This window comes from Haliaeetus leucocephalus, unplaced genomic scaffold (assembly GCF_000737465.1).
Source record: "Haliaeetus leucocephalus isolate CR32 unplaced genomic scaffold, Haliaeetus_leucocephalus-4.0 Scaffold184, whole genome shotgun sequence".
In the NCBI taxonomy this organism is placed as follows: domain Eukaryota; kingdom Metazoa; phylum Chordata; class Aves; order Accipitriformes; family Accipitridae; genus Haliaeetus; species Haliaeetus leucocephalus.
In genome coordinates, this window is record NW_010972620.1 from 4,581,880 (window position 1) to 4,703,775 (window position 121,896).

At 39.5% G+C, this 121,896-nt stretch overlaps 2 protein-coding genes across 6 annotated transcripts; one reads left to right on the forward strand and one right to left on the reverse strand.

Annotated features, from left to right (window-relative positions):
* Positions 1–60,963: 60,963 nt before the first annotated feature.
* On the reverse strand, positions 60,964–99,943 carry NHLRC2 (NHL repeat containing 2). Of its 4 annotated transcripts, XM_010564725.1 has the most exons (13): positions 99,711–99,943; positions 97,451–97,603; positions 90,087–90,542; positions 87,588–87,709; positions 85,702–85,831; positions 76,425–76,524; positions 75,720–75,951; positions 75,142–75,264; positions 73,849–74,058; positions 72,530–72,755; positions 70,394–70,543; positions 68,512–68,619; positions 60,964–62,065 (listed from the first exon to the last, which is right to left on the reverse strand). In XM_010564725.1, the coding sequence occupies exons 1-13, from the start codon at positions 99,871–99,873 to the stop codon at positions 62,028–62,030; spliced, it is 2,211 nt and encodes a 736-aa protein (XP_010563027.1). In that variant the 5' UTR covers positions 99,874–99,943; the 3' UTR covers positions 60,964–62,027. The 4 variants fall into 4 exon arrangements, with proteins under 4 accessions (XP_010563027.1, XP_010563029.1, XP_010563025.1 ...); XM_010564727.1 differs by lacking the exon at positions 68,512–68,619; XM_010564723.1 differs by lacking the exon at positions 60,964–62,065 and having other exon boundaries at positions 68,182–68,619.
* Positions 99,944–100,475: 532 nt separating this feature from the next.
* Positions 100,476–119,183, forward strand: DCLRE1A (DNA cross-link repair 1A). 2 transcript variants are annotated; one of them, XM_010564728.1, is made up of 9 exons: positions 100,476–101,398; positions 102,969–104,540; positions 106,452–106,585; positions 107,748–107,866; positions 109,585–109,728; positions 110,606–110,751; positions 111,812–111,966; positions 118,113–118,254; positions 118,899–119,183. In XM_010564728.1, the coding sequence occupies exons 1-9, from the start codon at positions 100,981–100,983 to the stop codon at positions 119,063–119,065; spliced, it is 2,997 nt and encodes a 998-aa protein (XP_010563030.1). In that variant the 5' UTR covers positions 100,476–100,980; the 3' UTR covers positions 119,066–119,183. The 2 variants fall into 2 exon arrangements, with proteins under 2 accessions (XP_010563030.1, XP_010563031.1); XM_010564729.1 differs by having other exon boundaries at positions 118,113–118,265; positions 118,899–119,028.
* The last annotated feature ends 2,713 nt before the right edge of the window (positions 119,184–121,896 follow it).

A 121,896-nucleotide genomic window follows, 5' to 3' on the forward strand; every position in this document is an offset into this window, starting at 1 on the left:
ATATTGCATAGAGGATAATGGACGGATCTGATGAAAATCAGAATGTATTGCATTTGAGGAACCCTGTTGGCATGAGCTGTGAAGCTTCAACATTTCAGGAACTGAAGTGGGTTATCTAGGTATATTTTTAAACCCAGTCCTTTGAGATGCTTTGCACAGCTTCCTGCTTGTCATCTTGCCTCTCTCTCTCCACGCAAAACAGATTGCAAGATGAGCGTCCTGTTGCATGGGTATGACTCTACATGCACAGCGCTGCCCCGGGCAATGTCAGCAGCAGCAGTGGGGCAGGAGACTGGGAATGGGGCTGGGCACTGGGGCTAACCCCTTCCTTCGTCGTCGCGGTGGCTAGGGCAGCGCCGGGGGCAGTGGATTTGCTGTTGCCAGCTCTGCGTCCTGGGGACAGGCAGGGCACTTGCTGCTGGAGATCATCCCTGGATCTCCAGGGATGCTCTGAGCTCTGTGTACCACGTCTTGGAACTCTTACGTGGCCTGCGAGGGTGGCTGGAGAGGGACGATTTTGGCAGAGAGGTGATGAACCTTTAAAGATGGATGGTAGGGTTAGGAGATGAGGAGAGCGGAGAGGCAATTTTAGCTTCTTGATACATCATCTCTTAATGTAGTTGGAGGAAGAAAAAATTGTCAGGGAGAGAGAGGAATAATTTAGATGAATACAAGGAGATTTAATGAGTGGTATCGTGATGACAGGGAAAATGCGGTATGAATATCTGCAAGGGCTTTTAGGATGTCAATCCCATTATGTTGCCAGGAGTAGCAGTGGATGTCTCATCACTTGGGCCTTTATAGTTAGGTTTGACAAAAGTCTAATTCCCAACTTTGGATCAGATTGCATCATGTCTAAGATCCAAACATTTCCAGCTCTTACTTTTAGCTTTAGCATCGTTTCTTACCATATCTCAGCAACTTGGCTCTTGACAAGTAACCTTCAGTTTTCCCCATGCAAAGAAAAATAAATTCGGTCATCTTTCCTACTGGGTAACCAGCTGGATTTAAGGAAGCTTTACTGGAGAAATGAAGTGAAGGAACAGTTTCTCTGTGGCTGTGAGGCTGGCGTGGGCAAAGCAGAAATCTCCCGTGGGCCAGCAGCTGAGACGAGCGGTTGCCTGCCAGGCGCAAGGGGTGACCGTGATGCCACTTATGACCCAGAAGGATCTTGTCTTCCTTGTCCAGCCTTGGTCCAGTCATGCCTTCATCGCAAGCAAATTCGGACACCACCATTATTAACATAATATCCTCTTAAAATATTAACTGTTTGTTCTCTTAAGGCATTAGTCAAAGCCCACTGAAATGCCTGGAAGGCTTCCCGTTGACTTCAGTTAGCTTCATGTTATTGTCATTCTTTCTCTGGAGAAAAAGGGCTACATAAAAGCAAATTAAAAATGCATTTGCTGTCGCTTTTTCTTCCTCCTGTCCTCCTACCTCTCTTTGTAAACTTTGCACACATCTGAGAAACCATTTTGTGTTCGTTACCTGGACAGTTTGACTAAAACCTGAACTGAAGGAAAGCAGATGAGAAACAACTCTGCAAGTCTTCATGTGAAGTGATCAGGCTTCACCCTCTCCGTGTTGTCCCAGGAAGAAACTGTCACTTGGCTCTATTCGCAGTGGACGTTTGTTATTAGAGAAATAGAGACATGATGGAACATTGCCACAAGATCCATGTCTCTTGTTTTTAAAATAAATATCTTGGCTTTGACTTGACGTTTATTTTCCATAAATGCCTCGGCTTCAATTTGGCATTTCAGCAACAGCGGGAGGCTGTTATCCTGTGACAACATGCAATTCCATTGACATTATCTCTTGATTACATGTGAAAGTGCGCCAAATACTGTATGTAGTTGCTTTTAGTTAAACAATGCCATGAAAATATAAAACAAATGTATTAAATAACAGAAATGGCCATACTTTCCAGCCCTATATTGCGTGTGTGACACCATAATTACATGAGGTACGCTATGTAGTAGTGTGTGCTATGTTAGTAAGCACAGTCTGAGTTTGACTTAGGGGGTCCAAAGTAGTGAATGCCTATTAATTCCTGTTGACTCGAGGGCTGTGGTTGATGTGTTAGTTAGCATGTACAGTACCGGGTGTATCAACATTTTGAAAAGCTCTAAACCAATCTGAACACACACAAGTAAGTCCTGATGCTCTGGAATTCCCTGCCACAGTAACTCAACCCTTGTTTAGAGCATTTTTTCTTCAGGAGACCCTCTTACAAGCATGCTGATTAATTAGTTCCCGTCAGGTGAGAAAAAAGATGCAATGACTACCTGTCTTTCTGTCTCTCTCATACACTGAGTAAAAAGATGCTGCAGAACAGCCAAGCCAAGGCCGCCTTCTTTCCTGAAATCTGTGTTGTGTTGTTGCTAAAAAGTTAAAACTCAGGAAAAGGCCCAGTTTGACCAGTGAGTTCAACTCCATTCAATCCTCTCAGAAGGGACTGAGGACTCTTTTTTTCCTGGTGATCTTTAGAAGTGCCCAGATTTTAAAGATCTTCTGATTTCCACCATAGGATTGAGGCCAGGTCTCCATTTTTCCTGCATTTCATGAGAATGTGATGCTTTTTATAATCGTACCCACAATTTTAAAGAAGTGTAGGGCCCTGGACCGAGGTCTTATTAGGGGAGTGAAGGAAGGGGCTGTTGTGATTCTGGAAATGTGCTTCTTTCCAAAAATGGGCTTGGTCTTGTACGTGCAGGAGAAGTTTGAATTGGGAGTAAAACTTCTGACTCATGCCATGTATATTCGTTTGTCATACAGTAGCTTAATACAAAAAGAGTTGCACCAATTTATGCTAGTTGAAGAGCTGGCCCTTCGTCTATCCAGCTGATAGTTTTCAACATTCCCTCCCCCAGCCTCACTCCATCCCTCTCAGAGGAGGTCTGTAGTTGAACTTTGAAGTATCTCATCCAGGAGAAATTCCTATTCTGCCTTTCTCAGTGACACTTTGCCATCCGCATGATCTAGACTGGCTGCTGCTGAGCGGGCCCTTGACTGATGTCCCAGTTCAAAGAGTGCTTTTACTGTTGTGTTACCATTCACCCTGCAGGAATGAATTCTCCTTGGGCAAAAGCAATGTTCAAACTTTGTTAAGAATGAGCCAGGTTTGGTGTTTCTGGGAGCAGAGTGTTCTTTTGCTACAGATGCAATTTTTTTAAACTGAATACCCATAATTGTTTGACAGAGGTGTTTTATTTACAATCTGGACTAATATTAATCTGGAGCAATAATAGTGCATTTATTAATCCAGATTATAGCTAAGAGTTGCCTTTACATGCTCAGTTTGCCAAGTCTCACTGTCTGCATGTCCCTATACCTTCTTGACAACCAGACTCCTAGGCAGAGACACTGGCACTGTGAGAAAAGCCTGACTAAGGCTGCCTCTTTTTTTAAGCATCAGCGATTCCTTTGAAAAGGGTGGTGAAATATTTTACAGCAGGCCAGAAAACACTGCGGTGGCCAGAGCCTTTGTTTATACAGAGAGAATGTGGTCAGAGACCAGAGCAGAAGAGTGATGACTAGAAGTCCTCTGAGATTTTAGTCTATTCCTGCTTCAATGCATACTGGCTGCAAGAAGTTGCTTTATTTCTCCATCCTGAAGCTTACCCATCTGTAGGATGAAAGTTGCATGCTTTGGGAAATATCATCTCAAATTTTAATTGGAAGAAAACCCTACTCCTTTACAAGCACCCACTGAGGTGCAGACATCAGGTGCAGTGAAAAGGCACAGTGACAGTGATTTGGTGTCAAGCAACATGCCAGTTTGTGAAGTGTGTAAGTCAAGAAGCCATTTCTTTCTCCTTCACATCGTGGAGGACTAGAGCATGTAAGCTAGTGGCTAGAACATGCAAAAAGACCAATTCAGATGTCTTGGGGTGGAACCAGCATTTTCAGATGTGTGGGAAATCTGTATATATGTTCTGGATGGCAAAAGACTGACTTGAGCAGCATGGCTGGGGGTCCAGCTCCAGCTGACTGATGGTGGATGCGTGGCTAAGACTGATTTCAATGTCTGGGCAGCCCAGTGTTGCTGGCTGAGTGTCTCCAGATGTAAGACTGAGGCTTTGGATTCTGTAGGGAGATGGATTAGGGCTCCCACTGGGAGAAAATATATTCTGTTTTTTTTTAAAAGCAAGAGAAGTCAATTGCAGTTCATGCTAACTTAGGGTAGTACCCTGGGAAAGAGCTCTGAATAGCTGAGACTATGTCACAACATGTGAAAAAACTGAATGGTTATTCCTTTTTGGTGGCATTAAGAGTGCCTTTTGAAGCTTTTGGGGGATGCTGAGTTGCAAATTTTATTTTTCAAACCTGTCTTTCAGGCAGTTCATAATGTTCAGTGACAGGCTTTTTCTAAGTAATGGTCCTCCTAAGTTGCCTTGGTATCTTTTAAGCCAACTTTGATTTTTTTTTTGGTTAAGAGGAAAAACAAGTCTTGCCTTAGATTTCATAAGCAGTTATCACTGCCTATTAGCATCCACCTGTGGCCCTGTGTGTCCTCTCAGCTAGCTACCAAATGCACAACATAACCTGCCATGCCGCATACTCAGGTAGATATTATCTTTACTAGGCATTGAACAGAGCAAAGCTACTTTAAAGTAATGAGGGATGTGCCCCTACAAAAAGTGAAGGGATCCTGACTGCTTTTATTTGGTGCAAATAATCATAGGATTAGCTAAAAGAGGAAGAAACAGCTGGATGCATCAGTGTTAGATAGGGGGCTTGCAGAGCCACCTGATGTTGCTATTATGTAACATGAGAAAACCAAAAAGCTACCAGTTATCTTAAAAAAATTCCTCCATGGAAATCTATTGCAACAGCTTTGGTCTAATTCTGTGGGTTTTTTTTCCCTAGCCTGTTGCTTTGGATCTCTCTGATAAATGCCTTTAATATCTGGTTCTGGAAACCGCTGGAAAAGTTTAACCATCCTTAACATCAACCTTAGCTCTAGTCAATGCATGTCATTGAGTGAAAACTGCTGTGGTTCAATTGTCACAGAATAAATGGTCGACTCGCTGACTTGCACCTACCTCAGATCTGGGTGAACTAGCCTGCTACCAATTAATGTACTGCCCTGGTTGACTTGCAGAGCACCAGAGTCTTCTGGCAAGTGGGAAAGGAGAAGTGCTGGAATCTTGTAGCTTCTTCTTCTAAACACAGTCACTGTGTTTAAGTCAATGCTTAAAGTAACGTATCTGCTTCCGCTAACCTCTTTCTACTGGCTACGAAACAGCTCTGCTGACCATTTCTTGGTGGCCTTGGTACTGCTGGTTTGGATTAAGCTGTTTGTCACCTATACATGTTTTGCTCTTCAATAGTTGCAGACCAGGGCATGCACTTTTTTTTTTTTTTTTTGTATCTATCTACCATAAAATCATGCTGAGATAGTGATAAATTGCCTCACTGTTCACCAGTTTGCTTATTGATTTATAATAACAAATTAAATTATGGTATTCTGGCTCTGCAGGTAATGGCATATTTCTGATGGCAAATCCTGTTTAGGTACCACCCATTGGGAAGTATCTCTTCAGTCTGCATTTAGCACCAGACACCTGGTATGATAAGGTGATGTGCTCAGCATTCCCCGGTTTCCTGGAGGTAAAGTGGATAAACATGTGCTTTGTACTTGTGAAAATCTGGCCAGAATTTAAAGGTATGTAACTACATCTTGCAATAAAATTATCATGGTGTTAAAGTGCAGCTATAACTAGAAATAGAGCTGAAGTGACCCTGGGTCTGGCTTTGGTCTCGATGTCTTTCTTTTCATCATAACTTATCCCAAAGTCTTTTTTCAGCTAAATTGCTCTCCTGCATTTAAACGCCTGTGTCGCATAGGCATCAGAGTCTGACAATAATCTTGTCTGACTGTAGTCTTTGCTCAGAAATTTGTATCATCTGATTTTCTCTCTCTGTTACAGACTCCATAAACTCCCAAACAACAGACCACGATCCAGATGTCAGGCCAGTGTCGGCAGCTCCAGTCCATCCCTACGCCTTTCCTGACAAGCTGCCCTGGTGCTGCCAAATCGCCAAAGACTTCAGGGCTCCTTCACGGGTGGTGAAGCCACAACACTGGTGAAGTAATAAGGTTAATAATCTTAGGTCTTAAAAGTAAAGAGGTGGCAGAGGGGAGGCTCTGGTCCAGCCTGGTAGTGCTAGATCAGATTCCAGGGGTTTGGGGAAGATTGGAGGGTACTTAAGCCCTTGCAGGATCAGGCCATCAGTGAACACCGCCCCTGAAAATTACAAAGCCTTCTTGGCAGACTCCTCAAGCTGTAATTAGTTTGAATTATTTTATGAAAGAGGAGGGAAGTGACATGCAGCATTAGTGTTAGTAACCTCCTCAACGTGCTGTCTCTTCATGGGGATGTCCCAAGTAGAACAAAATGCATTTCTCTTGAAATGACATTGCCTTTGACAACAGATCACAGTATTTGCCACCTCAACCATCCTACCCATTTTTATGCTTAGAAAATTGCCTGAGTTCTAGAAAGTATATCTTTTCGATTAAAAAAAGGTGCGGAGAGAGGGGTAGATGGTCAGTGTGGGTAAATCACCAAAGTTGTAGTGACTTCACTGGAGCTTTACTGGAGGCATTTAACATAGCTCTGCCAGTCCTATGCTTCTCTAGTTTTGTTCAGTGTCTGATGAAACAAAGTCGTTCTTGAGTCCTATCTCAATTTTCATTGTAAGAGCCTAATTTTGAATTCAGCTTAACTAGACCTCCCTTTTCCTCCTCCTCTTCAGTCAGCAAGACATCTAATAATATACAAATATCTCCCCGTGGCTTCAAGCTAAATTCATTTATGACCAAGTGACATAAGTGACACTTGCAAGAAATTCTTGATATACCTGCTGCTTATATACAATGCCTTTGGACAAAAAGGGATATTAACCTTTTTTTTTTTAAAGTTTTCTCTGTTAGCTGTTATACTTAATGCATATAACTCCCTTATATCTGAGTAGCAAAAACCTACACCTGCCAATAAATTCGTAATGCATTAGTAACAATGCCGTAATTGCATCTAATAAATACTCTCTCTGCCCTCACCGGGCTGTTGTGAAGCTGAACAGCTGTGAACCACTTTGCAGTCCTCATCTGAAAGGTCTCCTATAGACAGAATAATATTACTGTTTTAAATAGCAGAACTGTTATAGAGACACCTCTGTGTTCAAGCTGTTCTTGACAGTAACCACAGGCTATTCACTGCAGCCTCGAAATCTGAAACTGCTAAGCTTGTAGTTAGCTTAGCTATTCTCACTCAGCAAACATCTTGTTCCTCATGATTTATTTATCCCTTTATTCTGCAGACTATCCAGGAATGAGATTGAGGGGGTTTTTACACATTAATTATTCATAATGATTCAAGGAGTTTGTTTATGCAAACGTATTTCAGGCCACAGGCTCTCTATGAACTCCTTGCCTTCCTAATTGCTTCGTGTATTTGCTGTTCATCATGTGTTGTCTACAGAACTCATGAATCGCTGCAAACCATATCATGTGGCATTGCTTTTGTTCTCTGTCTGATGAGTCTCAAACCCAGAAAAGGCATTTCTGGAAGGCACAGGAGAGCTTCTGACATGAACATTAGGGCATCTTGCTGTTTTCCAGGTCTCTGCAGCTCTCATTCAACTGTTTCTGAGATTGCAGATTCACTCTCATGTATTTTTGGACACTGGGTTGAGCAGCTGGCATCGCTCTCAACTTTTTACTTCAGTTGCTACTAGCAGTTGTACTACAGTGAGGTTGGTGGTTTGAGTGAGATAGGAAAGTGACTGAATCTGGCACATGGTAACACGGGTGCCCTCCTGCAGACCTAAACCAGGCTAGTTAGGTCAAAGTTAGGGGGGGAATCAAAGGGACAGACAGGTTAAATGACTTTCCCAGTGGCACCCAGAAGGACCGTTGCAAGGTCGGACTGCAACTCACAACTTCAGCGTCTCCGTCGGTGTTCTGTCTGTGGGATTACTGCCTACCGATTCCACTGACCTTCTCTTTTTCTCTTTATACCTATTTCCTGCTCTTATTACTCTTGGCACCAGCTACTGTACCATGAAAAGACATTCTTGTGGGAGTAGGACTAAGAGGGTAGGGCCCTTGTTTCTCTCTCAGTGAAAAGGTCTGATAATCCTGACGTGCCGTAAGGTCTCTGGGGAGCGGTGACCGCTCTTACACAAGCATCGCAAGCAGGAGTTACATGCAAGACATAAAATAATCCCTCCACTCTATTGAAAATAGAATAGTGAATCAATGCCTGGCATTAGTCTACTGGCAATGGCTGTGTCCAGATTTGGGTGCCAACTTTTAGAAATGTGTGAGCCTAGTGGCATGATCCCAAAAGCAAGCAGTGAGAACAACCAGAGGCCTTGACACTGTGGCTGGAGTGGAAAGACTGAAAGAACTGGGTTTGTTTACTCCAGAGACATCACTAAGAGGACACAATGACTGTGTAAAACGTTCATGCAAAGAGGAAGGGAACAAACTATTCTCTGCTGGATACAGGACAGGAAGGAATGGACATACATTGCAGCAAGAGCCATTTAGGCTGCAGTGGAGACAGCTGGACTCCGTTCTGGGTTGCCTGGGAAGGGAGTAACTTTGTGCAATTAAGTGAGGTCTCCAGGTTAGGAGCATCATTGAATTTTAGAGTTTAGACTTCTTCTATATGTAGTAAAGAGAGATGTTAATTCTGGCTGTGCTTCAACTCTCTTTGAAGAAGCTTTTATCTCTACATTGACTAGTGAGGGAGCCCAGTTTCCTACATTAGCCAATTCTTTTAAGTGCCTCAAGTTAAATGGGATGTATCTGGGCCTCAGTAACTTGCCTTTACCCTATGACTCATCATCAGACCCTGTGGGTCCTATGTCAGGGTCTCCAGTTTCTGCTTTCATCATTGCTTTTCAGGTTCCTTGCCGCATTCAGCAGCAAATCTCTGCTTTACAGAAGTTTGAACAACCTTAGCGTAATACATATTTCTTGTTCTTCAGGATGGTTAAATATTTGTTTACTGCACCAAACTGTTTAATGAATTGCCCTCTGAATATATAAACATGATTCTGAAGGCTCTAGCAGCTAAACCATTTCTTTTCTAAAATAATTGATAATTAATAACATTTTACCCAGTGGGTTTTATTCCAGTGTAAGTGCTAAAAAGCCAGATAAAGGGAATATAGATTTTAGTCTGTTTTCAAAGATTCTTTATAAATACGATCAAGTAGAGTAAAAAACTAGAAAAAATACCATGGCAACTTCCTAATAATCTGACTGTCCTATCAGATTGGAAGATGTAACATCAAAAAAAGTCTATCTATAACCCCATTACTGTGGACTAAGGCAGTATTGGGGAATTGTCTTAGGTTAATTAACACCAAACACTGTTTTGTAGCTGTTCAAAGATCCCCTCCCCGGAATAATCATACTGGCCTAAAACTCTTGAGATTGTACATTTAGAAAAACTGAGGTCTGTCTTAAATGCTTTCTGTTTTTTTTGTTCTTTGGTTTTGTTTTCTGAGTCTCTGGGGTGTGCTTGCTTTGTTTTTCACATTTCACACGCCTATAAGGAAATAAAAGATGAGGGTCTCCAATGAACTTTCTGGAGCTGAAACTGGGAAAAGCATGGACTTGAGATTTAAAACTGGAATCAAAACACTTGCATTGGAAAAGCTGCTGCAGCACAACAGAAGGTCTGTAACATGGCATATGCTATACCCATGCTTCCACGGTCCCTGTTAGTGGCAGGAATGAACGCTGATGGAATGACTACAAAGCGTGATGATGTTTCTAGCCTGTCTTCTCAAGGAAACAAGACTTATAAACTCACACTCTTGGTGATGTGTGCACATACAGGTCTTTCCTCCTGTTGGCTAATTTCAGCCAAGGTTGACAGAGGACAAAAGATCTCCTGTAGAATAAGTTCCTGGAAATGTTAATGGAAATAGTAGTTGGGTAAGAGTGAAGAGAGCCTACTTGTGCCTCACTGAGGGAAAGGCAGCTGCAGAGCTCCTTTCACAGCAGGTATCAAAGAGCCCATGCAGCAGAGACCTATCGGAAATGAGGCTTCCCACAGTTTTAATTTTCACAGAGTAATTGCTTAAAAGATATTTGGTTGGAGTTATGGCCTGTAGAGGCTCTGCTGTCACCTACTCCTAGCCCCCCCAACCCCAAGTACTTTGAATCCCTTTGCTTTCTATTGACAAATTAAAAAAAAAGACAAGTTAAAGTATCTCCTGGGAATTCCATTTCTCTGTCCTGTATTTGTTCCCTACAACTAATCTTCAATTCATACTCACTGCAGTTATTGTTACGAATCAGGATTGACTTTTTTTTTTTTGATTACCAGCTCAACCAGGTCTACCTGATACCTTATAATCAAGCTGTATTTTTCTTCCAGCTCTATAAACAGCAAAGCTCCTGGACTCAGCTAGACCGCAGCTACTACTCTTACACTGCTGTAAAGGCATGAACTGTATCAGAGCACAGCTTGCTCCTGCAGCTGCTTTGGCTCCAGAGGGGTGTTTGTGTCAGTAAACTAATCACACATGACTTGGACAAGAGGCAGGCAGGAGCAGATAAGGGGCTGTTTTTGCAGAGTCCGTTCTTTGTCCATGACCATGTTTTGGTGAATGAAATCATCGCAGTGCAGACTGCAGTGTGACTGAACAGGAAAGGAGCCTGGTTGCCCCTTAGTTACAATCCCCACTTGGTTATGTGCTCCCAGCCTTGGACAAGTCATTTAACCCTTGTGTGACTTGTCTGAGCACTAAAATTTTGTGTAAGAACAGTAGCCTGTTGTCTGGAGGTGGTGAACTTCAATACCTTTAAAAAATAACATGTATACTAAACAGCCAGACAAATGGGAAACATGCTTTGGTTTCCACTTAGGAAAGAGAAGTAAAAACCTTCCCAGTGATTTCCTTATATGCGCGACAGAATAGGAAGAAATAGCATTTTTTTTGTAGTGCAAGATTTGTCCCTCCAATATGAGTGGTAAGCTAATAACTGGGACATTGTTAGTCCTAGTACCATGAGCTACTTATGGGATAGTGTAGTTCCATTACAAAAAAATATATGCTGTCTCTCCTCCCTAGATGCATAAATAAATGCACATAGCATAAATGCCCAAATAAATCAGTAGTTTCCCAGCTGAGAAGTTCCTACATTTTTCCTTTCAGTGAGTGAAATGGAGATGGTCTGTCAGTGGGTGCTGCCCACAACAAATCAGCCTGTCCTTCTGCCTTCACAACGCAACCCAGACCCTGCTTTGAAACGAGGGAGTCCCCTCTTGTTTCCCTGGGTAAACACCATGACCATTTGTAGCTTGATGTGCCAGGTAAGTAACGATCATTTATTCTTGCTGTTTTTATGGGGTGCTCACAGTGGCCACCTGTCTGGCACGTGACTGCTTTTGAACCACCATGAGGAGAAAGGTGGCCAGGGAGGGAAATCCTTCCAGCCACACAAGACCTCCAAGTCCTTGGGATCCTGCACAGTTGGCACATTTCTTAATGGCAACTGGGAAACAAAAGGGAATTTTAAAGAGAGGAGTCAAAATACCTGGAGGGCTCTTGTGGCCAAATTGAGAGGTAAGACCCCAATGTTCACTTGTGTTGTCCAAGGGGAAGTGAGACACATTCTCAGCGTGGAAATTCTGGTTTCATCAGAGATGAAAGCTTACCTCCAGTTAAGATCAGAAGGGCTGGGACTCCCTCCCCAGTGCCTGGATGCCCAGCAGGAGCCATTCTCAACAGCCACAGCAGGTAAGCCACAGTGTGCCCTACTGAGCTTGAGAGCAGGTGTGCCTTCAAAACAGGACCTGGTTTTGAAAATCTGATTGGCTGCATGTGTTCTTAATTTCACGGGAAGGTGATTGCAGGAAGGAAAGGGGCTCAGGTGAGCTGCAAAGGGAAAGAAAATAAACACTATGTGACAGACAGCAGCCCTGTTGTGCTGCTGAAGAGGACTGCTGTGAACATGGATGGAGAAGAACTTGTGTGAAAGGGAGTGGGATTAGCAACATAATGGGAGATGCCCTGAAGAACGGCTTTGAACAAGACACTTGAACATATCTAGGCCAGCTGAAGAAAAGGAGGAGTATCAAGCAAAAATTCCTGCTGGGGTGATCTAGTAGGCTGTGGAGTAGTCTTAGAGAAGCAGCAGAGATCCCCAATGTTACAAAGCAGAACACAAGTGTGATCAGTCATGCTCAAGCAGAAAGGTATGGACTATTCCTGCTTTTGGAATTCAACATAGCAACAGCTAGAGGAGACTAGCTAGAGATTTATTTTTGTAAAAGCAGAAGACCCATGGACATGCTGATCCACACAGTTTATTAAATACGGCAGGCTGGCCTCCGTTTCTTATTGTTTGCTTTGTCTTCACTGCAAAGCTCAAAAATATGAATCTTCATCAATTAAACAATACTGGATGTAGTGTTAAAACCTTGCTTAAGAGCCAAAGAAACTCAAGACAGCTGGCTGGATCTGAGCCAGTGGGTTTTGACTTGAAAACAAAGAAAACCCTTCTATGAACTGAGAGGTCTATTACTATCAGTTTGTCTTTGTTCAAAAAGAACCGTTATCTGCTTCCTTAAGATCAAAGGTAAATAGTTCATGAACACAAGAGAAAAGGAAAAAGGAATCCTGTAGCCCAAGAACTGTACATTTTGAGGCAGCCTGTTGTCAGGTCATGGCATGGTGTTCCTGTTGTCACTGGTCTGATTAAACAGGGAAATAGATTTAAAAAAAAGAATAAGCTCAGAATTTTTCATAGGCACTGGCTTCTTGAAGAGATTGGCATCCAGGGTCTTCATGTTGTGACTGTCAGACTTGTACACTGTCCCTTCAATTTCAGCTCACCCAGCCTGAGTGCGTGGAGAGTACTGTGCCATGACTCACACTTGGCATGTGTGTTTATTAGCACTTTTGTTGAATTCTCTTCTACTTCTCTCCATTTCCCACCTCTTTTACAGTCTCAAGGCATTAGACTGTGCTATGTGTTTGATCCAGAGGTTCTTCTTGCACCTTTCCTGGTTGCATGGGTTGAGTGTGGCATTGCAACCATGCAGAAGAGTCAGTGTGCAGGTGTTAGGTCAGATTGGAATAACTTCCCCTGTACACAGTGGATGCGTGAAGAGAGAGGGCAGGATGTGTCTGTAGGTCCTGGGCTTCCATGCCTGCCCTTCCTAATTCATCTCTGTTTACCCATAGCCTGCTGAGGTAGGGCAGGGAGTTGCGATCTTGACCAGGCAGGTGCTGCTGACTCGCTGCATGGCTGACCAGCCCTTGTGCTGACCAGCCCTGGTTCTGGAGAGTCTTGCATGACAGGGAGTCTGTTATCACTGGGAGGACACATAACTGCTTGATATTGAATAAAGTGCCTCTGACTGAAAGTGCTGGGGGGCATAAGGGAGGTATTATGGAATTTTCTATAGCTGATGGTGTTGCAAAAAACTACTTACTGCCTGTAAGCAGGCAGATGGGTAAACAAAGTCCAACTACCATTACTATCACAATTCCCCTCTTAAGCCCATTTGTAACCAGCCAACCTGAGGTTTGCCACATGGTACTTTTCCCCCAAGTAATCATTTTCATCAAGGAATCTGTTCTGATGCTTCTTCCCTATAAGGTCAATAACCCAGTCCACATTCTGGGTGGAGAACTGCATGGTGACACTGTAACCCTCATATTTCATTCTACAGACTGGCATTTAGTATGTAGATTAGATTTTGATTTTCTGGAGGACTTTGGATTAGTCCCTGAGACTGAGGCTAGACCGTGGAAACAGCCTACACAGAGCCTCTCTGTGCCTTATGGCCCTAGAGCACTAGTGTCCATCAATACAGATAGGAAAGTTTGGTTCATTTCATCAATAACAGATAATTTGTCTCTAGTGTTTATGTTTTGGACTGTGCTGTTTTGCTCCTCCTCAACACAGTGAAATCTATCCAGTGTTTATTGCTGTCTTGGTTACCTTTGTCTCAACACATTAACCATGCAGAGAAACCCCCATTTTTTATCACATTCATTGTCATGACAACAGGTTTGTGCTTTGCTGCGTGCCATTTTATAGTCTCTCAAGCTGAGGAAACAACACTGCTGTACTTCAACTCTATGAGCCACAGTACTTTACATTTCTGTTCTGCCCTGAGCTCTTTCCCGAGCTCATGTCAACTTCTCTTTACTTTCCCTTCTCTGGGGAAAACAGGAGGAAGGGGCCAAACAATTAAAAGTATGGGGTGATGTCGGTATGGGCCAAAGGGGGAATGAAGGGAAAACAAGAAGTTGCATTAAAGTGATTGAGACAAACCTCCACTGTCATAGCACTGATATATGGGACAAATCCACCCATCCTTTTCTCACTTTGGATGTATAAGGATGACAATATATTTAGGTAATCCATTGTCTCTCAGCCTTCCCTTTGCTGCAAGGTGTTACAGCTTGATGGAAGAAGAAAGTCCTACTTTCTGAGTAACTTTTTTCTTTCTTATCCTCAGTTTCCCCATCTGTAACTGAGGAAGCAATTTTTGCCTACTTTAATATGCTATATGAGCCAGCAATTATGTTTCCATGGACAGGGTGTGTCTTCCGATAATGGGATCATGACTAACACTATATTCTGGCTGCTGTTCTTCTAAGCAGTAAAGACCCCATCCAAATTATAGAAAAATGCCAGTGATTACGTTAATAAAGATGACAGTCCCAATGGGTTTTAAATAGCACTTCACAGCTTCAACAAGCTTGCCTCAAAATTTCCTTGCAAATGAGAAAGTTAACACCTGGCTGGGAAATTTATTAAAATTGCAAATGTTATTTTGCTTCTATCTTGACTTGGGTCACTCATCTTCTGCAAGAAAATTGCACAGAGATATTTGACCCAAAACACTGAATTACTTGAAGAATACTTCAATTTCAAGAATATTTGAATTGGTGAAAATTTTAAGGGAAAGAATTATGTTATTTAGTATACGTTGATCAGAGCCTACCTTGATGCTACAGAGTTTTCCAAAGTGGCCTGGTGGATGCCTCCAGGGACTTTACTTATGATCACTGCATAGAAAGTTCCCTTTACACTATTATTTTTTTTTTTCCCTAAGAGAACTAGTGCCCCTCCTGGCACTTGCAGTGCGATAGCAAAAAGCACTTCAGAGTACCATCCGTGGTGAAGCGAAGTTGTGTTTGACATATAATGATATGTAATTGGAAGTGGAATTGTCTCTGGGAAAACAATCTGCAACCTTAAACTTCCTCCCAAACCGCTCATGACCATAGGACTGTTTTCTGCATTACTAACACATAACACAAAGACTTGTGTTACCATATGGCCAGCGACAGGGGACGGAAAAGCCTTTCAGCCCTTGGCAAATGAAAGGTACCGCATAATGAGATCTGGATATTAAGTTGGATGGAGCATACTTTCTTTGGCCTGATCCAGTGAGGACATAAATCAGTCACATCTCTGAGTTTCTTAATCTAATTAGGTACCTCAAGCCGTGGCTGCTGGGTTCAGGGAGGGTCCTGGAGTAGAACATCTGCAGCTGCCCTCAATCAGCTCTGATAACTTCAAGTTGTGGCTCCTCAGGGTGGCAGACTGGAGTAAGACACGTGGACCGCATCTCCTGGTGAGGTTTGTGCCATCCCTATTTTCTGTCATTCTGTATAAATGACAATAGAGTTTGGCCCAGTACAACTATCCGTGTTGAATTTCCCCAGCACACAGCAAGTTCTGCCCTTCCTGGTACACAACCTAATTTGTTCCCATACCCCAGGGACACAGATATCATCCCAGCAGATCTGTCTGGATCTCTCCAGCTCTGTCCCTCTGCTGGGTGAGGCCATTTGGGTGCCAAGACTCGCAGATCCTCCCTCTCAGCAGCTGATGTTACTTTGGCATGAAGAGAAAACAAAGTAGATTAAGCTTGATTTTAATTAAACATTTCCTGCTTTCACAATGAAAGTGGAAAACACATATGGGTGTCTCCTCACTAAGTATGAAGGACAAAACAATGCTTTAGAGGAATGGCGCAGATGTTAAACCCTTTGGCACATCTTGTCCAGCTCACTTTCCTTTGAAGTCAGGCTGGGGTGATTTACTTAAAATGCTTCCCTCCTGTGCGTGTCATAGAGTCTTGTAGATGATGAGGAAAAATGAAGACATCCTTAACGAGCATGCTCTTTCAAACAGAAAGAATTCTTAAGAGAAATAGTCTGTTTTCCCCAATTCCTAGCTCTGTAAGGAATGATAGGATGTGAAATATCATTTAGATTCAGCCTCTGAAAGGGGTATGATATTTTGATTTTAGGATGGCTGGAGGGAATTGACTGTTTCCTGTAACTCCATGCATACAAGTTATAATGCTTCTACCTGGGCAAAACCATTCATGACTGCAAGATGCCACTATTGCCCTGCTGCATTCCTGCCACTTGCAAGTATCTGGAACTACCTCCAAAGGTGCCTTTCTGGAGAAAGGAGCTGATTTACAGGGAAATATACAGGGGGCCGTCAAATAGCAGTCACAGCCTGATTAACTAGATGGGCTACTGATCTGGCTCAATATGAGACTTTATAGGCTTGCATATCTCATGGATGTGATAATGGTCACTTACGTGCAAGTCTACATTTCTTAGAAGACATGGAGTTAGTGGTTGCATCTATTGCTGTTTTGGCTTAAGTCCTGAAACTGAACCCAAACTCGTTGCTTGTGAACTGATCAATGCTCTGGCACTAGGCTGGAGTGAGTTGGCCTCTTGAGCAAAGGGATTAACTGGGGGCACTGAAGGTCAGTCAGGGATGTTTTCCTTGGAGTGCTGCCTTCCTCTTTATGTTGTACAGCCCTGTGGGCAATGAATTTGTATTGGGTTTGCATGGCAAGGTTTTGGTAGCAGGGAGGCTACAGGGGTGGCTTCTGTGAGAAGCTGCTAGAAGCTTCCCCTGTGTCTGATAGAGCCAATGCCAGCTGGCTCCAAGACGGACCTGCTGCTGGCCAAGACTAAGCCCATCAGTGACAGTGGTACCGCCTCTGGGATAACAGATTTAAGAAGGGGGAAAAAAAATTGCGGTGGCACAGAAACTGCAGCCAGAGAGAGGAGTGAGAACATGTAAGAGAAACAACCCTGCAGACCCCCAGGTCAGTGAAGAAGGAGGGGAGGAGATGCTCCAGGTGCCGGAGCAGAGATTCCCCTGCAGCCTGTGGGGAAGACCACGGTGAGGCAGGCTGTCCACCTGCAGCCCAGGGGGGACCACAGTGGAGCAGATCTCCACATGCAGCCCAGGGAGGACCCCACGCCGGAGCAGAGGGATGCCCGAAGGAGGCTGTGACCCCATGGGAAGCCTGCGCTGGAGCAGGCTCCTGGCAGGACCTGTGGCCCCGTGGAGAGAGGAGCCCACGCTGGAGCAGGTTTTCTGGCAGGACTTGTGACCCCGTGGGGAACCCGCGCTGGAGCAGTCTGTGCCTGAAGGACTGCAGCCCATGGAAGGGGCCTACACTGGAGCAGTTCATGTAAGACTGCCTCCTGTGGGAGGGACCCCATGCTGGAGCAGGGGAAGAGTGAGGAGTTGTCCCCCTGAGGAGGAAGGAGCAGCAGAGACAACGTGTGATTAACTGACCCCAATCCCCATTCCCCGTCCCCCTGCGCCGCTGGGGGGGAGGAGGCGGAAAGAACCAGGAGCGGAGTTGTGCCTGGGAAGGAGGGAGGGGTGGGGGGAAGGTGTTCTAAGTTTTGGTTTTATTTCTCATTACCCTACTCTGGTTTGATTGGCAGTAAATTAAATTAATTTTCCCCAAGTCGAGTCTGTTTTGCTTGTGATGGTAATTGGTGAGTGATCTCTCCCTGTTCTTATCTCGACCCATGAGCCTTTCATTATATTTTCTCTCTTCTGTCTGGCTGAGGAGGGGGAGTGATAGAGCAGCTTTGGTGGGCACCTGGGGTCCAGCCATGGTCAACCCACCACAAAATTAAAATGAAGACACTCTGAGGAAGTACATGGAAAACACACTGTTTCCCTGCACAACCCATGATCCTGCACAAGTTGTGTGGACACAACTGGCTCTAACCCCAGCTGGCTCTGAGAACTCAAGCCCAAACTCCAGCACAGCAACCAAAGACATGACCATGGAAAGTAAGAGAGGAGAGCTCCGCCGGCCCCTGCCCCTCTTCTAGGACACAACCAGCTTTGCCTTTGTCATTCTCACCTATTCCCCACTTGTTTTTCAAAATCTCTTGTGATGCAGATTCTGTGTCATCCTCAAGCCATCTACTGCACTGCTTCCCTCCACTTTCAATTACAAGATTTTTCATACTATTTATCTGGATCTCCCATATTGCAACTGATGCTTCAGCTCAGGTGTTCCCAGCCCCGTGTGCAGCAGGGTTACTCCACCTGCCTTTGCAGACTGGGCAGCCCGGCATGCTGCTCACCTCTTTTGCAAAGGGACAACATCAAGCTCAGCTTGTAATTCAGTTTGCCCCCTTTTCTGCAGTTCTGTTTGATTATTTCTGCCCTGCTCTAGTCCTTACAGAATTATCTTTTTTCCAGTCTGTTTTCTTTTTCCTATTTGCCAGGAAATTTTGATATTTTAACTGTGATTGACTTGCAACCCCTCTCAGTTTAGTGGCCTCTGCAAATTTAGCAGGTATAGTCTCTCTTGGTGGAATCACAAGTTGAAATCCTCTATATAGCAAAGCTTTGAAACATGAAGTGAACCCGACATCCAAACTGTCCACCTCTCCCAGAACCCAAGGGGCATTGGCTGAACTTTTTCATTTAATAGCCTGCATTAGCATCAGGGAATACAATTGTGGCCTGACACAAAGCTATTGTTAGAGATGTTTGCACTTTCCTAATAGAATATAAATGTCCTCAGAAAACAAAGCTTCAGCAAAGCTTTATTAGAGCAGACTAGTGAAGCTCAGGGGATGGAAAGGCTATCTAAAGGCTTTCAGGTGTGTGCCTTTTTTCTTGTCTGTTCGCAGTTTTATTCCAGTGTTCGTATTATGATCTTGGCACAGATAAAAAACCCCATTTGTGTATGATCAGGAAGCAATACTTACTACCTCATTTTTAGACACTGCTGCAGGGGACAAAAGCGTATTTCTTTCTTATGCACACAGACAGATGTTTCTGGATAAGGTAGATTATATCCAAATATTAAGGAAATAACTTCCAAGAAGAATTTCTATCCTTCCTGGTACTAATCTTGATTTTACTCTTTTTTTAATTCGAAGAGGCTATTTACTATCACTTTGACAAGGTTTTGTGAGATGTGCAGCCCTGCACTATCAGGCATGAAGAGTTATTGTGACAGCACAAACCATAATGCTATCCATCTAGCCCATCAATCACATTTCCCAAAACACCAAATGAAAGAAAGCAGTATTCTATCCACTTCCTGACTGTTCTTACTCAAAATAAGCAGAAACTAAATGAGAATTTCTTGAGGTCATGCAAACTGAGTCAATGCAATCCTGACTCCAAACTCGTTGCAGTTAAGATAGATCTATTGCAGTTGCAGATGATTATGACATTATGATGGCATTCATTTCTGTTAAACAATGCACTGCCCTTTCACTCCCGTTCCCTGGACTCTACTTTCCCTCTTAGTAAGGCAGGTCCAAGGGCAGGGACAAAGACCTGAATTCTCCTATCAGGTTACCCTAATGCCCTGTGGGTCTCCTTGCCAAGTGGCAGAAGAACCTGACTTGGAATAAAAATTGTCAGAGCTCTGTTGATTTCTGTAGAGTCAGGATAATTTGTGCCAGCAGAAGTTTTCTCAGGACTCTTAAGAGGAAAGAAACTAGAGGATTACAGGGAAAACTGTACTGGTATTCATGGAAAGGCTAATCTTGTGTGTGAATATGGTCATGCTCTGGCTAAAGTAATTGCTGGCACTAGAGAGTAGCAGAAGTTAGAGTCTGTCATTGAGAACAATCTGTCCTGGCTCATCTTGCACTGGTTATGATGAGAGTTGTGGATGGGGGCAGATTACGCTGACCCAGTCCCATCTGGCAGGGCTGGCTTGTCCGTGATTGTGGTGCTCTGGGGACAACACTGGAGGCATCAGCACAGGAAGCCTGTTTGCCCTTTTAGAGCAACTTATCTGTGCTCTCTCGTGCAGTCTTCTGCAGAAGGCAGCAGCAAGCAGAACAAGGGAGAAGGCAGAAGATACATGGCATCCAAAGACAGACAAGCTCTTATCCATGGTTCTTCAATGGTTTTAGTGAAGCTGAGCAGCTGAGACCATAGTGGGTCTTGGAGGACAAAATGAGAGAAGGTGAACTGTTGCAGTGTTCGTTAGAGTAGAGCCCATCCGAGGCCAGAAACCCGCCAGTTTAACACAAACACAGGCAGGGATAGATATAGCTCCAAATTAAGCTGGCAAAACAAAGGGTTAGTGAATGTCATGAGATACCCCAAATCCCATCAGAAGTCGGAGGCAGAGCCAGGAAAAGAACTTTTCCAATGATTGATGGTTTTGTTTATTTTTAAAAATTATTAAAATCCCTCCAACTCCCCACCCCATAAGTTTCTGGGATTTGATGTAAAGAAAACATTTCATTTCATATTCAGGCATTGTAGGATGTTCTAGCATCTATTTTCTTGAATAAAGGGGAATGAAACTTCTAAATGAAGAGCCATTTCCAACTGGAAACCAAATGTTCTGGCTGGAGTTGCCAACATGAAAAATTTCAGCTTTCACCATTTATTGTGGTTTGTTATTCATGGACAGCTGAGCACAACTCAGACAAATTTGCAAAACTTTACATTGCTGGCAGGTCTCCTGATGCTCTGCTGAGTCCCATCATGAGGAGGCTCTTCCTGCATGTGGCCTGCCAGGACAATTTGCTTAATCTACCATTTTCCAGTTGGCACCTGCCTTACCAATATTATTACCTGTGGTCTATATCACTTGACATGGTAGAAGCAGAAGGCAGGAGCCTCTGTATAGCACTTTTCTAGACCTGGGGGCTCTAGAAACCCAAAGAGGTGTCAGTTCTCTGTGAGTATTCAGTAGGTATGGTGACAGTGTGAGCTTGGACTATGGTGTATAGCCCATGATAGCCACCTACCCCAGCCGTACTACAAATGCTGGGTGCTACTGCATAAAAATGTGCACCACTAGCCCATCGCAGTCAGAGGTTGCTGTTGTAGCTGGAGCTGATCTGTGGCCAGCTGGAACCTGCAACTCCAGAAAGTCCCCAGGTTGCCTGACTGAATCATTCCAGGGGTGTCTGCAAGTTGGACTACCCACAGGCTGGTTTAGCTATGCCAGTAATTCTTTAGTAGCCACTGAATCTCTCCTAGGCATTCAAGAAGCCTTCAGCTTCCCCATCCCAGGAGAGGAGAGATTAAACTCTCAGTAGCCCATATCTTTATTAGCAAGTTCATAGTCACCGGATTTTTAAAACCATTTTCATAGATTTGTTAGTTTAAGAGAACCTGATTCTTTTTGTCACAGAAATGTCACCGTAGTGCTAACAGAAGCTTGTTAAACTGGATATTTGAGTGGAAAAAAATGTTTAGCAGCTGTTTGTAGATGCATGTAGCTTGAAAGATATTAAAACGACATAAAACTGTCTCCTCCTTCAGACAAATCTTAAAGCTATTTATAGCTCTTTGGTATTTATCTATTATGTGTTAGCTCTTCATAGCTGTTTATAGCATCATGTAGTGCACTACAGGGACACAGGACTTCAGCACCACTGGGAGTTACCATGGTGTTTGCAGGGAACAGAACATAAGGACCTGAATTTTGGTACTATTTTCATTTTGCAACACACACACATGCGCACACACATGCACACGCATAGGCTTCTAGTGCCAGCTACTTGCTTGTACAAAAGAATGAGGCTCCCTGGTGTGCCTAGAACAGCACCCATCTACATCAGCAGGCAATTTGGCCCGTATGATTTATGCTCTGCTGCTGCAGGCAAGTACTAGGTAAGACACCTGCTGAAGATGGGAACAAAAAAATTACATGACTTGCAGCAGCTGCAAGAAGATACAGCTAGAGTGCGTTAAAGTTTGGAGCTTCGTTGTTGAACGGTACATGGTCCTGGGCTCCTGGGGTTTGTGCCATAACGAACATCAGAAAATTATGAAACAGAAACCTCCATCTCTGTGTAGAGAACACAAAATCTTCAAAAGGGGGAAAATAAGTTAACTTGTATGTCCAAAGTTCAAGCTGCTGACTGTTCAAGACAAGTAGAAACACAGACTTATGCTTTTAAACATGGACGTTTCCTTTGCTAATGCACTTTTTTTTTTTTTTTTTTAATGCAGAAGGAACTCAAAACAGAGAGTTTTAACCTGCAATGGTGTCCACTGCTGTTTTCCATCTCTGACCATTTTGGGTAATGACACAAATAAACAGAATTCACTGGAGTCTGAGTTTAAGCTCCTGGCTTGTGTTCCCAGGATTGTTGCCAGTTTAATGAACTTCGCCCCAAGTTCTGTTTAGAGTTTTCACCCATGGTTTGACAAAAAGTGAAAGGTATTAATGATCTGATGATTTAGTGCTTTTCTTCTAAGATGCCAATGTTATAGCATCAAGCTTCATAAACAAAGGGACGGATTCTTATTTATAGTCAAGATGCTTTGTGCACAAGTCAGCAAGTCATGCACAGAAACTGCGTGAAGATTGCTGTCATATTCCTCTGATTTTGTTCCCGCTTAGCTCAGGCTGGTTCACCTGTGCTGTCTTTGAACTGTCAGAGCTGCTCCATCTTATGTTATCTTTCAATGGCAATAAAAGGCCAGAAACAATCCAGTCAATGAGTGACCAGAGGAATACTGGCCATACAGTTCCCATAGCCTCCCATAGAATAGAAACTCTTGTTTTACTCCTACACAGCTGGGAGATCATCCTTGAAGTAACCTACACTAGGATGGAGTGTTGTTACAGAGAGGCTGTGCCTAGCAGTGGAAAACCATGGCTTTGCACAGGAAAATCTAATCCTTGTTCACTGGGCTACATAAAAAATATATTGATATTTCTATTAAAACTCATAGAGTTTGGTTAAGAAACTAGGCTCATTATTTCTCAGCTTTATGGAAAGGATTGTAGGATTGATTAACCCAAGGAGTAAGCATTCCTGTGTTTACATCACCTCTGAAACGTGCTATGTGTGAGCGCTCTCAGAAACTTGTTTTCATGGGGAATACCATGGTCATTTGCCACTTGCTAGAAAAAATTCTGTTAACATGTTACCAAGAGGGCAAAATCCGGGTTCGTTTCTCTTATAAGGGGCACAATCACATTTACTTATTTTCATTGCCCAGTCAGATAAGGAGCTGGCTTTCTCCTGAACACTGGTCAGAGCTACTTGGGAAACTGTTTTTATTCCCAGACACACTCCTTGGATAATATTGCTATAATTCTTATTAATGAAATACTCTCAAAACTTCTCCTGAGATATGTGTAACACAGGCAAATCCTGCTGTCTGCAATTGTAGGTGAAGCTCAGACACGTGGAGTTAAAGCCTCCTAAATATCCAGAAATTACTGTCACAAAACCTTGTCCTACCTTTTGAGTCCAAGGAAATAGGACCAATAATGGTTAGCGCTCTATTCAGGCCATTCAAATCAAAGGGCCTTTTGTGACATATTGTGAGTGGCTTCGAGGAAACTGAACTGTCTCAAATCAGCAAAAGTCGGTGTGACACAAAGCCCACACTCCCAGCAAGACTTCCAGCAGCCCCGGCAAGCTCTGGGACAGCGACGTCTCCGCAGAGCCCGTGGGGACTGATGCTGTCTGTTGCTGCGGGACGTGGCTAGAAAGGGAACTGCTGGGAGCCCTTGATGACAGATCTTTGATTTCCTGTTTTTTTTCCCCAGCTTATCTGAACCTCTGGACTTGCTTGTGTGGAGAAGAAGGGGGGAAAATACAGTTGGCACTTTCTATTGTGTTTTCCCAGCTTTTTTTTCAACTGACCTGTGATTTTTAAAAATTCAATTTTAGCTTAGAATAGCAGAAATGGTATCAGAGAGTTTACAGACAAAAGCAACTATCTGGTTTAGGTGCCTTTATACTTAAATGGATTGTTTTCCCTAAAGCAATTCATCTTCTACATTTCCTTCAAGCTATCTCACAGCAGTAAATGGAGGTGTTTCCCCTGTGTAATGGGGGGAAAGGATGGAGCAAAGGATGCTGATGCTGCGTCAGCCCTAAGTGCCATGTAGCTACCCATCCATCAGTGTGCCAGGTGCTTTTAGCAGAACGCAACTGTACTGTCCATTTAGGAAAAGGAGCACTCACCAGAAACTAGCAAATATTTAGGAAGGTGAAAAGATGAGGCGTTAAATTAGGAACTGGACTAGGACACAAATGCTGACGGATACAAAGAGCTACAACAGAGATTTGTAGAGTGCTGGTGAGGACTTTGGTATAGGGTCTCTTTTTAGTGTGAAGTGGTGCTGTGGTACCTACAGCACTATGCATTGTACGGCAAGGGGGACTGCCTGGATGTGCCTGCCTTCTTCCTACAGACACGGTCAGTCTTCATCTTCCAGCACCTTTGCTTCACCTCCCACCTGTGGTCTTGGTAAGCACCTTGAGAACGGTTTGGAAAGTTCTTCCTATTACGAGTCTTCACAGAGCCCAGAAGAACAGGACAACAAACGCCAGCTGGAGACTGTCATTGCTAACATAACTCTTCCACCAAGTAAAATCCAGGGTTTCAAGATTCTTTGACAATGAGTTATCTCACCTCCAGTCACACTGTCTTTACGTATACAGCACTTTATGTAAGCAGAAAAGTGTGTGGTTTTATTAATGATTATGTGGGTAGTAAAACTTTCACTAGCACCAAACATCCAAGTCACAAATTCCTCTTTCACAACTGGTTTCTGCTGCTGGTATCTTAAAGTTGTTTTTCACATAACATAAAGCTTTTAATTACTTTCATGAACAAATATTATCCATATCAATGTTTATGTAACACCGGCAATCACAGGTCTTTACAAAGGAGTTTAAAACTTTAAAAAGGAGGACTTGGCAGAGAGAGATGTTAGATAACCTCCTAGACTACCTATGTAGATGTCCTATGCATGCACACACTCATAGGTATTTTCCATTCATACAGCACTTCCCAGCTAATGCTAAACTTTGCATGACTCTGTTCTGCTAATGAAGAGTTAACTCCTGGCACATATTTACATTCGTATAACAATGATAAGAATAATTAATAACAGTCAGGCCTAGAGACATCAAACGAGATTATCAAAGGAATAAGACTTTGAGGTCTGTGTTTCTATGCAGAAAGAGTATAACCCCTGGCACTCTTCTACTATAACACTAAATCCAAGCACCTCTAAAGTACCATGGATATTCTTTTAGTCTGCCTTTTCCATGGAGGAGAAGGAGGTGCCACACTTGCTGTGAGGCTCATGGTTGAGAACTAGCAGCCTTAGTCCACATTTTTATTAATGGTGCAGTGGCAATCACGCAAGATACTTTTAGAACACAAGAATTAAGAAAAAGTCTGTCCCAAATAATTTTTTTGCCTTAAGTCAGCTTACAAACAGGAGGAGGAGAATGAATTTAATTCAGCTGTCATCCTTACCAAAGTGTGGCTGGCACATGAGATTTGGGAACCTTTGGTATTAAGGATGACACTATCAATTAAAAAACAAGCAGTCAGCCCCCTTCCCCAAAAGACCATTTACCTAACTTTTGTGATTGCAAAGAAACTTGAAAACTTAATCTATGAAGACAAAATATACAGTTTTTAAAAATACTTTTTGATTTTAACTCAAATTTTTGACATGGAGAAAGTGTGAGGGGGAATGCATCACATTTTGTCTGCATGATGTATGTTTATTGTGAAATTAGGGGGTTTTGTGAGAGGAGAATACAAGCCTGCTTTGGAACGTTTCTGTGATTTCTGTTGAATTTGTGAATTGTGCAATAGAAACTGAGTCCTATCAACCAGTAGGATCTTTGAAAAGAAGCGAGTATGTTTCTCCCATCCAGTTCTATTTATAAAAATAATCAGCAGCTGGTGAAAAATGTAGTCTGTGTATCTCACACTGCCCCAGAAGTTGCCAACAGCAGCTAAATGCAATCCTGACAGGCCACAGAGATGCCGTGAGCCAGAAGCTGCATCTGTTCACTTCCACCCTGGGAAATGAGGAGTATGAAGGCAGGGAGTGGGAAACCTCTTCTGGCCCTTTCTTCGTTGTTTGTCCCAAAGAAGTGATGGAGGAAAACAAATTTCCTTAAGCTTAAGAGGGCAGTTTGAAGGTAGGAGAGTGACAGGACTGATTCCCTACCTTCTAGCTGAGGATTTTAAGTCTTTGGAATGGTGCTGCAGTTAGTCCAGGAAGCTAAATTATTTCCACCCTTACAACACTGAAACAAAATTAGAACATAATTCAGAAGGCTTAATTAGGATCCCAAGTGTCTGTTGCCCACATAGCTTCTTTGAATTGGCAAAATTCTTAGAAGAGCACAGAAACACAAAGCAACGCAGGAAAGCCCGTGAGGTGTCAGGAAGACTCCTCTGGTCTTTGCCTCACCTTCTCCCACTGCAAAAACAGAAAGATAATTTGCAGTTTTACTTTCCATTAGCTAGTCATTATTTACTACACCTAATCTGTAATTGATGGCATAGGTTTTACATTCTGCGAAGTTAAAATATCACTTATTTCCCTAATAACTGACTTTGTAAAGCTTTACAATGTCGCCATGTGCGATTTTAAAAATATACAGGATTTCTGAATGCTCCTTCAAACAGAAATCAGAACCTCTGTGTAGAGTAACATGCTATTACACCTACGTCGCACAATAATATTGAAATGATGATGTTTAAACTGCAAGTCACAAGAAGTTAGAACCAAAAACCAATGCCCCTCTCCAATTTTAAAAAAGTTAATGAGTGTGTCAAATTCTCACAGGCCTCACTGAAGCACAGGGCAAAATTTATATCCTGCGGACAGAATATAACAGAGCTCGTAATGTTTCAGGGAGCTATTTCCATCACATTGACTCTTTCTGCAACCTGGGACCGTTTCTGCCGACTTCAGCATTCAGGCAGGAGCTTGGGAACTTGGTACGCTGATGGTCTGCAGCTCCCTGGGTCGCAGAGCCCAGCGCACGGGCGCAACGCCCGCCGGGTAACTCGGCTCTTCTGCTGCGACGGGGCAAAGCTGAGATTCTGAGAGCTGGATTCAAACCGGTCTGAAAGGCAGAGTACCACCCAGGAGTCCCAACTCTTTGTTTCTAACTTTGAACGCATCTCTTCATGCGGGACTTTAGCCAGGTCTACGGTGAGTCAGGAGCACAGTTAGAAGGCTAATTAAATACCAGAAAATTGTCATGACTGACACCGTGGCCTCGCCATATTGTACGGTCCTTGTGCCAAATCCCTAGACCACTGTTTTCTTCTCACCAGCTTACCGCCACTCAGATAAGCTTTTTATGAACTCACCTCAGCTGTAGATCTAACAGCTGACAACTGCTGTGCCAGCTGCAAAGGTTACAAAGGCATTTAATATCTAGAGCTGGCTAATGCACACAGCACTTGCTGCGCAGCAGTAAAACATCACAGGTGGGTGATACGAAGCCACTTCACTCGCTTATGGTTCAAAGCTGCACCAGGGGAGGTTTAGACTGGACATGAGGAAGCATTTCTTTACCGAGAGGGTGGTCAAACACTGGAACAGGCTTCCTAGGGAGGTGGTCGATGCCCCAAGCCTGTCAGAGTTTGAGAGGCATTTGGACAATGCCCTAATAACATGCTTTAACTTTTGGTCAGCCCTGAAGTGGTCAGGCAGTTGGACTAGATGATAGTTGTAGGTCCAACTGAAATAGTCTATTCTATTCCATTCCATTCTATTCTATTCTATTCCCCATATGTCAATTAAAGCTAAAAAAAGCACTGTGAATGCGTGATTAAATATATGTGGAAAATGTGTTTGTACTCATCTACTTACGTCATGAGTGATGTACAGAGAAATTTGCTCTCACCCTGGTTACCTGACATCCAAAGTATTCGTTTTCCATTTTTCATTCGCAACATGGAGACTCCCTTCTCTTTCCTTTAATTGTAGTTGGCTTCACGGTGTCTTTTAGTTACCATTACTCACAAATAAAATCATGTGAAGGTACACAGCACAACCCTTTCAGTCAACATAAGCTTTTGACAGCTTGTCCCCCAAAACATTTATTACTGAGTCATGCTGTCATGTCAGATGACTTCTGCTTTCCAAAGGCATAGACCTGAAGCAACTTCAACATAGATTTTCACACGCATACCTGACACATTTAATAGGTGAGAGCTCGTCACCACAAGCTGTAATTTCAGCCAAGGGTGGGATGCTGGACCTGCATATGGGTAAACACCAGCACCGCAGGCTATACCAATCCTGTGCAGCCCCAAGATGCTAGAGGAAATATCAACTCTCATGTTGAGGCAGTGTCACCTCAGATTGTGCCTCTCCGTGAGACCTTACTGGGAGGCAGAAATAACTTCCTTGTAACTTCTGTACTACCAAAAGATTAGCACCAAATCAGACTGACTGGGTGTTAAGCTTTGTGATTTAAGGCTCCAATTTAAGAAACCATGCAAATACACTTGTATTGTTTTATACACACAGATTCCTAGGAACGAAGAGCCAAATCCTCCTCTTCTCCAGGGTAAACCTTGCGCCATTCTGAGGTGTTAGAATTCTGGTTTCTTCAGATTTGTACTAGACAAAGCAGGAATCGCTCAGTGTTTTTTCTCTGAGGTTTATTTCCTTCCCCTGTTTTGTCCATCTCTGATGAGAGTTTAATACGGTAAACTGCATAACAAAAGAAAAACAGCCACTGCCCAAACTACTCTAAAAACACCAGCTTTCCCACTTCCTTCACCATCTCACTGTTCCCCATATGGTAATATTAGTAAGGGCAAACTTCTGCAGCTAAGGGTTTAAAAGGCAATCCCCTTTAACCAGTTAAAAGAAAATTAATTTGTCAAGCAGGCTGACAGGCTAGTCAACCCCAGCAGCTGTGTAATCCTACCAGGGCAAGTTCCCAGCTCTGTGGCAGCACTAGTAATGTTGCATCTGCTGAGCTGATTACGTTTTCTGGTATTTCAGACTTAACTAAAGAAGGAAAAGAGAATAGAAATTTATGTTGGCATCTGCCTGCTGCAAAGATCAGCAGTAGAGCTTAGGCATTAAGGAGTAGAAAAGAATAGAAAATAACCCCAAATTGATATTGCCTGGATTGCTCATTATAATTTAAGCAGCTCTCTCTGGTCTCCTTAATCCTCTCCATAAAAACCCCTACATTGACACATAAAAAGCAATACACCCTTATGGCTACAGATGTTATTCTTCTAGTCATGCATTTTACTCCAGAATAGGAAGGAACCAGAGACTGAAGCTTTCTTTGGTATTTAAGTGGGCATTTGAATCATAACAGGATTCTCTGCAGATGGTCTTTCTGAGTGCTGCAGCTGAACTTGCTTAAGTTTCTCTGGACACTTCTTTTGGGTGTGGGTGTCAGTCGACAGTCCTTCTATTATAAACATCTGAAAACCTCCTATAGCTATTCTCTAATCCCTCTCCAACAAGGATTTGTTCTCTTTCTTTTTCAAGGAGAGTTAAGGTGTAGAGGAATGAAGTTACTGCTCTGGATGACCCAAGGAATCCAGGTTGGGGTGGGAATGGACCCCACAGTTCAGCATTCAGTCCTCTGGACTAGATATTACTGATTTTTCTGGGACAGGATTTTTTTTCATGGTGCAGCAATGAAATCCAAAGGCAGTCCATCACAAATCAGCTACATGTCTTGGAAGGGAAAGACAAGATTCTTATCTTTGATGATTCTGCCATGCAACTAGGTTATTGTCTATATCTTTTCAACATATGTGCCTCAGCCCGTGGTACTATTTTCAGCCACAGGAATTTTCTTACCCGAAAGAAAAATTACTCTGAAGCTGTACAAAAGTACCTATAACTAGAAGGTACATAACAGAAATCACTTTATTAATATGAGAACCAGACAGGTTCAACAAGTGTTCTAGTATTTCAGCCTTCCACAAAATACATCTTGCCTTTAAGACAGAATTTTATATGTTTTCTTTAAGAGAGAATTTACAGCAAATTTGTGATTTAGTCCTCCCACAGCATTGTATAGAACCAGCTGCACATGGGAAAATTCTCCAAAGGGTGACAAATCTTTTCTTGCGGTACCTGGGAAATATTTAGCTTTTTAGCATTAGAAGCATGGAGAAAAGATCACACAGCAATTAGCTTACTGCTGAAAATTCAACACCTCCTTGATATTTGATGCAATTTTTTTGCTTTTTGCTGGGATGTTTTGGATGTGGGAAAAAAAATTACTCCAGAAGCACTACCTACTGTAAATGGGCATATAAAAAGTGTTTCAGAAGCTTGTTAAGTTTGTGTAGTGCTGTATTTCCTGGATGAAGACAATATGTGCAATGCTGAAGATGATCTATGAGAAGAAACAGAGCCTAGAGAGATCTGAAGATACGAGGCAGAAAGCTTTGGAGGAACAGAAAAGCAGGTATCAAAGCAACCGGCCTTGGAACAGAGTCCCATGCTGAACAACTCTTTTATCTGCTTCACTGGCCCTGGGGATGTAATCGTGCCGTAGTTATACTGACGCTGGCAGTGAAGAGAGAAAGGTTTGATATTCCTTTTCCTTTACTGGGAAGGGATACCATGTAAAAATATGGTAAAAATATAAGCCTGTAGGCAGAAAAGAACAAGCCAAATCCTGAAATATTAAAAACAGTTTCCTACTGAAATTAAAAAATGTACCGTAACTGGAAAAAGAAGAAAACAACCCTCAACTGATCCAATGAATGATTGAAAGAGGTAAAGAACTGCAAAGGTACCATTAATTTTCCTTCTATGTTTCTTTCAATATCATTTAAAAATTCACCCGTATCTTCAGCATTTGTTGATGGAAGACAACATAAATATATCTGGTACAGCAATCTTGCTACTTTTAGTCATACTAGAATAAGTGCAAGACTTTGATCCTTGGGGGAGGGCGGACTTCACAGAATCACAAAATGGCTGAGGTTGGAAGGGACCTCTGGAGCTCATCTTGTCCAACCTCCCTGCTCAAGCAGAGTCACCTAGAGCAGGTTGTCCAGGACCATGTCCAGTGGATTATGTCCACTTCAAATACCACGTGAATTGCTACTGTGGGGATCAACACTGGCTTTCAACAGGGTTTTCACCCTGTTTCTCACTTGAGCCTTGTGGTCCATTTGTGTATAACCTCTGCTGAGATAACCAGAGGTTCTAGATCAGCAGAAGGAACAAGAATGACAACACAAGTGAATGAAGTTCTAGGGCACGAAAGAAAACACAAATCAGCTTTTAAAGTCATTACCTCTGAATTTTCAGCATGTAAAGCAGAGCATGCTAACCCTCAGATAATTTGTTAATTTGTTCTTAGAAAAGCACACAGTACATTTTATACTGCATCAGCCAGTCCAGTATGCTCCTTTTACAGCATCAAAGGGACATGAACTTGAACCTCAGCTGAAACAGAGACCATTCTAGATAGTGCCCCAAGATTAAGCAATGTTTTGAAATCAAGTTCAACGTAAGTCTTCTGTCCTCTGTGGAGTAAATTATCACTAGTTCTGCAAACAGAAAAGAATATCTTATGTTTCCCAGAGTAAAAGGGACCCCACAGACTGAGAATGCAGCCAAAATCAGAACAACCTCACTGTATATCATGTTTATTTTAGCTGTATATCTTGGGCTAATGAAGTAATCACTTTTGCAGTGCGCAAGAGGACAATATTTATAAAGGTTCAGGCAACCAAGCATTTATGATTTTACTGTAGATGCATACATCTTTCTGAGGCAACAAACATACAGCAGAGTGGGTATTTTTTCCCATTTGAAATAGGAGGAAAGCTGAAGAGGCTGAAGAGCCATTGTGTTCTAAATACTGTGAAATGGATGGGTGCTTTTCATATCTATATTTAGTAAGGATAAACATTGCACACAGAGATTCATAAACCTAAAGAGGGTACTGAAACCCTCTTGTGCTCTTGTAAGGTACAAAGCGATACCTGTTCTCTTAGTGAGGCAAAATGCAGCAACTGTTTAATGTGAAGGAAACAGAACTGTTCCCCAGGAAACTGTCTTGTGGTTAGTGCAGGTATTTCAATTCATACACCATTCTTCTTCCTTTTTATTCTAAAAGGTGACGATGGGAGTCAAAGTCACTTCACGTTCTCACTCAATTTGAAGAGCCCAGTTGTCTGAAAATTGTGAGTCAGAGGCCCAAGGAAGACAGACTACAAAGCTGCCTACCTCTGACACCTAGCCCGAACCAGATCATTCAAAGTCCTGTGACAACGTGCACTGTTTACGTGACAGTGTATTATCTAGGATGCTATATCTTCCACAAACCTCAAAAGGCCGGTGTCCAAAATGTCTTCGTTCTACATGGGTGCAGATGAGGCACTTCCTTGCATGCCTAAATTGGTTAAAGAAGAATATAAAGTCATACAGGCAAATGAGCACTGGCAGGTGTGGTCACTTGTTTTGCACCTGCACGTATTCAAGCATGCCGCAAAAGACTGGACGTGCCTCCCAACATAGCTGTCAAAGTGAAGGCGTCAATCTGAGTAACAGCCTGAAGTAAAATCTTTTACTAAATTTAACCACGCACAATATTCAGTATTCTGTCTCCTTCGCCTTTGTCTGTGTACAGAGGTATGACCAATGTGCCTGGTGACTCATACCAAGAGACAAGAATAGCATCAATGAGTTACTTGAGTGTTTACGGCAGGACTTGCCAGAAAGGTGCCTCGTTCAGAGTTTTAGAAAGGCTCCAGCTGCAGTTTGTCGTATGAAGTCCAATTGTTCTGAAACCTGAAAAACTGTGACTTTATTAAGCTTGTCTCATCTAAAAGTTGCTATTTCCCTGTGTTACATTAGCTGAACTTCCACACAGGTCTTATACTATTGCAAGACTGTCAGAAATCTCTCAGCAGGAGCAGTAAATGCCAGTGAACTGTAAAAGTAAACCATCCATTTCTAATAGCATACTGAAGGAGGGTGATAACTTGTTGAGTAGATTATCAGGAAGCTTTCTTACATGATAAATCTCTTTAGTCATTCAAAAATACGGAGAGACTGAAAAAGGTCTGGAGAAAACAACTTATGTAATGCAGGTCTTCTCAGAACCATCAGACATTTCAGCAAGCTTTTTCCTCAATCCTAGCTTTATTACCAGAGTGTTGCTACAACTCTCCAGAAAGGACTGTGCACACTGTGTCTATGAATAGTGTAATTGTGAAACAAAGGTATCAGTTCAAATGTTTACTGTTGTTCCTGGTACTGGAACAGCAAGTTTTCTGCAGAGAATATTCTGGTCAGATGCAAAGACACTTTTATTAAATTTTAAGTTGAAAAATGTTTTAAATCAAGTTAAATATCATGGTAATAATCCTCTAAAAAGACAATGGGTTGCAAACTATTTCATCTGTGAGTATAAGACTATGTACTTTATCTTTAGGTTGTTTCTTAAGGAGGCAGCACCTGGGTCCCTCTTAGAAGAACTACATCCACAGATGAAAAAGAACTACTGAATTCCTCCAGAAATCTCCAGGAAAAGAGTAAACTGTTTATCTGACATTTTTAGTGTTTTTAAAATATATAATGTGTCCTTCTCTTTTTACTTCCCGTGGGTTATTATGAAAAATAATTCACTTTGAATCAACATTTATGTGATAGAAAACTCCGAGAACTGCAAAAAGGCTGCTCTGGGACTCTCTGTTTACAGGCATCTTCATTCAAGGATCTCTAATGTCTCCATGCTCCCACGATCTGAATTGCTCTACACAAATATATCTACAGACAGAAACACTATTCAGGCGTAACTATACTGTCTTGTCTATGTCTGCCATGTAGAGTTGAGATCTTCTTTTTCCTTTACCTTTTCTGGTACAGCCACTGTGGAGTTGCTGTTCCTCATGACCATTGCATGACTCTTTTGAGGTGGCAGCAAAGCCTACTCATCTATGAGTCTGCTGTGGAACTTGTGGTTTCATAACTTAGCAACTTCAAACAGAAACGGGTATGATACTGCTCTTCTACCTCTAGCAAAGTAAATATCAAGTGCCTGAATGTGCTCGGACCAGGTTGACACAACTGAGTGTTGTGGAAAAAAAATAGCCTTCTCTTTGCAGCCTTTCATTTCATTCTTTTATTTCTCAATCCCATCCACTCTTCTATTCTCGTCCAACATCTGATCAGTTTGTTAAACAAAATACTTTAGTTCTTGTGGGTAAACATCTCACAGAACGTGTTTCTTGGTGCTACGTAGAATAAGGGCATGGAACAATAGACTCACCATTCCTGACCTTCATACAGCCCCTAGCTACTACTTGTCTTTCTAATGTTCCTGTCTGAATACTGTTTTTTTAATCACTTTAACAAAACTAAAACTCAACTCCCCATGCATTTTCCAGTGCTTCACCATTCTTAAATGCAGCAACTGCTTTTTGCTCACTTTTTCTCCTTCACTCCTCAGTCACTCCAGGATTATTGCTAGACCAATGAAGACCAGAACCCAGTGTGCTGGTACCACACTTACAGCTGTTCACCTACCCCTTTGTCTTGGAGTTCTTAGCATCTACATACATCAGGCAGATGAAGGAAAAGAAATGGACAAATGGTGGGCTCGGCAGTGATGGTAGGATCAGGTATAAATCCAAGTCCTCGGTAGATCCTGCTTCTTCCTCTAAAATCCCTTTTCTTTTTCTTTCATGCATCATGTATCTGGAAAGCCTTTATTTAGCTCTGAGGTTCTCAGGTGACAGTAGCTCACTTAGAGTGTCTTTGCAGTAAACTCATCCCAGTTGAGCGAGTGGGAAGACCTAGGCTGAGCTGGGAGAAAACTGTCACCAATGTCTGTGAATCACACAAACAAAATTTGCATTTCAAGCTGACCTGGTGCATCTAGCTCTTTCTTAATGAGAAATTTACTGAAATGATGGTGTGTCTGCCTATACAGCCCCCCATAGCAAAGCACTGATTGCATTGGGGATCAGGGTGAGCAGCTTTCATCTGCGTTTTGAGATACTTGCAGTTAAAAAAAGAAAAAGAAAATAAGTTTGGGGTGTTTTTAACTGAAAAATTGTTCCTCAGGGAAAAAGAAGCAGTGTTACTGGTCCTCAGAGTACATTTTGCCACGATACTTGCTTATCCTTATCATGCCCCTCCAGCAACAGTGAAGCAGCAGGTGCCTTTAGTTATATTAAGACGGATGGCATTTGGTGGCCATAAAGTCATTACACACGGGAAAAAAGACTCTCATTACCCAAATACTGTGCTGTCAGGGCAGCAGTTTGAATGCTATCCCACTTCCTTATGGTCAACAGTTGTTTTCATCTGAGGCTGCAAACCAGTCATTGAAACTTTGTTGAATTTACACTAATTCTTAATGGCCATCTGTCTGTACTACGTCAGATTTTATCCAACATGGTGTACTTTTAGCAGAGGGGCTGAAGGAAGAACAGGCAGGAAAACTAAACTGCCCTGTCACCTCCTATAAGCAGACAGAGCCACAAACAGATGAGTGAAGCTTGCACTGACAAGTGGTCCTAGCCAGGTCTAATAGCAACAGACTTGTGCCTCCATGACTGTTAATACAACACTCTCCCACTAACTGCAGCCAACCAATTTCCTTCTTCACGCTACAGCCCACTGGGGGTGAGAGACGCTGAATTTGCACGTCTGAGCCTTGGTGGCAAAGAGACCTGCTAAGTGACGGCAGATGCTTGCTCTGAGTGTACACGTGCAGTGCTTACAAAGGCTTACGAGGAGGGAAAAAAAGGAGAAATAGCACTGGGTGCAGTGATACAGTCTGGCCTTACTTTTGGTTTAAGGTTGGTGAAGATATAAGACAAGATAGCTGGAAAACTTCAGGAGGATGGTGATTGAGGTATCACATAGTCAGCGCCTACTTCTGGATGAGATTACTTTTAGGGGGACTATAAACTTGTGTTGAATTAGATTATACCTTACGGCTGAAAAAGCTGATCAAGGATTTTTTATTAAATGTAAACACATTTTCCTTTGACAGTTTTTTAAACGAAATGTTTCCTCTTGGAAATGGTGAAACATTTTTTTATTTTGATGTTTTCCAAATGAAACTTCCCCTTTTGTAAAGGCATAGTTTGCTAAAATTGTATTTAAAACTAAATGTCTCAAAAAAGAGCATTAAACGAAAGGAATTCTTCAAAATGAAGAGCTTAAAAGGGAATGAAACATAAAATGTTTGTATCCCTGAAACATTCCTGCTTCATTTTATGCAGAATTAAAGCACTTTCCTCTGACTTTTTTTAGAGTTGGAATGCACTGGGTGAAAAAATTCCTGTATTTTCCTACAGAGTAAAGAACATCAATAATGTTACAGAACATGAGTGGAGGTTAAGCTTTACAAAAGTTGAGCAGAGACAGATGGCAGCAATAAGCCTTTCCAGAGACTACTGCAAAAACACACCCTTGCCACTCTTAGATCATTTTGTTTGAGGAAACCAAAGTAAAATGGCTTGGAAAGATGATACACTGTCTGTCATTGGCAGTAGGAGTACGCAGGAGGAGATCAGCAATGGAAATTGTTCCTGCAGAAGATGCTGTATGTGCTAGGGCTCTTTTCTTCTCACAAGCTAAGTGTTAATCAACACAACCAGTGGTAAAGACTTGACTTTTTGGGGTTTCATATAATTGAAAAACAGTGTAGTTGAGAAGCTTACTTTTACTGCATGCATTCTTGATGTACAATACTTGGGGAGGAGGGTGCAAAAAGCTGCATGTTGCTTTTAGACTTACTAACTAAACAGACGCTTTCTCCCAGACTTAACTGTGTATTCAGATAGTTGGACCGAAGTAGACTTTGTTTTTTAATTAAACCTCAGTGGCAATAAATAATATGAACAGAAAACTGGACTTATAGTATACTACTTGCAAACTCACTGCGCTAAGTACACACTAACTTACTACCTTTCATATGAATTCCTACTCTGCAGAAAAGAAAAGTAAGAACGGGACACGGTGTCTTCCTCAAGATCATTGAAGAAAGTAAAAGGACAGTTCTGGGCTCCCACACTGACACTTTCTGCTTTTTAGCATATATATAATTATATGAGTACACTACACTGGTATATCAATCATCTCCAACGTCTGTCTACATTTTTAGCACAAGTTTAAGCCATGTTGCCACTAAATGAACCAGGCACTTGATCCACAAAATCTTCATTCAATCACCAGAAGGAGTTTGCAGAGTCACTGAATCTGTCCTTCGCTGTGTCATGTAACCCGGTGACAAAATGTCAGTCTCCGTCTCTAAGCTAGACAAGCTCTTACACTTCTTAGAAGGCTGTCCCCGTCTCACAGAGCTCTTTTGTGATATCAGCTGAGGTACCTACACCACCTCTGGTTGCGCTGTGTTATGGAGTACAACTGTCCCGAGACCTTTATGGACAAAGTGATCTATTCAGTAATTTTTACCTACCTTATCTAGGGATTTGCAGAGCTATTTATAAATGTTAAATGCAAATCAGAAGGTCCTTTTCCTCCGTTATGTTTTGACACCATTTTTTGAAAAACTTTCATTTTGGCTTCTGTTGTGTAACAGAGAGTGGTTTCTTCACATCCCAATTACCCAATAGCTAAAGACCACAACATGACAGTATCTATAAAAATCAGTATCTTTCTGTACCTGTTACGAAGCAAAAAAGGTACTCAGTTCTATCAGTTCTCTCTATACGGACTGGATATCAATAGTTTGGCTTAGTAACTTTTTATGCAGCTGAGAAACGCATGAAGAAGTCACAACAGCTTACTCAGCAAATCAGTCAGTATGGTCTTATTTAATATAAATACAGGGGAATCTTTGTGTGTGTGGAATGCACTGCATTTCATTTTTATTCAGTAATGTGAAAACAGTTCTAAAACAACATGAAAGCATATCTGTTAGATGTCTAAAGGAGTACTGAAAAATGTTAGGAGAGTGGTGGTTTTAATAGCAACCTCACATAGTATTTTATAGGTTCATAATTGAGGAGACTGCATATATTGTTTGCGTGTGTATGTGAACACCTACATCTTCCCCATATACCTAGCAGACAAGCAGTGTAGTAGGATTCTGGAAATCAGTGGCTTTAATTTTTAACATCACCATTGGCCCAGCAGGTTGATTTTGACCAAATCAATTTTCTTTCAGTGCACAGCCCTCAAGTACTTTAAGTTTCAACCTTACTAGGATTTAGATTACTGACAGTGTTGTTGAGTCGTTATGAACACCTGATCTAACTAGTTTAGCATAAAAACCTGGAGGATGTTTATCTCTGTTTTCTGGGTCCAGTGGAGATCAGGTAGGGCCAGCTTTGTCATTTGACCTTAGATCAATCTCTTGTCCCAGTCTCAGGTGTGCTCTGCAGCACAGCTTTAAGCTGGAGCACAAACCAGTTCAAGGCAGGGCAGTGGACCTGGGCATGGCCAGGGAAATCCTCAGGAGTCAGCCTGGCTGTGCCGTAAAGGTTGGCTTGCTATGCATGTCACATTTTAGCTAGAACAGTAAGCGATAGACCAGGAAATCTGGGATGGTCCTATAATTAATAGCTCGTGCTTAAAATGAAAGATTAAGCATGGCCAGTGTCCATTATTGTAGGAATATAGGTGGTTCAAAACTGTTTTTCTAAGCAAAGGAATTAAATCATAGTGAGTTGAACAGTTTGTGGTTACTTGACAGCGTGGCTTTCTCCAGCAGAAACCAAAGAAGTCTCTTTTAACTGATGTCTTCTTTCCAGAGGAGAGCGTGCTCTCTCCTAATGCTTGGATCACAGACAGGCCTGAACCAGACCACCAAGCAGGACGAACTTTGGCTCATGGCTGATGTAAAAGCAGACTCAAATCCAGATCTATAAATCCAGGAATAGGTCCCACCTTGGTCATTTGTCAAATTCTAGCAATTTGGGAGTGCACAAGCTCCAAAGCCTGTGAAATCCCATGATTTTGTCTAAAAGGCTTAACAGGAACCTGGAATTTAAACACTTTTTCATGTATACAGACTAATGCAGGAGCAAACTTAGACTTCAGGAAGGTATCTCAGATTGATCTTGATTTCTCGATCCTTATATCGACCTTCTTTGCAACTTGCTTTCTGTAATAGAGCAGAAAAAGATGGAAAACCTGCTTCTTCTGATCTGAGTACCTCTTTGGAACATAAATGGGGATATTAATGGGGACCTAGGCACAGGTCCATCCTAGCTTGGTTTCTGACATGTTCTGCACATGCTCATCTACATGTAAGTCTTCTGAAATACAATGTCTTTTTTACGCCTCAAATTTCTATTTAGCAGTAGAAATACAAGGCATTGTATTAAATCAACAGTGGTATCTCGTTGTCACTGGGGGTGGTGTAGACAGTCCTTTCCAGCTCTCTCTGAATATGTGGAAAACAGCAAGCAGGTTGAGTGTAGCTGCTATCCCTGCAGATCTCCAGCTGTTTAATGAAATAGTCTATCAAAAGGTTGTAAAAAGGAGACTTCTGTCTCTTGTTCCTAAGTCATTGCCGGAGACCAACTGTTCCCAGACTTATTTTATAACCTGCCTCTGGCTTGAAAATGAAAAAAACCTAGCTTTTTCTTCACATACATATTCCTAGGCTATTGCCTGGTTTAGAACGACATTCTATTATGTTAAATGTTTAATATTAGCACAGCATTAAATCACAGATACAGAGCTGAACCAACCCACAGAAAACATTTTCCAGCCCCGGCAGTCAGGCCAGCAGGTTCGCTGAGCCTGCAGCTTGCTCAGCGGCTCTCGGCAGTTCCCTGGCATGGAGGAAGCTGCGGAAGGCGGGTGGGATTGGCAAGGAGCACCACGAATTCCAGCAGCAGAGAGTGAGGGACAGGAGAAAGGCAGTGGCAGAGGCAGCACAGAAACAGCCCTTCAGAAATCAGGTTAATTTCTTATGTGTGATTGGACTTGAGTATTACTTGCTGTCATCCTCATGCTTTAGAAATGTTATTGCTGGTTATACAAATTTTTTTTTTGCCAGACAAAAGTGGTGAATAAAACACGGGTGATGATCAGATCTCTTAAGCTTTGATAACACAGACCCCCACCCTAAAGAGACCACGTGGGAGCAGAAGGCCCCATACGTCCGTGGCCGGCACAGTATGCACGTACAAAGATGAGTTTTAGCTAGGCTTTGAAATCCATGCCTGACTGAGACAGAGCGGGACAATTCATGCTTCTCAAGCTCTGTTTCCTCTTGGCAGAGCTGGAGAAACACCATATCAAGCACTTACTCACTTCAGTCTTTCTACCTAGCTAGGGCTTGGGGAGAAGGAAGCCCCTCCATTATATTCAGGTTTTCTTTGCAACACAAAAGGATGTGAATAATTACTTCAGTTACACTCTTTGGAAGCTGAGTCACTGGAGAAACATTGGTAGGGAAGTATCACTTCTATCCAACATGCACACACCGTGAATACAAATTGCCAAACAGAAGTTTAAGCTCCATTTAAGATAAAGTTCAGAGGGAACATGAAAGGTGTCAATTTCCACAGCAGTTTGAACAAACCTTCAGGCTGAATTGAACCATCATGTAATGAAGTTCTTCCTAATGCACTTCATCACCCACAGCCTATGCTTCCTATTCCATGTGCCCCATCACTTAGGGGCTTCACCTTGATTAAAGACAACAGATATTTTTAGAGCCCATTACTTCTTTGCTGTAATTTCTTTTGTTCAAGCTTGGGGGCCCCTGTAATTGGCCATGTTGATGCTCATCGGGAAGGAGGTATGAACAGGTTGGTCTCCTGGGACACTCCTTCTTGACTGGGCTTTTTTCCTCAAAACAAAAAAGGAACAAAGAGATTGCCGAACACTTGCCTAATTAACACAAATATGTATGGCTTATCAGGGTCTTTAGATGTAAGGAACAGTAAAGAGGAGTAAGACCTGGCTTTTCAAAAGGATTTAATTCAGCCTGTAACGGTTTGCAGACATATCCAGCAAATCTCCAGATAATTAGGCCTGTTTCTGGCATACCAAAGCAAATTGTTTACATCTTTTTCCCTATAAAATCACATTATCTGGAATGTCCTCATTGATAGCAGAAGGATGAAGCTCAGAGGCATAAAATACTTTGTGCAAGACAACAGAGCTGTAATGCTCTTTTCCATTAATTTCTGTGAATTTCTTTCTTTTTCTTGGACAGACTGCCACAAACAAATCAGGCAGCTTTCAGAGTATGTGCATCATCTACCATTGAAGCAGTAACCTGGAGTAAGAAGGGGCAGCATCATCTCAGATGGCTGCACAAAGAGCAGCTCAAATGAAAAAGTACTGACAGATTGCTGCTCTCTCCCTCTGCCTTCTTAAAGCCCTCTAATGTATTGTCACTTCCATTACTACTGATAGGAAAACACACAGGGCTTTCCTGCTTATGGATAATGAATGTATTCTCATCCATCACATACATGTGAAGCCAAGCTGAAATTAGTAAGAACTTCATTGTAATACCATGCTGAGAAGGTTTTATTCAGAGGCTCCTTGCCTCAAAACATGCTGCTGCCTTAGAGCAGAACTCCCACACATTCTGGTTTACTACCAAGGCTCACATTTTATAGGCAATTCTTAATCCTCGTGTTATTTTGTTACTCAGACAAATTTATCTAAATCTATCTGCAAATTTTTGCAAATACAGACTGTGCTCTCTGAGGATGAAGGAGCCTGGGACTAGCTGCATAAGGGAATGCAAACATCAAGGTTTTCATTTGCTTAGATGTTTCAAGCCAGGAAGCTCATCAGGCCCTTCGAAAACTCCCCTTTGCTGCACTCATAGAGGCAAAGGCTGGCAAAATGAGGCTTACGAACACCACCCCAGTCTAATTCTCATACTGGGAAGTGCTCTACACTTATAAAAACAGCTTCCTGGTCTCTCTTCCCAACTGCCCCTTTTTAATTCTGCAGGGAGGGAACCCTGCAAATTCTTTATAATTCAATTTTATTTTATCTAAAATGATAGATCAACATGCATCTTTACCCTGTACATTGAATTCCTCAGATGTGACAGTAGAGTGTATGAGTTAGATGTGATGTGAGTATTAACTTCTGGCTGATTTTCTCATTTTACCACAGCTGAGGATATGTCCAAATAAGTGTCAAAGTTTTTTCATAATAGCTCTTCCTTCACCAGCAATGCATAATTTAGGTGTGTCCTTCTGTTGTCCCTTGACAAAGTAAAAAATCCTATGCTTCATTGATTCAGAAGGATGCAGGAAAGGGTGTTTTAAGAACAGATTTATTTGTTAGCATGCATTTAAAAACCACCTGGAGTTTCTTTGGGGTCTATCAGAACAGTTGAAAACTAAAGCTAAATAAAATGAAATATGCAGTGGAGAAGAAGAGAACTAAACCTTTGTTTCACATATTTTTTCTGTTTGTGTATTTGTAAAATGTTTTCCAGTGGATGCACAGATCCATTTGTTGCAAATTGAAGCAGACCCACATCAGGATTAACACCTTCAAAGAGCCCCACATGATGTTCCACCAAACCACAGGGACCCATAGGTCATTAAGTGGAAGCAACTGAACTAGATTTCCAAATATTTCATTATGCTGCCCACAGATACATTCATCAGTTCCCCACACATCCTGCTGCAACATAAAGAAATGGACCTATAATATCCCATAGTTTACACAGTATGCATGCTATAATTCAGCATGGTAGAGAAGGGGGTGTTTGGTAGGACAACTCAAGGCATCAGGTACTTACTACTTGGTGTGAGCAATGGGAAAGAACCAGCTCCCCAGCCGAGTTCTGATCTCAGTCACTTCAATGTCAATCTGAAGCAGCTGCTCTGAAATTAATGGATTTGCACCTGCACGGTTGAGAGCAGAATCTAATTCTCAATCTATAATTTAGAGGGGCATCACCCTGGTACCTTAGTATTTTCCACATTTTTGATTGCTCTAAAGTGCATTCTGAATCTTTTATGTGCATCATTGATTCGTGGAAAAGGCATCATCATTAAACTAATTTGCTTTAGACAATTCTGTTCACCTGGAAGTTTCTATTCTTTCTGTTCAATGGAAAGAATAGAAAAGAAAGCAAAAGGGATAGGACAGAGTCTCCGGAAAATCAGGGACTTGACTTCAGCCATCACCTAATTATAGTGTTGTACTAACCCATCAGCTTTCCATTTCAGGCTTGTTCAATACTAAAGTTGTAGAACAGCAGTAGTTAGCAGTTACGGTGAGAATATGGATCTATGTTGCAGATACTATCTTGTAAAGATGTTAAAAAACAGTTAAGACATGGATTTGTGTATAAACTATTAAAAACTGCATAGGAGAATCTCAACATTAAGTAAACAACAGTGCTCTGGGCTCCCAAATGCTCTGAAAAGTATTGCTAGATTTACATGAAAGTAAACTTCATTATCATTAATTTTCGAATGTGAGACACAGAGGTTAATCAAAGGATGCAGCTTTTAATTTTTCCCTTTTAAATCTCTGTACAGTACTTGTGATTTGACATTTCGTCTCTAACAGTCTGCCAGCTGGGAATGCTGATGTATAATAGGAGGCTGCTTTCTCATTTTCAAACTTTGGAGTAACTAAACACATACACAGCAAAAAGTTGTAAAAGGAGAAATAGATCCATTTGGTGCTGCTGAAGGTCTCCCATTGAAAACTCTATAGAGATGTAGCAAGAATAAAAATAGCATGTAATAACTAGCCTGGACTTTTTAGTGGGAAGAAAGGAGAAAGGCCATATGAGTAATTGCACTTCTAAAGTCTTAGGCTGAATTGTGATAAACTAGTAACATGCAATTTAACCAACTTTAGTTGAAGTGTGATGGAGAGAGAGGATGCTCTCCCTCCTCCTGTCAAGCTCTACTTGCTAGCTCATCCATTTTGCTGTTGTTTTTAGAGAGGCATCTTATTCATAATATCTGATTTTGAGCAATCACCATGTATGATTGCCACAAAGAGTAGCGTTTTCCTCACGTGGATTCATACATTTCTGTAGGAAGATTGATATGGCAAAAAACGTGGAGTCAGGTTGTTCCTAATTACTAGATTATCCTTAACTCTTTAATTTACTGCATGTTGTTCAATGATGGCAACAGAGGGATTGCTCCTTTAGACGAAGTCTGCCATCCACTTAACCACACAGATGAAGAGCCAAGGAGCCCTGGAGTGGGCATGTGCTGGATGGTCTTCCAGGAAAATATAAGCTAACTCTGGAAAGTTACAGATGGCTTTAAGACCGAAAACCCATGGAGTGGGTCTGTCCCACTTTCAAAATGAATGTCAGTGTTAGCTCTTATAACTGCTGATATTCTTAAATGCCACTCAACATCCCACCTACATGGACCATCTGCCTGTTCTTGTTGGAGCCTCAGTGAATGCTGGACCTCCAGTGGCTGGGTACAACCTCACAGCTGGCTCCTGGCAATGAAGAGAAAGTATTTATATTAACCGAAAACAATAAACATAGGGAAGGAGTCCTGTGTAAACAGGCTTCTGGATGCAGCTCTGTAAATGAGCAGATTAGAAGAGCAAACAATCCTTGACACTGCTAATGACTCACTCCCGCTGTGTAAAGGACAGTGATTTTGTGGAGCTGCTATTTCACAGCTACTCTACAGAAGAGAAAATCTGCATTAGGCTACATTTCTATTGTTCCATGATTCAGGAAAGAAAAGAAGGTGCTACAATAAAAGCATGGGCTGGAAAGCAGATGAGGATTCCATTCTGAATTCTGTTAAATATTTTCTTTTTGTGAGCCAATTATTTTCTCTCTCTGTATCTCATTACCTGAGGTACATCCTTCTGAGACAGCTATACCCATGATACAGCTGAAGTTTGATGCATTCATGTCTGAAGAGGTATTTAACTAGATGTGAAAAATAGCTTTGCATTTAAACTAAGATATATACACATCATTACTGCACTGATTACTATTCTTTGTATACATACTTCTAATGCCATTGTGTTTAGTGGGGCTACTCTGGATTTTTAGTATCAAAACCAAGATTGAGATTCCATCTTGATTAAGAAATGACTATAAGTATGAAAGGGCTGGGCAGTCTAATTCTCGTTCACTTAGTATAGGGGTATAAAGCTTTGCTTGTAGGTTAATATCACTTGCAGGAAACCTTTCAAATGCATGATGCTGGGAGATTCAAACTTCCCATTGTAGCCATATGAAAGTGTGTGATGTCATTCTTTTGGAGGTTTATTAGGAACTTAGGTCAGCAACAGGACACATACATAAAATGCCTATAGAAATGTTGCTGGTGTTCATGTGACCTGTAAAACTTAAGGTCAAGCCTTAAAGCTAAATTTAAGAAAATCAACTTTCTTCAACTCAGTTTCCACTTCTTTAGAAAGCTACTGTACCTTGTTTTTCCTCCCAAGAAAAGTTTTCAAATTTAGATTTTTTTTGTTTGTTTCTGCTTCCTTTACTGATATTGAAGGAAATTTGAGAAGAAAACATGGCAAGTTCAAGAAAAGAGGGTAAATATTTCTCTCTGGGCTGGAAAGCCATGACTTCTTTAGAATTGCTTGCAACAAGCCAGCAAATCCAGAAGCCGGAGAAAGGGCAGCAATTTTAAAATTTCTAAGCAGCTCTGACTATTCCTGGTAATCAGCATTGCTCTCAATCAGCTGAGGATGGAGAACAGAGTGAAAATTCAAGCTACCTTTTCCCATGCCATTTCAGGCACCTCTCAAGATGGTAATGACCTGCAAGTCAAGTAAGAATGTAATATTTCAAATGTTATGAGCAAGCAGCGAATAGGGCTTTTTAAAGTGCTGGTATCATCACTATGAGGTCCAGATGAGAAAGGAAAGGGAAAAAACTGGCTGTGTAAAAATTTCCTTGGTAATTCTAAACAACGTACTATTGACTTTGATGTGAAGTGACTCCTAAAACGTGCACTGATAAAACTTAAATCTTCACAATACACTGTGTTATCCAGTGTTTGAACTAAGATCTACCTGGCAAAAACCTAATTTCACCAGTGCTAGAATCACAGAACTCAGCAATGGAAATTAAGTAGATGTCCCTGTATTGATCAGAATCATATGCTCTTGTATCTTTTTTAATGCTTTGTTTAGCCTCATTTGAGTAAAGTGAATTTCCACATTACATTCATTTCCATACACCTCAGAAACAAAATAATTTACATTTAAAAGCATGTTCCAATGACAGAAAGAAAGAAAGAAACCTGTAAGTTTAATAGAAAATGTCTCCAGTGTCTAGAATATTTAAGTAAAATGGCTACATTAGAGAAGTTAGTAAGGTGGTGCTTTCCTGTGCTCAACTATTGTAATGGAAAGTACATTTTAAGGCAGGAAAGAAGGAGGAGATTTAAAAAAAAAAGGCACAGAGAGAAATAAAAAGCCAAATAGTCATAAAAAAAAAAAATCTATAACTGAGTTGGCAAAGCTACATGCCAAGTTTCAGCTAAGGACATTGAATTTCAGCTGACAGGTTCATCTAATTTACTGCTTTGTTTTGGACATCAGGTTAAAACTCTCTAAAGAAAAGCTGGACCAACACAGCTATGTCCTGGGTTTTCCAAGCATGATGAGCTCAGCTTGGAGAAGGAACTGAGTATTTGACCTTACTGTGCAGAACTTGGGTTCTCAATTTTCTTTCTTTCTTATTACTTTTTAAAAGGGGTATTAAATCATGTATCTTATCAAGAGAGTATGTTTTCAGGGCAAGGTTTTAAAAGCTCAAGAAGGACTTGTGCTTAAGGGTGAAATTCAGACTGCTTACTCAGGTGGTGTGTAAGTCTAGTCTTGGAGAGCAATCAGATTTCTTGCACTCCACCAGTGCCCAGCCCCAGAAGAACCTAACCACCATCTCCATATTTGACCGCTGAAATCTCTGCACGTAAGTTTAGGCACCCATATGTGTTTGGGAGGGCCACGGTACTGAGGTGCTAGTGCTTCCCTTCCCCGTGGGACAGCAGCAGTGGCCCCACAGCCCACCCCTGCTTGAGCACTCCTGCTCCATTGCAGGGCTATGCCGGGGAGCCCTGGCTGAGTCCTTGCTCAGTTAGATGGCTGTCATCTGAGTGAAATCCATTCATGCTCTAAATCTCAAGCAGGCAAATGGATAATGACAGGTCCTGACCGGTGCTCATGGACAAGAGGAGGAGAGGATTTTAGACAGACTTCCCACACAAGGCATTTGTAAGCACCTAATCCTCCTGTGCAGTCTGTGAGGAGAGAAGAGGGTCCTACTTAGGTACCATTGGCCTTTCCTACAATTATATAGAGAATTCCTGGCATTTTGTTTAGGTATGCTCAATCATTTGCAGGCAAAGGTATCAGTTAGCACTTGAGGCATCTCTACATTTTAGGGATTATTGGTCTCTGAAGTGAGGTGCATGCACTGGGGATGTTGGGGAACAACTCATGCAACTGGGTCTGCTTAGAGGTCAATTTTAAGCACATATTTAGCATCTAACTTAACACTCTTACATTAATTATTCCATTGTCAAATGATACTCCAATTCAAGGCTCTGCTCTTCTGTAGTCATTAAAAAGCCCTAACAACAGGGGTATTATCTCTGGATTCCAGCTAAGGCAGCTACTTTCACTTTACCTATATTTTCCATGTGACAGTATGGCAGGGAGCAATCCATTTTAGGTTATGTATGTCATATTCCTGTATGATGTGCCGCAGGATTGTGTTTCCATATGATTAAGTGGTACATTAATATGCTGGTCTGTATTTGTATAGCCCTTAAGTGACCTCTCAGATGAAAGGTGCTATGTAAACTTATGTACACGTTAATAACAGCAATATTACTTCCACAAAGCCTTGTCTCAGTCAGCTCTGTTGAAAGTTTAGCTCACAACTGCAATTATTAGTGTCATACCTCACTTTCCAGACCCTAACTCTAGGAGACACACTTGACATACAGACAGAAATTTACCGTCCCACTTTGCAGTGGATTAGAAATGTTTCCTCATTGTGTAGTGTGTCTCAAATGAAAATCAGAAGCCCAGGCTGTTACCTCTCTGCTGCTCAATCCCTGTCACAGTAGCTAAGATTTTCACCTTCAAATGGCATGGCCAAGCCATAACGAGCTGCAGAACCTCCCAATGACTTCTCTTGGCAACTGATGTGCATCTAACATGGGTTTGTCATTGCATCCTAGGTCCAACCTCAAGAGCAGACCACAAAGCCAAATTAAGTTGCTCATCCAATTATATTCTTTACGGGCACGTGTCTTTTTTTTTTAATGAGAAACAAAAAACCCAGATGAAACATTTTGGAATACTGCAGCATGACAGAAGCACTCAACCCCAAGGATGTACAGTAACCAAATAGCAAGTGGTGCTGCAGATGATGACTTAGACGAGCTGGCAGAACAGCCTAAGGTCTGTACACTCTGTTGCCTAACCACATTTCTAAATCATTCTAATTACCAAAATAGTCTAGAAAGTCTGCTCTGTCTTTCACCTTCCCAACATAAATAAAGTCATGAACATGTTGGCTGGATTTAATTTGTTTCTTTGCTTTCTGCACATTCTTTCTGGTTTGGGATAGAGAGGTATAGTCCTCTCATCCACAGAACAGACCCAGTCCTGGCAGCAGCTATTCGAGATTAACCACATCTGGGGATGAAATGTACTGCATAAAAATGGCTGTTACTGCCTCTTCAGCACTGTGCTTTAGCTCAGTTCTGGAAGGACCTGCTTAAAGGCACTTCTCTTTCCAACTACTCTCAGTATTTCGCCTTTCTGCAGTCAGCCTAATGCCACTTAGCTATGATGATGTATTTTTGGAGAGTGGCTGCATGACCACTGAGTAGACTGACACCACTAATAATAGGTATTAAATAGGTATGAGGCGGGCAATGCTTGTTTGCTTCCTACTTGGAAGTCTTCTGGCCACAAAGGTTCTGGTTTCCTCACATGAATGAGCAGTTTTGGTAGATGTAACCTGACTGGAAATGTTATCTATGTGAATGCAACCTGCAAAATTATGGGTTCCTTCCAATTCGAGATATTCTATGATTCTAATATTCCATAACTGTTTCTGTCCTCCTTAACACCACACAAACGATCAGAAATCTTGGGTTTACTGTTCATGGATATGGTTGCATATCTGCTGCACGCTCTTCTGCAAACTTTGTTTGTGGTCTTGCTCTCAGAATTTTAAATCAACTTTACAGGGAGCTAAGGATTTGCAAATGTGGTGATTTAATCAGCTCCAGAACCACATGCCCAGGTATGTATTTTCCTACAGTTTCAAAATAAGTCTTTCATAGCTGGATAATTCATTCATTTTCTTGTCTGCTGTATAATTTTAGCAGTGTTACTTGTTGAAGAAGAAAAGCAGCAAAGGTCAGGATTTAGCTGGAAAGCAATACCAGTTTTGAGGCACTTGTCATCGTCAGGGGAGGTAATGTCAAGAGAGACAGAGAAGTGAAAATCATTTTTGGATTCCTGGTAGTGGAAGTATTTGTTAAGTATTTGCATGTGCAAGGCTCTTAAAAGTGGCATTCTACTATCAGGCCTTCCCCCCCCCCCCCCCCCCTTTTTTGTTTTGTTTTGGTTTTTTTTCCTGTGAAAAACAGTCAAGTTGCTTAAAATTTCTCAGTGAGTTTGTCTAGATTTTGCAATATCATCCAGATGACTTTGCTTCTGTTATTGCTGCCACCTTGAAGCTGTGGTCCTCTAGTCCACAGCAATTGCAAAGTAATCTAAGTTACTGTGGCCTTCACAGTGTGGGCTCACTCAAATAACCCTGCTGGTGATGTAGGCCTCAAACGTCCAACTGATCTTCTTAAGTTGCTGTAACTTGACTTAGAACATAGGAATATTTATTTTTTTCCAAAATACCCCGACGTGCCAAGGGCTCCCAGTTAAAGCTTGATCCCTGTCAGCGATGTTCGCAACATGCACGAAAGCTCCCACTGTCACCTCCACCACTTCAGTGAGGTTTAGGTGTGATGCCAAGACCCTCTTTTGGGGTGGTGATTTCCAGCAGCCCCTGGCAGTTTGGTGCTCTCTGGAAGACATTTCATTACTGTCAGTGCCCTTTAGTTTGAGTCTGAGCTCTCCAAGGATCCCCCACAAACTGCTGACCTATGGATGTGAAAAACCGCAGCCATATCCATTCTGGAAAATGTTGTCCTGGCTGTCTAAGCAGATTTAAGAAAATCACTGATAATAAATCTTGCAGTATTTCCTTTGTATATAAATTGGTATCTCCATTTCCCATTTTTCCTGATACATTTTATTCTGTGATTTATATCCCACACAGAAGCAAAGCCTTTTAAATATAGGAGAAAACCTAATGATGCACAGCTGTTACAAATGGTTTGTAGTTAAACATGTTAAAAATGTGTTCTACACTTAAAAAAGAGATGAGTGATCTTTGTTGCCTCAGTTTATAGATACCAGAAGAAAAACAGCTTGCTTTTCAGAAAGCATTGAACAACCATCCTTTGAAAATTAGATCCATTTGAAGGAACATTAAGTTGGGAGTCCCAGAATTGAGTGCTTAAGTGCTTAAGCCACTTAAAAGTATTTAGAACAGAGAGCTCACCTGACAATCAGGGAACACGAGAGTTCTCCCAGGATTTGCAAAGATGAAAGACTTTATGGTAGATTAGCACTGCATTGCCAGATTCCTGCTTGATATATAATTTAATTTTGAACTTAAAGCTGCTTAGGTTATTTGATTTTTTATTGTGTTTATTGAAGGATGTGCTCTGTGAAAGTGTTCATAGATTTTAAAATCAAAGGAAGAGAAGGATTCCAGGAGATTAAAGATGAGAGCGTGTTAACCCCTCAGATTTAGGATGACAGAGCATCACACAGTGAACAATATCTTGCTTACAGGATGGAGAATGTGTACTACTGAACTGGCATGCATAAAAAATTTGACAATAGATGTTAACCACCTGGCCACACCACTGAAAGAATCTGTTTTAAGAAGTTGTGTAAATAAACTTTGATAGTTTGCATAATAACATGTTCTTATCATCTCTGAAGCTGATGAGTTCAAACAGCAGGACATGGGAGATTAGCAACATGAGCCTTTCTTTGGAAGTGAGATTCAAATTCAACTGTACTTTGAACAGACTGGAACATTTTTTGCCACCATGAGAAACTCTCATAGACACATTATAGATTTTTTTTTTTAAAGTTTTACATATTTATTTTGTATGGTAAATGGTACCTACAGGCTTAATTTAGAGCTTTTAACTCCTTTTTCACACTGCAGAAGGTTTTCATTAAGAAGGCAGAAAATGCAATGCAACCTTTCAAACACCAGGCTAAGAAAAAAACAATCTAGGAAATGCTTTTTATGACAGGGCTATTTAAATATAATCACATATCTGTCATCATACAGGCCTGCTTATAACAGGTTGTCAGTTCTCCTGGAGAGAGGGTGATCTGCAGTCAAAGGTTTTAAATAAGTAAGAGTGTAGGATTTTTAAAAAGTCTATAATGGACATCTAAGAAAAAATCTGTAATTTTCATAATTTATTTCTATTAAAGCACCACTCAGCAACCCCAAGTTAGAGCTAGAGCCCCACTGTGCTAGGCACATGAAAAAATTAGTGTGTGCTTATGCAGCTATGTGTTTATTTATGGGCAGACCTCTACTACAGTGAATAAGCTCTTTGCCATCAGCAGCAATGTGCCTGGACGATGAAGCATCTACATAGTTTTGAAAAACTGGGGGCCAACAAGTAGACCCTACAAAGATCATAGTCTTCCATAATAAATCTTTTGTAGGATTTGTCTTCTAGGGTATTTGGTCACAGAGACTATGTCTATACTAGCAACTGAAAGTTGTGCAGGACCTTTCCTTGGCACTGAGAGGACCTGGCGTGGAAGAGCACAGATGCTACTAGACTCACTGTTGTAAGGTACCTGGTCCCACCAACAACTCAACCCTACCTTGGAAATTTTGAGAGCAGTGGTACTTGTAGGCATCAGGCACGCCAAGGGCTGCTTTAACAACTTGCTCTTGCTTACTGTGCTGATCTGAAATGTCTCACTTTTATTTTATTGCGCTCCCTCTGTGTGTAATGTCCAGATTCCTAGTTTATTCTCAGAGTGTTGATTCTTCTGGGCAGGCAGTTCCTGCTATGCACAGTCTTCACCTGCCATGGCTGGGCTGGGGCATCTAGCTCTGGTGCAGTACCCCTATGTCTGCCATGTACAGCTCATCAGGACACGCAATTTTGTCTCTGGGGAAATGATGACACTTAAAAATGAGTTTTCTTTCTCAGTAGGAAAAATAATATGAAAATGATTTTACTTTGATTTAGAAGTGATTTCACAAGTCAAAACTGAGAACCCCCCCCCCCCCCCCAATCCAAAAGATATTTTCAAAGATATCTGGGGGGGGATGGGGTGGGACAGATAAAATATTCTAGAAAGCTGGCTCAAATGTCTTATTTACATTCTTCTAACTGAAAAAAAAAAATTGAAATGCCATTAAAATTGTCAGTTTTGAACAAAAATCTGTAATTCGATGAAACAATAAGCAGAAAAGTTTGCAAAAAATATTAGTAAGCCAGTACCAACAAGAACAGTGCTTAGTTATGGTCCAGGGGATTAGGAAGGTGATATATAATCATCACAGACAACTGAGTACTCTTAAATTCTACTGCTGTAACGGACAAGACCCCGCTTGTGCTCTGTTGTGTTTTATGATAGTTTTGGTTATGCAGCCTTACATTCTTGACTAAAATATTAATTGCATTAGCTATAAGGTTTTTTAATCTTAAAAGATATATGTGCAGCTCTCTTAGGACTGTAAAATAAATGAAGCAAAGTTAGGGAATCTGGGAAAAAAAGGTTCCTAAGGTAATATCCTAAAATTTTTGCTGAATTTTATGGGTGTTAGATGCCTATTTCCCAAAGTTAGTGTCAGGTACTAGGTGCTTTACATTTCAAGTCCCTCCGTTTTACAGAAAAGGGAGAAGAGCACATTTTTCCTTCCAATATTTTCCTTAGATACTTAGATAAAGGAAAATCAGCTAGGGGAAGGTGTGAAAGAGTTAAAAAGGCAACTTTTAGTGAAAAGCTAAGCTCAGAATCCCAGGCATGCTGGAATGAGGCTTTGCAAGTTAGTTCTAACAAAACATGAGAAAATAAGGTTAGAACATCAGACAGGAATTCTTCAGGATTAAAGGTAAAAACAAACCAGGCCAGGGCAGAATACTTATGTCTGATTGCAGAAGTCCCCCAAGAAAAGGATTCCTGACCATCTATCTGTCTGGGTATTCCCACTGCACCTGGAGTACTCTGGGATTCCTCACTGACACTGAAGTCTCACACTACTCCATCTCAGGGCAAGGCTTTCCACCTTCTCTCATTGACCAGGAGATGTTGATCCTGGCAGACTGCTGGCCTCAGTTATAAATGCCTTTCATTACCTCTTGCCTCGACTGTAGCTGTGCAATACTGAAAATGAAATCATCACTGTTTCATGAACTACAGCAAAGTTACAGCACAGCAGAGTGTCCCAATAGCAAATGAGAGGTCATTACACGTCTCCCTCCTCTACTGAGACAAGTTTCCCATGGAAGAGTGCCATCTAACCGGCATTAACAGGACTTAGACCACTGCCTTTCCTCAGAAGAAAGGGCTTACAGTCCAAACAGCCAAAAGCCTCCCCCGGCAGAGGAGTGCTGAGTGTGGAGAAGTATGGAGAGGACAGCTTATACAGAAGACTAGACCTGTGGCTGAGGAGATTGAGTCCTTCTGCTCAAAATATCAAGTAAAATCCATTAAATTGTTCATGACTTTCCAGATTCTCAGTGCCAAACATAAAAAAGTCAGGTAGGTGTTAAGAAAGAACATCAATCAGTCACTCAGATCTCCATTATAAGGGTAACAACCAGCAGTTCAGGAGACATTCCTGTGGTTTGTACAAAGCCATGAATTCTATGGGAATTAAACATAGGCACAAACCTCACCTCCTACAGACACTACAAACGCGTCCTTTGCAATAGCCCACAAAGGAGAGGCTCATCCCTTCACTTGCATGTGTGTAGGATCTGTTGTATTTTGGTGGAAGACAGAGGTACCACAGTCCAGGATCAAACCCCATGTCCGATGCTCTTTTGTTTTTTATCTGTTCCAATCAATCGTCTCTTTATCCACTAGAACAAACTAAAAAAGCCAATAAATATTGTGAAGACAGATGCATCTCTAGCCAACTTCAACATTTTTTCAGCATGTGATCAAACTTCCCTATAAAAAGTGTGATAAAATCTTTGGACCCTTTAGGACTTGAACCTGGAGAGACATCCAGCTCAGCTGAACTCCATGCACCCTTCCGGAATTCCTGGACTAAGGACATAATCCCCCCAGTTCAGTAAGTTTTTTTTAATTTATTTGCTTGTACATTGCTGAAGCTTCAGCGGGATAAGCAATGGGAGATTCATCTACAAACAGATAGGCAAGAGCAAGACATTGGAATGATGGAAGCAGAACTTCAAATTTTGTAGAAGTAATTTATTTTATTTTTCTAGCTTCTGATTCTATTTTAAAAGCTGTTTTGCTAAGATTAAGCACTGCTAGGGAAATAAACCTGTCATACCAACTGTTATTATCATTTATATTGCCATAGTGTCTAGGAGTTCTTCTCAAGAAAAATTCCATGGCATTAGGTGTTGTGTAAACACATAGGGAGAAGAAGGTCCCGTATCCACTGAGAGCTTACAACTGATGTACAACACCATGCAACAAATGATACAGTACAGCCAGCAGACGGGGCCTGACAGTGAACAATGAGATGAGATGAACGAACAAGACTGAGTGATCTTAGTGCAGGAGAGCCTAAATCTTGACAATATTTCAGTGTTGTAAGAAAGGCTTTGCCAGCGTTAATGAAGAAATCCTTTTGAAAATTAAGGGAAGCCTCAGAGGTGCTTTTTGCAATGTTTGCAAGATTAATAGTGGATAATGGTGCAGAAAGATGAAAAAATCAGAGGCAGGAGTTGGTATCTTGAAATTTAATAAAACCTCACAGATAGGATATGACTATGCTGTGAATGGCATATTGAAATATGCGGAGGTGCAGCATATGCTTGATACTAGCAAGTAAGGAGAGCTGGCAGTTAGATTTAGGAAAGTAATGTTTCAGTTATCACCCTTTGGGTTACAAAACCAACACTTGATAAAGTTGCATTTTGGATAGGTAAGAGTAGGACAAGATTCTGTTAACTAACATGGCACGTTGTAGTGATTGAGACATAAGGTAGAAAACCTTGAACAAATGTTCAGACTAAAGAGAGAGAGGACAAAAGGTGGAAAGAACTGCAAAAATTCAGATACTGTCCAAATTCAAGGACCTAATGTGATGCTGAAATCTGAATGAATGCTGAAGTTCTAAGGCTTGTCTGTAATCAGCAGGATTGCTTGGTAAAGAAAAGGAGTAACATGAAGGAATAGTGAAGAAATGATTAGCAGTTTTCAGCTATATTAAATTTTATAAAGTCAAAGGAAGATAAAGGATGAGACTTAAGTTTGATACAAAAAGACCGTTCTGGAGGAGAGAGGTAGGACTCTGACTCCTCAGCACAGGTGGTTGCTGAACTTTGTACCATCCAGAGACAAAGTGTGCAATGGGAAGAGGGAAGGAAGAGTGGCAGTTGTGAGAGACTGAAAGAGTTGATGTCTCAAACATTGTGGTGGGGCAAGTTCTGCTTAAAGACAAACCCCGCACAGCAAGGAACCAAGGTGAAAAGCCCATCAGCTCAGACATCAGCAACAGGAGGGGGAGGGCGTGCTGGAGGGTGCGCAGCTCACTCTTCTGATAAGCTGTTCTGATACAAACGACCCCCAAACCCAAAGGGTCACAAACTGCTCAGCCCGCCCAAAAGAGGGGTAAGGATGATAAAAGGACACAAACTGAAGCCCCGGGTGCACAAGCCCACCAGAACTGGACCCCTCGGCTGACTGAACCAACGCTGGACCCAGGACCGGTGAAATCTTTCTCTCTTCCTTTTTCTCTCTTGTCTTCTCTTTCCTTTTCCTTTTCCACAATGCCTACACCTCATCCATTTCAAGACATAAACCGTTGACCAAGTCTGAAACTAAGAGTAGATCCAGCTGCCGCTGGGTCCTTCTCTGAGGAGGAGTCTGGAAAGCAAGGGGGTCTGCTCTGAACCTCCTGACTCAACCGGAGGGATCTCCTTATTCCCTGAATTGATGTATATGGTTACCCTGGGTTACACAGTTTACAGAATTAGTCTTATGCCAATTCCTGTTGTGAGAAACCCTGACACCTACTACCACGCCTCCCCAGTTCAGTTTGCTTCTGTCATGAATAAAATCTTTAACTGATCGTTTGGTGTCGTTTCACCTTAATTTAGCTTGAGGGAATTTCGAGTTAAACACAACTCCCTGGTCTGTCCAGTCTGGGTCGTGACAACAGTCCAGGGGAATTCCCACCAGAAGCTGGAGACGGGGAATCATAGAATCATAGAATCATTTAGGTTGGAAAAGACCTTAAAGACCATCGAGTCCAACCATCACCCATGCCCACTAAACCATGTCATGGAAGACAAGGACTATTCAGCCAAGGATGTGATGAAGGAGCAGTTTCCAAAGTACGCAGAGAGCTGGAATAAAGGGAAGTACAGAAGAAAATAAAGGGAAAATTTCAAAACTAAAAGACTGGTTGTATATGTTGAAGGCAACTGGCAGGCCAAGAAGATTGATGAGATTTGGCTGGCAATAGATCATTAGAAACCTTGCTGAGAGCAATTTCAGTGGTCAGCATGGGGACAGCCAAATTAGTGGGATGTAATACAGAAGTGAAATAGAGGAAGCAGGAACTCTTGCTAATAGCACATTTCACCAGCGTAAAAAGAAAAGGGAAAGGGATGTACAGGTTAGGAATATTTTTTTCTAACATGAGAGAAACTAAATTATTTTTCTTTTGTGAGTGAAAAGAGCTACAAGTGGATAGTCAATGGGCTGCAAGCTTCGGGAGAACTAATTAGAGGGATGAAGTTAGCATGAAAAGGATCAAGTGATAGTCATTAAGAAGTAAATCAGCAGAGATTAATGAGAGGAGTGCAGCAACATAAGGATAATTGCATCTATTTGTTGCCTGGGAGAAATGTATAGACTCCACCGTCCAGTTAGAAGCAGGAAAATTTATTCCACCTAAGGGTTCAGCCTTCACATGGTTTATATCACAGGGCCAAACTTACTACTGAATCTGAGTCTTTTCCCAAATTGAGGAGAATTCAGTAGACTTTACTGCTGAGATGTACTATTGAAGTGCCATGCTGGAACATAATCCTAGTGGATTTTCATCACTAATTTCCTTAGCTGACAAAAAAAATGGATAGGATCTATCACTGCTTACAATAGTCCTCATATTGTTAAGCTGACAGGTCAGAATTGCTTCAGAATAACTTGATCACTTTCTTCTGAAAATTTCTTTACTTGACTGTAAGCATTTCTCGGTTTAAAATATACAAGTTTTCTAGGCTAACAACATAAACTCGCTGGGATTTTTTTTGCAAATAGCAAATTAGCTCTTTCCTGGGACCACTTTAATCATAAATATGAATTTCCTTCAAGACTGTGAGAAGCTTCAACATGGATTAAATCCAAAAGAATTCTGATCATTTTTTGCTTGCTGATGTACAAGGTACTCCACAAGCTTTCTGTATGTTAGGACAAGGTGGAAAACAATTACTATGACAGGTTCATCTGAGCTAGACTGTTCTTGGAAAACAGATGCATGCCTGCTGTCAGATACTATAATAAGGTAGTCTCTCCTACTGTCAAGACCAAAACTGTGATATGAAGAGTCCCAGAGGGCATCATGGTGATTAGGCTACCACAGGATGTGAAAGCAGGAGAGACCCTGAACTGAGTGTATAAGAAAAATATATAACCATGTGAAAGGGGATACACTTACATAGACCAGAGGCAGGTCACAAAGTTGCTAAGACTCTCCATACACTAACATTTAAAAATATTTATTTTTTTAAAATCAGCAAGTTTGCTGTATATTAGAAGAAAGATGTTTACAATTCTATATAAAATATAGCATCCATCCTACTTCACTTCTCTTGGTAAAGCTCGGTATTTCTCCTGTATTTTATGCATTTCCATGTAACTTAAGCCTATGGGAAAGAGAATCTTTCTGTTCAGCATCCTCAAGTAAATAAAAAATTTTAATCTCCTGCTAGTTTAAATTCATAAATAATCCTTTTATGACTCAGTAAATGTTTCGGTTTTACACTTACCAGTGAATTCGTGAGGCAAATTTTGTCACTCTTTACTAGGGACTCCATTTCTGAGTATCCCAGTACATTCTCTGCACCTTCCTCATATGGTCTAAGAAGTTCTGTCACATCCACCTCCTGTGATTTGAGTCTGTGATAACAACAGCACTTTATAGCACTTCCACTGCTAAGAGCACGACAAAAATGTTAATTAAATCCATCTTCTTCACTCAACTGCATAAAGGAGAGAAAAATTTAAATGACAGGTTTCTCAGTAGCCCCCAGCAAATTTCCCTTGGATTTAACTGCCATTTAGGCATTGATGCTCCCACGCACTGCTTGGTGCATTTCAATTTTATATTCTCTCCTGCGATTCCATTTGCTCAACGTCTTAAGATTCTGAAAAAAGTTACCTCTCTCATTCTTAGTGATCTCTGCTTTTTGGTATCAACCTCAGATAACAACATGGAAAACATCACAGCTTTAGGCAAGTCATGAGCGTGTCAGTGTAAGGAGAGGGAAGGAAAGCGCAGAGGCCTCGATGTAACGACTGCTTACGCTTGCTGCTGGCCATTAAACTGACGACTCTGCTTTGCTTTGCTTAAAGCACGTCACACTTCTGTGCTGTCACCTCAGATGGGTTCATCAGACCTTTGCTCGGGAAATGATGTGCTTTCCCAAGCCCTGCTGCATAAACGTGTTGGGTTTGTGTGGCGGGGTGTTTTGGTAGCAGGGGAGGGACGGCCGGGGTGGCTCCTGTGAGAAGCTGCTAGAAGCTTCCCCGGCTCCAAGCCCGACCTGCCTCTGGCCCAGGCTGAGCCCATCGGTGATGGTGGTAGCGCCTCTGGGAGAACAGAGTTCAGAAGGGGAACCTGCAGCGGAGAAAGGAGTGGAATGTGAGAGGAACCCCTCTGCAGATACTGAGGTCAGTGAGGAAGGAGGGGGAGGAGGTTGATGCCCCCGCAGCCTGTGGTGAAGTGGCAGGCTGTCCCCCCCCCAGGCCATGGAGGGGAGCAGATGCCCACCTGCAGCCCGGGGAGAGAGGAGCCCATGCCGGAGCAGGGGGATGCCCCCCAAGATGGCCGACACTCTGTGGGGAAGCCTGCACTGGAGCAGTCTGTGCCTGAAGGACTGCAGCCCACAGAAGGGACCCATGCTGGAGCAGTTCATGAAGAACTGCCGGCCGTGGGAAGGACTCACATTGGAGAAGTTCGTGGAGGATTGTCTCCCATGGGAGGGACCCCACGGTGGAGCAGGGGAAGAGTGAGGAGTCCTGCCCCCGAGGAGGATGAAGCGGCAGAGACAACGTGTGATGAACTGACCCCAACCCCCATTCCCCGTCCCCCTGCGCCGCTGCGGGGGAGAAGGTAGAGAAAATCAGGAGTGGAGTTGTGCCCGGGAAGGAGGGAGGGGTGGGGGGAAGGTGTTCTAAGGTTTGGTTTTATTTCTCATTACCCTATTCTGATTTGATCGGTAACAAATTAAATTGATTTGTTCCCCAAGTTGAGTCTGGGTTTTTCCCATGACCATAATTGGTGAGTGATCCCTCCCTGTCCTTATGTCGACCCACGAGCCTTTCAGTTTATTTTCCCCTCCCCATCCCACCGTGGGGAGGAGTGAGCTAGCGGCCTCATCGTGCTTTGTTGCTGGCTAGGCTTAAACCACAACAATAAAGAACAAATTAAACCTGATGCGCTGCCTTCTCATTAGTAAATAAAGATGGTGTTAGAACAACTTTTCAGTTCTTAAGGACAATAACTGCAACGATAGTTTCAAAGATCAAAACCAACATTGCAGTTTCATGGTGGATGGAATTCACAAGTGAACATACAGCACAAGGGTAATTTGACTAAATATTTGGTTTTACTGAAGGAACGTCTTCATTAATATCTAACTACTCCTTAATACTGCAGCTTTGTTCAGTGTTTGGAAAATACACCCACCATTTACAGCCTGTTGTTAAGAGCTCTGAGCACTGGTAAGCCCACAATACTCTGCTTAAGGAAATGCCCGAGATAGGAAAACTATGGAGACATCTGACTAAGGGTTACAACTTGCTAATGCTTTTCCAAAAAAAGAAACATGTGCTGCTGTAGCACTACTTTAAAAAGCTACTCTTGTACACTTGGAAGGCTGAAATCCTCACCTCTGTTTTGATTTCTGTGCTTAAGGAAGAGGCAAAGGAGAGCAAACCAGCTCTAGAAAGCCCAGTTACGGTGAGGGTAGAATTTTGCTACACACAGCAGCACATAAAATAGTCATAAGGTATCATTTTCAGTTTCTGGTGGGATTTTGTGCACGAAATACCAGGGTGACAGGCAGAAAAGATGAAATTCAGATAAGGCAGCAGGATCATTATTTTGAACAGCCACAGGAAACTACTTCAGATGGGAAGGACAGGGCAGGGAGAGAAGCTGTTTAAAGCCCCATCTACCCAATCTGTGGATAAGTTCCTCTTGGCAGGAGACTGCAGAATCTCTTGGAATAACAAGAAAATATCTTGGCCCCACTAGCAAATTTCACATGAAAGGCTCCTTTCCCTTGCCTTTTAAAACAACCTAATTGGTTGTTTCCTAGAGCAGTGAGTTTGTGACCACAGAAATCTCTACCGGGCAGTGCCTCCCTGGCTTCTAGCAAAATGTGCAAGTCCAGTGCAGTCACACAAATGCCATTATACCCATAAGCATCATAGATTTGTTTGCACATAGAATGTACAAGTCTGTGTACATACAGGCTCATTGTTTTAAGAATACTTCGGTAAAAGTTGGGGGTGAAGGTGTCATTTCAGAGGTGATGACTGAATGCAAGTAAACTTTCAGCGTTGTGATCTGAGGCAAATGCTCACTAAGATGCTGAGAGATGATGAGACCCTGCCTAAGCTTGATGACTTAGGCTTGGCAGAAGATTTAGATGCACTTTATAACAAGACACAGAAGTTGAAAAAATAAATTTGTTTGAATGTCTGTCAAATTCAGACTTACTGCATCAGGCGAAGCTGAATATATTTAATTTGGATGTAAATCAAAGAAAGTTAGCTGAGTTTTATAAGTAGTTTGTATAATTAAATATTTGAATAGATGAATAGACATGAGGAATAATCTTTAGCAAGGGGAGGGGCAGGGAAATCAACATAGCTACACTACTATTGCTGGGGCTCACCTATAGTAGATATGCCAGAATTTTTGGCACACGATGCTTTCGTTACAGATAAATCATTGTATCAATAAAAACATGATGAGCTGCATAAATAAGGGATTATCTTTGTAGGTATGTTGGTATTGGTCCTCGGTTGTACTGGTACACACAAGAAGCCTGTATTAGTACTCTGTATACGTATGTCCTAGTCAAAGCTGCAAAACTGTTATTCAAGTAAAACAATTGTAACAAAACAACTATATTTTTTTAGAAGCTGCTGTTAAAATATAGTTCAACCATAATCATTAAACAGGCCCCCATATACTGCAAACTCTGGCACAGTTTAGCCTCAGTAATGCAGCTAACAAACAGTGCTTCAAAGTGGAGCTCAATCCAGTGAGATCTATTCCAGTAGCTAAGCTTACTCTCGGATCTCTGCAATAAACTGAAGGCTAGAAGCAGTCTATGACTCATGCAGTACACCATTTCTCATCTCTCTCATGTGCAGAAATGGAATAAAACCAGATCTCTTGTTTTCAGACCACTGGGTAACCTTGAAGCTGGGGAGTCCTCATGACTGTACACTGTTTTACCAACCCTCAGGTCACTGAATGGCCGGCTGACATCCATGACTGCAGAGCCCTGTGGGAAAGGGAGTGTGAAATGAATAGTAATTGTTAATTAAAGGATTTTAATCAAGCTGTAACCCCTTACAGCAGATGCATTTCATAACTTCCACATCTATGTTCATATAAAGATTGACAGACAAACGCAGACTTGAAAGAAAAGATAAAATTTTTAATGTTTATTTTTCCATGAAAAAGCTTTACAAGGAGAAAGAGGTTTCACAGGAGATAGAGTACATTCTTTAATCACTGTTTATTTGTTGAATTGATATCTGAGGCTGACATTTCTTCTACAGTGTATTTATTTGTTCTCATAATATTACAGGACATTTACCTTTTATTTAAAAAGGATCATAATCCATGAATATTATTAAGAATGCTATTGGGCAATGCTGTATGTGAAGAATTTACACAATCTACATCAGCTGTAGATGAAGTGCCTGCAGTTTTAATTCTTTGCATATTTTGTAACAACAAATATAAAACACATCTTTTAAATGTTCAGATATTTGAAAGGCTTTGCATCACATGTAATGGAAAAACAGAGGTTTAGTATCTCAAAGAGCAGACAAAAATATTCCAATGTCCACAAAGCAACACTGAAGTTCTCAAGGAAGAAAAAAAAAATCCTTGTCTTTCCCCTTAAACCATATGGAGACATTTATTAAGGTGTTAAGTGCTCAGACACAACTTTCTTCACTAGTATTATACTGCTGGGATTTTTAGACATCCCAGAATCAGAACCTAGATGAAGTTATATGGTTTCACAGTGAAAGAACCTGGCCCTTCCTAGCTGCCTCTACACAACCTTCTGCCATTTAAAGAATCTTTGCTGATCTGTAGAACAGGGGAAAAAAAACCCAAACCAAAGACCAACCCTCCACCCCTCAAATACCAAGAAGCATCACCCTTGCCCTTTTAGATCAATGAATGTTTTGCCTTCCATCTCACTCATATCACAATTTCAGCAAGCTGTTTGAAATCTCCTTGCTCAGTTTGTTCTGAAGTGCACAAAAGAGGTTAGTTTCAGAAGTAAGGTCACAAGATTGAGAAAAAAAAAACATTTTAAAGTACTTCGCAAGAAGAGTAGCTTGAACAAAAAGCACCTTAATATCAACTTAATTAAAAAACATGAAGGAGAATGAAAACTCTTCACAGTTTCAGAATTAGTAGAATTAGTAGAATTAAAACCCCCTAAAACTTGCAAACCATGAAGGTCAAATACCGTATTTCAATCAGTATTCCAGCATTTCTGTAAAGATACACTTTCAAGTATTATTATGGAAGGCACTGATTTTTTCCTTCAGCCATCAGGATGTAATGAAGACAAAGGATTTCTGTCACATTGGGCTAAACTACTGGCCCTAACGATATTTGCCACTAACCTTGGAGCACCTGGATTTCACCCAGTCGCAGTTTTAGAACTACCTTATTTTTCTTTATTAATTTCTTTATAAAGTCACATAGATCCATCACAGGTTTTAATGATACAATGATTAATGTTACATCAATGGTAATGATTTACAGAAGAGAAAGTTTTAATTGCATTAATTCTCCTTTAAAAGTGAAATTGGGTAGTTTTGAAGTTAAATATTCAAAATATAAAACATTTAGCAATTCTGTTCCTCCACTTTACTATCAATTCAAAATTATTAAAATCTGGAAGCCAGCAATCTGATATAGGCAACTCTTGGGACAGATTCCTTTAATGTATGATTCAAACCCAGGTATTTCAGTTTAATCAAAAGCTTGAAAAACAAGCTCTTATTTTTTAAAAACATGAATGTATGATCAAATTTGGGATCATTGTCTTGCTTTCTATGAAGCCTGACAATTGCCAGATGGGTTGAGTTTCTCAATACTTCGTCAAAAGGGGAAATAATACAGTGTGGAATATTGCTCTGCTGAGGCATTGGTTGAGTACAGAGCATTAAATTAAGGTAGACTTATGAACAGATTTTTTACAAATGGGATTTCTTTAGCTCAAAATTGTCAGTGTTTCAAAGGAACTAGGCAAGAGTTTAAAAATACTTTCAATTCTTTTGCTTAGCCCTAGGGCCTGCAATTGGACAAAATTCTCTGGCATGCTTGAAAGCAACGGACCAACAAAGAGGTACATTAAGCAATAAGTAATTACAGCTACAAAACACTCCTTAAGTTATATCCAAGGTTTCCAGCTTTTCAGCTGCAACAAAAATCTGTTACACTCTGATAATTATTAAGCACAATCTGCAACACGACAGCAAATTACATAATAGCCGAAGTATCTAATCTATAGTATCAAAGTTTCCTGAACCCAAGAGCCATCAAAATCCCTGGATAGGCTACTCAAGTTTGATGGGATGTTCTGGGAGATCTAGAAAAAACTTCAGGACCTCACTGGACAGGGCCAGAGGTAAAGGTAAAAATTTTGACAGTAGCTGCATCAGTGTAAAGCTTGATGAAGCTGACCTGAGGACAATTCTAATGCTACCTAGAATCATGGGGGAGCATCCAGATAGGTCCTAGAATGCAGTAATTATTACCAGGTTATCTTAAGAGTACTAATGAATCAATTGATTGAAGATTTTTGCAGGAATAATAAGGGCAAAATTCTTCCCCTCTTTACAGAGCAAGATTTCATAGGCCGTAAATAGAAGTACACCTAGGAAGCAGGTAACCCCAGAAAGCCAGTATGCATGATGTCTATCCATTTTGAGAATCAGTGTTATGGGGTAGCTCACCCTGAAACCCTCACCTCATTTGCACCCTTTTGGAGTGAGCTGCCAGGTAACTTATCTTCACATGGGACAGCCCTATTGCACTTGCTGTTTACATCCCCAGCCCTAAAGGAGGGGTGGGACAAGAAGCTGGTGGAGGGAATTACCCTCCTTGCATCCCTCCATAGTAACAAGACACTGGCTGCATTTCATTCTTGGGGAAACTACAGGAGGAAAAGATAGACCCAAAACCCTAATCAAAATCCCCCATAATATTATGACAAAGAAACTAAGATAAACTTGGAAACACAATCGTAGGCATGCTGAATCCTGAACAGGAATGAATCCTAATCCTTAACGAGAGTAGTGGTTTTACGCATGATAGTACAAAAACCATAAAATATAGAACGGCTGCTTCTGATTGAAGTCGGTAGTCAAATTTGGTTATATGAACATAATGGAATGTAAAATATTAGAAATATAGTTTCTAAATTCATGATCTGTTGTAGAATACAAAGACAGATGTGGTAGTTTAATTAAGAAATAACCAGGTCCCACATTTTCAACAACTGTCTCCAACTAATTGTCACCATTCTTATACTTTCCCTGCTTGGGACAGAGAAGCTCCTCTAATACCTGACAAACTGATTTAAATGAAAATTATAATGATTAATTCTAAATACTAAATCTTTGCTAACATAAATAAGTAATTTTAATTGATTATATGAACAACTGAGCTGGCAGATTTGATTGGAGAGTTACTGGGGGGTGGTTGATAAGCTGCTGTGCATGGTAAATTCTCGTCAGGTAACACAACTGCAGCCTGGAGGAGACATATACACAATGTGTCACAGCATCTCTCGCACATTATACAAGGAAGAAAACTTACTTTTGAGTTGCAATACAAAGCTTATGAACACACTTCTGTGGGGGTTTAGCTGCAATGTGTCTTTGAGGTAAGTCTTAATGAGTAACAGTGATTTTAAAAAAATACAGATCTTACGAATGTACATAGATGTCTGCTATTGTCTGCTGAACTATAAGCCATTTTAAACTAGATATATCACTCATAACTCTACAAAGTCAGACATTTAAAGCTTCCATGTATATAGAAAACCTTGTTAGGAATAAAGAATTCAAGAGAATTTGTGGTCAATAATACAACTCCATTTCCTAAAATAAATAGTCAATAATTAAAGGAACAGAAGGACACGCCCCTGCATGAGAAGGAAAGTCCCTTCATTCTGATCATCACCCTCCTCTGAGCAAGAGATAAGGAATATGTTTTTCTTGACATTCTCACAAGAAATAGTTTTACTCATGGTTTGAGCTACAAGATTTGCCCATTGGAATAAAAAAAGTGCTTTAAGAATATATACAACATTACTGGAAGCCATATGCACCTTTTCTCAGGCTAAGCAGCTAAGGCATTTACATGATGCTATAAAACTACTTTCTCATGTATTACTCATCTGGTCTGTACTTGCTTTGTATCACATTACCACAGCATTATACAAACATAATACTCTACAAGTGGAAGACATGAGAGGCAAAACATGAACTATGAAGAATTGCATCCAGTAGAAAAGCCCAAAATGACATGTGAGCATCTAACACAAAAAGGAATCAACTAAAAATGTATGCACAAAATACGTGCCCATCAATAGATTTACACAGCCAGCATCCCTACCCTTCCTTCAACAGGAGGGAACAAACTACAGAAAGATACTACTGAATTCAAACAACATGAAAAAGCTATTAAAACACATTATGCTCCCTCTTGGAAACCACATTATCTTTTTCCTAGTCTAATGAAGAATATTGTACTGTAATTAAATAAATTTTCTGAAAACATCTCACAAAACTATTAATATATTCATTCAAAACCAAAAGCTGTTTCAGAAAAGGAAACACAACTAAAAACTGCAAATGCCACTGAACTTGTTTCCATTATACAATACAACCATGACCAATATTCTTTAGAGGTTTGCTCTAGTAATTTATTACTTTATTAAGGTCTGATGCAAACCCTATTAAAGTCAGTAGAAAGACATGTTTTGAAAAGGCCTCGAATTACATACTTTTACTGTAAGACACAAATCTGGGAGCGCTGAGCCATAGCAACCTGCTTAGAATTTTTATATCAGGAAACACTAATAAACTAAATTACCGTACAAAGAGATAGCAGTCATCAATGTATCTGATTCTTCAGTGTTTGGACAGAGTAGTAACATTTTCTATTTTTCTGAATCATATTTTGAAGATGCTTTCTGGTACTTAACTGAAATAAATTTCTGTAGCTTGTACATGCTATTCTGTTTGCCTGTCTGGTTACATTTATGGCACTTGTGGCTTTTCTATAAGAGCATCTTGTAAACCCTGGAGGAAGCAATGGAAATAGTATCCCTAAACATCATAAGCTTTAAAAACCCATGTTTTTCTAATTATGGAACATTCAAATGTCTGTATACCACAAGGGAAACAGAAGGAGTGACTCCAGGAATGAGTATGCTATTCCTTGGACAAACAAAACATTGCGTTAGGCTGTATGATCAAAGGCCAATCACAGTGAACACACAGACTGAGCGAGGAGCAGAAGAAACCTAGTAACCTCATCAGCAAGAACTGGAGCACACTGAGAATCAGCTGCTCCTAAGATGATGAAGGAGAACGATTAGAGAAGTGTCCTTGTGTGAAACCCACTAAGATGAGTCAGGAAAAGCACCTCTCCCTTGCAAACCAAGGAATTATTGCCTAAAAGGGTTTAGGACTTACTGGATGTGAGGGGAAAGCATTTTGGGACATACAGCTTTTCTCTGTAAATAGTGGGCTGTGTGTCTTTTTGAAATGGTATCACACCTTCTGCCTCTCCTTTAGCATAAAGCTATTACAGTCTAGTAGCAAGGAATGCTCTGAGGCTTTGTAGAAGGAGCAATAGTAGCACAGATACAGTATACCACCCCCCACTCCCCTAGTTCTTATAAGATTCAGTCATCTGGCACAAGACATGGACTTAAAAAGACAAAGAAAAAACTGGTTCAAACAGATAGATTCCTGTTCTCCACTAGTAAAGCTGAAACTGTTTTCCTTGAAATACAATTGTTTAAAATTCGGCTACAACTAAATATTTAAAGGTCCTTTACAGTTTGATCCTGGACTTCAGCTTGATGTTTATGCAACAGTTTTCCTAGTACCTTCTATTGCCTTTTCCCCATAAGCTTATAGTGGTTCTGAGTGTGTCTTGAAACTTGAAAACAAAAAGGGTATGACATTTAAACACACATTTATATATGTACGTTTAGCTAGAAAACGTATCTACAACACCGTATTTAAACACTACACGCTATAGTTAAACAAAGTTAAGAATACATAGACTTTCCCCTACAGCAATACATAAATTAAAAAGTATCAATAAGAAAACAGATCTATTGACTTTTTTTTTTTGAATACTGGAATACAGGCAGAATTTGATGATCTCATCCAACTGAAAGAGACAAATATAATGTAATTCTAGTTGAAAATGAGAGAAAAAAATTAATCTGCTAAATTATATGTTCAAGATAACTGTAACAGTTTGGTTTGTTATTCTGAACTTCTGAAACTAATGCTTTTTTTTTTCAGTAAGCAACAGAAAATTTGTGAGCTAGCTGGAAGCTTATCTAAGATTTCCTGGCTACTATCCAAAGTAAACACAAACAAAAAATTCTGAAAGAGCGAGTTGTAAAGTGTAAAAAATGGTAAAAGCCCAAATCAGTTTCTTTACCTTCATACTTCCAATAGCATTTGCAATCTGTGAACAAAGTAGCAAAGCTTTCTCCTTCTTCAAAATGGCATGTGAGAATTGAGAGGCTTACCCAAAGGAGCTGAAACACTGAATTAGAAAAATTGCTTAAAAAACAAACACGAGAAAAATAACAGCTCAGCCCTTGCCTTGCTGACAGGTGAGATAATAACCATTTCTGGTACCACAGAGAACTTGCAGATAGACTGGCATTTCAATGGAAGGAAAAACCACACCAGTCCATGTGGTTCCCTTAAAACAAAAGCCTCTCGGGTTCATGACCAACATTTCAGTCAGCCTTTAAGTAAGAAAGAGCAACAACAAACCATACTGGGGATTTACTTAGAGATGTCATGAACAATGGTGACTGTTTTAGAAAAGACCATACAAAAATTCTTTCACTACTGTATATTATATGCAAAAATACTAACTTCAAACTTAAAACTAAGTCATCTTCTCAGAACCGAACCTCATGACCAGTGCACGGAGCCTTATCCAATTACCACTTAAGCACTGTGGAAACGCTTTCAGTTCAAGTAAAAAACTTGCACCCCCTCCTGGATTCCTGCTACTTACTATGGCAAATTGAAGGAGTTTTACTTGCAAAACACTTAACCACCAAAGGCAGAGTTCTGTAATACAGTTTTAAAGCACCTTACTCAGAGATTAGGTTACCAGTTTCCTAGCAAAAGCTCAGAACCTCTAAACATGAATGCAAATAATCCATTATTAAATGTATAGTTCTGGTTCAGTGGCCACTATTACAAATAGGGGAATTAACATTGACTTCAAAAGACTCTGAATCAGCCTTCAAGAGTATAATATTCTTCTTAATATTATGTATTTTCAAGATGGAAGTATTCAGACAAGTCTTTACAGAGAAATCATAAAAGTAGGAAGTGATTTACCCTGCTTGAAATGGCTGACATTTAATTTTTTCAGTTTAGATATTCAACCATTACCTACCACTTACTATAAAATGTAAATTGGTATGTATCAGAAAAACTCCAGCATGGTTTTGTGGTGTGGTTTTTTTTTTCTGTATAAACATAGACATTAGAGAGAGGCACATTCTTTGCTAGAAATCAGCATGAAATTCTTCTGTAGGAACTTGAACACTTCCTTTTACAGAAATTTCTCCATTAAACTATGCACTTCATATAAGGCGGTCATATCTAGTTAAGCAAAACACTTGGTTTGCATAAAATTAGAGCTGCACCTAGTTTAAGATGTATTTTCAAAATACATGTGTCATAAATGCCATTACAGAAAAATAAGCAAGATACTTCTTTTACAGCCTGGAGAAAGAAACTATTCGTTTTAACATTCTATTAAAATTTATAAGGGCACAAAAGGAATTTGTAACTGTTAGTCCAAAATGATCTACTTATTCTAACATTATGTACAGTGCAAAGAACTTCTTACAGTAACATCACAAAGTAACACCAGCTCTTTCAAAAGGACTCTAAAAATTGTTGCTCATTGCTTAGAATGGCATACATCCAACATATTCACAATTGGCAACAGAGTCTAGAGTATTACAATATTACTGCTGTTACTGTAATGAAAAGAAATGAGGTTGTGATGATAAATTTTCACATTAAGCTGTAGGGAACTCTACTTCATTTTACCAAGTATATTATTTCTTAGCTTTGTCATAAGCTCCAGGAAAATGAACAATGGAGAAAAGTTTTTCTCCTACAAAATGGTGGATAGTAAAATAAAGTATGAAATCAGCTGGCTTTGGGTTAGTTGGTTAAAAAAGCATGTATCAGTTCAACTTGAGTCAAGCTGCCTTGGTTTGTACTAGCTATCTGTAAAGGCTGACTGAATGAGACTCCTTTCATCATACAGGCATTGCTACCTTTGCTGCAATAGTAGAGGCACGCTTTGACAGCCAGGATAGCTTCAGCTGACAGACAGCTCCTGGGTAACTGAAAGGGAATGATAATCTGACAGGAAACATCTTTTATTTCTCCAGACAGACACTGTCCTTGAAGCAACCAGGTATTATCTGTAAAAGAAGAACAAGTTTTATCATTAGGATATTTAACACCATGTCTGAAACCTACAGAAAACACTAATTCTACCTATAGGACAACTTAGACTTTCATTCCATATGCAACATTAGGGGAGATTTCCTTCCTGATTTTTCCAGTCATGGACAAAAAAAAAAAAAAAAAAAAAGTAATTATGGCATTCCCAAACAGAAGTGTTGGTTTTACAAGTGGGTTGCTGCAGTTTAGCAATGTTCAGGCTGACTGTTACAACAGAACTTGAGTTTCACATTTATTTAAATATTTAAGAGTATGTGAACTGAACTGCACAATAAATGTACCCAGCTCATTGCACTGTACTCTGCATTTTACTGTGAGATGGATAAAGTGCTCTTTTTGGCATTTTTCAGAAAATAACTAAAAGTTGGCTCTAGAATTTATGAGCTTGAAATGACTTGTTGAGTTTAGGTTGCTTATGTTCTCCAAATTTACTAACCCTTGAAGCTATCACATATATCTTTACTTCAACAATATTTGGAGATTCTCTAGGCCAAAAAGTGTGCCGACTCTCCTGGAAATAGTCTATTTGTACTCCAAAAGCACAAACTGGGATGAGAAACTACTTTAAATCATGAGGCATATAAACAAATCGCAGTGCCTGTACAGTATTTGTTGACTGCTTTTAAAAGCAGAAATATGCACATATGAATGATAACAAAATAGGTTCAAAGTGGTTAGGTATAATTGTACCTCAAATACTTTTTGGAAGAGACAAAAGCAAAAAAAAAGGAATCTCTTTCAGGAATATCCTTCAGCTTCATGGTGAGCTTTCTCCCAGAGACAGACAGTAGGGTTGCGTGGCGGTGTGCTCCCCGCTCACCCCAACCTGACCTGGCCTGTATTTCCCATAATCCTGCTCAAGTGATAACCACCAGTGGCGCTTGTAATGATGCATCTGGTCATGATTGCTGATCTGGCTCAAAGTGGATTTGGGGGAGACAGATAACAATAGCCAAGGGCTAGTTCGAACAATGCGCCCACCTAACCACAGTGCTGGACAAATCTGGAAGAAGCTAACATCTGTAGTCAGTATGCAAATATGACTACGAGTCAATTATCTTACTCCATAAAGAGTGGACAGCCCAGGGCCTATTGAGCTCTCCTGCACGGCAGTGGGCTGCACGCCAGGATCTCCCCTCAAGTAGGCTGAGAGATTCCTTGCCGCAACAGATTCTGGATAAGTGATTAATAGCATGCTAAACTTTGAAATTTTAGCTAAGTGATATAAAGGATTGATTGCATGCATATAGTCCTTTAGACATAAACTGCTGACCAAGTCTGGGACTAGGAGTGGATCCAGCCGCACCTAAACTCCCCTCTGGGAAGGAGTTTAGAAAGCAAGGGGGTCCTTTCTGAACCTCATGACTCAATGGGAGGGTCTTCCTGACAGTTTTGTCTGACCCTGTCCTCTATGCTGTAAGTATCAAGTGAACCTTGCCATCAAATCATGTTAAACCACTGTGGTATTTACTATCAAACCTTGTTAAATCGCTCTTTTACATCAATAAACATATTGCTACTTTGCTCTTACAAGTTAAGTGCTTCACTCCATCCCTGACAGGCTGGGATAAGCTGATCATAGAGACAGTGGAGAGAGCAAGCATCTAACGGGGATCAGTACCTCTGCAAACCCTCACTGGCAGCTTGTTCCAAGAAAGTTAAAAAAAAACCCCACCAACCAAACAAAAAACCGGCAGCATGTATTAATTCAAGCAAAAAGCAGCCTATCAGGTGTTTTTTTTAAATCTTCACAGGCCAGCTCTTAAATGTATCAACTCTAAATAACATGTATTCCATCTCAAGGTCAAATGGGAACACAGGACTGGGAGGGACACACTGATTCATCAGACTGAGATCCCTTGTATTGCAGGCACATCATGATATAACCCTCTTTGTATCCTACCCACTCCTGTTCAACTGATAAAACAACACAGGCACTTTACCTTCTGCTGTGATAAACCAGGAATTGGGTGCTTCTTCATTCAGTTTTGAATCTGGAGGAAGAGTCAACTTTAATAAAAACTGAATTGTCTGGCCAGGAGCTACAGTTAGCGAAGGAAGTTGAAGAACTGGTGCAGATTTAGGCAGTTTTGGAAGGTTTGTTATTTTATCCTTTTGCACAGGCAGGTTATCTGGAACATCACATGCTTCTGGATTCAGGATAGGCAACTATCGGTAGAAATCAAACAATATATTTATTTTTATTTGTACCAAAAGCAAGTAGGCTTTCAAAATACAATCGCAGTTTCAAAGCTGACATGGACTAGGAAAACTAAACGCATGATAATATGGCTATTGGACTCAAACTTTCTGACAGAGTGCCACAATACTACAATGACAAAGAAAAAGGGAAGGACAAAATGATTTTTTTAAAATGAAAAAGATAAAACTGATTAATCCAAATAAAAATAATATTTACTATTAACACCATAAAATCTGCAACTAAAATGTTAACAGTTGCATTATATTTTTACTTTAAACAAAGTTTATAGGTATTTTCTTCTAATCTGGTAGTAAATTGCATGCTTCAGTAATAAAATCCAAGATTTTAACCATGCAGATTGCACACTAAAGTAAAGGATAATTTCCCAGAAAAGCCACCAACATGGTATATGATATGAAAATTTAAACACACATTAAGATTGTGTACTATTAAATGCAAGAAACATAGAAGACAGTTGGACCATTACGTCATATATATATATATGTGTGTGTGTGTGTGAAAACTTTAAGACATAGTGCCATAGTAAGACAGACAGGAGTACAAATTTATTTGCCTTCATGTTTATAAGCAAATACAACAGTGCTCAATTATGACAGTGGTTTTGATTCGACAACTTGGAAGCCCACTATGTATCCCGCTTTAAGTCACTGACCTCCCTAAATCATCTCTTACAGCTTAATTACAGGACTTGGTAATCGATTTTAACTTCCATTTGTTACATAGTGCTCATGAAATGCTTTTCATACTGAAAAAGTGGGCTCTATTTTTTAATAACTCATGTTTCTGCATTGTTCTTTTCTAGAGGATCATCGCTTTCTGTTTTCATGCAAAAGTTGCCCTTCCAAAGACTAAGGCTTTCAACAACTGTGCTAACAGGCAATGTTTATTTGCCAGATAATCACAAAACATTTTGTGAATATAGCTACTGTATCCAAAAAGTTTATAAGCTATATGATTTTTATACCACTTGCCAGAGTCTGTAATAGTAATTCATATCAAGAAACACCATTATCAGCCTGTTTAATAAGTATTACTTGCCATGGAAAGAATTTTTGTTTCCAAATCCAGAACTTTAATCTGATGATTATTTGTGTCTGCAACATACATCAAGCGGCCATTTTCTTCAACACACAAACCTCCTGGTTCATTAAAAGTTGACTGTGCAAAGCTGGAACCAATAACATCGCTTGCTTCTCCTGTGCCTGCCAGGGTAGCACAGTTCTTCATCTTGGGATCTACAACCTTAATCTAAGATAAACAAAGACACAAAAAAACTTTACTGAAAAAAACCCACCAGGATTTAGAAGTTCTGCATTACCTTATGCCCCATTTTCAGAAACCAGCACTATAACTTAGAGTACCTTAGCTACCAAGTGTGTGTCCTAGAAGCTAAGTTATCATACTTTACCAAATGACATGTCCCATCTTCCTCACCCCCCACTCCCTGCTGGACTTCACTTCTTTCTTTGGTCTTTATTCAGTGCTCCCTTTCATAATTTTGAAGGCACCTACCCCTCTGGTATAAAAGTATGCTGAATGGCTTGTTTTTCTAATGTTTGTTGCCCTTCTGGAAACATTTGCAAGATAGTAAGACCATAACAAAACTGGCAGGCTAACTTCTGTATAATTTTTTTCCTAAAAATAGATGAAGTTTTTTTTTTCTTTAAGTAATAGCAAAAAAGTTTATAATGTTTTATACAATACCTGAAGCAAAATTTCATTTGCCACATAATTTTCAATAAGCATTTAGTGTTATATACTTTATTCTTCAAATTAAAACAAATTATTTTTCTTTTAATGCATTTAATCAATGTACAGTTAACAACCTTCTAGACATGGAAGCCTATACAACATCACGTAAGAACAATCACACAAAACAATCTCTCATCTCAGACCTCCACGGAGGCAACCCACAATACTTCTTCTCAAAACTTGGGTGGCTTTTTTAAGGGAAAAGCAAGTCCTCTAGTTCTCCCAGTTTTGTCAAACCTGCAGTATTCCTGACTAAGCACTCCCAGCTCTTTTGCTGTAGTTCAGCATCTTTGGGAAGATACAAGGAAAGGGTCTTTAGACTGAACTGTAACTTGGCACTTCAAATTCACCTTCCCTAAAGGACCATCATATCAATACGGCAGCATGTGACAGCAAAACAATAGTAAAGAGAAGGACCCATAAGGGAATGAAGAAAAGAAAAAGAACCCACAAAGGAACTCATATCATTTGTTTCCTCAGCTTAACCGCACCAAGCACAATCTTTGTATGTTCCTGAAGTAATCCTTCGTAGCAGTAAAAATTGCAAAGCCTGTATATATCAAGCTACTATATGCTTACCTTATGATTATAGGAATCTGCCACATAGAGCAGTTTTCTCTTCTTGTCCCACGTTACTCCTAAGGGATGCTGCAGCTTTGCATTTATGCCCGCTCCATCCACATCACCAAAGGCAAACAAATTCTGAAAAAGTATTTTATTAAATTAATACATTTGATTATTCAACGTTGACATGAATTTAAATGATTGTAATTAAATGGAAATTCACTGACTTAAAAAAAAAAATCAAGACAACTTCAAAACAAGGATACTGAAAACTGGGAAGTGAGGATGCTAACAATGGAAATGGAAACTCTCACATTTAAGTTCTCAGTACGAATCTAGCTGGCTTTAATGACCACACAATGCTGAATCAAGTTGGCTATTTTAAAAATAAGTGAAGTAATTTGTTATCTGAGGAGCAACAATCTGCACTACAACCTCAGTGTCACAACTGGCACACATTTGCATTCCAAGCAGTGAAGTTAAGAAATTGATGGCCATGGAAACTGATTTACCCTCTCACCCCAAAAGTGGTTCCTCCAGGTCAGGCTTGAGGAATATTAGTAGGGCAGTGTGGGGAAGTTTGAAGTGATTACCAATGGATCTCTCTCTCCTCCTACAAGGTGCTTCACTGCTCCGTCTTTCAGAGAGATGGTTCGCACAGTGCTGCTCTCGCTATCTGCTACAAAAAGGCAGTTCCATGGTTCCTCAGAAGCCAGAGAGATACCTGAAGGCTGTGCAAAGCCAGCCTTATGTGGGTATGCGTTGTTTCTGTTCTCTTCATTTCCGCTCCCAGCGAATCGAAGGCAGACTCCTTTCTTTAAATCACTAAAGGCAAATAGTACCCGAGTTCAAGAATGAGTCTGAAATACTTCAGACACTATGCATAAACAGAAACTACAGGACAAGCACTTCTGAGTTATAAAACCAACTGTACCACAGCACAAGGAATTATTCAATGCCTTTGTGCTAACTTTTATTTCACCTTAGTATGTCATTCATCGCTAGACAATTCAGCAAATGCAATGAAAAGTAACATACAATTATATGAATGTACCTTACCAAGTCATAGTTTTATAGCATAAGTAGCATCTTTCATTTCTCTAACAGATGTGGGAAAAAGCAGGCAGACTTTAAAGGACACACGCCTTTTAAGTCTGAACAGAAGCAGCAAGCTTCAAGCTAAGGACAGTCAAGAAAAATTATTTTTAGTTTAATTTGATTATCTCTCTCTTTGGGATTTGAAAGCTGTTTATCAAGACAAACAGCAATTTCACATGTCTCTTATTACAGTTGCTTACCTTCCCTTTGGTAGTTTTCCACCTTCCAACATCAGTGCCCACACCTGATGAGTGCCTGCCATTGCTATCCATAAAACATCACCTTCCTGGGTCCCTGAAACTTTTAAAAATGTATGTATAAAAACAGATGAAAAAAAACCACTTTGGGAATGTTTTATAAAACAAAGAAATCAACAAACCAACCCTGCTGTCCCCCCTAGTCCAGCTCACTTGCCATGGGGAATTAAAAAAAAACCCAATGAAAAAACAGAGCAAGAGAAGGACAGAAAGAATGTCTTAATCTACCAAAAACCTCTGCTATTTTTCTTCTGTTCTCTTCCTAAGGATATAAAAATTGTGCTTTTAATATCCCTGCCTGATAAAGGCAATGCTTCAAATGGGATTTGCTCTTTGCAACATCTTCCTATTGGGTCCATGTTTCACCTGTTATTTTTGGATTCATACTGGCCAACAAATATGTACATATCTTTGCTAAGTATGGTTTTGGGAGGTGCGGGGGATGTGTTTGGTTTCGTGTTTTTTTTTTTTTTTAAACTATGCTAATGACAAAATTAGATATTCCAAAAAACTACTGGCAGTTGCTTACAGGTTTTGAGAGAAATAACCATGGCAGTACCATTGTACAATATATACAGAGTACATAATGGTTTTAAGAAAAGGGTAACTGATGCTTGCGTGTCATGTAGGTTTATGCTCTGGAGAGCAACAACTGCTGTTTATTCAAACATTAGATGTGATGTGGGCAATTGCTAATTTCCCCCTGCACTAGCCATCCAGTTTCCAAGCTGTTCTCCCTATGCACATGTACATGTGGTATCACAAATGCAAGATGCAGATCTGCGGAACAGTGACCTGATCAAGAGGTGTTCAGGTATGTGTCAAGCATCTAGTTTTTTCAACTCAAAGTATAAAACTACTATTCACCAATCCAAATCTATAAATTACACAAAGTTTGCCTCGGTAATACTTCACAAATAAAATTATCCAAATGGAAAGCAAAGAACATATAAGTGCTCTATAGCTTTAAACATAACACATTACAGCATAAGAAGGAATGCATGAAGACAGGTTCTGAATGACCATTAAAAAACCCCACAAAACCAACAACCCAAACCCAAAAGAAATTTACTTATCTTGGCCTTTTCTGAAAATCTTAAGGAACAGAAAGTTGACATTTAAAAACTGCATTAAAATGGGGATGCTGTTATCTAACACCATACTAGTCTATGCACACTGTATACAACTGTCCCATCTAGTCAGAGACAACAGTAAAATGTTTTTCTAAATGAATGTATCAGGTATTGGAATAACTATTAGCCAGTCAACAGAAAAATACTTTCAAATTGCTCACTGAAACTTTTTATTCACATGAACTTATAAAACATTATGTATCTTATAACTGTTCCTGCAAACAACCTAATGGATACCTCTCCCCCTCATATTTTGGAGTTTCAAAATAAAAGCAATTATATGCAAAATGCTTGCAAGCATTTTAAACCTGCGAATTTAGTCCAAATCAGTCTTCCTAAAATGAAATTACCACCATCCCCCCAACTGAGATCCTGCTGTTTTAATTCTAATCCTAAACCTTTCCTACATTACACCTGCAAGAGGGGGAAAAAAAGCATCCTTCTGTCTCCAAAATCAATTTCCTCATACTGTGAGCCCTCTTCAGAGTAGTACTGGTATGATTTTAACACAGTTTATCTTCAGCCTTTTCTGTTTCTTGGATCAAGATACAAGTTTCCAAGACTGTGATCAAAGGAACTCTTCTGACTCTCTCCTGCACGTCCACACGGCTCCATGTTTTTACACAAGCTAGAGCTCCGAGAATAAAAGTCAAACTTCCAAAGCACCTATAAGTTTTTTGTTGAGCAGAAAGGTTTACAAAATGAGTTGGAAAACGCACATTTTATGAGTCACCAGAGATGTTACCAAAGTACTCCCCCCCTATGAAATCACCTTTGATTAGAGCTTGTTTCTAAGAGAATTAAATTCAGAAAATGGCCTATGAAATCATTTTACTACTTTGTACATAGTACATGTTCAACTTCAGGATTTTATATTTCCATGATGCATACCTTGCACTTTTCAGATGCCTCTATCCTGAGTACCCCAGAATGAATAATGCTAAAATCACTGGTCAATTCAGAAGGCGAGCTTTTTATCTTGCTATGCAGTGCAGTTCATTTTGAGGGATCTCAAAAAGTGCTTTGTTAATTATTTAATATTCACTTCATCCGCCAATGAAATGAAGGAGTAAGACTTGAACTGAGCACTTCAGAAAAACTTGTTCCATTCATCTATCCAATTCTCTAATTCCATCCACTGAAAACTCCCTTGTGACAGCTATACGTTGAAAAATTGAAAAGGTTTCTTACTCTAATTCTGCAGACCAAAAGTCTTATCAAATGTGAGACACGGGAAAAAAGTATCAATATTAATTTCAAATTTTACTGAATATTTAAGATCAAGAGACAGAAGATCCTTTCTTCAACTAGAGAACAAGACAGGAAAAATAAGCAAGAGCTCCATAACCATCATAAATTTTAATGCAACTTAAATATTTTCTACTGGATGGCAATTAGAACAAAGAGAATGGATGCAAGCATGGAAACAGCACAAGCATACTGAATTGTGGAAAATACGTCAGAACTTTAACAAAAAAATTTATACAAAACCAGAAAAGTAAAAACAATGCCTATAGTTGCACAGCTAAGATATTTTATCACATAATGGTCCTGACACTACAGAGTTTAATGCTTTATGTTCTGAAACAAAAGACAGGAAAACCTCTTCTTTCAGGATAGAACAGTTTGAGGACATGTCACCATTGTCATCCTTGTACTGTTCTTGCAGGAGAACCAGCATGCTAAAATTATGGTAATGCCATCGTTATCATAACTCCTTATCATCCTTGAATGGAAAGAATTTATTTTGAAAGAATTTATTATAAAACAACGTAAAAGAACAAAGCAATTCTTTTACATTTATTCAATTAAGCACCACATTCCAACCTATCTTGAGCTGTTTTAAAAATCCAGTGTAGTTTCTCCTTATTAGGGTATGTGCTTTCTTATCTTTAGTGCTGCCTGTATCAAAGCAAAGTATGGCTTGCAAATGTTATATACTTATGTTATAAAGATTCACTAATAATGAAGTAGAGCTCCGAATGCACTGGTGTTCCATATTATATGATGCTTCAATTGTTACATGATGATGCAGTTCCTGAATCTGCCTCTGCTATGTATCTGTGTTTTAAGAATTCACAGTCCTGTTTGTACACATACACAACTTTAAACAGTTCAGTAATACTGCTGACCATTAACTGTGAATCAATCTGAAAGCACAGAAAAGACTTTATTTTGTAACAGTCAACAGCAATATCTGTTTGAAGAGATTCCATTCCCAGGACTACCCGCACTTCCAGCTTCCCTGTCTGGGGACTGCATGCTTGCTTCCAGTCTGGGAATTAAAAGCCTGGGAATCAAAGTTACATTTTGTGGCTGGCACCACTGACATTTTCTAAATAGATTGAAGTTTGAAAATATTATTCTTGTCTACTAATTTTATCTTTATAAAAAGTAACAAGGAAGAAGTCTGTTGGTACACTCATCCTCTGCAAAAACACAAGAGGCAAAAAGGGCTATACGACATGCCCTCCAACAGCATAACCCTTTATGAAACAAAATGCTTCTGGAATTTTCCTCGTTAGTTAACATACCTGCCCTCTCATCAAGGGAAATCCTTGGACATAGATACCAAGGGGATATCATACAGTGGGAGATAACAGGGAGCTGAAAATGATGACTATAATTAAATATTTTTTCTTTCTTTCCCAAGTTTTCTAACTCAGGCCTTCTGACTGTAATGGCAGTACACACTTCAAAAAAATCCAAAGTAGATGTGATAGCATTTGTTAACATGAAAGAACTAATTTAGATTATTTAGTGTTGGGATACATCACTATAACTAGAAAGCTAAGTCTGGTTATGCGTTTTATTCACTCCTATTTAAGCATAGCAAATGCATACACTTGAGGGTACTTCAGCAACGCAGTCTCCCCTGACCCCCAACACCCACATTCCATGTTTGAAAGCACTTTCAGCATCAAATGAGAACAGTTAAAAACTGTGTCTCATTATGACCCCAGCATGCCTGACAAAGCCTCTGTAAGACTTGTTAAGGATGTTTATTTTCAGCGGCTCTGCATCTGGAATTTTGCATTAAAAACAGTATCTGATACATGAACTAGTGTTTAGAAATCTGATTTGTAGTTTTAACTTCTTTGTCATGAGCATACATTTAATTCACAGAACAAGACTACAGACTGTGGAACAAAGAGAATGAGAAATCATCATTCCAGGTACAAATATTGTAGTTTTTATAGAGGGCAGTTTCAAGTCATGGACTTCAAAATGTTACAAAGTTTGACATCTGTTAAGACGGCAACTCTTCTAATCCAAATGCATCTTTTTACTGCAGAAAGTAATCATCAACCATTTTGTCAAGATGTAGAGAAGTCCAACTTACTAGAAATGTAGTCTGTTAAACTAAACTGCGTGGGATGACTGTTGGATCTCAACAAGTGACTGAGTCACAACTCCCATTACATCCTTATGTTAAGACTTTAGTCTTTGTAAGTTTCTGTCAGAGCCACGTTTATACTAAAATACTAACATAAATTTCTAATTTCTTGATCTGTTTCTATAGTGAACATGTGAAACATTAATAACTTCTGTTGCTATTACTATTCAGCAATACCATAAACTCCCTAATCTCTTAGTTTTGACTTGGAATACAGAATCAGAGCATTCAGTCAACAGTTCAGCCAGGTTTCTGTAGAGATAAAGTCTGTTGGGCTGATAGCACAAAAAGCTACTAGTTCTGAAAGTTTATCCCTCCTCAGTTTTCTCTCAAAAGCTTAAAGGAAAAAAAACAACATAAATGCCAGTTTAGGACCAGGAATGAAAGCTGCTTAGGGGTGACAGAACCTGTACTTGTATTATACGACGACATGTGAAAACTTCAGTTAATTCTATTTGTCCCTCTGATTCTGCCAACAGTATGAAGCTGGCTAACCCACTCAAACAATACACAGAAGAAAACAGTGCGCTTCAGAAGTCCTCCCAAAGCGAGACTGGGTAACGTCCTGCTTCACTGCAGTCCTTCACTGTAACTTCTTAATATCATATTTCTCAAAAGACTTTTTCTCCTTAAATAATTCTTACACAAGGAGTAAAACCCTATGATAAGTCTTCCGCTTTACTTCAGCCTTATCTTTAATTAAGAAGTTACCTTTTCTTTGAAATTCCCAATATTTTAAATAAAAAATAATTACCATTTACAAGTAAATTTAGGATCTAGTTCAAGGAGAGAAGACAGACAATGCTGTTCCGTGTCAATGACGTCTCTAACATGATTTTCTGTAGAACTGAACTTGTTCGAGGGCAGATGCAGCCCAAAGCTGAATGGGGTATCTTTGAGTTTGTACATTGCACAGGAAACTGCTAAAGAGATGAGAAGGCCTTTTGCACATCACATCATTGCTACATCAGGCATATTACATATGCAACATATGTTTAGAGTAATTCAAATTTTGAGTTGTCCAGAAAAATGATTCCTAATTAATCACTGATGATCACAAAAGCAGCTCTTCCATTTCCGGCTATTACCAAGGAAAATGCCTTTCACAGGACAGTGAAGGCTAGAGCCTCAATGCCAGAATGAGACCAGACTAGAAGGAAAAAGAAGAGTGACATGTAGAAAGGATACTTTCAAGATACAGACAGTTCAGACATAAACAGTTCATACATAGTCTCAGCTCACCCAGGAAATGCTTATTGCTGAGTTATTGGGAGTTTCTATAAATAGGTTATTATTAAATAAAGACCAGATTTTGGAATGTGAAACACACAGTTATGTCACCAAGCACAGGTCATTGTCCTCCTCCTTCCAGCAAGAATGCAGCTATCAAGAACATTTCACGCTTAGATCAACTGTGCATTTAAGTATCACTTGCTTTCAACACCCACTGAATAAAAATAGAAGGGGACAACAGAGAAAGCTAAAAAAGCACACAGTAATTTAATAACGTATTTTTAAGCTGCTGGCCCTCCCCCTGTATTTCCTGCATGATCTATGTCAATGCAAATTTCAGCACCAACTTCAATGAGGCCAGAATTTAATCCATGGAGTTCATTCAAGAATTTTAAACAGGGAAGGTAAAAGACAAGTTCAGTGGTTACAACTAAAGAAATAAAAAAGATGACAAGGAAGAATACTGTCTGCCTGAATCCTAGCAAGTGTTTTGTCTCCATTAACTCCCCTACCTTAAAGAGAGGTAACCTTTCCCTTTGAGACTTTGAAAAAGGTCAGCATAAGCTGTTCAATAGTATTTAGTGTAGTACATAAACAGCTTAAACATTTAAACTTCTTTTTTTCTCCCTTTCATGTTCTGGATAGCATGGCTTTGGGCATTGAAAGGAAGCTCACAGAAGCATCACTTGTTTAACAACTATAAAATCCACAAATCTACCTTCTGAAAAGAAAAAATGCCTCTTGTACACAGTTTATGCTACATAGATCTAAGGAAAGTGGGAAAGTATGATGTTATTTCCCATATGCCACACCAGTTAACACATAAGTCAAACTTATGAATTTTGTAATAATGAACATAAGTTGTTAAAGTGTACATTATCTCCTGCAACTTGCACAAGATACATATAAGCATATGTAAAAAATAGGCACTGGATCTGAACAAAAGTAATATTTAAAACTCTCATCAATTACTTCATCCACCCAAATGCATAAACAGGCATTGGCGCACCAGTTTTAATATACTGACAACAGGGTATCTACCTGTAGGACAGCATACTGAGAATTACCAACATAAGGCTGGGTCTCCGCCCAGGACAGTGAAGATTTCCTTCAAAACTACTTTGCGTGCATTTATTGAAAAACAAATGCATCCCATGGATAGTAACAGAAGATCCTACTAGGCTCAGGCAATTTGCAGTAACCATACAACTTTGACAAACTCTGCTGCAGCGTTGACAAACTATTTTGATGGCTGGCAACAAACTTGAAGTCACTGCAGCTCCTAACAGTATCTACACTGTAAGACATATGCACTGCAGACTACAAGACACCAGTCCTGGTTCCTCATGTTCCATGACAGACTCTTGTCAGCATTCTACTCAACAGAACCCTCCATTTTGACAACTGTCTCTGGTTATAGTTTTCTAAAGAGTTTTATATAGCTATTACAGTAATTTACAATTTTCCTAGCTTACTTTATTCACACAAAACCATATAAAAAAAAAATCTTAAAAAGAAACTGAAAGCACACCCTCCCCCCCATGTTATCTATTTGGCCTATTACCCTCTCAAAGAAAGAATTTAAATTGATTTAACCCCTTCTTAAGTGACAGGTTATATTATATTTTGTAGAGATCTAAATAGACAACTGACTGATAGGTTCTAATTGAGTATGAAAGAATCTATACTGGTCTGAACAGAGTGCATTCAGAAGATCTGATTTTTATGTAAATGCTTATAAAAATTCAGCAGTCAGTGCTAAACAGTGCAGATGAGGAACCCTTTACAGGTGACTAATTCAGTGATTACTATGTTCATATTGATAACAATCATATCAATTAACATTTAACAAACAGAGCTTTCAAAAAGAAAACGTATCAACAGATACTCAACTACTGGCAGAAGCAGAAGGAAGCATCATGAAAAATGAAAAGTAAAACTATACGGTATTTTGAATAGTTCTGTTAACCAGCTTAAGTTTCTAAAGCAGTGATGAGTTATTAGTCTCCTCCTTTGCTGATCTGCAAAACAGCTCTGCAATAACATCCCACGGAGTTCAGCTTGCTGGTTCAAGGTACCCTGAAAACTATACCATCTAGTCACACAACAGTCTACTGAATCACAAAAGGAAAATCAGACTGGATAAAATTCAGCAAAGCTCATGCCTTCATTAATAGCAGCCCACATCCGGTGAGATGCTCTTTCAGCTACTCCTCTTTTCTCTTGCAAGTAGGATTCCATATGCTTAACACCAATTGTAAGGGTCATTGACAAAGCCTTTGAAAAAAGTGAGGTTTTTTTGGTAGAAGACACTAGTAAAAACGTTAAATCTAAAAATTGATGCTGGTTGCTTATTTAAGTAGTCAAGGCTGCTGGTAGTACACTGCCTATACTGACAATGTATTTGTTCCAGAAGACTTCTATACAACCAGCATTTATGAACTAGCTTCACATTCCCTTAAACTTAATTTGAGTGTGTTTTCCTCCCTTGTAACTGACCCAAGATTATAACAAATGCTTCCAGGTCAGTAAAATGTTGTAATTTACTAATCTTGCAAAGCGCCTCTAATTTAAAGATATTAGACTTAAATCATGCTACTTCCCCACCCCATTCATCTGCAAATCCAAGAAATCCCAATATCGGAAGTCAATTTTTATGCCTGAAATACTGACCTAAGGGTTTTATGCCACATGAAAGCATTGTTCTGTCATTGTTAAGAAACTGGCATCTGCAACTTCTAAATTATATCGAAATGGAAACACGAGAAAATAGAGTATCAACTCACAGTTAGTAACGGTTGAAAACACAGTTATGCGACGTCAAGCTCAGGTGTGTGTTAGGAGAACCAGGAAAGAAAGCTACTTAAATCCTCAGAAGCTGATTCTTGCATCCTATTATGCAAAGATTTGATTTTTACCCCTTGATACTTGCAAGGTTTTTTCTGTGATATTCCTCTCCTATCTGATTGACTCTATCATGAGCTTGAGTCTAATGATTCTATGTCACCTAAACAGGAATAAACAGACGCCCCCAACTAAAATTATTTTTATTTTGTAAACTCAAATATTTACAAGTAGTCAGACATGTCTGTATAGTCAGGGAAAGGAACTTCTAGACAATGCTCACTTCCTGTAAAATGTAGCTGCTTCTTAAGTGATCCTGGCATAAGCACTGGCCTAACAAAGGCAGTCACAACTTCCTTCTGTATTTGGACCCAGTAACTGTATAACTTGGTGCAAAAGAATTTTTCTTCCATCAAGTAACAGTTCACATTTTTCAGGGTCCAAAGCAGAACTGCAGTTATCACTTGCAAATGAAACCACTGATTTTTAGACTCAGTTGTAAAGTAAATCTTTAACTTTTAATATCTCAGATTATTACCAAAACAGGAAAACATCTAGCAAACAGTAATGCATGCGTAAACACGGTATGTTAAAAGCTCGACTGATACAATACTTGAATTTCCGAAGACCACATCCCACGGAGAGCTGATAGGCTGTTCTTCTCCTTTTGCTCCACCTTCCTTATCAACACCTTGTATCCCAATGCCTGCTACAGTGGTCACCATCTCTAATTCCAGGTCAATCTACAAGAACCAAAATTACACACGCTGAATGTACAAAATTAACTTGACTGAAGTTACAGATAATTTGAGCTAGATGTCAAAACCAGAGAGTTTTTGCTGACAAATAAAAAATAAATCCTAACAATTTTCAGCTATTTGTTTATTTAGGAAAATAATTAATTTTACCACAATGCTTGCTGATGGGGGAGTAGGTGGGGGGGAGAGGGAAGCAGCAGGCAGCAGGAAAACCACATGCCTGGAATTCTCTTCCACACGTAACAAAAATTGACACTGCTCTGTCAAGGTTTGCTCAGCAGTTGTAGAAGAAAGCATCAAAATTTTCTAGAGAAATACTCAGACAATGGATGTGGATATTTTATTTTAAACTTCTACGGGAATATGACATAAAAATTCAGATACTGTAACAGTATCTCCTAGCTCTATATAAAATAATCTGTACAAAGCAAATAATTTTTGCAGTTTATTTCATGCCCTAGAGCAAAAAAATGTTTATTTCATTTATGCAATGTAAATCCCTTTATTTTTCCTTCCCCTTCTGCTTATTTTCTAAGTGACTTCCAATACCTCTCAGGAATTTATCATGATGATCATGTAAAAAGGGAGTCTTTCACGCACAGAATCTTCTAACTTTTGTAGCAGTAAACGCACTCTTTGCAAGGCCCGTGGCCTGCACAAACATCTTAAAACATATCCTGTAGCTGTTGTACTACTTTAATTCTTGGATACCCTCATGGCACATTTAGATGAAAGGGAACAGCTAACTATCATGAAAAATGCTGAAGCAGTATGATCCTGATCTTCAGGAGTTTCTGAGCTGTCTTTGCTACCTGCAACTTTATTTCCTGCAGTCACCATGCTACAGTGATGAGTATTAGTAAGATGAGGATCCTGGAGCAAACTACTCATTTTTAGTAACAATATTTCTTTACCAACAGGGAGCCTTAGTCCTTTCCAGAATAAAACCTGGCAGACAACTGCAATGAATCCAGTGCAGGGATTTTGTAGACTAGTGCTTTGAATGAACCTAATTAACAGTATAAAGGCACCCCAAATTGAGTAAGGATGTACCTCCTCTGATCACAAATCAGTCATATTGGTGAGGATCCAAGTACAAGATCTTCTGAGATGCACAGAATACTTTTAATAATAAGCTAATATTATATTGCTTCAACAATCTTAACTTCTGATTATTCTAAATTTGACCTAACCAAATGTAAGATCCAATGACAACATATAGAAAGAGTAACACTCCTATGTGCTAAAACCTTGCAAGCATTTAATCAAAAAAAAAAAAATCCACATGCAGAAAATTCTGATATTAAAGCAGTTACCTGTACTTTAGAGACCTAAACAGCTAACAGAAATTTAGATATTCACTGAACCATAGTAGTACAATAACTTTAGATAAGAATCTGATACTACCGGAAGTGAAACAAAAACAATTTTTGCTTCCAGTACTAAGAATAGATGTTTCTCATAACAGGAAAGTAAGAGTCACTAAAGAAAAAAAAAAAAAAAATCAGTTATGCTACAACGAGTAGTGCATATCATCTTCATTTGAAAGGAAGCACAGAAGTCTATGTAGCCCTTTAGAAAACAAACTACACAACAGCATTTATTTATAAGATATTGGGCCAAATTTCCTTCCTAATGGTGAAGGTATTTGGAGAGCAATTAATTTGGTGTAAATTTTGACCTGTATAAGCAGAATAAGGTATAAGAGATTAAATTTTGAATTTCCTTATGGGAAATTTACCTTTCTAATTAGGTGATTTTCTGTATCAGCTACATAAATAACATTATTTTTTATAGCGATCCCTTGTGGTGAGTTGAAAGCTGCCTCTGAAAATCTGCCATCTCTCCTTCCACTGCTTGGACCTATAAATGAAACAAAGCAAACTCAAAAGTAATTTTAGAAAAAAAAACCAAACCAAACCACAAACACTTAAAGTGCATACATTTAAACCTGTAAGAAAATGACATATTCTAAGAGATGCTTTCACAGCACCTTGTAAAGTTTACATTATTAATATTGTGTAGTCTCATTTTAGTCACTGTGCTATGTGATTACAATAGCCTGGTGCTATTAAGTTTTGACCTCATTCTCCACAAGTTCTCTGCTTCTTTAAGCTCATCTCCCAAATAGAAGTCCTAATAGGGGTCTAAATTGTTCCTGTTTCCTTGCCCTAAAGGACAACAGCAACAATGGAAGACAGAAATAAAAAACTACATCTTTTTTTCTTCCTAACTACATCAAAGCAAGCCAGCAGGAAAAACTTTTCATTTCCAGAACTCAACTCCATTTTAATGGTTTAGATTTTGCTGTAATCACAAATGAAACTAATATTTGATTAGCAGCATTTTCTCATTAATAATAATTAGGAAAAAGATAACATGGAACTAATTACACAAAAGAACAGTGAGAATGATGGAGTGTCAGTCTTCTGCGCAGAACAATCAAGAAATAGAAAGGAACATGTCCTGAACATAACAGTATGAAGGTAAGCATCGTATTTCAGAGGGAGTAACATTTAAAGTGCATTAGCAGTATGTGTCAGCAGAAGACATTTAGATATGAGTTATGTGTGCATCATGATTTATGATGCAAATATAGTAATTTCAACCTCTGTGCATGCCCACATTTATTACTGTATTATCAACTTCATTACATTCTTTTCTGCCCACTGACTCATTTACCTGAGTCACCGAAATACACAAACTTTTACAACCTACTGTCAGAAGACAATTTAGACCTTAACAGACACCAATGACTGAGGTGCTGGTGTGTCAAGATTCCAGTAGTTCCCCTTATAACTGTCAGGGTGCACATCCCCATGGAAGGGATTAGCAGAGTGCCAGAGGAAGGAGGGGTACCAGTTCAGAGGTTAGGACACCTCCTTCTGAATTACTGTTTACTAACTATCCCAGAACACTAAAGGGTAGCTTGTCTGCAGAGACTTCATCACACATATCAAACAGAAACCAAATTATCTTATTTTTGTCATAAGAAATCTTGTCTGTACTTCCCATAGGAGATGGGTATTAAGACTAATGCCTTTATCAGGTTAACTTGGATAATTAGTCTGTCTATCCAATGCACCGTTACTTCAAATAGCAAGAGATTTTCTTCCTTTCTTTAAATAGCAGTGCCACTAGTATTTTTATGAGCTTTGTAGGATCCTGCCATGGCAGAGGTGTTAGTCAATACCAGACTAATTAATATACGACACATCAGCATACAAGTTGTGATTCTGAGACATAAATGAGCCGTTGTTCTAAATGATTTGGGGATTTAACCACTTCTTAAATCTGTCTATTATGGTTGGTCACAGATGGACTGTCCTAACAGCTATTACTTGGTGCATTAAGATGTAACTTTGACCACTGTAACAGATTAAAAAAAAGAACAAGTCTGAATGTTTCATTTATGAAAGAGTAAAGCATACAAAGAGTGTGCAATTTTTTTAATTTGCACTGTAAAGCAGATTGTAAATTTACAAAAACCATTGAAGAGTTTAGTTTTTTTAAAGCTGAAATGTTACTAATATAAACTCTGCAACAAATGTAACTAAATTTAAAATACTTAACTTTCACTGTTTTCATAACTTGTTTATACGTTACACCTCAGTTTTGATAAGAACACAGGCCTTTTAATACACACTAAGGCAACTTTGTTTTCAGGTGCCTATGTACTTACTAGTGCAATGCCCCTGCTCTTAATAATTCTCCCTTCCTCTAAAAACCAGAAGAGGATCCTATACAGGAATGCTCTTCATTTTAAAAAAAAGCAGCAACAACCAAACAAAAAACACACCCCAAAAACCTCCCCACACAACACCATTGCCACAATTCAACATTCATTTCTTCTATTGGAAACGGAAGCATTACTGTCTCTTTTCCCTACCTTGCTGCTGGATGTGGATGTATGTCACTTAAATCTAAACCCATCTGCATCTCTTTCAGAGGAATACAAAACATATTTTTTGTAATTCATATTGGTCATCATATAAAAAGACAACCTTTAGTCAATGGAACAAAGAAAAAAAATCTCAACCAATTGCAGTAACAGAGTCTCTCACTGATGGTACTATACTATATCCCCCTATATCCAGTAAAAGTGATTTTAGTAGAAAAAATATTTCTGGCAATGCTTATAAACTGCTACGTCCTCTAAGAAAAGAATCAGCCTAGTATGCCCAGCAAACATACCCTACTCCTAAACTAAAATTACTATAATAAACTTATATAGCCTTACCTCCAATAGTGTGTAGAATTTGTCCATTTTTCTGAGTAACCAAAATCCTATGATGTCCAGTGTCTGCTATTACCAGCCTTTCTCCTGAATTATCTACAGTCACTTTGCCAGGAAACAGCAGGGGAGAAGGTGGGAGGGTGTCCCTGTATAGCTTTATTCCAATGTTGTTGTCTTTGATTTGTCCTCTCTCCTTGTAGAATTTCAGTGTTATAGAAGTAAATAAAAACAACTTCTCTCTGTGTCCCTCTCCAACAAGCGAAAACAGCATATTTCCACGAGGCCCGAGAAGGACCAGAGTTGGCCAGCAGGACACTTCTAGTTCATGCCACAGTGTTGCATCTGCATCATTTACTACAGGGTGCACAATATTATACCTCAGAACAGCACTTTTAATGTTATCCAGAACTTTTTCATTTGGGAATTTCGCTGAATGGACACCAACAATAATAAGACCGTCTGAAAGGAAAAATAAAATCATGCATTGATACATATTTGTATTTGAATTAAAAAAAAAGTAAAAATGAAGCACATTTATCTCACAATGTAACTGACTGCTTTCCAGAATGAAAGAGGATTTGAACAAACAAAAAGCAATTATATCTCAGTAGGAATACAGATAGATATGTATACAAAATACTGAAACTCAGAAATAACATTTCAGTAAAATTACTGAACTTTAGGACCATTACTTCCCCAGCTGGTTGACATTTAATATGTCATAAATTGTTCTTAGTTCCTGAACCTCTACATAGTAAGGTAGGAAATACTTTCAAAATAATTATGGGTAAGTTGTAGCAGCTCAACTGATACTTTGTTTTTTTTCAGATGTTTATGACACCTCTTTGGATTCCTGTACACAACTATGGTGTTTTAGAAAATTAATTATTTTCCACAGTTAACTAGGAATCACAAATATAACACTGAACTCCAGAAGTCCAGAGTTACCTTGGCATATCTAACTCTAGATAAACAGTAAAAAACCCCCCAAAACCCCAAAACCCCCCAAAAACCCCAAAACAACCAAAAAACTATAGGCTTCTGAAATCAATACAGTATTCTATATTTCAAATAAAAATGCCAGGACTGACAACTATGACAAAATTACAAAAAGCACTTGTTACAAAGCAGGCAGGCTTGAACCCTTTTCCTTAAAAAAAAAAAGGGGGGGGGGGGGGTGTAAAAAATTTTTTTTTTGCCCCTCCCCTTAAAATGTTTAACTTAGTTTCTGTATTTGGTTAATAAAGACAATGAAGAGTTCAGGTTTTCCCATAGCAGGGATAACTGCACTTCAAATCCTAGTACAAAGGTGTTGCATAAGCGTAAAGTAATATAATTCTGCTTATATACATTGCATACATAATACCAACCCTGAAATCGATCAAAAGCACACAATTATGAGCTTCCTTGAATTGTTTGCTTATTTTCTTAGTTTTATGAAATTCAAACACAGAAATAAAAATCCATGGCTCAGACTTCAGCTGCTTTTCCCTTGTGATAAGAAATAAATCTGCTTCCACCCCATGTAGACAATTACGTAAGCAGCCCCAAATTTTCCACTCCCCCTCCCTACCCAAGAAAGAATAAAGAGCCTTCCTTTAGTCAAGCCACTTTTCAGTGGCTTCTAGGAGGGGAAGTAAAAAAAAAACCCAAAAAAACCCACCTACATCCTTTTTCAGGGCTTTAAATTATGTTTCACTAGCATAACCTCCACCAAATGAAATAAACTGTGCATGACATCAATACCATACTTCGTCTTACTTTGTACTTAAAGAATACTATTAGCCATAAGCATAATCTTGTTATAGTCAAAGTAACTTGTCAATTCTAACTGAAGTAAGGAAGATAACAACAGTAACCATGCAGTTCTAGAAACCTGCAATACAATAATTTTAAACCAGACCTGTTAATCTAATGGAAATCATTAGACATTAACCTTACTACTTATCCAAAAATCACTCATGTTTCTGCATAGTGCAAGCATTTTGTAACCACAAATAACAACTGGGATCTTTCTACTTCTTCGTCTAAGTAAAAGTTTTAAATTTGCATGTGATCTTTTGTGTTATTTTGAGGAGAGGAGTGAAATTAAATGGGAAAGGAAAATATCCTTAGAGTTGACGCCCACATGAGTTAATTTTACTGCAGTATTAGAATTTATTTTGACAACAAAAAAAGTACTTTCTTTTTTTTTCCCCAGTCAGGTCTATAAAAACATTTAGCATTTATAAACCCTTTTATCAGTAGCATTCAAATATCTGTGGCATTTCCTTCCTTCCCACAGTCACCAATATCTATAGGTGGATTCCTTATAGCATCATATTTTTTCAGTAATACAAGTAATACCAAAAAGCAAAGAAGACTTGGAGTCTGTACAAGGTGGCATGGAATAAGAACAGCCATTATCCCATCTAATCCAATTCTGATGATGTTTATACTCTGAAACATGAGTGTAGATCCTCGAAGAACTTCATAAGGTTCTTAAATCAGACTAATTTGTGCTTGTACAAATAATCACTGCAATTGAAAATGTTGTGTTGTGCTACTATAGACAAAATAGGTTTGGTTGAACAGTTATTAAATTTAGATAAGCAGGATACAATTTAGTTATAAAAGATAAAGGCAGATGCACAACGTATATCTCTAAGTAAGCAAGTTCTGTCATTTAGTGCTTACTCTAATATTGTTATGCTTTATCCAAAACAACAGCCAACGGAAATAGTCCTCCTGAAATGACACTCATCTGGACAAAACAAATTTTTAAATAAATGTTTTCTCAGCAAAGTTTTAAGAAGACTTGAGAGTATAAACTGTTTCAGTTACTTGTAGTAGCAGATACTTTATTTTTAGAAGGTAATTTTTTTTCAATTCAAATATAACCATTTGTTACAATAGGAAAAGACTTCATCAATTTATCACAAATCTAATCAGGACACAACCTAAATACTTTCAATCACCTTGCTAACAAATTTATTTCTCATCTTCTAGCTTCTCATAGTTGCTAGAACAGTACCCCTCTTTCCCCCAGTTTTTCTCTCTTTACTCTCCCAGTTGCAACCACAATTATCAAAATCCAGAATTAGCTCTCTGAGAAGGAAATCCACACAAAAAAATAATTTTTTGCAGCTTGCATAATGTACCTTTCTCCTTATCAAAGAAAATGATTTTATTTATTTTGCATTCTAGCATTTTAATTTTTAATCCACAAGAAGTGTACTTTTTTTATGCAGTAACTCACCTATCTTATACATTTTATTTCATTTAGTCTAAACTGTTACGTCACACAACAATTCACTCTAAACTGGAAATTTATGTATCAGATCATTACAGTTATTTGGCACTTACTACCTAACCCATTAAAGGGCTTCACTATTTGTAAAACTAAGCAAATATGTAAAAATAAAATGCTTTTGTAAAACAGTCCGCCAAAAGCCCTGCAGTTACAGTCAGCGGAGTTTGGCATTACAAGAACGGTGAAACCAGCCCTCTGATCAGAGAAGGCCTAAACCAGGGCCCAAAGAGTAACAACTGTAAACAACTGCATCCAAGGACATGGTTTGGAACGGAATGTAGTATTTACTTTTATGCTTTTCTACCTTTATGGTAGAGGTGCAATCTGGCTAGCTGGACATCTTTGTTCTACCTTCACCACTGGTTTTGTGGTAGAAATGTAACAATGGCAATTATTTCAGGTCTTAAATAGTTGTATTATCTGAGCTCAAACGGGTTTGTTTACTTCTAAAGAAACTGATTTCATCTTAAGTTGCCTTTTTATTCAGTTACAGAGGGCTTTTTTTCAGTTACAGAGAAATTGAAAAGTATTTTTCTCTTTTAGCCCTCCTCCTCAACCACAAAACAGTGTTAACGCAGAAGAACATCTTCAGTGTGACAACAGGAAAGTGCTGCATAGTAAAAAACTTAGTTGAATATAACAATTTCACAGATACAGAATTAAAAAAAATCACTATAACTGATACAGTCTTTATCAATTCTATAGGTGCAGCATGTTGCAATATCAGACAGCTCAAGTTATAGTATCATTAACTGCTCTCCAAACAGTAGGTCAAATATTTTAACCGTAATAGGATCAGCAGCAGTGCTTATATTTGTCCTTCAAAACCAGCATTCAGGCTAGAAAGACAATTCTATACTGAACACCTGAACAGCACAAAGAAGTTACAACATCCTCTCATAAGAAAACTCCTGTGGAAACTGATGGATGCTATGCTAAGACATAAGAATATGCACACCATTTAAAACACTTTACTTGAATGATTATAACAGAGCACAACACTGGACTTACGCCAAGCTATTTCTAAATATTAAAAAGTACTCCCTCTTATAGAAGTCATTTCTGGACTGCTGATAACATGAACTGAATATGCACTGGGGTTTAAAATAACTTTCTGAATGCCACTTGAAACACAGAAATAGCACCACTGAAGATAGCAGCGAGAACATATCAGCTAAAGATGCTAGGCGACATTTAATCCTATGGAAAGCAGTCTTCATTTTGAAACAGATCTCCTGAAGCTCCAGACAATAGAACTATGTGCATATGCACAATGATATATACAATGGTTTAGGATCACCCTGAAACTACAACTTCTTGTGTCCAGGCTTCTCATGACTGATGATCACACTGCTGAAGTTTCAATATACTCCACATAAGAGAGCACTGAACCACATAAAAAAAAAGTAATCAGTATCAAAAAATGTATGTATACAATGTACAATCAAAGAAAGACATTATATCAATATTGAGGTTTGTTCTTAGTTATGCAGAAAAACATAGGCAACATTCCTTCAAATATTCAAACAATAGATTGAAGATCCAAATGCATTATGAGATAGATGCTTTCTCAGAGTAGAGAAGCTTGTTTTCATTCTGACTAATATTGTCTGCTAGGTCAGCACCCTCTCCCACTTCTATAGCATGGTAAATATATACATGAAACGTGTAAGTAAATGCTATGTTTACAAATCTAAAGTTTAGTAAAGCTGTAGTTTCACTATATATTTAATCCAACTTGATGCTACCAAAAGAAATGTTGCTCATCTTTTGCACCAAAATCAGGTTTTTTGCAATCGCAAGGTGATAGATTTTGGAACTAACCCAAACAAAAGTGAAGGGACTTCCATTAACTAAATAAAAGAGCAGGTTAAAATAGGATGAAACTTCAGAATAAGGCTGAATATCAAGATACTTGCATTAATATATCTAGACATTCTTAAAGCGTTTTTTTATATGTTCAACATCCATTCTGTTTTAGTTTTACTCTTCAAACTTTTATTTTTCTCAAGTTTCTCAAGTCAACAGCTCTCTTTCTCCTAGTGATTAGTAAATCATGTTTGCCTTTGGTGAAAAAGATGCACATTGATGTAAGACCATCCACTGAAGTATTTTTCTACGGCTTAAAAAACCACAACCCTTGCTGCCTTGATGTATTTATACGTATTACTGTAATGCTAAAATTTACACACTTTGGACAGCAAAGAAAGATTAAATAATCCTGAAAAGGCTGACAATCAAAACATGAAAACAGCAGAAAACAATCAAAAGGGAGATTCATAGTGAAAAAAACCCACGTATTTTTCTTTTTGTTTGAACCATCAAGCACTTTAATCTCTTCCTGAATCAAACTGCTGCCCTCTGTTTCCTAATGGATTAAATTTAAGATTAATGTTGCACACACCTGCTCTTCTTTCCTTCTACCTCCACTCTCATCCCAACTATCTTTTTTCTCTCTCCGGTTCCTATAGGAACAGGATAGCTCAAATCCAAAACCAATTTACTAGGATAGCTCAAACACAAAAAGAATTTATCACCTATCAGCAAAGTACTTTCCTCAAGTAAGGACTCCTATGAAAGGAAGTTTAATAAAAGTCAAACAAAAAATGTGTCTCCAAGTGGACTCCAGTTCAGTTCAGAGTGCTGCAGCCTCTTCTACACCAGTATAGAGATGTTCAAATACTTTAAAGAGAAAGCTTGTGGGGAGAGGTTGTTAAAATGAGTATTTTGTTACCAACTGATTGAACAGCTTGGTCTTAGAAAACAGATTAAGGATATGACAGCTATATTAATACTATACTATTAACTATTAATACTATATATTAACACTATACTATAAAATGTTTATAATTTAAAGATATTATTCATTATATGATCAATGTAATCTGAAATCTCAATCTAGACCTTCTTCCCAGCATGCCTGATATCCACAGCAGTCCATTTATCATTTGCTAATCAGCTTCCAGTTACAACCGCCTCCCTTCCCCAAAAATGCCATGACAGTTTTTCCTTATTAGATAAAGTTCCTCATATCTGAAACACTAAACCAGATCTCAAATTTCTCCAAAGCAAACAGCTAAGCTTTCCAAGGTAGAAAAATTAGTTTGAGTCTTCTCTAAAGCACTATGTAAACCTACAATATATAAGTGAACTACTTAAAGTTAACTTGAAATTTCAAAGGCATTGTAATTTCTTTTTCTAGTGAAAGAAGGTAACACATGAAAATAAATGCTGCCAAAATTAAAAACAATGAGAAATGCCAACAGAGAATCAGAGACTTAAACATTATAAGATAATGTTATTTACTACATATATATATTGCATTTAATACAATATTTTTAGGGCTGAAGGTAACACTGTTCTTCATCCTACTGTTCAGTCTATTAAAATATCCAAGATAAGTGAGTAGCTGATACATTCTGTGTACGATCACAGCTTATCTCTGACAAGTCATCATGATGACAAGAGACTGCATTCTAAATAGTAATTGCCCTGCATTTTTATTCACTCAGAGAGATAGATTTCATCTCAGATGTGAATTTAAAGAGCTTAATTTCCTCTCCAGAATACAAGACTACTAATGGCATATAATGTGATGCCAATACCAAAAAAATTCTAAAACAAGTTTACATATTTTGTTGTTTCAGTTAGAATGGAAAAAACAAGTAACCTTAACTATATCCATTCTACCACCTTTACTATAGTCTTCTCAGAGTTGGTTCCTAAGTCAAGTGTAGAGGGTTACATACTTACATTAACTTTGAGCCTGTATCTTACATCCTTGTGTAGCTTTTTGCAAATAGCCTTATTTATAAGGATATCAGATTTGGGCTTTAAGCACATATACTATTTCTTTAATTATACAGACACAACAGATACCTTATTTAACCCCATTTAAAAATGTGATGGGAGTATACACAGTCACCTTTTTTAGGCTACTTAAAAGATTAGAAGACATTTTTAGGCACCCCTGAAATTTTGCCAGCTGTTTAGTAACCAGCAACAAAGTGACTCAGCTACTCTGCCTGCAACACTGCCAGTAAATTCTATTCCAAGCAAGCCAAAGCACTTTTACCTTTATCAGAGTACTGGCGCTCTAATGCGTGGAGATCAGGCAGCAGGTGCAAGCAATTGATGCAGCAGTAAGTAAAGAAATCCAACACCACAACTTTTCCACAAAGGTCTTTGTGAAGAGAAATAGGACCTGCAGTGTTTAACCATTGTAGATCTGGAATTCAGAGAACAGTGATACCCAGTTAGGGGAAGTGTAGGGAAAGGCAGACACTTATACCTAATTTGCACACCACCAAACGTTCCTGCTACATTTCACTTAAAAAAAAAAAAAAAAAAAAGTTCAACATTCCTTTCCACACAGGTAGAAAAGCAAACCAGAAGTCTTGTATTTATCCAACTCATCCTTACGTTCCCTAATTCTTCATAATTAGTAAATGAAAAGAAATACTATTAACAAGATTTAATGTAATATTCAAAGTCCAGTTTATATATTTAAATAGGCACCTTTTTATTGAAAGAACATGCAAGCCTCAGAAGAATTTTCATGCATTTTAAAACATGATCTACATTATTCAACCCCTAATGATGTCATATGGGTAACAATTAATTATTTAAAACTCACATAAATGCTAGTAAAGTAAAAATCTGTTAAACTCTTAATGATTTTTTCCACAGTTTTGTAAAGAGCTAATTTCAGAGATGATTAAAAAGTTTTTGTGTTTATAGTTTTGATCTTGATTTTCAAAGTTTGAAATGACAGGTATAAATTAATCCTGTTACATGGGAAGAAATACAACATTTTCAGATATTCCCGGTAGTACTCCTGGTCATTTATTTTAACCACTTGATGAGAGACATGAAAGCATTCTTTTCTCATTGGTAACTGATATTCCTCTGATCCCACTAGAAACTGGTATCAAGATGAGAAAGAAATATCCTAGAATATGGTCTGCTGTTATTATCACTTAACATTTCTGAGAATAATAGGGTGGGGGAAAGATAGATGTGATACAATGCAAAGCTGAGCTAAATTTTTGACAACCTGTTTTTTAAAAATGTATTCTGACTAATCTAAAAATCCTCAAAACTTCTACTCTAACAGTTTCAGCAAACTAATTTCTTACTGCCCCAGGAGAAGTTATTGGTGCTGAAGTCAGCAGGAAGCTCGTTTTCACTTTCACTAGGAGGAGGATTGATCTCTACCTCCATACATTTATAAACATAAACAGATGCACACAAATTCAGATTTGGTGACAATAATGAGAATAATTTATCAAGTGTATGCATTATTTCCACAGTATAAGGGCTTTACTGTTTACTTTTTAAAAGAAAAGAGAAGGTTATTTATTTATGGCATTGCTCCCCTTTTCACTATAATTAAAATACCTTTCATAAAAAAATACTGGAAAAAATATTGGCTACCTATTTGAGCTCTTTTTAGAGTAGAAAATAAGCTTTGACAGAACACAGAAAGTGAAACAATATTAATGACAAAAGCGAAAATTCAGTTCAGGGTCCAAATCTAGACAGAAACAGCATTCACTTTGCTCCATTGGTTAAAAGTCAGAATTCATTCCTACGATAGGTATGTGATTTTAACCCTGAAGTTTACCTCCCGAGGTCTCTGTCTTGCAGTCAGATGTGAGCTCCCACACTTGCCGAGAGCCTTACTGAGGTTAAAAGGATCCTGAGCAGGACTTGCAAGATCTTACAAGACTTAACCTTTGATTTCACACTTAGCACAAGAAGAGATACAGAAATGTGTGAAAGGGAAATGGGCGCCCCACTGAAGGAGGGCGACTTCTCCAGCACAGTTTGTATTATCGGGGACATGAAAATTGACAAGCACAGGTAAGTCATGCGGAGAAAGAGCTGAGAAACATCCTGAGCGGCTGCAGTGAAACCAAGGGAGCTCAGGGGAAAGCTGCGAGAGTTGGTAAGGTTCTCACTATGACCAGAGGAGAGAGGTATCAATATACTGCACAGAAGGGAGAGGCTTTACTTAAAAAAAAAAAAATTAATGAAGCTAGCAGAGATTTAGAAGACAGGACCAGCAGCAGGGGAGCCTTTATAAAGGGCTTCTTTTTTCTTGTCCTTCGCTCCCGGTGCTCTCAGGAGTGACATTTCCTGTAACTAAAAGCGCCTTTTAGAAAAAAGCGGCGAACGCGGCCCCCGCAGGCAGCGGCACCGCAAGGAAAACGCCACACGGTGAGCGTCAGAGCTCAGCCGCCTCCACCGGGGGAGGCCCCGCAGCCGCCGGGCCCGGGACACCGAACCGCGCTCCGCCGCGGGGCCTGACCCGCTCGGGCCCCGCCACCCACCTCCGCCGAGCTCGGGCACCGTTAGGTCCCGCTCCCGGCTGTCCATCTTCTTCAGGTACTGGTAGACCAAGTTCTCCTTCTCCTGGGCAGTAACGGCGTCGAGCAGGGCGTACTCCAGCTGGGTCTGGGCGGGCAGGAGCCCCGCCAGGCCCCCCGCCGCCATGACGCCTCCTGGGCGAGCCCGCCACCGCGACGGGCCGCTGTTTACCGGCCTGCCGTTTCGCCGCCGCACATTCGGCACCTGCCGCAAGGCGGGGGAGGAAAACTGTAACTAAAAAAAAAACCAAACAAAAACCCAAACACAAACCCCCAAGCCTAACCCCAAATACGCAATAACTCGTCTGTCTTCTCATTAATTTCGTGTTTTTACATAGCTTTGATATCCACAGAAGCACAGCCGTGAGGAGAATCCCTCGCGGTGATTCCAGCTCAGCAGATTCAACACAGACTGCTTTTCCCGCCCAGTTACTTTTTTTATTTGCAAGTGGAACAGATGTGAAAATCGGGCAGCACCGGACAAAGTCCAAAGCAAGCACCAATAATTTAAAAGGGGGGTTTTTTTTTTTGGGGGGGGGGGGGGGAAATGCTATGAGAGAAGCGGAAAGTTGAGCGACCGCCGTGGTGACGAAACTGCGGAAGCGAATGCGTTGTCGCGGCGGCAAACGGCTGAGGAGAGGCCCCCGCCCGCGAAGGCGCCCGCCCGCGAACCTGGGTGCCCGCGGCGGGAGATTGCGGGGAGGCAGCCGCCCTCGGTGCCCGCGGCGGCGGGACGTAAGCGCGGGCCTCCCGCCCGGCAGCGCCGAGCCGGTGTATGCCTTCGCCGTGTGGTGACTCCCAGCAGCGAGCCCGTAGCTGAACTCTTCGTCGTTTTCTTTTAAGATCTTCGTGTTTTGGGGCAGCGAGGTGCGGGGCTAGCTGGGCTTCACCTTCCGAGGCCGGGCTGGGTGCTTAGGAGAGGGATAGCTGAAGGAAATGGCTCACCCTGCAAGTCTCTCTGCATCTTACAGAGTTGGGTTTTGTTTAACAGGTGTAGTTACAAATACTGGAAGAGACTCTCATTAAATTACTTTTTTGGGTTAGGATCCACCATGCTTCTGTCCCATCCTGGACTGCTGTTTGGTTTGTGGCCCAGTGTTGCTTTTTTAAAATGGAGTTCAGGTGCTTTTTTTCAGCTAGTGAAGGGGGGAGGGAAGAGAAAACATATTAACGGAGGGAAAGGTAGATTTGTGAACTGTTGCTTAAAAGGAAGGAGAATATTTCATGTGTTGCCATGTCTGAAGATGCTTTATTGGAAGAGGACATTTGGGAGTACAAGTCCATTAGGAAGGAAAAGTGTCAGAGTAATTCAGAGAGCATCTCTACACCTGTGCAGAACGTAAGTGATAGCAAGTGCAGGCCAAAAAGAAAGAAAAATAGAAATAAAAAAAAATCCATAGAAAAAACTGATACGCTTCAGAAAACTGAGCAGAGATCGAGGCCAAATCAGGATGTAGATGAATGTAAAGATGACAGCAGTGTGCACTCCCAGGAAAGCGTGAGTAGCCTGACGGAACAGAGCTCACCAAATGCAAAGCCTATTCATGATGGATACTGCCCGAGCTGCCAGATGCCTTTCTCTTTGCTATTGGTCCAGACACCTCGATGGCATGTTGCTGAATGTTTGGATACTCCAGGATCCATTGAAAAAGGTATGAATAGAGTAAGAAAAAAGCCTTCGGAGAAAAGTTAAAGGCTTGTCACATAATGTTGCTGTAAACCTTGGTTTTCATATTTAGCTCAAAATCTGAGGTGGTAGTTGGTATGATTTTTAGAATGTTATTACTGATCATTTATCAGTGTTATTTTTGTATGAGATTTTTGGTTCTTTGTGAAGACCATGGAAATCTGACACGAAAATCTCATATCAGAATCTAATCTCAAAACTTTGTAGAATGGTGATAAAGATTCATGGTTGTTTATCAAGCTCCAGTTTTAGTTGTTTATTGAAGAAACTGAAAGCGCATGTTTACCACTAAAATAATAGAACCTGTTTCAGTTACTAAGTCAGTGTCAGCAAAAAACCCTTCATTTAAGAGGCTGCTACTTTTGACACCAAATTTCTTTCTCCTTAGGTATAAATTTTCTTAACCTGTATCCATGTTGCTGTGTGATTTGTCCACTTGTCTATGAATAGTTGGAAGCTGAAATCAGTCTGTTACGCTAATTTTCTTGAAATGTTAGCTGCTGGTCCAGTATGCTTTAGAAATTTATATGAAATTTTACATGAACATTCCTGTATCATAAAACAACACAGTTTTGTTTTGAGTTTTGTACAAAAGAAGTAAAACTGACTCATTCCAATTGCTAGTTTCATGTGGGGAAACACTATGTCTGAACAGATCCAGGTATCCAACTTAAGTTCTTAATACACCTCATAACTTTTGAAAAACAAGAAAGCATACAGTCAGGAAACTTGAGTAAAGGCTGTCACACAGTCACTTCCCTTTTTGTATCTTTGTAACTTTCCTTGAAGTTTCTTCTTCAGAACAATGAAATGTGAGTCCTTTAATCCCGATTTTGGTAGTGGTTTTAACTTAAGGCAGATGTGTTAACACCTCATTTCCTTCTCTTACTCCCATAATTAACAGATGAAAAATCCTTCTGATTGATTTATGCATTCACCTTAAAGTCCTCAAAAGTTAGGCTAGCAAACTCTCAACAAAGAAGGCTTAGGGAACAGCCACAGATTTTTGCTGGCATCTCAATCTTGAATACTTTTTTCACATAAGTAAATACATTCCTTTTTTTAATTTAATGTGTAACCCAGCAGACAATTTGAAATGGAATTTCAGGTTGGTTCAGAACTGAGATATGAGTTTATTTTGAAACATGTCTACTGGCCTTTTCTGGTGCTACTGCTCTGAGCTCATTGCTTGCATGTGAGACAATTCTAAACTAGAAACCATGGGATTGCATTAGCACAGCATTCAAACAAGGTTAGGTACTCTTGTTGTTAGAGGGCTGTAATAATTCAGGCATAGGACTGTATGAGCAGCTGTTTGGTTTTAGCTTGGAAGCATTCTCATTTCTAGCCAGCTCAGGGCAGGAGGTCTTGGTGGCTTGAAAGTTACTTTTTACTTGTGCCGCCTTCCCCCAAGAGCTGCATTTATAGAAAAAAGCTTTTAAATCATGTGTCACGTGTGATTTTTATTTTAATAATTATGCCAACTGTATTTGCAAAAATACTGACATTATTTCTCTGTTTAACTCTTTTCATAGAGTGTCCTGATGGTTTACTGTGCAATTCCACCATTCCATCCCACTACAAGCGTTACAGCCATTTTCTACTTGCAGCAAGCAGGGCAGGAGATTATCTTGTAAACTCTTCAGCAAACACTTTGGAGAGAAAGATGACATGTTCTACTACTGCAAAGCTCAGCTGTTCCCCAAGTCATGTAGAGGAAATCTCACAGAATAAGAAACCATCTAATAATGTAACAAATGTCCCGAGTGATGATTGTACATTGATGGTACAGAGATCACCGCAAATGAAGTCTCTAAATATAATCAGTGAAAGTACTTCCTCTTTTGCAGATATTCAAAAGCCTCAACAGACATTTCAGCTTACACAGACCACAGATGATAGTTGTAAATTTGAGTTTTATGACTTTGCATCTTCTCAAGAAAGTGGAACAGGAGAAGACCTGTGTAGTCAGAAAGATACAAATCAGCCAAGTCTACTACAGTCAAAAGCGGACTTCAGTGATTGTGAAATTTCTTATTCTCCACTTAGTACTTTTGAGGAAAGTGAAGAGGAAACTGAGGAAGAGGAGAAGAAATTAAAAATATCACAAAATAAATCATTCAAAGTCTGGAACTTTGAAGATGAAGAATCTAATTCCGTGGTGTTTAAAACATTTGATGGACTTCTCTTACAGCAGAAGCCTCAGTATGAGCATAGCAAAATGGGAAATTTCATAATTAAAAAAAACAACTGTGAGGAAGCAAATACATTGAACCATCTAAATCATAGTGTAAAAACTGTTTCTCAGAGTCACATGAACAGCAAGTTATGTAATTCAACATGTGCAGACAATCAGCATCAGGAAGAGGTGCTAACCAGCGGATCCTCTTTTCTTTTTAATTGTGAGGAGGTTGAACAGCCAGAACTGATTTCCTCTGCTGCTAAAGCAGGTAACGCAGAGTCAGAAGATACTGGTGCTTGTGCTTTGGATTCTGCATACATGAGTTTTACTGAGACATCATCATTGCTAGTCAGAGAAGATGCTGGGTCTCTTCTGACACAGAAAAGTAATGTTTTCAGGGACCAAAGTAATACTTTAACTAATACAGATAAAATGACTGCCAATGCAGTTGAAAAAACAGCTCTCCAGGAGAGTTTGCAGTCGGTAGTGGAGAAAGAAGGAAATCTTAATACAGCTGCAGTGTGCTTTCCCAGCCCAATCTCTAAAACGGTACCATCTCTTTCTTTAGCAAGTATGAATGCTAAATCCAGTTCTGCCAAAGAACTCAAACAAATGGACATTGGTGTTTTCTTTGGGTTAAAACCCAAAGTAAAAGAGGAAAGCAAAGGAGAGACATGTTTGAGTGAGGGAAAGCAGATACCAAGTTCACTAACTCCCAATGGAAAGAGGCCCAGACAGCAGAAAAGGAAAGCTGAAGGGTCTGTGGAAGATGGAGAAGCAGTTACAGAAAGTTCAAGTAAAAATGGAGCCTTTGCAGATGTAAGTTCTGGTAGCAAACAAAGGTGGAGAAAAAAATTTAAAGAATTATCTACTACAGGTGAAGGAACAAGAAAAAAACACTGCCCTTTCTACAAGAAAATACCAGGTGAGAAGTAACTGTTGCTTTTTGCAGAGGTTAATTTTGGCTTGAGTGTTGTATTTTTTTACCTAATTTTAGGCTTCAGTATTCTTCACTCTTCATACCCATTTAAACTGCAGCTCATAATGAATTTTCTTTCCTCCATCTAAGTTGATAAAATCTTGTGTAGGTGCAGATTTCCGAAAGAAGGTGATTGTAGAACCAGTCAGCAGTGGCTGAAAATAGTTGGTGAAATAGTTATCTCAGGAAAATTACTTCAGGGACTGATTTCTGAATGTTTTTGACAGACCAAAAGGCATAAGCAGTATTGAAAGATGGATCTACTTTCTTAAATGGTTTTGAATATATCCCTTGTTAATATTCAGTCCTAATTCCTGAATTTAATCTTTTACATCACTTCAGTTGTGCCTCAAAATAGGGCTGTCAATAGCAATTATTTCCTCACACTAAGTTAAAGGAATTGAGTTTAATTTTGCATTTGAAATTCAATAGTATTAGAAAAATTATTTACTACAACTGTCAAAACAAAGAAATGAAAACCAAGCAGAAGAGTTTACTTAAGGAAACAGCCAAGAATTTCTCAGAATATCCTCAAGCAATTACATAAATTACAGGATGATGGATCAGCGGCTTAAAAGGCTTCAGATCCTCATAGTTCTGTTTACCACTAAAGGACTGTCTTAGTCTTAGGTGGATATTTGAGGAAGCCAAATAGAAATATATTAGAGATCCTAAGTGCCAAGCTGCTGCTTGAAGACTGACCTGTAAATCTTTGTGGGGCTACACCAGTATCATGGCTTCCATGGGCTTAGAGAATTTTCCATATACGATAAATTTGAAGAGCAGACTCCTATGCCTACGATGTAGTTTTAAAGTTGCTTTGTTATTATCTATATTATCTTTGTTCTGAATTTTGTTTCTACATTTGAAGTATATTTGACTGTATTTTCTATGTTGCTAATGATATGTGTTTATCCCCGTGGCCTAGTATATTTCAGCCTCCCTGAAGTTTTGAGTCTGGTACCTCTCAAACACTTTGGGATTTTTTGGTTTGTGATTTTCAGTTAGCAGACTGCTATGTTTTTGGAGTTGCAAATACCTGAAGTTCTAGCCTCAGGTAAAACTATTTCTAGTTCTAGAAGATCTGGGAAATTTGCATAACATAAAATGAAAAATATTTGAGTGCCGCCAGGTTAATTAGTTCTATGCACTATTTGGTGGTTTTATGAAACTGTAACCCAATGTGAAAGGACCATTTGTCAGTATGTTTGCATTTTAAAAAAATTATGTTTGCAGAGAAAAAGGGTATCTTCTATGCAGTTGTCTTTATGCAACATCTTTATACAAACAGGACCTTACTGAAAGCATACAATGGCATATTGGTCATGTTTTATCTCAGTGGATATATTCAAAGACTCCAGATTGCTTGCTTGATAATTATATGGTAGCATGTTTTAAGAGGAATATTAAATGTAGAATAATTGAAAAATTGCAGTTTGATTGCAAAATTCATTATGTTAAGCTGTGGTTATCTGTTTTATTTTGTGTTAAGATGTTGGTATTAGATTTTAGTCTGCATGAACTTTCAAAAATACCAGCTGAACGCAGATAAATGTGTTTTATTTTCTTAACTAGTTGCCATCTGTGTAGGATGGCAGCTGAACAACAGATATTTGGGAGACCTGTGAAAGTATTTGTGTGTGGACACTTAAATTTTTATTTTAATAAGTGAAAATGGTTTTGGTGACTGCTGACTCATGTGCAAACCATGCTTATCTTTAAATGGCTCCTTCAACTGTATGCAGTGTAACTGTATTCCCTTTTAATTTGGAAGAAAGAACAAAAGAAAATTTAATTAGAAACTAGTTCTGATCTATGCATGTCTACTGACTGGCTTCTTTTCCCTTTTTGCTATAGGAACTGGTTTTACAGTTGATGCCTTCCAGTATGGAGAAATTGAAGGCTGCACAGCTTATTTCCTTACTCATTTTCACTCTGATCACTATTGTGGGTTAACAAAAAACTTCATGTTTCCAATCTACTGTAATAAGGTAAGGTTTTCCAAGATTACTAAATATTATCAAATCCATATGCAATTATAATCACTTTTATACTGATGAAAGTAAATAGAAGATCAGAGGTTCCATTGTTGGGTCAGTTAGGCACACTGGATATGTATAGGGGAATCTGGGTTTCCCTTGTAAGAAATTCTTACCCTGATTTGACTGATGAAGAATATTAGTGAAAATTCCCTGTCTATATACCATGAAAAAATTCAAGTTTAAAAGGATGTCTAGAGGTCATATAGACTTATCTCCTGTGCAATGTGGGTCTAAGTTAGATCAGACTGCAGAGAGCCTTTGTTGGTCAAATTTTGAAAATAGGACATTTCACTACATCTCCTCGCAACCTGTTGCAGTGCTTACCCACTCTGAAATTTTTTCCTAATATACAATTGCAATGTCCCTTTTTGCAATTTGAGATTGTGACTTGCTCTTTTTGTGTGCATCGTGGAGAAGAATCTGTCTCTATGTTCTCTATAACTCTATTTAAGTGATGGAATTCTGAAATTAGATTCTGCTTAAGCCATCTCTTCTCCACATTATGTACATTGAGTAGTTCTAGCCCAGTCCTGTGTGTCCTGTGCTTCAGGCTGCTGAATGGCCAAGGCTGCCATTTGCTATCATATGTCCAACCAACTCTTCTTTACTCATAACGTGGTAGGGCACCTTGCCTAATCAAACCATCCAGAACCTCCATCAAAAAACTATTTCTGGTTTACTCTGGAAGTCTCCTGGAATGCTTGTGTCCCGTTTTGCCCTTCCAGCAGGTGTTGGGGTGGCTGCAGTCGTCCATGATGAGATCCAGGGCCTATCACCTAGAAATTTCTCCAGTTGTTTAAAGAAGTCTTTGCCCACCTCCTCTTCTTGACTTGGCAGTCTGTAACAGATGTTATTCCCCCTTGTTTGCCTCCTCTCTGATTCCAATCCATAACCTGTTGACAGGTTTTTAAAAGTTTGCTTTTTTAAGACAGCTTTTTTCAGTTTGCTTTCTGAGAGATGAAATGCTACTGAAAGGCTTGATTATACCCAGGATCTCATAGTTTCTCTCTAAGCCAGACAGTCTGGCTTTGAGAGCCTTTGTTTCTAAAATAAACAAAGGCTTTTTTTAGATTTTGTTCATATTCCATACTAAATCCTTTCCCTGTTACAGATAACTGGCAATCTGGTGAAGAGCAAACTTGGAGTCAAAGAGCAGTACATCCACATGCTGCCGATGGACACAGAATGTGTAGTGAATGGGATCAAAGTGATGTTGCTCGATGCCAATCAGTATGTGTCATTGCATTTGCTGTGGAATATTTGTATGTATAGAATATTAAAGATGAATAGCTGTACAGATACAGTTTATGTTTTCATGATTTTTAGGTTTCAGTGGATATGAAAAAAATGAAAGGGTAAAGATACTTCCTATACCTGAGTCGGCTTAGTAATGTACATTTTCACTTCAGAAGTGAATTAGGCATGTAGGAGCCTAAATTTCTTGCAAGTTGTTAGCTTTTGAAATAGGTGAGTTATTTTTGAAAATGAAACTTAGGCTTTTTTGATAATTTTAGTTTAACTTTATTTTATTTGCTTGTAATGCGTATGTAGTGTTAACCACACATACCTCCATAATTTTTAAGCTTGTTTGAATGGTTTTTCTAGTGGTCTGGACATTTCAGTTTTTGGTGTCTAGTAGGGAACGTCCTACATTTGATTATTGGGTATGTTAGGTTTCTGTAGCTTCAACTGAAGATAGTGAAATCTTCAGCTAAAGAAAAATGTGGTCCTTTGGATTCCGGGAGAGACAAAACCTAGCCAACATTTTGAAAAGTGAACTTTAAAGAAAAGCCTGTTGAAATGTGCAACAAGACTTCTACTGGATTCGGTGATAAAGGTTGAGGTTTTTGTCTGGCGTTACGCTGGCACTGTGTGGTGATTCTGGATTTAAAGTTCAGTAGCACCTGACTTCCAGCTGTGTGCTCTTGCTGTTCTGCCTCTTGGTACCTTATTTGGCTATGGGCTAGAAGAAAAGTCCTTTCCCTGAAGTATATATTGAAATGCAGCACTGTGTCACAGCTGGTTTGAATATTACTTATCGTAGGATTTGTTTATAGTTGGAGAGATAAGATTCCATGAAGTCCTTTGAGGATCCTTTCTGGGAATGAAGGAAGCCTTGTTGCTTATGTAATTTGGACACTTCTCGTTTTTTCCTGTTTGTGTTTCTGATCCTCTGCTTCAATTTAAAAGGCATATAAACTTTAGGTACAACGTTCAACTTCTTGAAGAGTCCACCAATTCTGTCATCTTAGCTCTGATTCATGCCAGTTTTTCCTTTTTTGAGATTTCATTTACTCTTTACAGATGATTCATGTCCAAAATAGTACCACTCTGGTTTTCCAGTCTGAGCTCTTGCCCTTCAGCCAGCTTTGGCGAGGAACGGCAGAAGGTACAATGGATTTCCTGTGGCCAATAGGAGAATTGTATTTCTAGCCAGGGAATTCTGGATGGAGGATAATGTTTAAAATCTGCAAATAGAATTTAAAAGGAAATGCTTCAGTAAGTCCTGCAGGAATGAAGATGCATCTGCAATAACACAATTCTGTTTCTCCTGAATAAGAATGCTGCTTCTCTTTGGTGTGCTGTTTCCTCTTTCAATCAAGTAATAGAACCTCAGAGATTGCAACTGAGGCAGCATCTTTGTTGTACCTAGAAGACAGAGTATCCGAAAAAGGTGGCTAATGCTTGATTACTTTACTGTTGGTGTGGTTTTTTCCTTCTCTCCATCTCAGCTGAGAATTCAAGTCTAGCTTGTCTATGGCCATGAGATTAGTTTCAGAATTCCTTTAGAAATCAGGAATTTCGAGCTAAATTAGGCTGCATAGTAGCTGTGATTTGAAATGCTGTTCTGCACACCTTCCTGCTACTGAAGGGTGGTATATCTCTTAAGGCAGTTTATTAGTATAGAGAACTAACGTAATTTGTATGGGTTTTTTTGTTTGTTTCAGTTGTCCAGGTGCAACAATGATCCTTTTCCGTCTACCAAGTGGAAGTGTTATTCTGCACACAGGAGACTTCAGGGCAGATCCTTCTATGGAGCGCTACCCTGCTTTGATTGGTCAACAAGTCCACACCCTTTACCTTGATACCACGTAAGTTGTGTTTAATTTTTTTTTTTTTTTTCCATATAACCCTCTTTTCAATTTAGTAAGACTTTATATGAACCAAATAAACATAAGTATAAATGACATTACTGTTTTAACACTTGTTCTGTTTAGTGTTGAATAAGATCAGATATTTATTGAAAGTCCATGTATGTCTAGTTTGTTCATCTGTTATGCTGTTACATGGGAGAATAAAAGTGGGTGGTGGAGAAGATGCTGAAGTATTTGCTGAGATGACATTATTTATAAGTGGTATTAAATTCTGGGTGTCAGAATTCATACATTGAGTGTTCAGCTCTAAAACAAGAGGTTCATGAACACTGGTATTCTGTGGATTCAACAATATTATGAAGAGGGGTGTGGAAGAATTCAAAGAGTGAAAGAATGCCAAATGGTTAAATCATTCGTCCAGGTTTTCATTAGACCTTTCTTTGACTCATGTATATAAAATTGTTTTTCTGCATATGATGACTAATGCCCAGCTGCAGTCTTTTATTTCTGTTCCATATGTTTCTGCAAATGAATAATGCCTTATGTTATGGTTTGTGTGCATGACAAAAAATAGACATAAGGATGTAATTAGTATGTGATACAAATATCTAGCTTGAAAGAGCAATTGGTATTTATAGAGAAAAAACTGCAGAATTGAGTGTCAGTGTCAGACGAGTGAATAGTTGTAGAGGAAAGACTGATATACTCAATGCAAATTTTATTGCAACAGTTTCATCTGGGCACCTCAGTGGTTTCTAATAAATCTTCTTCATTACTTTGTTATTGTGTGCATGCAGTTTTGAGGGCCTTCTTGGTGAATTCAGATATCTTCCATCTTGTGTAACGAAGCGTGTATCTTGTTTCCATGCCCCAGATACTGTAGTCCTGAATACACTTTTCCTTCTCAACAAGAGGTTATCCAGTTTGCTGTCAATACTGCCTTTGAGACAGTGACTTTAAACCCGCGTACTCTAGTCGTCTGTGGCACCTACTCCATTGGAAAAGAAAAAGTTTTTTTAGGTATGTAAAAAAAGTGTACTGGATCAAATAACTAAGTAAATATCTAAATCAGCGTTAAAAGACCTCTTTCGTGAAGATATAAAGGGTCGCTTAGTCTTGATAGTCAGGTATCGTGTAAAGAAATTAAATATAATAATTCTACTGCTAGTTTTTTAGTTTTCTAATCAATAATTTTTAACTTTCTGAAAGAAATATTTTTCTGCCATGTTTACAAACCCCCTGAATATCTAGAAGGCCAATTTGGATACTAAATGAACAAACCTATTTAATTGATTGTGGTGAGAAAATAGCTGATGGCAATTAAAAAAAAAAATGAGGTCTTTATGACATTTTTGGTGTTAGTAATTTTATGTTGTCAAAAAGCAGCAAAGGGATATAATTATTCTTAAACTTCTATTTTGCTAACAGTTTTTTCTTCCAGGATTATATTACATATCTTCCTAAATATTTATGGTAATCAGTTTTAATGAAATCAATTTTGACAAAGCATTCCCCAAACCAAAACACATCTTTTCTGACTTAATGAAAATCTTGTGTGCTATGCTTCACTCGGTTACAGCATTAGGAACCGGCAAGATTGCCCAAATGTCTACTCTAGAGCAAGCAGCTGTGTACCATTTGTGCTTTTGAGTATATTTAAAGTCATCAATAGAAGACTTAACTTTCATTGAAATTTAGTCTGTCTTTAATGTGGGCCATTTGTCGCATATTCCAAAACCTGCACGTGTTTCTGGCATCTTTGAAATAAATACTGGTTCACCTCGGTAACATTCTACCAAAGAAGTATGACTTAGAACTTATCAAAGTACTTCTATTCTCCTTCTCTTTCCAATTGTCGTACACAATTCTGCTGCTAAAATACAGGAGCCAGAGTTTTTTAACAGCTATTACAGGTTTCTCTTCTTAATTTTAGAATATGAAACACTATATCCTGTTGAATATGGATTTTTTTTCAACAGTAAAAATGATCCAGTGCAATAATTAGGCATATCTCCAAAACAAGCAAAAAATGAACTCCTACAATTTTCTTTATCTGATTTCTTCTCAATTAATCTTAAAGCAATTGCTGAAGTCCTGGGCTCAAAAGCAAGTATGTCCCGTGATAAGTACAAAACACTGCAGTGCTTGGAGTCAGCCGCTGTTAATTCCCTCATCAGTGTGGACTGGGATGGTACTTTGCTTCACGTTCTTCCCATGATGAAGATTAATTTTAAGGTAAGTGCAGAAAATACACTCTGTTGATTAACCTGCTGGCGAATCTTACTGTTGGCTCCTCCCAAGCAGTGTTGTGTTTGGTGCTTTTTAACCTCTTGTCAGATCATATTTATTTAGCAAAGTTTTGACATGGAGCAATACATTGAAAATGAAATGCAATTAAACATTAATATCTGTCTCCAAACATGATGCACAGAAAGTGTAATTTCACTTCAATGCGGTGCTTCTACAAGATAAGATGAGGTTTGTTCAAAGGCTTGCTTTTTGCGGGCCTTTTTGAAGTAGATTTATGTAACGACTGCAGGATCTGTCCTATTCGCAATTAATATGTTGTGACATGGAGTCCCTGTTTTTCAGCCTTTTACCTGGTATGATGTAGGAAAAGCCTAAAAGGATATTCTGCCTGTGAGACTCTGTTTTGAGGCAGCCTGTGAACGTGGCAAACTTCCAGTCTGGTGTTTGATAAAAAAGGAATAGGGTTCTCCATGTTCCTCTCAGTTCAATTTCCATGTATTTATAACCATATTTTCATCTTTTAAAAGAATATTCTCTCTCCTTCTGTGCTGAAGATTTACATGGGGATAAGGATACTTGAAAGTCGATGAAAACTCACACATAAACAAATATGCACACTGAGTGAATTGAAGGACACCTCATATATACATATATTTTAGTTTTTCTACACACCATCTTCTCTAATAGTTGTAGCAAAAGCAAGTAAAACAGTTCATTTTAAGACATTGTTTCATCTAAATTGACCTCAAATGCACATTTCAGTTGAGATTTGAGACAGCGGGTTTTTGTTGTTGAGAGCTTTAATGGGAATTTCTTAGTTTGGAAAGGTGACTAATTCCTGGGGGAAAGTAAGTTTTTACAAAACAGAGTGGCATTAAGGCAAAGCAGCAGGCTCTAGATTAAAGGTAGCCTGGAAGAAAAACAGTGGTTGCTTACGCCTTACAGACTTGGATTCATTTTCCTGCTTTGCTTCGGGCCTGCTGTGCCATCTCAAGCAAATCCTTCAGAGCAAGATGGTATTTAGCTGCAGGACCAGTCAAGGTCAGAGTTGACCTAAAAAGGAGAAAAAGAGACTATATCATTGGGATGGGAGCTGCAGGAGATGGAACTTAATATCTTAACGTTTGAATGTTGTTCTATAATCTTTTCCACAGTGGGGCAGAAAATGAGTAACGTGTATGAATTTATTTTTAGTGTGGTATGATGTTTTAAACAGTAAGATATATTAGTTTCTTCTGCAGACTTTTGTGTCGTTATGTGATTCTACTGTCGTGTCCTAGCGCATATGGAGTAGTCGCGTAGTTGGTCTTCTTCAGACAGATGGTGTGGTTATACCACAAGCATATCTAGACAGCCTTGCTTCTCAGAGAGAGGCAGTTGTATCATGCGCAGGGTCTCATCCCTGAGAATAGGAAGTTCTGGACGAATCTACAGTGTGCCAGAAGTGATGCCTGGACCCTGGAAAGGGCCAGGAAAGATTAAAGCCACTGATCTAGTGGACAAGAGTCCTGGTGTAACAGCCATGGGCCTCTGTACTGGGGCTTTGACTTCATGTGTGAGGTTGTTGGAATGTGGTCTCATGCTGTCATTATTAATTTTGTGTCCCTGTAAGCTAGGCATGCTAGGTAGGCTTCCAGAGTGCTAAACATCCAATGATGCCAGTGGCTAGATGCATAACCAGGTGGAATGTAGTATCAGTAAAATGTGGAGAATGTTAAATGCTTAAAATGAGTTCGTATGACCATTTATGTTATTTCTGCTCCTGCAGCATTACTAAACATGATCTCAGAAAAGACAATATTTTTTAAGATTATATGATCACTTGTAATCTCATTCTAGTTAAAGAATGATGAATGATATCATCCTGGTTTTGCAGACCATGTAAATGTTGATGTCATCATCTCCAGTTGCATGTTTTTGTCTTGTGCTGGATTATACAGTTTTTGTCCTGAATTACTGGCTCATTACTGGGAAAGCCAGAATTTTTTTAGTCATCCTCATCACTAAATGCCAATGCCTTCATTATCTTCTGGGCCTCTCCTACCTCATTTGTTTTATTTGATCCCTAGCCGTACTCAAAAACACAATCCTACTTCTTAATTTGGGCTAATTTCCTGTTTGTGTAGTTTCAGCTGCGAACCTACAAATCCATGAAATCCTTATGGGAGTATTCTTACTCAAAAGCTCAGATTCAGCCCTTATTTAGTAAATTGAGTACATTTGTGATCTTGTACATTACTTGCCTTTTTAGTAGAATGCAAATAGCCAAACCCTGATGGTATATTATAGTATCTCCTAGAAGCCCCAGTTTTATACCCTTTTGTCCCTGTTATGCTCTTCAGCAATAGAAAAAACCCAAACCTCTCTGTGCTCCGGGCTTGATAATCCTAAGAACTGTATGCATGATTCTTCTGCCTTTTATTATTGAAAAACTTCTCTGGTCTGTTTCTAGATAAAGAACCAAAAAAAGCTGCATAAAGTACATGTGCTTACCACAGTTGAAGCCTGGTTTGCAGTAACTGTTGATAAAACTGTGCCTGCCCAAGGAAAGCTTCCATGTTTCCATAGCTGACTGCTCCCAAGACTAACTCTAGATTCCCACAGTTTTCCTTTCTACCCACAATGGAAAGGAAATGAGTTCATGGTTTTGAGATGCTCCTGCATGTACTTCCTTGTTCACAGGCTTTCTACTGTGATCAGGGGCTTTTTTTTCCCCCAATCATTGAGTTTCCAGATTGCTGGAAAATGTTATAATTTTTTTGATAAAATTGATTTTTTTTTTGACTGCATATTCAGGAATTTTAGAAGTATTTTTGCAATCTCTATGTTGTGAATATTTTTTTCCTTTTGATGGCATTGTCCAGCTGCTTAGTTCCAGTTTTGGGGCTATCTGAAATCTGCTTTTCTCCATGTTGATTTTCAGGAGTAATATCAAGCATGTTTTTTCACTTTGGAGTCAGCTGATTTATTATTTGTGAACAACTAGCTTAGCTGTTCATATATGATTTATAAACACTGTATTGATTCAGCAGGGAACGTCATTCACCTAAAAGCCACAGATGCTTAGAGAAACTTCTCCCTGTCTTTCCCCTAGTTACCAGAGTTTAAAGACTGATGTTGGTACCTTCTGCCTAGAACTGAAGCAAACAAAAATGAATAGTGACCATAATTGTGTTAAATCCACTGTGAAAAACAGGTGGATCAGTGAATGTTTTTCTGACAGGTTGAAAGATGATTTTGTAAACCCACAGCATCCTCAGAACATGCGCTATACCCTAGATTTTCACTTGGCCAAAGACTTGGTGACAATAATGTACGGTGCGTTTCCCCTTTCTGCTTGAGCTGTCTTTTGTCAAGGTGTGCACATTTCTATACACATGCAGCCACACTGAGGGAAACTGTGCTGCCTGGCTTGAATGTTTCCATCACTTTTTATCTTCAAATGTGTATTTGAATATTGAATTCTGGGCAATTTTCTATTGCTGTATCAGGAGTTGTGTCACTGTCCCAAAAACCTGTTGAAGAAACAAGTTCAAATTTGAGAAGAAAGCATATCTTTTCTGCTTTATAAATTCACATAGATCGTCTCGATCTGTAGTTAGGATGAAAGCAGTCCCATTCATAATATTGAATACCTGGCCAGGTATCACTAGACTTGATATATGTTATCTAGGCCTTATGACTGCCCCCTTGAAAAGAACCAGTACTTGAAATGAGTGTTTCACTGAGATGTGTGAAGTCTGAAGGGTAAAACTAGAAAGAGCAAGCCATAGGGGATCAGAGGCAGTGAAAATACAGTGGCAGAGGAGTAAGTTTTTTGCGTTGTATTACTGTTGGGTTGGGGGGGTTCTTTTTGTTCATTTGGTTTTTTCCTATGTATAGCTCTGGGTTTTTGAGGAGTTTGTTTATTAGGAGTTGATATCAAACTTTCTTCAGGCGCTGCCTGGCTCGAAAGTGAGATGTCATGCTCTAGGTTCGTGCTCTGGCTATTGTTAATGGATAACATTTACATAAATTTTAAAAATTAAAAAATATGTATACTTTTTATATGTGTGGGTTTTTTAATTAAAATATTTATAAAAACAAAACATGAAGTGCTGCAATATTGCAAGTGGATTTGATATATGAAAAGGAAAAGATTTAAAAAAAAAAAAAAGAGTTGTGGTACTTCACTGCAATACTTGGTTTTACTCCAGTAAAATACAATGTCTGCTGTGTGTACTGAATAATAGCTGTTCTTGAATAAGCCAAACGAGTTTAAGTGGTGTTAGGGCTGATTGTAAATTATTCAGTCATGTTTGAGTCTTCTACCTTATGGAATCTGTTCACATGTATTGCTGACTTCAGTGACACTGTAGATAACACGCTGCCATGGTGATTGAAGGAGGTTGATTTAGCAGTGAAATCTATTTTCCATTTTAAAAGGATGATGGTTTAGAACAGTGTTGGCTAAAGCAATAAAAGAAAAAATTAGAATGTGTATTTAAAGTGGACTTGTTATGAATAAATACTGTAGTAATTTTCTTTTATGGAAAGAGGCCATCTTTTTTAAAATGCATGCATGGTTCTTTTGCAACAAACAGTTTTTTGTAACAGTCAAAAATTAAGGCTTCTGCCACTTGAATATGCAGTAGAAGATTTCCAGAGAACTGGGGTCTTCAGGTCTGTGCACCTCTTTTATGTTGCTTAGCTCAGTAATGTTTTGTACTAGCATTGAGGTGAGATTTTCGAAAGTGCCTGTGACTGAAATGCACAAATAATTTTTTATGAGATTGAAATTGCATCCTTAATGTGAAAGTTTGATTTATAACAAAATTTGAAAGCAGATTAACATTGGTTAATATAATAATCATTGTATTTGAAGTACTGTATTTAGATTTCAGTAGAGCAAGGGGAGCAAATATGTGCATTACTACCTTAAGCTGTGTTAATCGTCCCAAAATGAAGTGTGAAGGAGAATTAGGCCGCTGCAGTTACATTGTTAATCTAGTGAGTACTGAACATTTGCAACCTATTAGGAGTCATGGCAGCTAGCCATAATTGCTGTTGCTGAATGAAAAGTGTGTTGTGGTAGCGTTTTTCTGTTCTTTCACATGCCTAGTTTGATGGATTCTGTATGTTGCTACTGGATGTTGTACTGAAGGTGCTGTTAAATGTGGCAGTGTCACAGGCAGCTTTCTGCTTCCCTGCTTAATAACTTTCAAGTGTCTGACAGGTTAGTTAGTGTTGTATCATGGCCTATCTATTCCCCTCTCTCCACCTTTTTTTAATCAATCTTTTATTTTGTATTCTTCTTCCTGCTGCTGATAAAAAGTTTATGATTTTGAGTTCTATAGTCTTGTAAGGCTTTCAAATGGAGAATATGCCTTTAAGATTTTATACAGGACACATGAAATTGATTTTCTATTTTTGGTTTGAAATAATACTGACTTCACTTTATCCAGGAATAGGATTGTACATTCCTTAAGCTTCCCTCTCATCCTTTTCCCGATCCTAGCTTAAACAATGCTGAAGGCTAACTTAGCCAGCTTGGAAACTTTTTCAAGTTAACTTTTTTAGAGTGAAGAGATGAGAGGTGGTTTCCTTCCTATCATGAATGGAGTCGTGGTAAAACATGGTTTAGTGCTCAGAGTAATACTCAACTCATGCACTGGATTGCTGCGATATTTTGGGTTGCTTGCTTAATTAACTCTGAGCGCTTCTGGGCATAAGCAGATGTCAGGATCTCAGTGGCACTTTAATTTAAACAGATGATTTTGCACTGAAGCAGGCTTTCACCACCTTATATTACCACTCAGCTGCAAGAGTGCTGACCTCCAGCTGAGAAGAGAAAATGAGTGATTTGGGGAGCAAGATCTATAAGATGTGATTATGCCTTATGTGTTCTGATCTGTAAGGCATAGCTGTTAATATGTGCTTATTCAGATGAAGCAATTGAGATCCTAAGGTACAAGGTGCTCTGTAGATGTAAATATGTATCATTAGTAATTTCAAGGCAGATGGTATTTAAAAAGTTAATATCAAAATATGTAAATAAAATTTAGTCTGAAGTCTCTCCATCATGACATCTCCAACCATTAGACTAATGAGCTATTTAATGGTATTAAGTATATGCTATATTCTTTTCACAGGCCTTGCAAGATCACTTGAATAAGTTTTCTGAGAATTTTGATCAAGTTCTGGCTTTCAAACCTACTGGGTGGACCTACTCTGATTCATGCCTTTCTTTGGTGGATATCAAACCTCAGACAAGAGGAAAGATCACCATATATGGTATAAGAGTGGTAAAGATTCAGTACATTTAATTTTGTGTGGATGCCTTTCATATTTTTATTCTGGAAACTCCTACTGTTCTTTATAACCAATGCTTTCTCTGATAACTCATTGAGAAACTGAACAGATGGTCACTACAGGAGAGATCTGTGAACTGAATAATTGAGAACACTGTAAATACAGGTTTTTACATACATTTTGCTCCTGTCCTCCTTGTGCAAAAAGAGGCTTTTTTCTGATATAGGTAGAGAGTTCAGGGGTGAAGTCTTGGCCCAGCTGATGCTGGTGGCAGTGCAGTTCCAGAGCCAAGATTTCATTCCACACCTTACTCATTTGTGAGAGACTGTGAGTCTTCCTCTCAGTTCTTATCGGTGGGTGGAGTTGAATCTCTTAACATTCATTTAACCAAATGCTTGGTGTCGCTCAGTTTGTACTGATGAATGACTTGGTAACTTAATGCAAGGTAATTTTTCCAGAAGGAAAATCCCAAGTTTTCATTTTACCTTAGCTATAAACTTTAGATCTCAAATATGAATTAAAAAAAAAAAAATCATCTACAGTATTTCTTAGCTGGAAGGCTTGAAAAAGTATTTTGGCAAGAAGCTAAGCAGACTGACAGATTGCTGTGATTTGTTTCATTTCAGGGATTCCTTACAGTGAACACAGCAGTTACCTGGAAATGAAGCGTTTTGTTCAATGGTTGAAGCCACAGAAAATCATCCCCACTGTAAATGTTGGTGACTGGAGAGCCAGAAGCTTGATGGAGAAGCATTTTAGAGACTGGATGATTGAGGGCAGTAAACATAAATAAATATAAGGAAGAATATATATTTCAAAGGAGGTAGGCTGGAGTGGGAATTGTGAGTTCCTGTGAGTTTTATTTAACTCATTTTTCCACGGAGTTTTCTTTAGGGAGGACTAAGCTGCCAATCTCCTGAGAAAGCTGAATTTGGGGGTGGGGGGGCGGAGGGGAAAGGCACCTTGCTTCTTCCTGTACCTACTACTTATTTTTCCCATAAATTAATAACTTTTATTCCAAATGCATATTTCTGGTTATTTTTATTTACTCCTTTTTCTCCATTCTTAATTTTCCTAACATTATAGAGATGCCCAGATGTATAATACTGAGGAAGAAACTGCCTCTGGGTTAATAATTTCTGAAAAGAAGTTACTGTAATAAATGAGACGGTATTAAGCGTATGTCACATGCTGTCAATTCAGGCTTCAGAGAAGCTCGTTTCATGAGACAGAACTGGCTATTGTGATTCAAATCTTGTAAACAGAGTTTACCTTGTGAGAGAGGATTGGCTCAGGCTCTTGCAGCAGATGTACTTCTGAGAATGATTTTTATAAAAGACAATGCTACCTACTTTCCACTCAAGATTTTCTGATATTTTTTTTTTTTTAAATAAAGAACCTACATGAAGCTTGTGTGTTCTTTCTGAGCAAAATGTGTTTCTTTTCAGTACCTTAGTTGTTAATCTGAGAAACCTGTCTGTAATATCTTTGGTGAATGTTCTGTATATGTTGATTGTATGAGATTGCTTCACCTTCCTGGTAGTGCAAATTCTCAAAATGTAGTCAAAGCACAGAAGTGGTTCCTCTCCATGTAGTCCCCTACAATGCATTTGGGTTTGCAGGGTTGTTACATGAATTCTGGAAAAACAAGAAAGGCAAATGTTAGTACTGGCAGCAGAAAGGTAAGTTTCACTTTGCATTTTTTTCCCCTGAATCCTACCAGATTATCAGTGCTGCTTTTCCTGTATCTGCTTGGTATTTGTGATACTGAAGTGTGTGGTTGCATGCAGGCACACAGGTATAATTTTAAGCACTAAAATAAAAACTGTTCCAAACTTCCAGGACGTGCAAAAGTTGCATCATACATAAAGAATCATCCCCCAACTTCCCAGAACAGCTCTTCTGAAAACTTCAGTGCCATTTTTTGTTGGGAAAACGTTTCTTTAATGATCAGTGTAAGTATACATAGATCCTTGTCTCTGAGTGACAAGCTCTGTAATGTGAAGTCACTTTGGTTTTATTTCTGTCTTCTGAGAGAAATGACTGTGAAACTCCAATGGGGGGGGGGGAAGTTCTCGTACTGATTCACAATTCTTTCAGTACGTTCACTGAAATATGGCATTGTTTTTATTTTACATAATGCATTACTATAGCACTCCTTACTGCAGAAAGTGCTAACTGTCTTGGATTGGCATGCTCGTTGCTAGGATTCCACTCCCTGTTGGAGTAGGTGTTTGAAAAAGAATCTTTTGCAGCCCTTGTGAATACTGAACCTGAATTAATGCCTTGTACAAGTGTCATGGTCCACTCGGTGGACTCGTGATGGTTCGTTTGCTACGATCTCGAAAGTGCAAAATTAAGGTGACCAACACCAAAGGGTATAGCAGCAATCACACAGTAAAACTTTATTGTATTGCCTGTGAGGAGGCACGCGATAGTTAGAGATGGGTGAAAGAAAGGAGAAAAGTAAAGTTAAGTTTAGAGAGAGGAGAGAGAGAGAGGTTATAGCTACCACCGCTGATCTCATGACGTCCTAACGGTCCCGGGTCCAGCTGATGCTGCGTTGTCGATCGTCGTGGTCCTTGGTGGGGAAGCTTCAAGCTTCTGTTGTTCAGAAGTCATCTTTTATGCTTAGTAACACACCTTGCTCCACCTCTGCCTCAGGAGTCTCCACCCTTCTCAGAATACAATTATCATATCTCTGCCCTTCTTAAGGGAGGCTATCATGCAGGCGCGGGGTCAGTGTCCGAGGCGTGGTTAGTCTTGGAGGCGGGTAGCCTTCGACCAGGAGGTGTGTTTTGGTATTATAATTAAGCAAAGTTTGTCTAAAGTTCATGATTTCTTCATCGGTGTTATGCCAACAGTGGCAATTCATCCTTTTTTGACAGTAGCTATGCGGTTATCTCTAACGGTTCCAGCCAGGTACCTTCCAGGAACCTTGTACCGCACATTCCGTCCTTGGGACCAGCTGCTGCGCTCCGAACAGGCCATTGTCAGGTAATGTACTGTTCATGTTCCTGATGACGATGTTGAGACAATGCTGATTTTCTGGCCGACTCTTAGAACAAGTCAGAGCAATTTGAGGATTCTGTTTGGCAGGCAAATGCTTCTAGCAGTTGAATCATTAAGGAATTGTGCATGGAGGTTTTTGTTGCCTCCTGAGTCTTTTTCCTGACTAGTTTTGCACCAAGTTTGAGGGGCTGGAGTAAGCACCCCAAAGTCAAAATCTTAATCGCAATTCTGACAACATCTTGGTTCAACAGTTGCATTTTCAGGAATGAATATCCCTACAGAGAATGACTATGTCTGTGGGCTCTCAACATGCTGATGCTGTTAGAGGTGTGTGATTCCATTAGTTAGCCTGCATGCAAGTAGTAACACAGAACCAAAATAATCTGGCTTTCAGTGCAGCTGGTACGTGTGAGACAGCTGTTGCCTTTCTGTGGTTCTTCCTGCTATCAGTTTCTACCCTGTTACCCAGAATGAAGGGTGGTTTGGTTGTTGTTTTGGTTTTTTTTTTTCTTTTAAAAGCAAACTTATTTCTGAAACTAACCACAAAAATGATGTATCTTGGAAGGCACTGACATTGGCATCTGCTGGACTGACCCAGTTAATCCTTCCCTG

Bases quoted from the DNA above. Each gene is read 5' to 3' on its own strand.
- NHLRC2 (XM_010564723.1), bottom strand. From the start codon at position 99,873: ATGGCGGCGGGGGGCCTGGCGGGGCTCCTGCCCGCCCAGACCCAGCTG. The intron at 87,710-90,086 runs GTAAGGCTATAT...TTTCATTTATAG, and splicing joins AATTCTACACACTATTGGAG to GTCCAAGCAGTGGAAGGAGA. The intron at 85,832-87,587 runs GTAAATTTCCCA...TGGTTCTTGTAG, and splicing joins AAAATCACCTAATTAGAAAG to ATTGACCTGGAATTAGAGAT.
- DCLRE1A (XM_010564728.1), top strand. From the start codon at position 100,981: ATGTCTGAAGATGCTTTATTGGAAGAGGACATTTGGGAGTACAAGTCC. The intron at 107,867-109,584 runs GTATGTGTCATT...TGTTTGTTTCAG, and splicing joins ATGTTGCTCGATGCCAATCA to TTGTCCAGGTGCAACAATGA. The intron at 111,967-118,112 runs GTAAGTGCAGAA...TTCTTTTCACAG, and splicing joins TGATGAAGATTAATTTTAAG to GCCTTGCAAGATCACTTGAA.